The sequence below is a fragment of the Lepidochelys kempii genome, chromosome 7, assembly GCF_965140265.1.
Source record: "Lepidochelys kempii isolate rLepKem1 chromosome 7, rLepKem1.hap2, whole genome shotgun sequence".
NCBI lineage: Eukaryota > Metazoa > Chordata > Testudines > Cheloniidae > Lepidochelys > Lepidochelys kempii.
This window is the reverse complement of record NC_133262.1, coordinates 21,523,027-21,634,252: the sequence shown is the minus strand read 5'-3', so window position 1 is coordinate 21,634,252 and position 111,226 is coordinate 21,523,027. Positions and strand designations below refer to the sequence as shown.

General features: G+C 42.4%; 3 protein-coding genes across 3 annotated transcripts; all 3 read left to right on the top strand.

Annotated features, from left to right (window-relative positions):
* Nucleotides 1-1,875: 1,875 nt before the first annotated feature.
* LOC140915160 (uncharacterized) lies at nt 1,876-92,847 on the top strand. The gene is made up of 31 exons (XM_073354738.1): nt 1,876-1,957; nt 5,914-5,979; nt 6,664-6,764; nt 7,478-7,564; nt 9,801-9,910; nt 10,973-11,095; nt 11,964-12,040; nt 17,259-17,465; nt 18,150-18,311; nt 32,943-33,023; nt 36,038-36,200; nt 38,148-38,222; nt 39,805-39,957; nt 40,678-40,780; nt 47,595-47,700; nt 49,156-49,361; nt 50,137-50,225; nt 52,672-52,746; nt 53,465-53,597; nt 54,505-54,653; nt 57,469-57,637; nt 58,831-58,892; nt 59,618-59,710; nt 60,324-60,384; nt 65,758-65,789; nt 69,405-69,427; nt 73,008-73,082; nt 74,190-74,332; nt 87,161-87,305; nt 89,305-89,451; nt 91,692-92,847. Exons 1-31 carry the CDS (start codon nt 1,941-1,943, stop codon nt 91,879-91,881), a joined length of 3,423 nt encoding a protein of 1,140 aa, XP_073210839.1. The 5' UTR covers nt 1,876-1,940; the 3' UTR covers nt 91,882-92,847.
* Nucleotides 22,053-23,929, top strand: LOC140915244 (uncharacterized). Its single transcript, XM_073354821.1, has 2 exons — nt 22,053-22,740; nt 23,328-23,929. Exons 1-2 carry the CDS (start codon nt 22,158-22,160, stop codon nt 23,846-23,848), a joined length of 1,104 nt encoding a protein of 367 aa, XP_073210922.1. The 5' UTR covers nt 22,053-22,157; the 3' UTR covers nt 23,849-23,929.
* Nucleotides 92,848-109,245: 16,398 nt separating the features above from the next.
* On the top strand, nt 109,246-109,713 carry LOC140915243 (small ribosomal subunit protein uS13). The gene has a single exon (XM_073354820.1). The coding sequence runs from the start codon at nt 109,255-109,257 to the stop codon at nt 109,711-109,713; it is 459 nt and encodes a 152-aa protein (XP_073210921.1). The 5' UTR covers nt 109,246-109,254.
* The last annotated feature ends 1,513 nt before the right edge of the window (nt 109,714-111,226 follow it).

The following is a 111,226-nucleotide window of genomic DNA, read 5'->3' as shown; positions in this document are numbered from 1 at the left end:
CCAGCCCTGAGCCTCTCTAACCCCCCAGCCCCAGACAGAGCCCTCATCCCCCTGCACTCCAATCCTCTGCCCCAGCCCTGAGCCTCTCTAACCCCCCAAACCCTCCAGCCCCAGACAGAGCCCTCATCCCCCTGCACTCCAACCTTCTGCCCCAGCCCTGAGCCTCTCTAACCCCCCAGCCCCAGACAGAGCCCTCATCCCCCTGCACTCCAACCCTCTGCCCCAGCCCTGAGCCTCTCTAACCCCCCAAACCCTCCAGCCCCAGACAGAGCCCTCATCCCCCTGCACTCCAACCTTCTGCCCCAGCCCTGAGCCTCTCTAACCCCCCAAACCCTCCAGCCCCAGACAGAGCCCTCATCCCCCTGCACTCCAACCTTCTGCCCCAGCCCTGAGCCTCTCTAACCCCCCAGCCCCAGACAGAGCCCTCATCCCCCTGCACTCCAACCCTCTGCCCCAGCCCTGAGCCTCTCTAACCCCCCAGCCCCAGACAGAGCCCTCATCCCCCTGCACTCCAACCCTCTGCCCCAGCCCTGAGCCTCTCTAACCCCCCAAACCCTCCAGCCCCAGACAGAGCCCTCATCCCCCTGCACTCCAACCCTCTGCCCCAGCCCTGAGCCTCTCTAACCCCCCAGGCCCCCCAGGCCCAGACAGAGCCCTCATCCCCCTGCACTCCAACCCCTGCCCCAGCCCTGAGCCTCTCTAACCCCCCAAACCCTCCAGCCCCAGACAGAGCCCTCATCCCCCTGCACTCCAATCCTCTGCCCCAGCCCTGAGCCTCTCTAACCCCCCAAACCCTCCAGCCCCAGACAGAGCCCTCATCCCCCTGCACTCCAACCCTCTGCCCCAGCCCTGAGCCTTTCTAACCCCCCAAGCCCCCCAGGCCCAGACAGAGCCCTCATCCCCCTGCACTCCAACCCTCTGCCCCAGCCCTGAGCCTCTCTAACCCCCCAAACCCTCCAGCCCCAGACAGAGCCCTCATCCCCCCTGCACTCCAACCCTCTGCCCGAGCCAAGCCTCTCTAACCCCCCAAACCCTCCAGACAGAGCCTTCATCCCCCTGCACTCCAACCCTCTGCCCAAACTGAGCCCCTCAAGCCCCCCAGCTCGACAGAGCCCTCACCCCTACACCCCTACTCTTGCCCTGAGCCCCTCCCATACCCCCAAACCCTCATCTGCAGCCACACCCCACAGTCCTCACCCTGAACCCCTTCCCTCTGCACCCCTCCCATCCCCAAACTCCCTCCTGGAGCCTGCACCCCAATCCTGTGCCCCAGCCTAGGGCCTGCACCCCAGACCTCCTCCCCCACCCAAACTCCCTCCCAGAGCCTTAGGCAGGTGGGGGGCGGAGTTTGGGCAGGGGCGGGTTCTGGGCACCATCAACATTTCTACAAACCTGCCACCCCTGGGGGGGATCTGTGGTGGAGGGGGTGGGCAAGGTTTGGTGGGATCTGCTGGAGAGGGTGTGGGGAGATTTGGGGGGGGGGATCTGTGCTGGAAGGGAGGGGAGTATCTGCGCTGGTATCTGCTGGGAGAATGGGGAGAAGTTTGTGGGGGATCTGTGCTGGGGAAATGGGGAGGAAGTTTGGGGAATCTGTGGGGGGGATGGGAGGTTTTAGGGGGTCTGTGCTGGTGGGGGAGGTTTGAGGGGATCTGTGCTGAGGGAATGGGGGAGCTTGGGGGATCTGTGCGGGGGGAAGGGAGGTTTGGGGAATCTGTGGGGGGGAGGTTTGGGGGGATCTGTGCTGGGAGAACGGGGGGAAGTTTGGGGGATCTGTGCGGGGGCATGGGAAGTTTGGGCCTGTGCTGGTTGGGGAGGCTTGACCGCTGGTCTGTGGGAGGCAGAGGGATCGTGAGGGTCGCTGGGGAAATTCCCCCCCCCCCATCAGAAGCTTCCCCCCGCCACCACTGTGGGGCGGGGAAGCGCCCAGGGCCGCAGGCCGGATGGGGCTCGTTGCCAGGTAACGCAGCTGCCGCTCCCGGGCCAGGCTGCCGCGGGGAGACCCCGTTCTGGGCAAGGAGGCGGAGGCCAGGGGCGCCGCTCGCACCCTGCTGCAGCCGCGTCCCCGGGCGCGAGGGTCGGGGCGCAACCGCTGGCTCCCTCCAGGAGCAGGCCCAGCCCCCCTCTAATCACCCCCCCGGTTAAATACAGCGCGTCTCCCACCACCTGCCCCGGACCAAAATTAGCGCCCCCCTCCTCCGTAAGAGATCCCCAGCCTCCCACCTGTCTAACCACCTCCGGAGCCTCCCATCTACTCACCCCCATCCCCCTCCCGAGCCTCTTGCCCCTCCGGAGCCTCCCATCTACTCACCCCCCATCCCCCTCCCGAGCCTCTTGCCCCTCCGGAGCCTCCCATCTACTCACCCCCATCCCCCTCCCGAGCCTCTTGCCCCTCCGGAGCCTCCCATCTACTCACCCCCCATCCCCCTCCCGAGCCTCTTGCCCCTCCGGAGCCTCCCATCTACTCACCCCCCATCCCCCTCCCGAGCCTCTTGCCCCTCCGGAGCCTCCCATCTACTCACCCCCATCCCCCTCCCGAGCCTCCCATCTACTCACCCCCCATCCCCCTCCCGAGCCTCTTGCCCCTCCGGAGCCTCCCATCTACTCACCCCCCACCCCCTCCCGAGCCTCTTGCCCCTCCGGAGCCTCCCATCTACTCACCCCCATCCCCCTCCCGAGCCTCTTGCCCCTCCGGAGCCTCCCATCTACTCACCCCCATCCCCCTCCCGAGCCTCCCATCTACTCACCCCCCATCCCCCTCCCGAGCCTCTTGCCCCTCCGGAGCCTCCCATCTACTCACCCCCCATCCCCCTCCCGAGCCTCTTGCCCCTCCGGAGCCTCCCATCTACTCACCCCCATCCCCCTCCCGAGCCTCTTGCCCCTCCGGAGCCTCCCATCTACTCACCCCCATCCCCCTCCCGAGCCTCTTGCCCCTCCGGAGCCTCCCATCTACTCACCCCCATCCCCCTCCCGAGCCTCTTGCCCCTCCGGAGCCTCCCATCTACTCACCCCCCCATTCCCCTCCCGAGCCTCTTGCCCCTCCGGAGCCTCCCATCTACTCACCCCCCATCCCCCTCCCGAGCCTCTTGCCCCTCCGGAGCCTCCCATTTACTCACCCCCCATCCCCCTCCCGAGCCCCTTGCCCCTCCGGAGCCTCCCATCTACTCACCCCCCCATCCCCCTCCCGAGCCTCTTGCCCCTCCGGCCTCCCACCTGCCTACCCTCTTGCCCCTCTGGCCTCCCACCTGCCTACCCCCCATCCCCCTCCGGAGCCTCTGGGCCCTCCGGCCTCCCACCTGCTTACCCCCCATCCTCCTCCGGAGTCTCTTGCCCCTCCGGCCTCCCACCTGCCTACCCCCATCCCCCTCCGGAGCCTCCTGTCCCTCCAGCCTGCCACCTGTCTAGCTCCCTCCCCCATCTCCTCCGGAGCCTCCCATCTACTCACCCCCATCCTCCTTCAGAACCTATTGCCCCTCCAGCCTCCCATCTGCTTACCCCCATCCCTCTCCAGAGCAAGAGCCCCCTGCCCCTCCAGCTGCCCCAGGTATCCTCACTCCCTCCAGAACTAGAACGTCTCTGCCCTTCTAGTTCCAGCATCCTATCTACCTTCCCCCATTCCTTCAGAGCAATAGCCCCCAGCTTCCCTTCTCCCAAAATCTCCTTCCTGCTCCTCCAGTTTCCTGTCCATTTTAGCAGAGTCCCCCAGCAAGGACAACCCTTCCTCCCATCTACCTAATCCCCACTGCCAATTCCAGAGAAAGCACCCCCCCCTTCTTCAAACACATCTCTGTTTCCTTCCCACTTTTCCACTGCCACTTCCAGGCCTCTCATTACAGCCACCATTGCTCGATTATATTTTTATCACTCTTTTAAAGTTTAATTTAATTGATGTTTGATGATCCCCCTCCCAGCTGGAAGGAGAAGGATTATCCAAGTCACTCCTTTATTGCTTAGAGTGGCAGCTTCTTTGCATTCCAGATCCTTGCTGGCCTGGGGAGAAGGAGACTGGAAAATGAAAGTTGGATTGCAAAGTATTTACTATCAGGCTATTCTATTTCCCTGCCCCTCCCCCAATCTTTAGCAGAGTAATAAAATGGTCAAGAGCAGTAAACCCCGGATTTCTCTGTGCCTGAATTTGCCACTGATTGGCTGGGTGACTTTAGGGAAGTCATTTCACCTCTCTGGGGATAATGATACTTTCCTAACTCATAAAAGTGTTGAGATGATTATTTAATGTTTGCACAGCACTCCTAAGATTTCAATGGTGTATAAGTGTTAAGAGCCCTATGTAATTGAAAACAATTGTTTGGTGATAGCCAGAAACTAATCTACATTAGCATTATGTGAGATCCTGTTTAAAGGCTGTTGAGAAATTACAGTAGCTTTTTCCTGGATTTTTCTTTTAAGATGACAAAGAGAACTTAAAAGGAGTGAAAGAATCTTAAACAGGAATGACTAAAGCCTTAGTCCCACTAGCTGATCTTTGCAGAGTGTCCATTCAGGTCCAGAGAGTTCTACCTGGGCAGAGAGGTTGGCCCATGTGGTCAGAGTACAGGATGTGGAGTTGGGGAGAGGAGAATGGTCTGGTTAAGGCACAGGACTCAGGTCAGGGTACCTTATTTTTGTGTTCAGCTCTGGCACAGACTTCTTGTGTACCATTGAGTAAGTCACTTGCAGTCTCACTTTTTAAATAGGCCATTGATTTTGAGTGCCTGGTTTTGCGCCTGATTTTTCAAAGGTGCTGAGCACCTCTAGCTTCCATGTACTTGCTACTGCAACACAAATGATAACATGACTTCTGAAAATTGGACTCAGGTTGAGCACCCAAAACTATTTCATTTGGCAGAAAATCCTGTTTTCTCTATGTACGCTAACATTTTTACTTTTAAATTTCAGATTAACCTTCTGTGGGTTAATGACAGAGAGAAAACTACCAGAAATCAGACAGAAACTTCTCAATGATCTGATTAGTTCCACATTTACTGGCTAACAACTTTCCCAGATGGAACTAGACAAATCAATCAATAGTGCTGTTCATAAAAAGCCTAATGAATATGCTGCAGTGAGTTGCAGGAAAAGGTGAATTTAATGGATAGAATCAACATGCAAATTAAGAACATGGGAACATTTTCCCTGTGTCCTTTTTGGATTGCTATGACTTTACCTTGAATGAGTATGATTTCATAGAATCATAGAATCTCAGGGTTGGAAGGGACCTCAGGAGGTCATCTAGTCCAACCCCCTGCTCAAAGCAGGACCAAGCCCCAATTTTTGCCCCAAATCCCTAAATGGCCCCCTTGAGGATTGAACTCACAACCCTGGGTTTAACAGGCCAATGCTCACACCACTTTTCTGAGATCCGTATAAAACTGCTAACTTTGTGTAACAGTGAGTGAACATACAGTATTTTATCCTGATGATGATGATCTTTTAAAGATAGTATTTAAATACAGTAATCACTTAGATATGCAAACTGGCTGAATCAGTAGCAGCTTAGTTTGTTGTCTTCATGCAACCTCAGTTTGGTTCCTTTTTCTGGCCTTGGATTCTGCAGGAAGCAGTGGTTGAGAGCACTGTAGAAGCTGTTAAACCTCTGAAAGGAAGGAAGCTTATTTCTCTGCAATGACCCTTTTGGCTGCTTAAAAGCAGCTTCAGCTCCTAATGATTTCCATCCAGCCCTCCTGGGTCAGAAGTGTTAGAGGACTGGGGTGATACAATATATGTGGGCTTCTTATGGGAATCATTAGCAATTAATAGAACTGAAAAATTAATGACAAAAACCTAAGGCGAAGAATCCATTCACAGGGGGATTATTTGTCTTTGGAGTTCCTGGAGGGACTTTGGGTGTCGATAAATTGAAATGTATTATTTAAATTACCCATTGTTGTAACCTAATTCTAATTTGTTGTTGTGAAGATTATCTTTTCTAGATGATCTAAATGTATCCGAAGATGACCAGAAATTAAAAGAGACCTTGAAAGTGTACGTATGTATAGAGATGAGGGATGGGCTGGTCCGGTTCCCTGATGAGATATAGGCCCTTTTTAGAGGACTTGAACATCCACTGTCTTCTGGTGGAGCTTTGGGTACTAAATGCTTCTTAAAACGGGGCCTATAATGCTTTACTGGAACCAGAGTGGAGTCTTCAGTCCAACGTTTGGTCTCTCCGCAAGCCTGGAATGCTTCAAAGGCTCCACAGTGCCCTCGGGGCTAAGACAAATGAATTATGAGCTACAAAGTCCAGTCTCATCCTGCTCTGCTTAGTAGGATTGTGGGTTCCAGGATAGGAAGACTAAAGGGAGGGGAAACCAAGGGCTTTTCAGAGCTCTATGTAAGCTCCAGAGAACATCTCCACCCAAAGAGAAATGAGAATGGATATTTGTAGGTATAAGGCCAGAAGGGACCACTGTGGTCCTCTAATGTGACATCCTGCATAATACAGGCCACAGAACTTTCCTAAATTAATTATTATTTGAACTAGAGCATCTTTTAGAAAAACATCCTATCTTGGTTTTAAAATTGTCAGTGATGGAGAGTCTACCACTACCCTTGGTTAAAATGTACTCCATTACTGACTGCCACGTTTTGTTGTCATCTTTTCAAGTACCCTTTGATATCCTGTACAATTCTAAATAGTGAAATAATAGATCATTCTCCCTATTGCAGAATTGCAGGAAAAGAAGTAACTGCAAAGGCCGTTTGCTTTCTTACCTTTGGCCTCTACTTGGTTAAAAGCTTTACCCAGCAACACTTAGATATAATAGGAGGTAAGAGGCAGCAAATTCTAGTCAAATAAAAGGGGACAGAGGAACATTTAAATAAAAAGGAAAACCAAAGTCTGACAATATGATGATGGAAAAATATACTGAAGCATCTGGTGTTGGGGGGGAGTGAGTCAGATGGGAGGGAGAGGTCACAGAAATATGGAAAAGAGAGAATTTTACTCCTGTATTAACAAAGTGTTTTGCCGGTGGCTAGCCATGCAACTCCCTAGCACTTGGCATAACCTCTTGAAAATGGACCTATAGATATAATCAAAGTTTAAATTAAATCTTTATACGGTGCCCGTGCAAGATAGAAACAAGCCACCCACTGGTATCTAGTTTGAGGCCTTGGTTTAATATGTGTCAGTGAGAGCGTTTCTCTGTATAAGCATTATGTATAGTAGTAAAGACAAAAATGTCACATATTCCAAAGACTTTTTTTTGGTTTTGCTTACCTTTAATTGCTGGTTTAAAGTAAATGCCAAGTTCAGTGAAACATTTTAAGGTATCAAACTGAGGTGTATTAGTCCAACAGTTCTGAACATCTTAAAGATAAATTTGCTCTTCTACCTTATCTTAAATGCTTCAGCTGTTCATAAATAATGTTAGGGAAAACTTGTTAGTTCAGTAACACAAAGGTATGTTTTGATCCAACATTCCTAGAACATTTAGCCACAGTCAAGCAGTAAAACTGTCCTCTTCACAATTCTGTTTAGTGACTTACAACAGCAAGACTAGAAGACTGATCCTCGTGGATGGCAAAGGGTTCTTCAGCTTGGATTTACTTGCTTCTAAGACCGTAGGTGAGAGAGATCTTTATCTGTCAGGCTCAAGAGGTCAGTCTGCCTTGAACTCCATAAAAGATTAAAGATGTAGCAAATGTCCAAACTTTGTTTTGTAGTTAGGACATATTTTCCTGGTGTGATCATCTTCCTGTTCCATTCATTTTGATTTACACTCACTTGCCTTCATGAAAAAACCCTTGGGCTGCAGCATACTATTATACATTCATTACCTACAAGCAGCATATATAAGTAGGCATTGGTTACTCTTGGTTTTGTTTGCACATCAGAATAACATAACTGTGATTTTTAAAAACATTTATTGAGGGGATGGGATGGGATCAGGAACTTGGAAATAGAATAACAGAATATTTTACTTATTAAGTTAACAGTTCAGCCCAGGTTGATAGCAAATGCCCTGAAATTGTGATGACTCTTCTTTGAAATGAATTGGGAGATTCAGTTCAGTTTGCAGTGGACAGGTGTCCATCTATCACTAGCTACTTCAGTTGGCATTAATTGGCTCTTTTGACAGTAATTTCAATAGAGGCACCACAAATTGGATGGGCCACAGACACTGAATTCTTCCGTCGTCCGTAGATGTTGTCCCTTTGTTGTTGAGGAGCATTATTGGGGCAGCGTGTAGAAAGCTTCCATTGCTGTGTTGTTCATGTTGCACCTATTTTGTAGAAAGAAGACTTCAGTCTCTAGGTTTTTCTTAATCTATGAGCACTAAAAAAAATTATAATTTAAAACGCTTAATAAAAATGATTTTCAAAATTAATGGCATTAAAATTTCAATATAATTTCCAATGAAAAACAATTTAGTGTCCCTTGCGGTTCTTACAGTTACTCATCCTTTATTATTATTATTATTTTATTATAGTAATAATTCTTAAAATATATTAATATTAATATGACAACATAAACCCGATTATTATAACCCTGAATTTGAAGAGTTTCTTGCCTATTGGGGAAAGTCTACTGCTACTTTATTTATTTATTTATTTATTTTATTTGTATTGCAGTAGTGCCTAGGGGACCCCAGTTAGGATCAGGGTGCTATTTTGCTTGATACTTTACAAACGCAGAGTAATGTACGGTGTCTGCCCCAAACCTAAGTCATGCTTTTCATTTGCTGTTCTCTTTTGAATGTGACTGAAGATCAAGTATGAGCTTCTTTCCTCTCAAGCTATGTCCTCTTTCCCATGGATCCAACAATAAACTGACAGGACAGAATTCTTCTATGTAGTCTACAACTCAGAATTGTAATGTGAATCTTGACTGCATAGTCTTCGTTCATTCAGTGAATGGAACGTTCATTGGTGTTTATGGGAGCTTTGCCAATGTAATTAGTGCAGAATAAGCAATCAAAACTACGGGAACTGCAGCATGGCTCAGAAAGAATTCAAGCCTTCATAAGAATTTGTGTGGCAACAGTGGTTATTAGACTGTCCTGTTACAAGAGATTGTTACTTCAGTGCAAGAACTTTCCACTGGATACCATTTGGGAAAAATAGTCTTATTCAAACCAAAAGATCCATGTTTTTAAATGTCCATGCTAACTGTGCTTGCAAAATGTATATGTTTTTAGAAACACACATTTGCGTGCACAGAAATGGGGATTTTTTGTGCAAAGACTGAAATGCATGAGCAAACTTGTATTTTGCTTGTGTTTTTTCAGTGGTCACCTTTAAACATCCGTAGTTCCAAGTTACCATATAATGGTATCTGCGACACCATAGTTCCAATCAGACAGGGAGACGTTTTTTTGAAAGTGTAGTCCAGTGTCTGAAAAGCAGTAGGAGAAGCCTTGAAAAATACTGATGGAATGTAAATGACTTTTTTTTGCTATATACTTTTTTTCCATTTGTGTTGTGAAAATGCTTCTTTAATCCTTTAGAAACAACACATACCCATAATTCCCCTAATGATCTATTTGCTTAGCCACCAAAAGGCTAACCTGTGGCAATAACTCCTGCCCATATATTTTATTGCACCATGTATTTTCCCATACCAAAAAAAAAAAGACATTTTAAGTAAATTTGCTAAGATAAGTAGGATTATATATATATATATATATATATATATATATATATATATATATATTAAAAATAGTAGGCAATTTTTCACCTGCACCAAAACGTTATACTTTATAAAATATTCTGTGCTGGAAAAAGAACATGACTGATTTATTAGACATTGTTTCAGTTTGTGTTTTGATTTTGTATTTTGGGGGTTTGTTTTGTTTTTCTAGTTAAAAGGGAAATAGATTTTCACAAGTACCAATTCAACACAGTGAGAAGCATCACTTACTGTGAAAAATTCAACGTTTACTTTGTACTGAGAAGAGACTATGCTCTTAAGGTAAAACCACCTACTATCTGCTGTGTTTATTTTTTTCAGCTGTTTTGATTTTGAGTTTATTTGTGAGCTCTGTTGGCAGTTTGAACTAATTGATACATGAAGGAGGAGGTCTCAAAACCCTTATATGGCACTGTAGTATCCAGGATTCAGGTAGGAAGGGGATAGTGCAGAGTAATTACAGACCATTCAGGATATCCTCCTCTGATTGTCCAATAGTCCACCAGAAGTTGCTGCTGGAGTAATACAAAACCATTCTGCGGCCACTTTCTCCATCTCTTGAGCTGTTTATTTCTGTTCTGCAGTACTTGCACCTCTGCCATTTTAAAATCAAGAACCTGTGTTCATGGTGTGAACTCAGTTCATCTGTGCAGCAAAGCTCAACATTGTCACTGTGCCAACAGATTGACCCAGTTGTTTCTCTCATCATAGTTTATTAAACTAGTTCCATTGACGTTTAGTATGACATTACACATTGCAAGAAAACAACAAACTCCTGAAGGAGAAAGAGTGGCTGATTTTTGCATCCATTATTGGCATGGAAAGCAGTACAAGTTCAGTAGAACTACAGTGAGAGAAATATGACTTTTATCACTTTGTGTGATGACTCTATTTAGCTTAATCTATCTAACCTATTTTGGGTATTTTAGGATTCATGTCATCATAGTAGCTGAAAACCAATGGAGGAGATGGAAATACAGCCCAACTTACCCCATAAGTGCCTATCTCCATTAATTGTATGTCTCTGATTGTCTCCATCGCTACAGTAAAGTTTACAAAGAGGAAAAAATTATAATTCCTGCCATTTGTGAATTCACCGTGGGGGATGATGTGCATTTATCTGTTGTTTATAATTTAATTTTAAAAATTCAAATAAATAGTCTGTCAGTGAGGACAAAGTTTCTGAAAAGTTTTGTACCATATATTTTATATATGGTACATATATCCTTGCTCTCAAAGGCCTTAGTCTAGAAAGAGATGACTTCAATGCTTTGCTGGATCAGGGCCTTAATTACCCACAGCCTTTTTGGCATGATTTGTGAACATCACTTTTCTTTTCATCAGGTGTATAATAAGAATTATGAAGAGATCTGCTCAGTAGAAAACATGGAGTCACGTCTGTTAACACGTATGGTATTCAATCCTGTGAGTGATGAACTCATTACAGGAGGAATCAAAGGAGTAAAGGTAAGGGAATACCTCAGATGAGGTTTGAATTTTCTCGTGCAACATTTTGGAAGCACAAGCATGAATTTAATGTAGGGCAAAGGGAGACTGTAGGCCTTGGTGGATTGAGCAGGGGAACTTTCACACTTAATTCACTGGTTTGAGCCCAACATTGGTCAACAGTGACTGAAGGATGTTACCATCTGATGACTGCGTGGTTGTGCCAATTAATTTCCTAGTGGTCAGATATCCAGATCACAAAAACACTATCATAACTTAGTGGCAGTCTCAGCAGAGAGACCAAGGGCTGAATGCACTATGGTAACTAAACCCTTCCCACTCCACTAGAGGTGATTATCTTCCAGGATAGAGATCAGTTAGATCACTGGGGCTGAAACTTGCATTGCCACCACCCTTGTTGTACTTGTTATGTGTATATATAAGTACAGGTCTATAGAATTGTCAATTCAGCACCTTTCACCAATACTCTATTTACTCTGAAAAGAAAATGAGGAGAAAATATTGTAGATTGGCTGGTTTATTTAGTTTCACTAATAGCTGGGTTGGCATGATGAACAAAGAGAACAGTCAATGCAGCGGAGAAGCATTTCTGAGGTGATGAAGTTTCTTAGGTATTATCTCATGTGATCATCACTTCATTTTTTTCTGTCAAAACAAATTAAAAGTTTCATAAGTGTTTTCTCGTTAATGCTGCTCTTACTTTAGGCTTATGTCTTTTGAAGTATCCAGGTCTGTCAGTATGGAAGTAATGGGAGAGCTTAATGGCTTATTGAAAAGGTTTTGATAGTTGACATTCAGATTTCCAGTTCTAGACTCAAGTACCAAATCAAGCTTGCAAAATTATCTTTGTATTCTTTTTTTCTTTTAGTTTTGGAAGTTTAAAGAAACAGAAAATACAGATTACTCTAATGCAGCTCACATGTCCAATTACAAGCTTTTCCCCAGGTAAACGGATTATTTGAGTTTAGAGAGTGAATATATACATGGGTTCTCGCAACAATTTTTTTGGTGGCCTCAGAGTGCAGCCACCAATTCTTGCTGGCTGACACTTTTTCCTAAAATACTTAATTTCCTAAAATAATTAATACTTAATTAACTTTAGGAAAAACAAATAAATATGCACATATACACATCCAAAACATTATAATTAATTTATGTAGGATTTTTTTGTGGGGTTTTTTTTTTTTTTTTGCTGACTCAATAAAAACAATGCTGTGAAAAGTGATATTTGTATGTTTGTTAGTCTCATTTTTCACAGCAGACTTACTAGCTAGCTGGGAGGCTGTGAAAAGTGATAAGTGATATTAACAAACATACCAGATGACAGATTTCAGAGTAGAGCCGTGTTAGTCTGTATTCGCAAAAAGAAAAGGAGTACTTGTGGCACCTTAGAGACTAACCAATTTATTTGAGCATGAGCTTTCGTGAGCTACGATGAAGTGAGCTGTAGCTCACGAAAGCTTATGCTCAAATAAATTGGTTAGTCTCTAAGGTGCCACAAGTCCTCCTTTTCTTTAAACATACAAGAATCACTTTTCACAGCTTCCCAGCTAGCTAGTAAGTCTGCTGTGAAAAGTGACACTTGCATGTTTGTTAATATCACTTTTCTTAGCAAGCCCCAGGACAAACTGCTGTATCTTGTGAAAGCTTTTATAATGTTAATATAACTTATTATGAATTATTGTACATTGTGTATATTCATAGACACATACACTGCATATCTGGAAGTAATAGCTATGTGATTTCTATTCAAAACCATGTGCTAAGTGAGTTTATCATGCACCTTTGAATGCCTCACCTGCACTCTGCCCACTAATCCATCTCCCCTGTATTTATTCCAACATTCTGAAACTCTGAGTAGCTTCAACCAGCAGTCCTTTTTTTTTTTTTCAAATCACCCTTCCAGAAAAATATTTCCCCTTCTCCTCCCAAGTGTGAAATTCCTCTCCCCACCTCTGTGCGCTTCCAAAAATTATACTGGTCTGAGGCTCAGGACAAGTAAATTCTATCCTGGGCCAGTGTCAGCTTTTCTCTCTATATAAACATCTAATATTACAATCCATTTACGTATGGCACTGAGAACTAGAAACAGTAGCTTTATATCTTTGGAAAGTAGATATTCGCAGGTTCTCGATGGGATCAAGGACTAGCTTCTAGTCCCGGAAAACTGAGATCTTGCACTTTCAATTTGTGTAATTTGTAGGTAGAAGAAGGTATTTAGGATGGTTTCATGGCTCTTTCTGAACCCAGTAGACTTGGACTTATAATAAGTAGGGCTCTTGGCTTTACAGCAGTGGTGGACAACCTGCGGCCTGCAGGCCACACGTGGCCCATCAGGGCAAGCCGCTGGCGGGCCACCAGACGGTTTGTTTACATTTGCATGACTGCCCGCAGCTCCTAATGGCCGCAGCCAGGCCCGCGCTGCTTCCCGCAGCTCTCATTGGCCAGGAACAGCAAACCATGGCCAGTGGGAGCTGCAGGCAGCCGTGCAAATGTAAACAAATGGTCTGGCGGCCCATCAGCGGCTTACCCTGACAGGCCGCAGGTTGCCCACCACTGCTTTACACACAGAGTAATACAAAAATAACCCCTGTGACCTTTTTAAAAACTCCAAACATTCCTAACATAGTTTTTATGTAAACTTATTTAGCCTGGGATGGTATACTATAAAAGTTTTATTGGCATTTGTTTGGAATAATCAGATTTGCTTAACCAGTAGTAAATCCATGAGTTAGTTATGTGGCCATGCCAAACAAGTGTCAATAAAACCTTTAAAACACACCATTATATATTCCCAACATAGTGTGTGTGATGATTAGACAATTGTTTGAACACTATAATCAATTGAAACGTGCTCATTACCAGCTTCTAGGAAACCATGCTTTTTAAAAAAATAAAATATATCCAGCAGCTTTCATAAAATGAACTGTGTAGTCTTGTAGTGTGCAAAAAACTTCACAAACCAAATGACTCTATCATTTTATTTAAATGTGTACAGTAGTGTTGCCGTAGTCTTAATCATGTTTTTTTTTTAATATAGTGCAGAATTCCCACACATGAGGCAAATCTGGTGTACAAATATGGCGCTTGATGTCAATATGCAAAGACTTTATTGCTTTTCTAATTGCGATCTCTTCTGCTATGATACCAAAGGGAATCTACTGTTTCAGCTAACCAATGCTCACCAAAGTACCATTCTCTCCTGCGTCTATTCATCATACTCCAATGCTTTGCTTACCTCCTCCAGGGACTCTGAAAGTAAGGTGGCACACAGGAACAAAGCATCTGAGCCTATGATCACACTTCTTTGTTTCTTCTTACTTTACCATATGTTTTTAATGAGACAGCAGTGATAGTAGTTTAAAACAGCAGTAGTGCTTCAGTGTATAAATGACATTCTAATTCTAAACCTAACTACAGCAATTCTTGCTCCCACATTTGAAGGCATGAAGGAAATTTTCTGTAGGCCATACTGGCAGAGAGTCTCGTAGTTATTGCCTCTCTGGAGAACACACGGTCCAGGTCACGTGTTGTGTCACATAATCAATTTCTTGCAATAACAGGTGGGCCTAGAAATTAATGGACCGCAGTCTTTCCTATCATCATCATCTGTGTTTCTCTGAATTTTCATAAATAGAAATGTTATCTGTTAACATTTGAACCCAAACATAAATCTTAACATATAAAGTGTGACTTCTTTATGAATGTAGATCTCCTAGAGCTTTTCAAAAAAGTTCAGCAGATGAATGTCTTATCCATTATTTATTAATATTTAATCTCCCAAAAATATCTTCCCGTTATCCTCCACTGAATCCAGGAATCACTTTCTGGGATAATGGCAAGGTGCTGAGCACATCCTAAAAGATGCAAAATGCCTTCAGCTTCATGGTATGGAAGGACGTGGTCCTTTGAAGGATTGGGCCCTACAGTACGTCCTGTCAACTTAAATTTTGAAGGAGCAATTCCTCCAAGCAGTAGTGTTTTTCATTCATCATCTTACCAACTCTATGTGATATAGTTTTTGATTTGACTATTTTCTATCAGCAATCATTCTTTCTTTTGTAAGAATAAGCAGGCACATTCTGAATGGTAATTGATAATGTTACTTTCCAGACTTTTCCAAATAAAGAAGCATCTGGCCTCCTTTTCAGTACCCTGGCTAAAGCATGAGAAAATGCCCAACCACTCTGTTTTGATTTTCTCATGATAATTATTAGGAAAATCAGGGATGCTCATGATGAAAAGGACTAAAGTCATAAATGTTTTTCAAAAACACAGAAATCATAGTGTTCATGACTCCCATGAATTGACTTCCTTCGTTAACGAAGTGCATTTCTTCACAGTGGAGTATATCATTAGCACTCGGGAGAGAAAATACAGTATTAGATCAAAAGCAAAATTACAGGGTGTTTTTTAGTGTTTGGGGGTGGGTTTTTTTTGAAGAATAATCAGGTTTTTGGTGTCCTCAGTAAAATAACCAGAGACAAAGAAGTGTAGTTTATTTTGGCTTCTTCATAATTTAATTCTCATTTATTTACTGATTGATGGTTATTGTTTTATTTTAACCAGTAAAATCTTGGAATGACCAGGGCAGTTTGTTGCATGTATTTCATGGCCATACCAGGTCTGTCACACACATCCTCCTCCACCCAAACACTTTGTCTTTATTTATCTCTGGATCTTTGGATGGGACAGTGAAACTCTGGTCCCTGGATACAATGCAGCTGTTTTACAGGTACTTTAAAGGCCATACTATTTATGTAAGTTTCACCGCTTACGACTAATGAAATATAATCCAGTTAAAATGCATTTCTAGCATTAGCATTTGTAGCATTTTATGGCATGTTGGATGAATTTCAAAGGAAAAATAAGGAATCTTTAAGGAGTAAGATAAATATCTCTGTAGATTATATGCCTCTAAGAATATTGCCACAGTTTGGCTCTATTTTCCAATTCTTTTGGGGCTGAACCTGTGAGGAGTTGAGGCTACTCAACAACTTGCAGGAGATGATCATCATCTCAGAGCATCAGGGCGCAGATCCTCAAAGGTATGTAAGCAGTTAACTCCAATGGATTTTATTTCAGTGGGAGTTAGGCACCTTAAAAATCTTTGAGGATCTATGCCCAGGTGCTCTGACCATAAGGCAAGAAACCCCGCTAAATAGAAAGGTATGTATCTCCGCTATTCTCAGCTCATTAGATGGTGAAGATCTCTTTAGCACAGCTTCTGTTTAGAACTGTGCAAATAATGGATTTTTCAGTTCACTAGCAATTTGGGTGAAACCCAAATCAAAATGTTTTGTTTAGCTTTCGAGCATTTAATGCCTTTGAATTTTTTAAAATACAATTGATGGAAAATTCAAAACAAAAAGTCATTTGGTGAGTAAAGTTAAACACATGCATAAATATTTGCAGCGCAGGGCCTTATTCATTAAAGGGTCAGTTCACCTTTAATAGTGAGTTCTACTATAATTCCTTGACTATTTATACAAGAGCTACAGTGTGCAAGAAGTGTTTAATTTATAAAGAAAAAATAAGATGTACAGTTCATGAGCTTGTTGTACGGTTATGAATAAATAAATCTTTACCTCTTAAAAAATGCTTAAAGTATGGCATTTCCCAAGGCATAAATAATGTATACAGCTCTGAATCTGCTTTGAGGTATTGGCCCCATACCATATAATTGATTTTTAAGGAGACCTTCACATCAATTACTTGATATTTAAGTGATTCAATAAGATACATAATTTTTACTAACGTCTAAAGGGATATCATGAGATCTAGAAATGAAGGTTGTGTCCCCTTGAGTGTTATAATTTCTAGTAACATTTTTATATAACCTGCAGGAATTAGCTCAGTATTTACTTATCATGTAAGTACATGGTAGTTCCATATCTTTGTGGCATGCAAAACAGATTCACCAAGGTCACTAAAGCAGTCAGTGTTGATTGGAATTGGTTCCAGTTTTTTTCCCTCTGAGTTCCCCAGGGAATTGTCAGAATTTGAGTCTGGTGTGAAGAATTCTTTTTAGCTGAACATGGCCAACATTGAAAAATGTCCCGTGTAGTTTAACTTGGACTCTAATGTAATTGATGTAACTTGCTTCTGACTTACTTTAATTCATAATTTTCTTTGGCTTGTGGGGACTTTATCTTTTGTTTAGTTTATCATTGTTCACTGAAGGAATTGTTTGGATGGGCCTGGCTGAGGATAAATTGCTGTACTGCTCTTCCGCCCGCAATCTTCATGTGTATGACTTGAACTATTTTACCAAATTCTGGACTCGTGTCAGCAGTCAGATTAAGGATCTGTCCCTCTGTGGTGCCAATGGGAAATCCAGCAGGGTGGTAGCTATGGGCTCTGATAACAGGTATGTCTGACTACATGTGCTAATGAAAGTTTGAGGTGGTTTGGATCCGGGTTTTTGGTTGGATTGCACCTCCACTAGTAGTAATAAACTTCAATAGAAAAATGGTAAAGTGTGTGTATTAATAAACACCACATTCAACCATATCAAAGGGTTTTAGCTGCTGCCTGTTTAAAACTGTAAAGTAACAAACTAATCAAATAGAGAAGATATCTGCTTGCTTGACACAATATGGGTTACAAATTTTCACTATTTCTGAGATTTATGTTCTATTAGTCAAAATAAATACCTGTGAAATATTCTTAATGAAAATCACGCACACAGGAAAAAAGTATCAGTGTCTGGTTTTGACCTCCAGATTGTGCAAACTGAGCAGAACAGCGTACCTGCCCGTGTTTATAATGGTCAAATGTTGGCATTACAGTACTGGAAAAAATAGCACCACAACTTTTAACTCCATTGAAGTGTATTAGCTTATGAGAGCTTTTAACTTTGAGTGAGTGGAAAAATCATGGTATTTTTCACTTTAAAATAACAGGGCCCATCCATTTAAAAGGGGATGTTTGCACGGAACATTAAAGTTACTGGGGGACGATGAATTGAAGTGTCATCCCTGTGTCTTGATTAAACAACAACTCTTCATTAACCTTTTCCCTTTACCACTTTCTTCTGTTTTTCTTTCCTAAGTTTACGAATTTTCTCTCTGAATAATGGGACAAAGTTATGTACCGTGCTGCCGCCTCCCTATCCCTCTCCGCTCCAGTCAGTTCTCAGCTTTGCCTATAATCGAACCAGTGGAACAATTTACTTCCTCCTGACTTCTTGGGATATATGGATCTACACAGCGAGGTACTACATCCATTTTACTAAACATTTACTGCTTTCTAGCCTCTTTCATTTCTCACTCTGTTGTATTCGTTTTTTTGTTTGTTTTCTTTTCATTACACTGGATGGGTAGGATGTTTTGGTATTAGGTGAAGACAGTGTATTCTGGAAAATGTTCAAAGTGTTTTACAAATCTTAATATTAATGAATATTGGGTAGGTAGATCAGTATTATTACTGCCCATTTTCCAGATGGCAAAAGTGAGGCCCAAAGAGGCGAAGTGACTAGACTGAGGTCACACAGAAAGTCTGTGGCAGAGCTGCTTATAGAACCCAGATTTCCCAGCTCCCCATCCATTAACCATAAAAATAGCCTTTCTTCATATTTGAAGCACTGTATTTACAACAGCTACTTAATCCTGAGAGTCCCCTGTGAGATAGATAACTAGAAACACCCCCATATAGGGAGATACTGAGGCTACACCTACAGTTGGAGCTGGGGATGAGATTCCCAGCCTGTGTAGACATACTTTCTCTAGCACTGTTCAAGCTAGTGCGCTAAAAATAGCAGTCTAGCTGGGGTAGCACAGGCAGCAGCAAGTGGCGGCATGGGCTATTGTAGCCTGCAGTAGGGCTATTGTAGCCTACTGTAGCCTGCAGTGGGGCATAATTGTCAGTGTTGGGATTGTAATATGGGAGTTCCTGGCTTCAAGTCTTGTCCACACTGCTTCTTCCTCTCTGAGAAAGTTTGCAAGAATTCTCTTTCTTTCTTTCTCCCACAGCCCCATTTCCTTATCAGCAAAACCTGTTTCTGGTGAATTAGTATGAAAGCCTCAACTTCTTTAAATGTGTTGTGATTCCTGTTAGTGTGAACCTCATTTTACAGAGAAATTATTCTGTAAAAGCCACAATTTCACTATAAAGGGGATGTACTGCATTAACCCTGTGTTTCCCTTCCTATCACTGCTTGAAAACCAAGGCATTTATGTGTAATAGACATTTTTCTCCTTTCTAATGATGCCGCTTCCCCTGCCTTGATTATAACTTAGGCTATGACCACATTAGCACTTTTGTCAGCAAACCTTTCGTCGGTCAGGGTGTGAAAAAGCACCCCCTTGACTGACATAAGTTTCACTGACAAAAACTCCAGTGTGGACAGGTCTGTGTCAGTGGGAGACGCTCTCCTGGCGACATAGCTATTGCCGCTTGTTAGGGGTGATTTAATTATGCCAGCAGGAGAGCTCTCTCCCGCCAGCAAAGAACAGCTACATGGGAGACCTTCCAGTGGCGTAGGTGCAGTGATACAGTTGTGCTGCTGTAAGCTTCTTAGTGTAGACATAGCCTTAACTGAAGGCAGGTGAAGCAGAAAAGAAGAAAGATTCAGCTACAGAAAAAGGAGTGGAAAAGTACTTTTTTATTTTAATAGGGCTTTGCTTACCTATTGGAATTGTTTAAACTTAAGGTTTTGCCTACACTGCACTTTCATCTTTAAAACTTTTGTCACTCAGGGCGTAAAAAAACCATCTCCCTGAACAACAAAAATGTTAATGACACAAACCACCGGTGTGGACAGTGCTTTGTCGGCGGGAGCTATGCTCCCGGTGAGAAAGCTACCGTCCCCCGTTGGAGGTGGTTGTACTTTGTCACCAGGAGAGCTCTCTCCCGGTTAAAAAGAGCAGCCACACAGTGCACCTTTCAACTATGCAGCTGGCACAACCATGCTGTTGTAAGGTTTGCAGAGCAGACATAGCCTTAGTGTGGTGCTTAGGAAGCTCATATGATAAATAGGGCTACAGTTTCTGCAGTTGCCACACTGTCCTCCAAGGAATTCCCCCTGCCAAGCAACACCTTACTGTCTGATTGGTTTAGGCAACTGTGAGAGTGCAGTTTTATTACCTTTATTACTTGTATTGCTGTAGTGCCTAGAGGCCCTGATGAGGGCACTGTACAGAGAGAGCTTATAATCAAGGATTGTGTCAAGATGCCATAGGCAAATAAACAGCAAACCAGAGTTGGAGCAGTATGGGGAACAAGGGAACAGAAAAGAGAGGTGCATTTGCATAACCAGCCTGACCAGGTGCAAATACTTGTGTGAGCATTTTAAAATATAGATTATTTCAATTAATGTCTTGCAAAACCTGAAGCTGGCTTGAGGCAAGCTAAAAAATTGGCTTATTTGTTTTTGCCTCCCCATTTATCCCATTCTTATAGCCCTCAAAATTTGGTGTTTTCATTACTTGTGACTGTACTCCATTTTCGTCATTTGAAGGGACAAAATGGGCAGCATTACCAGATAGTCTATGGATTTCAATTAATAAATGTCTTCATACATTTTGTTTCCTATATAATTTTAATTAATAAAGTGATTTTTCAGCTACTTTTCACTTTGTTTCACATTTGGAGCTGACTAAATAGCAGACCATAATAATCTGAGGCCAGGCAAACACTGGAGATAGAGACAGACAAATCCATTATCTACTTTAAATCTCCAGTGAGCAAAACGTGGAAGAGACCACACTTAAGGCAGAAACTGTAGGCCTGACTTCTTATCACAATATAGAATGGAGCTGTTGTTTGTGCTTTCTTTCCCCACCACATTAAGCCCTCACTCCCCTTTCAACTCTGAGGCCTATTGTTGTGAAATCTTAACTCTGGCCAGGAAAGCATTGCTTCCAACAATGTGCTCAGCGAGTTGCAAAATTTCAGTTAAAATATCAGCCAAGTGATTTATAGGTTTATCCGCCCTTAATGCCCAATGATCAGTTTGGATTAATACTTGGGAAATATTTATCCCTGCCAGTTGGGTGAGCTGAACAACTGGCATGCAGGCATTTTGAAGCATACAGGAGACCAGGTTTCTGATTTTGTGATGAAGTGGGGGTTTTAAGGAATGAAACAAATTTGCTGGTCTCAACTGAAAACAAATTTGCTGGTCTCCTACCAGATAATTATAACAGTCTGACATTTCTATTGGGATCTTTGGGCATGAAAGATGCAAAGAGTTTATAAGCTTAAAAATACACAGACATCATTTCATCCACCATCTGAGGTGAAGAGCAGAACCATATAACCACAAAAACAACATTGTGTGGCAATTTAGGTCAGGAAATGAAGAAGGATAATATATTCAGCTGAAACCCTGAAGGGAATTTAGGTCATTAGAACCTTGGCCACAATGTGGGTAGGACACCAAGGTTAACAATCCTATTCTTGAGAACAGTGCAATGTGATCTTTAATAACAGCGAATAGTCAGCACCAAAAGAAGCCTATGATGCTTAGTTTATTGTTGGTATCTTGTAATTACAATGTATATATAGTCTGGAGGTTTTTACCTATAAACATTGGGTGCATTATAAAAGGAGACAAATTAAACTTTAAAAAAAAACAAACAGTGACCAAGATAATTTCCCTGCTAGCCTGAACCAGTTTAAGGAATTCATCACAGTTTTAATTGATGATTGAGGATACCCAGGTAGCTGTCCTAAATACTTGTTAAGTAGGCTGCCCTTGACTAAGCCCTGGTCTACACTAGGACTTTAGGTCGAATTTAGCAGCGTTAAATCGATGTAAACCTGCACCCGTCCACACAATGAAGCCCTTTATTTCGACTTAAAGGGCTCTTAAAATCGATTTCCTTACTCCACCCCTGACAAGTGGATTAGCGCTTAAATCGACTTGCCGGCTCAAATTTGGGGTACTGTGGACACAATTCGATGGTATTGGCCTCCGGGAGCTATCCCAGAGTGCTCCATTATGACCTCTCTGGACAGCACTCTCAACTCAGATGCACTGGCCAGGTAGACAGGAAAAGAACCGCGAACTTTTGAATCTCATTTCCTGTTTGGCCAGCGTGGCAAGCTGCAGGTGACCATGCAGAGCTCATCAGCACAGGTGACCATGATGGAGTCCCAGAATCGCAAAAGAGCTCCAGCATGGACCGAACTGGAGGTACGGGATCTGATCGCTGTTTGGGGAGAGGAATCCGTGCTATCAGAACTCCATTCCAGTTTTCGAAATGCCAAAACCTTTGTGAAAATCTCCAAGGGCATGAAGGACAGAGGCCATAACAGGGACCCGAAGCAGTGCCGCGTGAAACTGAAGGAGCTGAGGCAAGCCTACCAGAAAACCAGAGAGGCGAACAGCCGCTCTGGGTCAGAGCCCCAAACATGCCGCTTCTATGATGAGCTGCATGCCATTTTAGGGGGTTCAGCCACCACTACCCCAGCCGTGTTGTTTGACTCCTTCAATGGAGATGGAGGCAATACGGAAGCAGGTTTTGGGGACGAAGAAGATGACGATGAGGAGGAGGTTGTAGATAGCTCACAGCAAGCAAGCGGAGAAACCGGTTTTCCCGACAGCCAGGAACTGTTTCTCACCCTAGACCTGGAGCCAGTACCCCCCGAACCCACCCAAGGCTGCCTCCTGGACCCAGCAGGCGGAGAAGGGACCTCTGGTGAGTGTACCTTTTAAAATACTATACATGGTTTAAAAGCAAGCATGTGAAAGGATTACTTTGCCCTGGCATTTGCGGTTCTACTAGATGTAGTCCTAAAGCCTTTGCAAAAGGTTTCTGGGGAGGGCAGCCTTATTGCGTCCTTCATGGTAGGACACTTTATCACTCCAGGCCAGTAACACGTACTCAGGAATCATTGTAGAACAAAGCATTGCAGTGTATGTTTGCTGGCATTCAAACAACATCCGTTCTTTATCTCTCTGTGTTATCCTCAGGAGAGTGAGATATAATTCATGGTCACCTGGTTGAAATAGAGTGCTTTTCTTCAGGGGACTTCAGAGGAGCCCATTCCTGCTGGGCTGTTTGCCTGTGGCTAAACAGAAATGTTTCCCGCTGTTAGCCACAGGGAGGGGGGAAGGTTGAGGGGGTAGTCACGCGGTGGGAGGAGGCAAAATGCGACCTTGTAACGAAAGCACATGTGCTATGTATGTAATGTTAACAGCAAGGTTTACCCTGAAACAGTGTAGCCACTGTTTTATAAAATGTGTCTTTTTAAATACCGCTGTCCCTTTTTTTTTCTCCACCAGCTGCATGTGTTTCAATGATCACAGGATCTTCTCCTTCCCAGAGGCTAGTGAATCTTAGAAAGAAAAAAAAACGCACTCGCGATGAAATGTTCTCCGAGCTCATGCTGTCCTCCCACACTGACAGAGCACAGACGAATGCGTGGAGGCAAATAATGTCAGAGTGCAGGAAAGCACAAAATGACCGGGAGGAGAGGTGGCGGGCTGAAGAGAGTACGTGGCGGGCTGAAGACAGGGCTGAAGCTCAAATGTGGCGGCAGCGTGATGAGAGGAGGCAGGATTCAATGCTGAGGCTGCTGCAGGACCAAACCAGTATGCTCCAGTGTATGGTTGAGCTGCAGCAAAGGCAGCTGGAGCACAGACTGCCACTGCAGCCCCTCTGTAACCAACCGCCCTCCTCCCCAAGTTCCATAGCCTCCACACCCAGATGCCCAAGAACGCGGTGGGGGGGCCTCCGGCCAACCAGCCACTCCACCACAGAGGATTGCCCAAAAAAAAGAAGGCTGTCATTCAATAAATTTTAAAGTTGTAAACTTTTAAAGTGCTGTGCTTAAAGTGCTGTGTGGCATTTTCCTTCCCTCCTCCACCACCCCTCCTGGGCTACCTTGGTAGTCATCCCCCTATTTGTGTGATGAATGAATAAAGAATGCATGAATGTGAAGCAACAATGACTTTATTGCCTCTGCAAGCGGTGATTGAAGGGAGGAGGTGCGGGTGGTTAGCTTACAGGGAAGTAGAGTGAACCAAGGGGCGGGGGGTTTCATCAAGGAGAAACAAACAGAACTTTCACACCGTAGCCTGGCCAGTCATGAAACTGGTTTTCAAAGCTTCTCTGATGTGTACCGCGCCCTCCTGTGCTCTTCTAACCGCCCTGGTGTCTGGCTGCGCGTAACCAGCAGCCAGGCGATTTGCCTCAACCTCCCACCCCGCCATAAACGTCTCCCCCTTACTCTCACAGATATTGTGGAGCACACAGCAAGCAGTAATAACAGTGGGAATATTGGTTTCGCTGAGGTCTAAGAGAGTCAGTAAACTGCGCCAGCGCGCCTTTAAACGTCCAAATGCACATTCTACCACCATTCTGCACTTGCTCAGCCTGTAGTTGAACAGCTCCTGACTACTGTCCAGGCTGCCTGCGTACGGCTTCATGAGCCATGGCATTAAGGGGTAGGCTGGGTCCCCAAGGATACATATAGGCATTTCAACATCCCCAACAGTTATTTTCTGGTCTGGGAATAAAGTCCCTTCCTGCAGCTTTTGAAACAGACCAGAGTTCCTGAAGATGCGAGCGTCATGCACCTTTCCCGGCCATCCCACGTTGATGTTGGTGAAACGTCCCTTGTGATCCACCAGAGCTTGCAGCACTATCGAAAAGTACCCCTTGCGGTTTATGTACTCGGCGGCTTGGTGCTCCGGTGCCAAGATAGGGATATGGGTTCCGTCTATAGCCCCACCACAGTTAGGGAATCCCATTGCAGCAAAGCCATCCACTATGACCTGAACATTTCCCAGGGTCACTACCCTTGATATCAGCAGATCTTTGATTGCGTGGGCTACTTGCATCACAGCAGCCCCCACAGTAGATTTGCCCACTCCAAATTGATTCCCAACTGACCGGTAGCTGTCTGGCGTTGCAAGCTTCCACAGGGCTATCGCCACTCACTTCTCAACTGTGAGGGCTGCTCTCATCTTGGTATTCATGCGCCTCAGGGCAGGGGAAAGCAAGTCACAAAGTTCCATGAAAGTGCCCTTACGCATGCGAAAGTTTCGCAGCCACTGGGAATCGTCCCAGACCTGCAACACTATGCGGTCCCACCAGTCTGTGCTTGTTTCCCGAGCCCAGAATCGGCGTTCCACAGCATGAACCTGCCCCATTAGCACCATGATGCATGCATTGGCAGGGCCCATGCTTTCAGAGAAATTTGTGTCCATGTCCTGATCACTCACGTGACCGCGCTGACGTCGCCTCCTCGCCCGGTATCGCTTTGCCAGGTTCTGGTGCTGCATATACTGCTGGATAATGCGTGTGGTGTTTAATGTGCTCCTAATTGCCAAAGTGAGCTGAGCGGCCTCCATGCTTGCCTTGGTATGGCGTCCGCACAGAAAAAAGGCGCGGAACGATTGTCTGCCGTTGCTCTGACAGAGGGAGGGGCGACTGACGACACGGCTTACAGGGTTGGCTTCAGGGAACTAAAATCAACAAAGTGGGTGTCTTTACATCAAGGAGTATTTCAGGCAGGACTTCATGGAGGGTTCCAATAAGAAATGGTGCACCTAAGTTATCGTTCTTATTGGAACAAGGAGGTTAGCCTGGCCTCTGATTGATATATGGCTAGATTTACCTCGCTGCACCTTCTCTGTGAGTGACTGCAGTGTGACCTAGAGGAATGAGTCCCCTAGACAGGGGAGGAGGCAAATGAGTACAAAACAAATCTGGTCTATTTCTTGTTTTGACCCACTCCATCTATCTTTTACATCTTTGGCTGGCAGCAGACGGTGCAGAAGGACTGCATGCCATCCACATCTCATGGCTGCTCGGCAGAAGATGGTACAGTACGACTGCTAGCCATCCTCATCTCTTGCCTACCTGGCATAAGATGGTACAATACGACTACTAGCAATCCTCATCTCTTGCCTGCCTGGCAGAAGATGGTACAGTACGACTGCTAGCAGTCCGTATCGCCTGCCCGCTCACCATAAGACGGTTCAATAGGACTGACTGCAGGACTAAAGAGAATGACCTGGTCAAGTCACTCCAAATTTAGTCCCTGCGCCCATGTCTGCCCAGGCGCTCCCAGCCGACATGGCCAGGAGCACCTCGGACACGACGAGGACGACTACCAATCGTATTGCACCGTCTGCTGCCAGAAGGCAATGGGTTGCTGCTACTGTGCAGCAAAGCCGTACCGTGTCTGCCAGCACCCAGGAGACATAGGGTGATGGTTACCTGAGTGGGCTCCATGCTTGCCGTGGTATGGCGTCTGCACAGGTAACTCAGGAAAAAAGGCGCGGAACGATTGTCTGCCCTTGCTTTCACGGAGGGAGGGAGGGAACGGGGGCCTGACGATATGTACCCAGAACCACCCGCGACAATGTTTTAGCCCCATCAGGCATTGGGATCTCAACCCAGAATTCCAATGGGCAGCGGAGACTGCGGGAACTGTGGGATAGCTACCCACAGTGCAACGCTCCGGAAGTCGACTCCAGCCTCGGTACTGTGGAAGCGCTCCGCCGAGTTAATGCACTTAATGCACTTAGAGCATTTTCTGTGGGGACACACACACTCGAATATATAAAACCGATTTCTAAAAAACCGACTTCTATAAATTCGACCTTATTCCGTAGTGTAGACATACCCTAATACTCAGATGAAAGACAGGCAGCAGGGGTCAAGTAAGAATGACTAGAAAGTGATAAGGCCATGGTGGCTTAATTAATTTTGGCAGAGTATTGTCCCTTTCTCACCTAGAAGTGAGAGTCTAATGTACATACTGGACAGTGGAGTGGAAAGTTAAGGATAAAATGAGGGGAAGAGTAAAAACAGCCATAGGAGGTAAGAAAAGAACAAAACAAGTGCTGATGCATTTGCCTCAAGACCAACGTGCTAGTGTATATCTAAAAGTTGGTAGAACATGGTCCTTATTGTCTCTGATTGTTTTATGCTTGAGACCCTTAGATGAAATGAGAACAAAATATTATGAAAGTGTGATTCTGATCTGGAAAGGGATTTTATAAATAATTGGGTACATGTTTAGTGTCTCTCATGGTATGTCTGTGCTGCAGTCGGAGGTGTGAGTGCAGCACATGTAGACCTACATGAACTAGTTTTCAGGTACCAATAGCAGTGAGGTTATGACAGCATGGACTTCAGTGCTAGCTAGTCGCTCAAGTGATTACCCAGGTATAGCCTGTGACCCAGGGTGCCTGGGCAGCACTCACTAGAAATGCCAAGCTCAGGGCAGTCTGAAAAGGAAGAGCAGATACTCCCCAAGATACTGGTGGGTAACACTGAAGTTAAACCTCCCAATCAGTCACAAACTGCACTTCTGATCCTGGTTATCAAGAAGCAAAAAAAGAAATCACACAGCCCCCTTTATTGCATTCCAGTCTCTGGCTCCCAATCAGCACCTAGTTGAGAAGTTATGTTAAACTCTGCTCACATATACAAAATGTTCTTCTGACCCCAAAGGGTCAGCCACATCACCAGGTCAGTGTAAGTTTGGATCTTACCCATAATACCACGCTGCCAGCCTATCCTTTAGTGTCTAAAACTAAAGGTTTATTATCAAGGAAAAGAAAGAACAAGAAGAGAAATGTTAAATGGTAACACAGTCACATACATACAAAAACTTCAAAGTCCATATATCAGGTTCCTAGCTGTATTGATGATTTACTGGCTTTTAAGTCCCTCTGGAATACATCCACAGCTTGGATGGGTCATTCAGTCCTTTATTCAGAGCTTCAGTTTGTAGCAAAGTTCCTCCAGAGGTAAGAAGCAGGACTGAAGACAAAATGGAGAAGATGCAGCTGCCTTGTATAGTCTTTTGCCATGCGGCCTGTGCTTCCTTTGTTCCCAAAACAAGCTGCTCAGCACATGGCTTGGAAGCCTTTTCTGTCCATGGGCATGTCCCATGCATGCCTTGCTGAGTCTGTATCCTCTGCCTTCTCTCAGTGGGTCAGTTGTATAGCTGATGGTCCCTTTTGGGCCATCAAGCAGGCTAGGCAGAGCTGACACCAAACTGTTTGGGGCGGGGAGGGGGTCACCCAGAACCATGGCACAAGTTTTGTAATACAGACATAGATACATATCTATAACTCAATATACAAATGTGATACAAACACATAAATGAGATTATCATATTTGGCAAACTAACATTTTTACAGATATCTTACATGGCATATCTGGCACAATTCATTGCAATTTTACAATATTAGTATTCATAACCTCAAGTGTCCCCCAGAATTCATACAGCATCACATAGCCTACACAGAAACCCAGGCTGCCATAGCTTCACTGCTATTAGTACCTGAGCTAACTATATTAAAGTTAGCTCAGGTATGCCTAAACATGCTGCAGTCATACACCACGATTGCAGAGTAGATGTGCCCTCGGTGACTCTATTAAATCTGCTTAGTTTCCAAATAGAAAGTTAGGCCTGCAAGCGCGACCTTTGGTCTGAAAGTCTAGCTCAGTTCCTTATGGCTTGTACTCATTGCTGGTAATAAAGATTGTGCAGGTAGAATTTAGCCTTGTACTTGAAACCCAGTTAATAATTCTATTGATGGTTCATGAGATATTATAGAATCCAGCTCATGGCTGTGTTGGCTCTCCACTGCTGATTTGAGTAAAAGGTATTACTCACTTCAGTGACAAAAATAAGGTTTTACGTATGATATGGAATACAAATAAGGAACAGATCTTCTTTCAGAACTGCACTTAAAATGTATAGTACAAACCTCTGCCTTTAAATCATCTGTGTAGCTGAAAGCATTCAAGTACTTTTCTTCTAACTAACAATGGTGGGACAGTGCTCCATGTGGGCAACAGATGAATTAGAGTTGTTCTTCCTCCCTGCATTTCCAGCATTAGTGGGAGAGCTTTTATAATAATCCCTTTGCTGCTCGAGGTTATGAAATCCAGAGCCAATAAAGGAGTCCCATCATAGATTTATGTGAATAAAAGACATGGTAATTTTGGAATTCATAGCACTGTATGTTTGGTAAGAACTGGCACATTATCCTGATTTAATAGATGAGCAGGGATAGAGACACGGACATTAATCATTGTTCCTTCATCACAGGGGTTAATTTGCTTACGCATGAGATTCTAGCACACCTGACCAAACCTGACTTTTCTGCTCCTTTATCTAACTTTGCGATTAGGTGAGTGGGAGATGGCTTGTTGTTTTGCAGCTTTCCCCACAGCTCAGTGACTAGGTGTTGCATACTACTGATGATAGAGATAGAGGGTGTCCTGTTGTGCAATCATCGGTCTCTTTGCATTTCAAAGGCTGAATTTCCATAATATTTAAAACCAAGAAGTACATACACAGAATAGGTGTGATACTTCTGAGCATTGTGATATTTTCCCTTCAGTAGTATTCAGTACAAGATCTTTTTCTTATTTATTGTTTGCATTACAGTAGCAGCTAGAGACCCCAGTGAAGCTTAGCACCCCATTGTGCTAGGTTCTGTACATATGTAGTTTGCCAGTCCATGCCCTGAAGAGTTGACAATTCAAATAGAGAAAACGGACAAAGGATGGGAGCGGGAAAGGAAGTTTAATATTGCCATTTTATAGATTGGGAACTGAGGCACAGAGAAATTAACTTGGCTGAATCACTCAGGAAGGCTTCGGTTTCTAGAATGATTCCAAGAGAATGAAAACTCCTATAGGAGAGTTTGGGTTTTATTTTTGGATCAACAGGATTGCACACAAAACAGTGCAGATCTAGCCTTGCGTCCTGTTACCTAGCAGGTCGATGACTTTGTGCATCAATATTTAATTCGTCTCATTTTTTCTTTTCTGTGCTGGAATGAGTGTTCAAGGCATAGGGTATGGATTCCATGTCGGCCAGGCATGGCAAGAGGGCCCTCACTTCTCTGAGAGTGGAGCTCAGAACAACACATCAGACCAAATAGGGTTTGTAGAGTTTTACCCAACCTTTAGTTTTTTTCTGTGCTTTTTCGTTTACTTCCTTGGTGTGCTGTTTTAAAACTGTGAGAATGCTGTGACCTGCAGCTCTCCTTATTCTGTTCATATGCCCGACACACAAACAGCTCTGCTTAGTCCTCTGTCTGTCCATTTCAGTTGTGACCTGTAGTACTGCCACTCCATTCCTGAACCTATCTTAGGGTGATCAGACAGCAAGTGTGAAAAATCGGGACAGGGGGTGGGGTGTAATAGGAGCCTATATAAGAAAAAGACCCAAAAATCGGGACATCTGGTCACCCTAACCTATCTTGAGTGATTGTGCTGGGAGAAAACATCCACCATAGGCTGAGATCATCAAACTTATTTCTTTTGTGATTTACACCAGGGTTTAACCTGTATCTCCAGAAATGAAAACAGTGCATTAACCCACAGCCTCATCTTACACCTAGTTCTCCTCTGGGTTTAGTCTAAATTTCCTCTGAAATGGCCCTTACAAAATACAATTTAAAATGTCAGGTGTTCTGTGGGGATGGAGAGTTTCATGTTGTTTCTGTCATTTCTCATCTACCAGTAGGCTAGTAGTCATGTTATGAAGCTTTGAAGATGCACAAATGTGAAAAGTGTTTGGGGTGGGAGGAGATGCAGGTTCCCCAAAGCTCTGTAATGGAGAGGTGAGGAACTATGTATTCATGTGTGTTTGTACAGCACCTACCATTAGTGAGGATTCTGATCCTGATTAGGGTATCTGAGCACTACTGTAATGTACATATTAAATACTAGGGCTGTCAAGTGATTAAAATTAATCACGATTAATCGCACTATTAAAAAATAATGGCATACCATTTATTTAAGATTTTTTGGATGTTTTCTACATTTTCAAATATTTTTATTTCAATTACAACACAGAATACAAAGTGCACAGTGCTCACTTTATATTTTTGATTACAAATATTTGCACTGTAAAAAACAAAAGAAATAATATTTTTCAGTTCACCTAATGCAAGTTCTATAACGCAATCTCTTTATCATGAAAGCACAACTTACAAATGTAGAATTACGTACAAAAAAAACCCCTTCATTCAAAAATAAAACAATGTAAAACTTTAGAGCCTATAAGTCCCATCAGTCCTACTTCTTGTTCAGCCAATTGTTCAGGCAAGCAAGTTTGTTTACACTTGCAGAAGATAATGCTGCCTGCTTCTTGTTTGCAATGTCACCTGAAAGTGAGAACAGGCACTTGCATGGCATTGTTGTAGCCGGCATCTCAAGATATTTACATGTCAGATGTGCTAAAGATTCATATGTCCCTGGATGCTTCAGCCACCATTCCAGAGGACATGCATCCATGCTGATGACAGGTTCTGCTTGATAAGAATCCAAAGCAGTGTGGACTGACGCGTGTTCATTTTCATCATCTAAGTCAGATGCCACCAGCAGAAGGCTGATTTTCTTTTTTGGTGGTTTGGGTTCTGAAGTTTCCTCATCAGAGTGTTGCTCTTTTAAGACTTCTGAAAGCAAACTCCACACCTCATTCCTCTCAGATTTTGGAAGGCACTTCAGATTCTTAAGTCTTGAGTCCAGTGCTGTAGCTATCTTTAGAAATTTCACATTGGAACCGTCTTTGCATTTTGTCAAATTTGCAGTGAAAGTGTTCTTAAAATGAACATATGCTGGGTCATCATTCAAGACTGCTATGACATGAAATAAATGGCAGAATGTGGGTAAAACAGAGCAGGAGACATACAATTCTCCCCCAAGGAGTTCAGTCACAAATTTAATTAGCGCATTTTTTTTAATGAGCGTGAGTTAGCTATGATTAATCAACAGCCCTATTAAATACTAATACTCAGAGATTGTTCTGGTGCAGCAATAGCAAAAATTTGCTTCCTGGACTCTGAAAACATCACCTTAATAATCTTTCCATTTGCAGATTACTTGAGAATCCAGGGATGGTTCTGGGATGGCTGACAAACTCAGGTGTAGTGTTTGAAAATATAAAGAGTGATGTATGAGTTAGGTATTCTCATCATCCATGTTGTACTAGCCAAATCACATGATTTCCCAAACCATTAACAGTGATAAATGTTGACAATTGTAGAATACAAACACCACGGAGGAAGAGGAATTATTTAGGGTGACATAAGGGAGGGGTCACTAGGAGTAATAAAAGGAAATTAAAGAGGAGAAACTTCCTTGTAGCAGGACCTTTTAAATTTTGAGATATTTGGGCAGAATACTAGAGAATGTACCACAGGGGTGTAGACAGCTTTTATTACGGGGTGGAGGGGAAAGGGAAGAAGATGTAGCTCCTGTTCCAGACTAAGTGTTTCCTTTATTAATGCAGTCTCTACATTTCTGGGGGGTAAAGCCTCCAATTGTGTACACCCACATATAAGAAACAATCCTGCGTTGACAGGAGGTGCATTAGATTAACTCTAGTACCAGTTGAGGAAAGAATTTAAGATCCCATTTATGCATTGGAGCCACAGTCTCTAACTTCTGTGGACCAGATCCTCAGATCTTCCTCAGTAGAACTGGTGGGAAAATGGGAAGTACCAATTTTTTCATTGAAATGTCAACCTTTGTGGTATTTTCTGACCAGATGTATTACTAACACAAAACTTCCTTTGGCTCCAATGAAAGTTTTACCTCCATACATACTGAGAGAGGATTTCAATATTTATGACTAGGTCTGCTCTGGATCTCAGCCCAACTCAGCACACAAGGCATGTTCAAAGATTTACGGGAAATAAGTACATTACCCTGGTTTTCTCTCACTCTCTCTCTCATCTTCTTTATTGCTTATTTACAATTCCAGAATATTGTGTGTTGTAGTGATCAGGCTTTTCAATCGTTTCATTGGAATAAAGATATGTTACTGCTGCAATTAACTCATAAGTGCGTTCATACTCCAGATGTATTATCCCATTAAAATTTTCACACTGGGGTATTTTTTATTTCAGAACTGATCCTGCATGTAGGGCAGCAGTGTGGACTATTGAAGAAATACACCAGCACTTAAACAGAAAACACCCCTTAGCCTCGTGAGTTTCCTTACTTTGCTGATGGGCTTCTGTTGCTTTAGCAGCAGAAAAGGTTTTTTTCTGATTCATTCTTTATTTTCTGAACTAGTTGTATATTGATGAATTTTTTAAAATGAGGTAGCATCAGTCATTTACAAAGGTAGATAATACATTCTTCCTGCCCCATACAGCATACAGTGGGCTGTAGCCCACAAAAGCTTATGCTCTAATAAATTTGTTATTCTCTAAGGTGCCACAAGTACTCCTGTTCTTTTTGCAGATACAGACTTACACGGCTGCTACTCTGAAACCAGTCAAAATAAAATGACACACAGTTCAGAAGAAAATTAATAAGGTGACAAGAGGTGTTGTCTGGTGGATAAGAACAAGGAAAAAATGGAGTAGTCTGTAAGAAAGTACGAAAACAAGAATGGGAAAAAGAGAGCAGCTGAGGAATAAAGTGAAAAGATTGGGATGAGCATAGGGAGTGGGATGGAGCTAGGGAAAGTGAGAGCAGTAATAAGTGAGGGAGCAAGATGATAAGGTATGGCCAAGGAATTTGAATTTGTAGTGGTAAGAGATGGGAAGTCAGTGGAAGAATTGAGGGAGGACGATGAAGGGGTCACAATGGCAGGAGAGGAAGGTTGGTTTGACAGTGACATTTTGGACAGATTGGAGCCAGTGAGAGACAGTGAAACCCAGAGAAGAAAGTTACAACAGTTAAGGCAGGAAATGATCAGGGCACTGACAAAGGTATTAGCCATGGGTCAGTAAGGAAACTGCACATCTTGGGATTATTAAAGAGGAAGAAGAGACCGAATTTAACTTCAGCTGGCTTTGTTCATGTTAGGAGTTACATTAAAGGTTGCCTTGCATGGGCGTCACCTAAACTAATGGTGGATATGTGCCATTAAGTAGTATTGACTATTATTATTGCTACTTTCTTTTCCTCAGTAAGCACACTGCTACTTTAGTTAGAAATACTCTCAAGAGTCAGGTTGCTAATGCTGAATTTTTAAATCATTATTTTCAAAGGCTTTTTGCAATATGAGATATCCGTTATCACTAGAACTGGTTGAAAAATTTTCAGTGGAACAGTTTTCCATCTGAAAATGGAGTTTTGTTGAAATGGAAACTTTCTGTGGGAATGTTGATTTGTGGCCACATTTTTGATGGAAAAGTGTTAAAATGAATTGTTTTGACTTAACATATTTACCATATTTAAATGAATTGCTTCAAATTTATTATTTTATTTCATTTATATGTATATTTATGTATTTAATAATTGATAATATATATTATATGTAATGTTTAATATTATTTTATAATTTATCAGAATGAAATCTTTCAATGTTTCCAAATACATTTTGGGGGGGAATTTCAACTTTTTATTCCAATTTGGAATGCAAACAAATTTCAAAAGGTTAGAATTTCCCATAGGACAGAAATTCCACTTTCTGACTAGCTTTCATTGTAACACTGAAAGTTATAAAATATAATGTTGTCTGTCTTGAGTACATCCCAAATCTAGAATGATAGTGAATCTAATAAATGGATCAGTGTCGTATCAAGATTTCGGAATGACTTGAGCCAAATGTTCTGTAAATTATTTGTTTGCTGGTACTAGGCAATGGCATTTTATTGTACATTGTACTTTCCCCGTATATCTAGATACAACATCTGACATAAAGCACAAATGAGCCTCTTCAAGTATGGCATCAGTTTAAAAAAACCTGTGATCCCACATTTCAGCTGTTATTGTCTGAATTAGGCACCAGTGATAGAAAGTAAGAGTTTGTACAAGATGTTCACAGGTGGTCAGAGCCACACTAATTGTTTATATTCATCACAGTGTTAGGAATTTTCATTTTTAATAGCCTTCAATTTAGCATCAGATCACACCAACACTAGATTTGTTTTTAACACAGAGACATGTAATCCATGCAATTCAGCAGCAAGCATCTCTTTTCATAATGAAATGTATGTCCAGTATCTATGTGAACTGAGAAGGAAATGGGACTTTGACACAGGCCAATATAAAAGAGTTTGTGTGTTTAGAACTGAAAGTTAACTTAATCATATGGGCTGTAGAATAGGAAAAAATAATGGTACTATTGTCTCACGAGTAATATCCCCCCATGCTGGTGTGTTGGCTGGGTAGAACTTTCATCTCTCCTTCAAAGGATAGAAGAGCATTTCTAAAGAGGATACATACTACTATGATATATGCCACAGAAATAACCTGAAATTGATTACTTTAAATAGAGGGCTTCTGCTTTGTATACATATACTCCTGCAACACTGAACTAAGAGCACCACTGAGCTGTGGAATAGCTAAAATACTTTTTCAGCCTTGCCATAGCTAATATTGCCATATACTGTACCTTCAGCTTAATGCCCACTTAGCAATGTCTGTCTAAGGTGTGGCTGAGTTTAACTACTAGCTAACTTTTACTAAATTGTTTTCCTGTGTTTTAATAATATGCTAATGAAATTTTTTAAAATATGTGAACTTAAAAAATAAAATTAGCCTTTTATAAGATGGCCTGAAATGAATGTAGAAGGGATTGTTAAATTTGGGCTAATTTCTGTCAGCCCACCTCAGAGGGTAATGGATTCTGATTGCAGAGGAGGTTGGTCAGGAGTGAATTAGCAGTTTCTGCAGCAAGTCAAGAGCAAAGGGAATTGAGACTCCTCATACTGAATATTGCCACGAGGTAGCTGACAATGTCCATTGTGGACCTAGGGATGCCAAATGACCTAAAGGGTGCTCCTCCTTGTTACATCATGTATAAACAGCAAATTAGATGCCCAGAATGCAGTAGCTGAGCATGCAGTCTCTAGAGCATGTGTATATGTAAAGATTTCTAAAAATATTGCATGTCTCTATATTTAAAAAAAAAATAGGGTTGGTGTGATCTGCTGCTAAGTTAAATGTCATTAAATAATTCATTAGTTGCCCTCTGATGTGTGGGTCTGACAACCTGCGAACATTTTTTACAAACTCTCTTTGTGCTAATACAATGTTTTCCTAGTTATGTACAGAAGAATGAATATTTTCAACATACTCGAAAGGAGAGTGTAAGAGATCCAGTGAGATGCGAATGTCTCTGCAGCCTGTCCTCCCCAATATGCTACTGGATAGATGAAGGGCTGGTGTATGCAGATACCCAGGAATTTCTGGTTCTTGGTATGCAGGTAAAAAGCACAACAAATATTTCTGATTAATCAGAGATATGCAGATATTAAAATTAACTGACTTGACAATTCTGAAGATACATTGAGGAGTGCACGCTATTCCATCAGGGAGAGGCACTCATTATGTAAAAGCCACTAGGAAACTTTAGAGTTGATGTAAACATTGTGATTAAATTTGAGTGCCTAAAGGGAGGTACCTAAATTTGGGCCAGGTCAGCCCATTGCTTTACATGTGGATTATGGGCTTAATAAACTGACTACTTTGAAAATGTGTATGAAAATACTCTGTTCCGACTGTCCTACACAGAATTTTCCTGTTTCTGTACTTGAGGAATTTGCCTGAAGCTGGATGGCATGTGAAAAAGTGGGTGTGAGTGTATAAATAAGAGATTGTAATAAAGGCCCTCAAGAAACACTATGTCATGCCATCTAAACCCAGAGCAATATGCAAAATAAAAGACCTTGCAATCAGTAGAATCTGCAGGTGATCTGAAAAACAGGTTCTTTGGCATTAAATATTTAAATATGGATTTAGAAGCCTATCATTAGGTACCCAAGTTTGAACATTTGGTCAGTGAGTGCTGAATACACTTCCTACAAACTGATGGTCACCAAGGGCCAGATTTTCAAAAGTATTTAAGCATCTAAAAATGCAGATAGGCACTTAGTAGAGTTTTCAAAACACCTGGGCACCTAACTCCATTGAAATAATGTGTTCAGCTTGTATTCATGGCAACCCCCCAAAGATTAACATTAATAATCTTATATGAAATCTTGTTACTGTCTCCTGGTCATAAGCTGTAAAAAAATCAACTTGATCATAAGGAGGAAAAAAGGCAAAAAGAATGAATTTATAGTAAAATGTCGATGTCATGGGGCTTGTTATTTTTATCGCTGTAGCCTTCATTTTTCAACAAAACTTGTTCTAGCCCATTTAATAAAATATAATTACTAGTTTTAAAACATTTAAAATTACTATCCTTGTTCAACTCCATATTAAGTGTGCAGGCAAAGGCCAATACTGCCTTTTTGTCAGCTTTCAGCCTTGCCAAAGGCAACAGGAGCAGCAGCACTGACTTAAACCAGCTTTATTACTGTTTCTAAGAACTTGTCTACATCAGGAATCTGCTTCAATTCCAGCCACTGATGGCTTGAATTGAGGCAAATCCCCAGTGCAGGCAAAGACTAAAAACCCAGGAAAATTACAGAATCTGTGTGCCCCATGAAATGACTTTGTGACAAACTATTTCTAACTGAGAGTTCCTGTTCTCTTTTAGCCTCCAATGAAGATTTTAACTTGGCAGCTTTCAAGGTTCCCAGTGAATGTGCTTTAATTTTTTAGTATCTCATCCACCTACCTGCATGCATATCTCAAAAGTCAGAGATGCCATTTTTTAAAAAAACAGTTAAAATAATTGAATCAGTATCTCCCTGAGCAGAGGCATTCTTATATACATGAGCAATTTTCTGCATCTTCCTCTAGATCTCTTATCCTATGTAAGGAAAAGGAACCTTGTGAAATGTACTTCCAAAAGTGTGAATTGATTATAAATGGCCTTGTGTTCTTACAACTATTTTAAGCAAGGTGTCCAGTGGAAGGGGAATAGCAGAAATCTCTGCAACTGCTGATGTGTGATGCAATTTAGATTCCGTGGCCTGTTCTTTAGTAATGGAAGATCATTACATGCAGGTGTTACATTACTGATTGACAAGATGTGACTCACTGAAAAGCTGCATTGGTTTTGGTTCTATTGGTTATATTATATTAACAGTCATTAGGAAATGAGCATGTAGAATAAAGTGTTTTCTGTTCACTCTTTTTTCCAGTTGTGTTAGTTTTGCCAACATGGTCTTGGTCTAGTTTTTCAGATTTACATGTGCAATGTGTTTGATAGTATGATCTGTTTTTTTCATCTGTGGGAGTATAATGCAATTCTCTTTGAATAGGATGGGAGAATCCTGTTTCTCCACACATCAATACAAAATCTAGTATATTATGAGATGAAGGCCTATAAAGATCCTGTAAGTGTACTTTGAATTTACAGCCTTTCTTTTATTAAAAGAGTTTCATAACAAAACATACATAGCTGGATAAGGCTAGATATAAAAATAAGAAACTATCTCTTCTCTTGTACTATGGCTGTCCTTAATACCGAATGTACAGACCAATCGGTTGTCTTGCTTCAGAAATGTAACCTACCACACACACAACATTACAGAATAATTCTGGGTATTCTTGCACAAATTCGCCAGATTCTGACTCAGAATATTGGTGTAAATGCAAAGTAGCTCCATTATCCTCAGTGAAGTAAGTGTGCTGAATTTGGTCCACTATTTCCAAAGGCAGAGCAACTTCACTGTCAAATACAAAGGAGTTCAAGAGCTTTTCACAGTCTGGAATCTTCTCAAGGGAGCTACATTACTTACATACACTTCAATATCTCACTCAGAAACTGAGTCATTATTACAAATTGTTGTCGTTTCAGCTAGGATTTCTAGATGCGTCATTGAGTCCTGTACACAAATTCTATACTAATTCTTCCATCTCTCTGTTTTTCCCTTGTCAAGAAGGGTTTAAGCAGATACCCTGTCCCCTGCTGGCATACTTAACTGGTAATTATAGTAGAGTAATGCTGTAGGTGTGTCACCCCCATCTGGCCAACAGTGCTAGCATATGAAATGACAAACCTCATATGAGGCATAGAAGAAAGGTTCCTGGCCTTTGGAACTTATTGTGAAAGCAGATATGTGTTGAGTCTATAGTGGGTAGGAGGAATTAGTGTTTGTAGCCTTTGTAGGAAAAGTGAGTTTTGAGGAGCAATTCGAAAAAAAGAGAGAGAGGCTGGGTCTTTTGCATTAATATAGGAAGAGAATTCCAGGAATAAGGGATTGTGTGGCAGAAATGAAATGAGAGGGAGAAGGATAGAAAGGGAGTAGTGAGGCAGGGTTCATTGGCAGAGCAAAGGGATGAGATTGGAAGTAGTAACAAATGTAAATTAACATTCCTTTACTTTATATGGTAATATGGTCCAGACTGGAGCCCTGCACGGGACTATTTTTTTAATCCTACTCTGGTCCAGCCCCCCTTTCCCACACTCCCACCCTCTCCCACATTGTTTCTTGCATTTTTATCCCTCTCCCACCCACAAAAACCTTAGATCCGCAAATCCCGGAAGAGATACAGATTCCCCCATGCTACTGAAAAAACAAACTGTCAGTTGATATATATAAATGGAATTCAGATATAATTTATACCACTAAAAGAATAAAACAAATCTTGCTTAAACCATGTAAAAAATAATGCCTGTTATAATAGACATCAAATCTCTTTCTATCTCTCGCTTACACGTACGTATTAGAACCTTTATTTTAAAAAAAATTAGTATTTTCCTGCAAATTACCAATCTGTTTCCACCCCCCATCCAATCCCAACAAAGAAAATTTTGCCCGTTCCTGCTATTTTGGCAGCTGGTCCTGTGGGACCCATAGGATCCCAGTCCCACTGCAGGGCTCTGGTCCAGATTTGTGTATTGATTGGTTTATCTATCAAGTATGTGTCTGCCAAAGAATAGCCCCTATTAAAGACCAGCACTCACTGTTTTAGGTAATTGAATTAAAACATGATAGAGATCACCATCAACTGATAAATATGTGCCAGGAGTTGGAATACAAATTGGTGCAGATCTGGAGTTTACCTGCCCTGCAGTTGCTTCACCAGATCAATATCTCGAATGAAACTATGGTTTTCACCAGGATTGTGAGTATCAAGAATAACTGTGGATTATCAGCGGGTATAAATATACAATATATCACTGAGGGGATTGTTGTTATTATTTTATTATTTAACTGCTTACTGCTGGGTTTCTGGCATCTCCTTCAAAGTTTCTGGTACTGGCCACTGTTGATGATAGGCTACTGCGCTAGAGGGACCGTTGCTCTGATCTGGTATAACAAATCCCATGTTCCCTGTTTATTTCTACAAAGTGTGCCTAAGTGCTTTTCAGTTGGGGCTGGGGAGAACCCTGCCCCAGTTAGGGAAGGATCTAAATGTAGATGTGATGTGATCAGTGGGGTTAATGAACAGTAGGAAGTGAAGTAGGGTGAGGAACTGCATATATTACTGTGGTTTTTCAGATTTGGTATGTGCGTGTCTTGATGCTACATTAAAAGATTTCTCTGGTAATAATCACTGTTACGAACAATACTTTGGGGCATCATAGAAGAGGTGAGTCATAAAGAGAGTCTTGAAGGGTGGTATTTTGATAGATCAGAATTGGGAGGGCATTCCATGTATCATGGGTAGCAGTCTTTTTAGGCCTCCAGGGTGGAAGATGGCACAAGAGTGGGCCTGTACCATCTCACTTCCTGGTACAGTATGTGTCTTCTGGAAGAGCTTAAAATAAGTCCATTCGTAAATGACGGCAGGAAACCTGTAAATGCTAACAATTAAAATAATTTTAGATTTTTGGAGTTTCAGAACAGTTCACTGTTCCTTGGCCTGCATTCTGGAGCTGTAAATGTCTTTGATGTTCATATTGAAGGCCCAGTGGAGTTGTTGGAGAAAAATGAGAAAAAACCAGGTAAGGTTCATTAAAAAAACAAAGGAATAATAGTTCTCTGTCATCACAGGTTGGAAGTCGTGGGTGATGGTTTCATTGCTGATGAAAAGATATAAACATCAGATGGTATATGATGGCATTATTCATAATGGGAATTGTACTTTTTCTATTATTAAGTGAATCACTGTAACTGAAGGGTCAAATCCTAAGACACTTGCTCAATTTTTACTCAGTAGTTTTTTGCAGTATTTATTCCTTAATAATATTTTCCTGTTTATTTGGAGTAATTTTCCATTTGACAGAGGGAGTGGAATTAGGATTTTGCTATTCTCGTCTTTCAGAATTTGAGCCAAATTCTGAAGATCGTACTCAGACTTTAATAATCATAATCATACCTAGGTATTAAATAGTGAGGTTAGTGGAAAATCTCCAGAAGCAGAACAAAGAAACCAGGTTTTGTTAGGGGAAACATATAAATGCAAGAGACTCTCAGAGAAAGACATAGGAAGCTTTGGGCAGAAGAGAGGAGCTTGCTTTTGTTGCAGGGGTGTCCCTTTTATTAGGGGAATCAACCAAGGTCAGAGAAAGCTAGCTGACCTAGACAAAGACAGAGGCTCCATGGTTCTGAGGAGAAACCACGAGCTGCAAGAGAAGGATCCTGGACGCCCCAGAGAACCCTGTCCAAGCCCAGAGAACTCTCCAGAGAGGGATGAGGAACCTGAGGTGGGGAAATGCGTATGGTTTTGTTTTATTATTTTGTCGATCTGTTGTGCTAAGTAAGAAGTAATTTTGTTTAGAATTCTGTGCAAAGTCAGTGTGTCTGTTGGCTTCGCTATTAAATTGTAAACCCAGACCACCATGCAATTCTGAGAGGGGATGTGTTTAAGCTATGGAAAGTCTGAGGGGTCGTGTTAGTCCCAGCATCTAGGCAGTTGGACTGTGGGGTCTCAGCTCTCAGGAGGGGTACTAGACAGAGGATCTGCACCCCAAAAGTGTGCCTAGAAACACAGGCAGCTGCCTAGGGTGGCAGATTTCTGGGAAGCTGCCTAGGATGGCAGATTTGTCCCAGCCACCCCTCCATCATGACAGAGGGGTGGCTGGACTCAATTTAAGTGGGGTTATAACCTAGTTTGCCAGGTCACAGTGCCATTCACTCCAATTTGGCTTGGCCATCCCCTTTCATGCTGGAGGGATGGACAAGCCAAATTTGAGTTGTGTTGTGACCCCATATGCCAGGTTGCAATGCCACTCAACTTTGGCCTGGCTGCCCCACCACTACTCATGACTGAGATGGGGCCAGGCCAAATCTGCCTCCCTAGTTTATGAAGAGGGTGTCAGCAAACTGAAGTTTTACCTATGGTAGTAGATTCTCTTGAGCGGCCTCTTCCTAGAAACTTCAGCCAGAGGCAGTGCCTGGACTCTGTTCAGACTCAAGGGCTTAAAGAGGTGGGCTCCAGACACAACAGCCTTGTGACTGTCCAGCCAAAAGGAACTTTACCAGGGCTTTGTGTGTGTAATCAGAAGTTGAACCTTGTGCACTCTGTGGTGTTCGTGCTTCAGGCAGTATCCTTGAACAGTCACTGAAATAAAAACCTCCAATTCACTTTAGCATTTTGGGCCCTTTTAAAGTTGCTTTATACAGCATTTGTAGTGGTGATTTTTTTGTTATTCACAGTAATATTTGAAGATGGCAAAAAATTATCTGATAAGTATGTGAAAGTTTTCCCAATACAGGTTCATCCCAGAAATGTTTATGGGTAGTTATTTTGACATTGATTGAACAGCCTGAGTGATTTATTTGAACCCTACTCTTATTTTTAAAAGTTCAGTCATCCAGGAAGGGAGCAGAAAAAATAACACATGAGATAAGTGACCAGGCACACAGCTTGAATTGCAAATACTCAAAGCAAAAGCCTCCGTAAAGAGTTGTGAGGAGAATCCTGAGGTGGAAATATATTTGCATAAAACATTCATTAGCTAATTTTGAATAACAAATGCTTAGAAATTGAAGTTCATTCATGAATTATTCAAAAGTAGAAAAAAGGTCTTTTGTAATCAAAAAAGATTTTTTTTTGCTACAAATACTTCACCTAGTTTTATTCATGCTCTTGTATCAAAGAGCATATACAAGTTCTACAGAGGGGCAAAGTTTTGCTGAAACCTATGTTGGTCCATGTTTTTGGTTTTGGGGTCATGTTCTATGCTCCCTACTTCTCTGCATAGTACCCATTAGCACTCTTCTCTCTTGTTCATATAACTCATGTGACACAGAATATTTTAAACTATACTACAGTAGGCTGAGTTCTGGATATTGAGCTATGGATAATGATTCCCCAGAAAGACAATCAGGGGCTCAGCTGTGGCATCCTGATCTGGGCCCACCCAAAACAACCAGGTTTGGTTGAGGGGAGTAAGGGTGTGGTTGGCATATACTGGTGCAGACCCCACCACCTCCGCACCTCATTTGCCTGCAGTCACTAACTCACCCTTCCCTACTTGAATTACTCATGATCCTGGCACAGTTAATCTGTGCAGGTGGCTCTGGTAGGGGCATGCAGCCAGCCTGAACAGAGATGCAAAATAACACTGGTGTTCAAGGCAAAAACAAAAAGCTAGAATTTAGCATCCGCAGTCTTATTATGTTGTATAGATAGGGCTCTCCCAAATTTATGGCCATGAAAAATGTGTCACAGACCATGAAAGCTGGTCTTTTGTGTGCTTTTACCCTATACTATACAGATTTCACAGAAGAGACCAGTGTTTCTCAAACCTGGGGTCCTGACCCAAAAGGGAGTTACAGGGCAGTTGCAAGGTTATTTTAGGGGGGTTGTGATATTGCCACCCATACTTCTTGCCCCACCTTCAGAGCTGGGTGGCTGGAGAGCGGCAGCTTTTGGCCAGCTGCCCAGCTTTGAAGGCAGCGCCCTGCAAGCAGCAGCACAGAAGTAAGGGTGGCAATACCAGACCATGGCGTCCTTACTTCTGCGCTGTTGCTGGCAGCTGCCTCTCTCCAGCTGCCCAGCTCTGAAGGCAGCACCACCACCAGTTGCATCGCAGAAGTAAGGGTAGCAGTACCACAACCCCTCCTATAATGACCCTGCAAACCCCACAACTCCTTTTTGGGTCAGGACCCCTACAATTACAATGCTGTGAAATTTCAGATTTAAATAGCTGAAATCATTACATGTATGATTTTAAAAATCCTATGACTGTGAAATTGACCAAAATGGACCGTGAATTTGGTTAGGGCCCTAGACAAAAGTAAAACTCAACCCCACTTCAGCCAACCCGCAGTGTGAAGACCACATGCTTAATTAGCCCATTTAGTATTCTCTGCTACAACTACTGAGATATTTTTCCTTCTCAAAACAACTTGATGCTTAGATCCTGTACCTAGTCCTACACAGCATTGAAATATCGTGTAAAGAACTGGAACTCCATGTCTGAATCCCCTCAGACTTTGGAGAACTTGGCTCCTGATTCAACTTCCCAACTTTGGTCAACCTCTGTAAGATGGATATGAACCCCTTTCAACTTTGGGGAAGTCAGTATTTGATTTTCACAGCTCAGAGCTATCTCTGTTTGTAATATCTTTTGTTTCCGCAAGGGTATTTTGCCACTATTCAATCACTTTCTGGAGTAATGTTTACAACAAAATATCCAAATTGTATGTGATTTAGAAATTTAATGTAGAAAGCAAACTTTTTAGAGCTATTTAGTCTACACAGCAGGCTTAACAGCAAGATCATTACTGAGACATAGACCTAGGGAGTATTGTTTAGTAAAGAAAAGTGAAGTGCTGATGCTTATCTTGTCAAAAGAAAAAAGATGGAAACAGAATAACAACACTGAAACCTTCTTTAAGAAAGATGTAGGTAAGTGGTTCTCAGACCTGCCTCGAGCCCCCACTTCTGTTGTATCCCTACCCGATGAGACAATCTGAAGAACTAGCTTGCTAAGAGATTTTCTTTCAAGTATTAGTTGCTGTGGTAACAGCATGAAGAGAAGATCAAATGGATGCCAAAACCAGACAGGTCTCTATGAGAATTCCTGATATGTAAATGATTGATAGCAACCCTAATCAGAAAGGTTAACAAAACAGATTTTCATTGCAGCTAAGGTAGGGCTTGTCTATACAGCAATTTAGTGAGAGGCAAGCCAGGGTGTAAATCTAACTCTAGCCTGCCAGCACTAAGGCTATGTCCGCGCTACAGAGGTTTGCTGACAAAAGTAATGCCTCTTTAATTAAAGCGCGTTAATTAAATGGCTCTTGCATGTCCACACTATTCTCCTTCTGTCAGCAGAGTGCAGCCAAGCTGGCAGCTCTTATATCGACACAGAGAGCAGTGCACTGTGGGTAGCTATGCCATTGCGCAACTAGCCACAGGGTGTTTTGGGAAAGGTTTGCAATGCCTCATGGGATAGGTACAGCATCACATGATGCGGGTTTCTCATGTTGACCCAGCTACTGCAGTGGTGTAGTGGTACAAAAAAAGTGGATAAACTAACTGTACTAACCTCCATATTCCCCAAATGAGAAGTAGGTAAAATCATTTTATACCAGCATTTATCCCCAACTACACTACTGTGCTTTGATATACTGCTGTTTGAAACAGTATGTAGTAGTAAGGTCCACATGGCCTGTTAGTGTATGGCAGGCAAAAGTGCCATAGATTTACACCCCAGCTTGACATGCACTCTCTGTATAGAGTAGCCCCTAATTTTACCTTCTCCAGGGGACCTGGACCTTGTTTACAATTCTCATGATGTCCTGTGAACTGACAGTCCTGTGGTTTCATCAGAACTGAGCGCATGCACTTTTCATAAAGTAAACATCGATAGCTTAATAAAATAAGTTTCACATTCACATTTATATTGCCTTCTCATCATAAAGGGCTGGGCTGAGCCTAGGGCTCTCTCGAAACGTTGAGTAACATCCACATGATTGGCAAAATGGAGTTTCTTCCGGGTCTAACCTGATTTCTGCACATAAATGGCCTGCTGCCTATGTAAATGCCACTCCCACACACTTTGATTATTAGAAGTCTTCCGTTTTTCTTACTGAATCACATCTGTATTATACATGAGATACAAAGGTACATTTTATCTCATCTGTTTTTTTAATTGGCTCTAAAATTGGTTGACCCTTCCCATGCTGTAGTTGAAATCATGCAAGCAAAAAACGCATTTAAACAGTTTATTGCTTATTAAGGTACTAATAGTTTCCCTCACTGGTTTGTACCAGGATTCTTTTTCTGAGAACTGTGTTCTTTAGTCCTATTCAAAACCATAACATAGACTTTGTAGATGGGTAGGGCCTTTCAGCATTCCACTTACACCTGTGTTGTGGGACCTGTTTAGAATCCTGTTTTCCCCTATCCTGGTACAGCATAGTTATATTTTTAGTGTAGATAAGACTTAACTCTGTCCCTGAACTGAGCCTGGACATCTCCAAGGGCATCATTATATTAACATGTCCAAGGCTTTAGCATGTAACTGCTCCCCTAGACTGACTGTCATTGTGGTATTGGTGGTCCAGTAGTCTGTGGATCTACTGTTGTTATTTATTTATATAACACCAAACAGCATGCTAAATCCTTTGTAGACATATAAGAAGGTAAAGGCCTTGCCTCAAAGAGCTTATCTAAATAAGCAACATAGAAATGAAAGGCCGGGACATGGAAATAGGATATAAGAAAAAGCAATGAGGTTGTATTGTGCACACTGTTGGCCCACCCACACCCATCACATGCCTGGAATCATAATTTTAACAGTGCATTCTGGGAAGGCTGAGTAGCTCTTCCATGCTGTTTCAGCTGCAGGTGCCAGGGGCAAAGGATTGTCTATTTTGAAGGTGTTCTGAATAATACTATGCAAATTGAAGGCTGTGGGAGTAGAGTTGGCAACGGCCTCTGCATGTAATGGGATTAACTCTATTCAGTCTTCTTTCTATATTATTAATTTTATAAATATAATTTAGAGAATTTTATGGTGGTGAAAGGTACCAGATTGACAGCCCTGTAATGACTGTTTTGATGTACTCCTGTAGAAGAAAGTTGGAGTTATGTTAGGAGGATTGACAAACCTGGTTACACTGATGTAATTAAACAGTGCTCTTCACATAGCAGCAATACCGTATTATAACTTGGCTTTAGGTCGACAATTATGCTGCAGCTCTGCTCATGAGTGAGGTCAAAACACAATTTGCCTGCTCATTTTAGGAATCATGAATGATATTCTGGCTCTGTTGAAGTCAATGGGAGTTTTGCCATTGACTTTGATGGGGTCAGGATCTTACTCTATGTGTTAACCATCTGATAGTATGGAGTCAACCATGTTACATCCTTGTTAAAACCTCAATAAAAGTCCGTAATATAGGTGGGCTTAATAGCACAAATTTGCTAACATGGTTCTTGGATTGAGGAAAAAAACTCCATGATCACAATGGTCAGGAAAATTGCTAGAGCTGTACTAACAAAATCCATGTCTAAACAAGGTTGCATCTATCATGGGAATATTGGCAGAACTCTCGACCCAAGGAGCAGGTCTATACAGTGGAAATAACTTTGATTTTAAAAATTGAATTCTATGAATTGAGTTTAGCCTTGTACATTAATGCAATCTTAGCAAATGTTGTGTTTCCCTGTACATTACCAGTGTAGAGAGCATTAACTCCTCATGATGACATGGTTATAAGTGAAATCCAAGACTCCATTGCAAATCTAGGGAAAACTACTTATCCAATGACATGTGGGGTGACCATCAATACAGTCAAGGGAGAGGAATTCAAAGTCAGGTATTCAGAATGTCCAAATTATATTTCTCTGTCTCTAAGGGGAAAATGAAGAACCAGATTTCAGTCATGATTCTGCAAATGATCACAAGGGCCCTGTGGTAGCAGTGGATGCCTGCAAGACCCTCTCTCTCTTTCTAAGCTGTGGGTAGGTGAAGCACTGAACATCGTCTCCTTATTTATACGGTAATCAGATGGGTTTTGTGCAGGATGGAAGCTCAGGTACATCCATATGAAACGTATAAAACCTATCATTTGGCTGATAACATGTTTCATACTCTTACAGCTGGTGCAATAGGTTTTCCACGCAATAAACTCAAGCTTGGTAACATCACTTTGGTATTGGTATCACGGTAAAATTATGCTTTATTAGACCCCTTCCAAGCGAGATGCTGGGAATACTACTTATGGACATAATGGACCAAATTCATCCCCATTTTCAATCTAGCAAATACCTAGGAAATATCAGTGTAAGTAGAACTGCAGGAGGATAGGAACAATGTGGGGGTGAGATTTCAGAGATAATCAAACCAGTCCAGGGAAGCGTCTGAACAACCACATATACATTTCATCGTGGTAGCCATGTTAGTCTGTATCAGCAAAAACAACGAGGAGTACTTGTGGCACCTTAGAGACTAACAAATTTATTTGGCCCACGAAAGCTTATGCCCAGATAAATTTGTTAGTCTCTAAGGTGCCACAAGTACTCCTCATTGTTTTCACATATACATTGTCAATGGAAATTTCATTTGCAAGCTAAGCTATTGTTTAAAGGAAATAAAATATAAAGAAATTGCACCAGTATTGGTGGGTTTCAGTTCAGTTCCTATTGGCCAACATAAAACCTTCCTTCACAATTAGCGATTAATTGGAATCTTTGTTGGCAATTTTAGAAGAGACATCAAAGGCTGACAATGAATGCAGAGACTGAACACTCCTCTTTCTCTTTGAGGCAAATGCTTCAGAATAGGAATGAGGTTTACTAGATGGTGCATAGTTTGAGGAGTTTGCACGGCAGCTGCCTGTGACACAGCAAGTGTATGATTATTCAGATGCCTTCTGTCTTCAGGACATTCAGTCATCTGGAGTACATTTTTCCTTTAAAAAAATCTGTTGGAATTAAACCCATTCTCAGAAATGGAGGAAGGGCTTATTTCCTCATTAATTTATTACATTGTTTTTGACGTTGTAGATGCTATATTAAGTAAACTCTTTCACTGCATGAAAGTCCCTATGATAAAATGCTGCTCCTTCCTGAACTCTGAATGTCTTTGCTTTTGTAGTGTTAATTTGGCTATTATTGGTTAAAGAAATCTACTTGTTTGTGACTGGAATAAAATTACTAGGTAACCCAGATTAATCCCTCTCCTTATGGATTCTCACTGATCCTACAGGGTAAAATTCTTCCCTGGGCAGAAATCCACATGTAACCTTTGCACCACTTATGTCCCGCTTAAACCCTACTTTCATGATTTAGTGGGATTAAGTGGTACATAGAACTCATGTTGGCCCTCTGTACAAGGGAAAATTTCACCCACAGTGAATTACTAAAATCAGCATTAAGACTATTTCACAAGATAATTCTGATTCCTTTATTTTCCAGTGAGGACTACATGGTGAAACTCTGGGATATTCACAAGAATTTGGTGGCCGACATTTTTCTTGATAACACTCTCAGCTCTGCTTGTTTCCTGAATAGTTCTGGAGATATTTTAGTGGCTTTCAGAAATGATCTTTACATCTTGCCTCACAGTAAGGCACTGGGTATCTCAGCGACAGATACAGATGTCTCTGGAATCTCAGCAACAGGTATGACATCAGACAGTCTTACGTGGATACATTTACTCTCTTGTTAGGAATCAGATTTTTTTAACCATTTGTTATGATTTTCAGTGTCTGTACAATATATTGCACCATATTAGCTGTGAACAGTGCTTTAACAAAAGGGATAGTCATGAATTGATGGTAATTTGGGTCACAGTTAGATTTAAGTCTAACTTTGGTCACTTTACTGGGTGTTGCTTTCCTACATGAGCCCTTATTTCACAGTGACATAGTATCTGCAAGTCAGAGTTGAGTGCCTGACTTCTTTTAAAAAGAAAATTATAAAGAGCTTATTCTTCTAAAAGTCAAGCAATCTTGGGTCATTTAGACCCAAATTTGACTTTTGTAAAAAAAAAATAGTTTTACAAATCTTAATGTTATTTGAAATGTTTTCATGATTTTTTTGCACATTTAAAAGAAAACACTTTTTTTTTCACTTTAAACTTTTTCCTACAACATTTGTTGTCCAAATATAACAGCATTGTTCTAGTTGTGCATAGGATCCAGAAATGAATCCAGAAACAATTCAGTCTATGTTTACTATTTGAACTGAATGAACTCAAAGGATGAGTGAATGCAAAACACAGCTAGCATCAATTGTAAAAAGTACATCAAATTTGTAATTTTTTTCATTTTTAAGTAATCTAAGTGTAGTAACACAGATAAGGATATTATATATATAACTTTTTGGCTTGGCAATGGCCCTTTTAAATATATTTATACAAATACCACTCTTGTGATATTTTGATATCTTCACCAGAGTCCTTCATTTATGAAAACCAAGCTTTAAATTACCAAAAGGAAGGAAAAACGGATGTCTCCAAAGTCACTGACATGGACTCTTATCTGGTATGTTCTAGTTGCTTGAACCCATACTGCTATCAAATATACAAGGGAAAACAATTCTGAATGAGCCATAGCACTCATAGACACAACATAAACCAGCTCCACTGAAGAACGTCTGATACTAGCAGCTATGTCTGCTACCATGTGCTAGATACAGTGAAGAACAATAATTCCTGCCCCAGTTCCAGGATTAAGGCAGCTTCTTCTCTGACCTTCTGTAGTAGGAAGTGGTGGTGGAAAAAATATTATGTAAAACCCAGAGCTGGGATATGTATTTCCTAATAAGAAAACCTGTTCAGTTAGCAGATTTATTGTCTCAGTTTATTTCACTAATAAGCATTACCTCTAAAAGTAGAAATGGTTGCATACTCCAGAAAAGTGAACTATTCCTATTACATGGGACAGAAAATGTGCTAGACTGGGTGAATGAGTTAGCACTTGACTGTGATCTCTCTCCATTTGTTGGAGTTTGTATTTCTGAACATAACTCCCTGTATATATACCAGATTTATTATAATTCACTAACATGTTCAACTACCCACATTTATAACTATTTGTACTTTCAGCTAACCTGAAAGTACTCCAAACTGACATGTTCTCTACCTATTAAATATAGAATACAAAATTTCAATATTAAATGAAATTTTTGCCAACATTTTTCAATTTTTCAAGTTCCACCGCTATGGAATTGATTTTTTTAAAAATTCAATTATGAAATGTTTATCATTTTTTCACTGAAGTTTGGAATTTTAAGGAAAAACAAAAGTGAAATGTTCATGAAAACTTTTGGGGAAAAAAGTGTTTTGGTTTTTTGACCAGCTCTAATACAGATTTATATACTTATCACTTATTCTTTATTTATCTGCTAAGATTTTATTCTGAAAACTGTGGAGGAAAATTCTTATAGGTACGTTTTCACAGCACTGTATACTGGTGACTAGGACCTTACACATTGTAAATTTAAAAACACCCATCCAAAAAAACATTCTGGATCATAGTGGTATGGAAGATAAAATAGCCACATTTCCTACAATTTAACAATTGAGCAAGTATTGAGTTTTTCCTCTACATTCTTAGTTAATATGTCATAATGGTGGCTCTTCCTAATACAAATGATATAGAGTACTCCTGGGGGAGTACTCATGCACCAAAAAATTAAAAATTCTGCACATAATATTTTCAAATTCTTCATATTTTATTTATCAAAATAACACAATATAATCACACCAGTTTCAATTTTTTTGGTCATTTATTTCAAAATATCTGTCAGCAAGTATGTCTGTAACAATACAGACAACAAAAAAGATTCAGGAATTATTATTTTTTTTGACAAATAGATTTCTTACTAGGCATATTAATACAGAACTCTGAGTAATAATTCATTTAAACTACAATACAGGACCATGTTTCCCGCACCCCTCAGAAGCACAGCAAAGGCTTGGGGTAGTCGGGGTAACAGAGGAGCTAAGGGAGAGGGAAGTAAATTGCTGGGAAGGAGCCTGGGTGTGAACTTGGAGGGTTGTTGGATATGGGTGGGAAAAGTATGGAACAGGTTTTTGTGGGGGAGTGTGGAGGGATTATTAGGGAACTTCCCCCATGCAGACCCTTGCTGACCCCTAGACTCCCCCAGTCAGTCAGGCACATTTGTCCCTGTCCCCATGTGACCCTGCATCCCCTTCCCCTGTCCCCATGTGTGTCTGTGCCCCACGCACCACACACTGTCCTTATGTAGCTCTGCACCCCCGCCCCAACCCCATCTGGCCCTGAATCTCCCTCCCCCTTGTGGCCCTGTGCCTCCACTCCCATTCAGCCTCTGCCCCAGTCTGTCCTCCCCCACTAGCCCTTATGAACCCCTTTCTGATGCCCCCCCAGTACCCCACACTGTCTGGCTCCCCATAGCCCCTGTCTCCTGACAAGGTCCACTGCGAAGAAGGCAGCTCTTTCTCTTCCCTCCCTGGTGGGGAGCTGCTGCTGTTCTTGTGCCACAGTGCCCTCTGGTGGGAAAATGGTGGAACTACATCAGTATTTTGGCAGAAGCTTTTTTCTGTGCAAAAAAAAAAAAGTGGTGCTCATTAATTATGCACGTGTGCAGTAGCTCAGAATTCTCTCAGGAGTTATAGAGACACTTTCCAGCACTTTCCTGAGAGCATTTAGGTCTATGCACCACTTGAGCTTTGGGTTAAACCTATGAGTGGCATATAAGTCTTGTGCCAATAGGGGGGATGAATTTCACCCACTGAGAATAAATGCTTCTTCCAATGAGACTTTGCATCTATGGACCATATACAGTGTTTTTATGTGACATAGCTGATGACTTGATGACTAGAAACCCATGCATATGAGTGGCACCAAAAAGAATGCCTCACCAAGCTGTGTGTATGTGTGTAAGGGAAACATTTTCCTCACAGGTTTATGATTATTGAGCGTCAACTTTTTCCCATTTCTCTAGGTGCCTTACATGGGATTTAATTTCACCAGTGACTTCACAACAGAATTGCTGGTTTCACCAATGGGCGGAGAAAAGGTTAGACTTAGTTGAATACTTAAGTTTCTTTGAAATCTGAAAATGGTGTTGGAAGTAAAGACGTGTTGAGACATTTTGATCCCTTTAGGAAATGTAAGTATCTCTAAGGGCTTGTACACAGTACCACTTATGTCGGTATAACTTATGTCGTTCAGGGGTGTGAATAAGCCATCTCTACAAGCGAGGTAAGTTACACCAACCTAAGTGCCAGTGTGGACAGTGCTATGTCTCCCACCAACATAGCTACTGGTTCTTGTGGAGGTGGTTTTATTATGCCGATGGGAGAGCTCTCTCCTGTTAGCATAGAGCAGGGGTTCTCAAACTGAGGGTTGGGACTCCTCAGGGGGTCGCGAGGTTATTATATGGTGGGTCACAAGCTGTCAGCCTCCACCCCAAGCCCCGCCTTGCCTCCAGCATTTATAATAGTGTTACATATATTAAAAATACAGACCATTATTATACAGAGCATCTACATCAGATGTGCTACAGCAGTGCCACTGTAGTGCTTCTAGTGTACACTAGCCCTAAAAACAGAGCATCTGTCAAAAGGGACACAATCAACCTAGGTAGGACCCAAAATATAAAGGAGGGTGTTCTACTGAGTTGGTTGGGAAATTCATTAATGCAATGTGAACCTGCAAGTATTGTGTTAATTTAACATTTTATTACCTGTACATTACCTGTTGCTATATGTGTATACTCCTCTGTCATCCACCAGCTGTCCTGGAAGTTGCCACTGGCCCCTTCCCGGATTTATTGTTCTCCCAGTATCTCAGCGACTTCATTGAAGGTATTTGACTTCCTGTTTCAACCTGGACCTCTCAGCATAGATGAGCAAGAGAAGGCAGAACGTAAGGGATTCTTTCTACAATTCTACCTTCTTTTACTTCTGTTTATTCAAGAACTAAAGTAAATCTGGTAGCGTCCTAAACCTTGAACCAGATCCTCGGCTGGTGTAAATTGACGTAGCTCTGTCGACTTCAGTGGAGCTAAACTGATTTATACCAGCTGAAGGTCTGGCCCTATAGGCCAGATTTTCACAGTACCCTGCACACCAGGTGTCTGCTGTACACCCAAAACTCCAGTTGAAGTCAATGGGAGCTGCAGATGCTCATTACCTCTGCAAATGGTCCGGGGGGAAGTAAAACCGCACTATCTTTACCTCCTGAACATCTGCCTGTTGTTAGATCCACGGTACATTTTTTAAAAGCACATAAGTGCCTTAGTTCCTAAGTCCCATTTTCAACCGTGATTTAGGCACTTAAGAGCCCAAGTCCCATTGACTTTCACATACCCACAAATGGTAGTTCATGGACGAGTGGGCTTTCTGGTTGCCCTCTCCTCCTGTAAAAACACCAGAATGGAGGGGAGTGGGGAGCAAGTCATCCCTTAAATAGGAATGTAGATGTTTGGAGAAGGTTAGCTGGCTCAGAGCCTCCTCTCTCCTTCCAGCGCCCCCCCTCCCCCTTCCCAAATAGCTGCCACTGAGCTGGGTGTGGAGCGTTAAGCCCATTAAGAGGAGGAAGTTTGTGTGTGGACCAGGGAGGGAATGTGTGGGAGCATCAGAGGCTCTCAGGTGCATTTATTAAGCATCCTGTCTTTTGAAATATTGATTCACAAACATCCTGAGATCCCTTCTTACTCTAATAAGGACTGTTTTCCAGCCTGTCATAAAGCTTCCCTATAACATTCTCTTAAGGTGTATAGGGTGTAGTAGCAAATGGTATAACTAAAGCAGTCATTTCTCTTTTCTCCCAGTCTCTGAAAGAATGATCCTGACTGATTATATGAAATACTTGCCTGGCCCCAGACCTGCAGAGGCTGTGGATTTGGAAATACCTGAGTTTGGAATCTCCCCATGTTCTTCTCCACTCAGTGTATGTTCAGAGGCCCAGCCTGAGGAAGAGGTTTGTATGAAACCATTTCACACTTCTGTACAGAGTCCAGCAGTGTGTCGTGTCTGACTTCCTTCAACACAACACCGCCTTTATTAAGGTGACAGATTTCAGAGTAGCAGCCATGTTAGTCTGTATCCACAAAAAGAAAAGGAGGACTTGTGGCACCTTAGAGACTAACAAATTTATTTGAGCATAAGTGAGCTGTAGCTCACGAAAGCTTATGCTCAAATAAATTTGTTAGTCTCTAAGGTGCCACAAGTCCTCCTTTTCTTTTATCAAGGTGGAAAGCAGAAATGCTGATGACTCAATTGTATATTGGCAAGTCATTTTGAGGTCCCTTCTCAAGTGCATTGATTAAACTCGGGCCTTCTAACACACAGCTAGTGTACTTAGAGTTCACAATAATTCATCATAATTCTGTTTTGTTATGGGGACACCTGCTGGAAGAACTCTGAGCACAAGTAAATTCTGTGCCTGAGAATTTAGCCTGACATGCATCTCATCAAGAATGCCTATTACTGCCTTGTACATTTACCATCTCAGAAAGTAATTTGGGAATGTTTCTATTTTAATCCCTGGGATTACATCTCAAATACAGGGTAGAGTTTAATAATATAAATGTTTTTTAGGGTTTTTTTTTCTTCACAGCACTGGAATGAAACCACAAATACTAGCCCTTTCACCAAATAAAAGTCAGTGCAATTGATACTGTTCAAATTTGAACAAAAATTAGAACACATTTTGAAAGAGAAAGTAGTTAAGGACATAGAGGTGAATGGTAATTGGTATAAAATACAACATGGTTTTACAAAAGGCAGATCATGCCAGACAAACCTGATCTCCTTCTTTGAGAAGATAAATAAATTTTTAGACAAAGGAAATGCAGTAGATAGATCTAATGTACCTGGATTTCAGTAAGGCATTTGATACAGTTCCACATGGGAAATTATTCGTTAAATTGGAGAAGATGGGGATTAATATGAGAATTGAATGGTGGATAAGAAACTGGTTAAAGGGGAGACTACAATGGGCCATACTGAAAGGTGAACTGTCAGGCTAGAGGGAGGTTATGAATGTAATTCCTCAGGGATTGGTCTTGGGACCAATTTTATTGTATTTCTGACCGTGGCACAAAAAGTAGAAGTGTGCTAATAAAATTTACAGATGACAGAAAGTCGGGAGGGATTGCCAATACGGAGGAGGACTGGAATATCACATAAGAAGATCTGGATGATCTTGTAAACTGGAGTAATAGAAATGGGATGAAATTTAATAGTGCAAAGTACAAGGTCATGCATTTAGGGACTAACAACAAGAATTTTTGCTATAAACTGCGGATTTACCAGTTGGAAGTGACAGAGGAGGAGAAAGACCTAGGTGTATTGGTTGATCGCAGGATGACTATGAGCTGTCAATGTGATGCGGCCATGAAAAAGGCTAATGTAGAGCTAGGATGCATTAGGTGAGGTATTTCCAGCAGAGACAGGGAAGTGTTTGTACCATTATAGAAGGCACTGGTGAGATCTCATCCGGAATACTGTGTGCAGTTTAGGTCTCCCATGTTTAAGAAAGTTTAATTCATTCTGCAACAGGTGCAGAAAAGGGCTATTAGGATGATCGAGGAATGGAAAACCTATCTTTTGAGAGGAGATTCAGAGAGCTTGGTTTGTTTAGCCTAAACAAAGGAAGGCCATGGGGAGATCTGATTGCTCTTTATAAATACATCAGAGGCATAAACACCAGGGAGGGAGGGGAGTTACTTAAGTTAAGCACCAATGTGGACACAAGAACAAATGGCTGTAAAGTGGCTATCAACAAGTTTAGGCTCAAACTTAGGCAAAGGTTTCTAACCATCAGAGGAGTGAAGTTCTGGAACAGCCTTCCAAGGGGAGCAGTAGGGGCAAAAAACCTAACCGGCCTTAAGACTGATCTTGATAAGTTTATGGAGGGGATTGTATGATGGGACTGCCTATGTTGGCATGTGGCCCATTGGTGACTGCCAGTAGCAAAAATCCCCAATGGCTGGAGACAGGACGCTATATGGGGAGGGCTCTGAGTTACTCCAGAGAATTCTTTCCCAGATGTCTGGTTGGTAGTTCTTGCTCATATGCTCAGGGTCTAACTGATTGCCATATTTGGGGTCAAGAAGGAATTTTCCCCCGGATCAGACTGGCAGGGACCCTGGGGGCGCGGGTTGGTTGCCTTCCTCTTCAGCATGGGGCATGGGTCACTGGCAGGTTTAAACTAATGTAAATGATGAATAATCTGTAACTAGTAGTATTTAAACCATGATTTGAGGATGTCAGTAACTCAGCCAGAGGTTCGGGGTCTATTACAGGAGTGGGTGGGTGAGGTTCTGTGGCCTGCAATGTGCAGGAGGTCAGACTAGATCATCACAATGGTCCCTTCTGACCTTAAAGGGCATGAGTCTGTGATACAGCTGTGGGTTTTACAAGCAGCATTGTAGAGAGTTATGGAAAGGCAGCCAAAGACTTTTTTAATGGAATATTGTTCTAATTGCCTGGATTTAGGGCAAATATTTTTATTTCATCTCCATATAACAGATCTCAGTTTGCTTATTGGGCTTTCCTTATGCATAGGAACTCCTGACAGTGTGATCCACAGTGGTAGAGACCACAGAATACTGAAGGCAAGATCCACAATGTGGTTCTGAAAGGAGGATTTTGCCCTTAATCAGTACTGACTGGATTTGCCATGTTGCAAGCTGATAGTTTCAAAAATAAGGGATAAGAGAGGGATTTTTTTTAACTGGGCATTTTCCTCCCCATAACAACCAACACCTGCCTGCTTTATTTTTGTTCAGGTTGCTGAAGCTGAGAGTGAATCCACTGATACAGAATTGCTACAGCAAATCCCAAGCACTGAACAGCAGCAAGTCAGTGAGGAAACAGACAAGGAGAGAAAAAATCTTCTAACAGAGGGAGATTTCTGTTTGGACAAAACTCAGACTTTACAGATGAAGAGAAAAACAGGTATTAAAAGTCTTCTTTTATTGTTGGCTTTTATTGTATATCATAGTTCTACAGATATTCTCCCCAGGCATGAGCCTACTCTTATCAGAGGCAAAACTTACATTGACTTTCATAGTGCAGGACCAGGGTCTTGAGCTCTATTCTTGGGTCTGCCACTGACTTCCTGATAGCCATGGCCAAGTCATTTAAACTGTCTGTGCCTCAACTTTTCTGTCTGTAAAATGGATACATAATGCTTATATGAAGTGTTATGAGGATTAATTCATTCATGTTGGTAGTGTTTTGAGATCTGATGGAAGATGCTACAAAAGGGAATATTATTATTATACTAATATGTAAGTACTTGATTAGAGATGGAGCATGAGCATTGTTCAAATTCTCCTTGCTTTACTCATGCAAGACCTGACTTCAGTGGGAGTACATATATGAGTAAGGAGCAGGATTTGCCCCATATTCGAAAAATGCCTTCTGGATCTGTTATTCACTCAGCAGTGTTGTTGAAGCGTTGTTGGTGCCAGGATATGAGAGAGATAGGTGGGTGACGTAATATCTTTTTTACTAGACCAACTTCTGTTGGTTCGAGCTTACATAGAGCGCTTCTTCAACACTCAGTGCATAAGTTTCAGAGTAACAGCCATGTTAGTCTGTATTCGCAAAAAGAAAAGGAGTACTTGTGGCACCTTAGAGACTAACCAATTTATTTGAGCATGAGCTTTCGTGAGCTACAGCTCACTTCATCGGATGCATACCGTGGAAACTGCAGAAGACATTATATACACACAGAGACCATGAAACAATACCTCCTCCCACCCCACTGTCCTGCTGGTAATAGCTTATCTAAAGTGATCATCAAGTTGGGCCATTTCCAGCACAAATCCAGGAAATGGCCCAACTTGATGATCACTTTAGATAAGCTATTACCAGCAGGACAGTGGGGTGGAAGGAGGTATTGTTTCATGGTCTCTGTGTGTATATAATGTCTTCTGCAGTTTCCACGGTATGCATCCGATGAAGTGAGCTGTAGCTCACGAAAGCTCATGCTCAAATACATTGGTTAGTCTCTAAGGTGCCACAAGTACTCAGTGCACAGTTCAGCTCTGCTTTCTCTTTCCTGATCCACGCACTCATGCCCACACAGACAATCCTCACAGAAACAAGTCACATTACAGGTTCTTGTTGTCCCTGTTCTGAAGGTTCTGAAAAAAGGAAGAAAAAATCTTCAAAGAGCGACAGATTTCCATCCGGCAAAGAAAAGGTATTCTCCATCACCATAAATGCTACAGTTGGTATTAGTGGGGCATTCACAATGACGCATGTCATAAACAGTGATTACTATTTCTGAAGGGTTTTTATTAAGTTCTTACAACAATCCTAAAATTGGTAGCTAAGATACATTAATGATAAGTGCCATAGAAAAGTCCAGGAGGAATAGGATGTGAACAGTGTGCAGTAAATAAGTCCTAGTGCCACACTTTAAGCAGTAAGGACTCAGAGAACATAAAATATTAAATAATTGCTCATCTTCATGAGCACCATGAATTCTGTGCACTGAATGAGGCAGGGGCCTTGTGGAAAAAAATGGCATAGTATGTGATCATGCAATTAAAGACTGTATTATAATGCAAATGTACAAGGAAGCCAGATTGGGTCACACAGACAACCTTAATTTTGGTATATTCTAACTTTGAGTGCTTGCCTTTGCAACCTTAATGATCTTTTAACATAGTTGGTTGTGAGTAATAGCCTACAGATGGGCTCAACTCACAAAATTCCAAATTCAGATTTGGATTTTGAGCATCCCCAAAACTGAGGGGTTCAGATCTCAGGTTCTGATTGGGCCCATCTCTAATAAAAACCCATAGCAATTTAATATGATTTTAAAAATATATTCCTTGCTACTAAACAGGGTGTTTCCCTACTTGTGGAGTTTGCTCTTATATAATATGTTCTTAAACTTGCCTTATTTTAATTATGATTTAGAAGCTTGTGCCCAGGAAATTATCCAGTTCAGAAGGTGCTGGTCTGAGAAAGACACGTACTCCAAAACATAAAAGATTTTCCTCAGAGATGCAGGTACCTGTTGTTGCAAACATAGGTGCTCTCCCAAAAATGTTACCAGTTTACCTCAACTGCTGTTGGATGGCAGGATGGCAGAGCTCGGTGATCAATTTAGATTCCAGTTTCACAGTGGAAGTTTTTTATTCATTCAGAAAACTCATGAATATTAATAATACACAGAAGCCTCCTTTAAATTGGTGATTCTATAAGATGATAACTCAGAAGAGAATCAAGTTTTGCTAAATACAAATCTTAAGTCAGATTTATTAAACAAATGATTAATGTTTTCATGTGAATCAGGCTATCTCGCAGATTTTTCCAGAATTGCCCATGCCAATAAAATTGGGGGAAGAGAGAGAAATTCTGTAGCTAATATTAACAAACTTGGCAGATTAACAGTGCAAGGTCCCAGTATTCAAGTGGAGTATTACATGCTTGAACCTGTAGTCTCCACAGACCTCTGTACTAATTGTCAGACAGCTACAATCTGCCCCATTTAATACACATAGGTTACTGTGCTGAGGCTCTTGTGGTCTGTGCTGGGTAAAGTTTGGCCAACCTACTGTAGTGTATCTCCCCGCTTGTTTATTAAAAAAAGAAAAATGTTGATTTATTTTTTTTAAATCAGAACGCCATGATGGCTAGAGACCCCAAGACTGTCTCCCGGGCCCTTTCAGCTGTTCCTATAGGTGAGGTCAGATATTCCAACTCTATTATAAGTTTGCACTTGAAATGGTAGACATTAACATTCTCTTTTTCACAATGTGATCCCAATAAACATTTTGCAGTAATGAATCAAATAGCTCATGATAAACCTTATAGGAACTAAAATTCTTTTATAATTAAATAAACAGTATAAATTGTTGAATATCATCATACCTGATAAGACTGCAGGCCCAGAAATCTGGAGCCTTATACATCATACAGTGATGTAATTTGGATGTTTGAACATACAGTGACTTATTTGCACACTTTCTCTTTTGCCCCCCTACCAAGTATCTACCCTGCCCCTGCTTTTCTTTGGCTCCCCAGGGTTTCCTCACTAACCTTTCCCCCTCCTTGATTTTCCTCATCTCCCCCACAGTGTACTGCCTGACAATAGCAGACATTCCTAAAGCATGGTCCTCAACTGCCCACAGTCATAGAAATATGGCTAGAGTGAATGCCTACTTAGCTCCACTCTATATATCATATTGCCTAGCCACATATCTATAGTTTTGGATGAGCTGGAAAATATGCTGTAGGCAGGATCTCTATAGTTAGACTCTTAGGAGGACTCCTTGGAGTGTCCCTGATTAAGTGTTTATCTACACATGAAAATTAATCTGGAATAAAATAGGGTGTGGATTAACTATTCTTGATTTACTACATGTGTGGATGCTCTTATTGCAGAATAAGAGTGCCTTATTCTGAACTGGTTTAATCCATTTATGAATAAGGAACTCTTAATCCATTTTGGAATCTAATCTCATTCAGAATAAAACACTCTTATTCCAGAATAAGAGTGTCCGCACAGGGAGTTAACCTGGAATTCTTATTACAGAATAACTCCCCATATAGACAAGACTTTCAAGTCCTAGGGCAATCCTTCAAGAACTCTAACCAGAGTGATGCAGCCAGAGCACCTTCTCCACATAGCTCCCCTGCTCTCCCAGTGACAGCAAGAGATAGGAGCAGGTGCCAATATCAGCAGTTTACTGACAAATCTAGATGATTTTAACAGCTCTCTATCCCAAGTCATTGCCACAATGGAAGCAGGACTGTTCAGTGTTACAGTCAGACCCTATAGTGCTAACAGCTAAAGAAGGGTCTCTATGAGTTCAGGCGGTAGGGGCCTGTGCTTTTGGAGCAGGAAAATCTGTATTCTGTTATCTCCACTGTTGCTGGGATGTTCTGAATGACCACAGTGGAGTCTAGTGACAGCCATGAAGTGGACATGTGGCAACTGTGAAATTCTAAAGGGCCTCAGATTTGTTGAAATATGATGTATTCTTTCTAAATTTCTCTTGGTTTACAACCTGTTGTCTCCAATGTGATTGTCAGGTGCATAAATGGGGCCGAATTTAACGACCAGTGTTTAGTAAATTTGTCACTCTGTTTTTGAACCAGGAATGGTCTGTTTCATTGACTAAGAATATTAGTGTTTTAGAAGTTTCCAACAAATGCCTTTGCCCTCCCAAGAGCTGTATTAATTCTTCAGCCAAATATTTGTCGAAACATTGTTGCCATGCAATGTCCTTCACTGACCTGAAGGTGGAGCAAAGGCCCTGCTTGTTTTTAAACTTTGTTCTAAAGCCAAATCTTTCTATATTACTGGTTTCAGAGTAACAGCCGTGTTAGTCTGTATTCGCAAAAAGAAAAGGAGTACTTGTGGCACCTTAGAGACTAACCAATTTATTTGAGCATAAGCTTTCGTGAGCTACAGCTCACTTATGCTCAAATAAATTGGTTAGTCTCTAAGGTGCCACAAGTACTCCTTTTCTTTCTATATTACTGATCTTGAACGCTGACCATGAGGCCCATTAGAGTCAGTGGGGATAAAGCGGGGGCAGACTGGAGATTACATTTACAAATATTTATATTACAGAAAAATTCAGTTATTTGGCAACAGCCTATTGCACATTCAGAAATGAAGCTTGGAGCAGGGGATCCTTCACTCTTTGTGCTCTTGTGAGCACCCCTATTGGCTAATGCCCATGAATGAATTGATTGTACCTTCTTTTTCAAAGAACTAGGTCATTGTATTCCACAAGGGTTTGAATTAGAGGAGAAATAAAAGGTTAAAGGGGAATATAATTGAACAAAGGCAAAGCATCCCATTCAGCTCTGTTTGCCTTTATTACTGAAATTGGGGTGGGGGAAAGTAGTCAGGTCATGAAATTCAAACCTCGTGGCTGAAAAGGCCCCATCATAAAATACTTATTTTTCTATGTTACCAGTAAGCGCCTGGCAGCAGCAAACGAGAGAACTGGGTTTGATGTGGGGCAAAATTCAGAGCTTATTAACAGTGTAAATTCAGAGTAACTCCATGTATTTGAGCTTAATAGAGTTACTCTGGCTTTACTCAGCTATTCCTGAGATCAGAGTCTGGCCAGAGTCTGCAGGATGTGCTGCAAAAGTAGCAGACTAATCTTCCAGAGCGGATGCAGAAAGCATGATGGTGCTCAGCAACTGCTGGTCCAGCTGGAGTGAGCTTAATGGAGCTGCAATGAAAGCTCTGATTCTGCTAGGCTTATATACTGAGAGTTATGATATTCTAGAAAAAATAAGATATTTATGAGGGGGACTTGTGTCTCTATGTCCCCAATGGATTTGGTGCTTCCTAAAGTTAGTTTTCTGGCTTCAAAGTAGATGGTATACATTTCTATTGATCTGTTATCTAGAAGTATGGGATAACGGTGGCATTCAGATTTTCAGAAAGTTCCATGACAGCATAGAAATTTCTTTTCATAGAATCACAGGACTGGAAGGGATCTCGAGAGGTCATCTAGTCCAGTCCCCTGCACTCATGGCAGGACTAAGTATTATCTAGACCATCCCTGACAGGTTTTTGTCTAACCTGCTCTTAAAAATCTCCAATGATGGAGATTCCACAACCTCTCCAGGCAGTTTATTCCAGTGCTTAACCACAATGACAGTTAGGAAGTTTTTCCTAATGTCCAACCTAAACTGCCCTTGCTGCAATTTAAGCCCATTGCTTCTTGTCCTGTCCTTAGAGGTTAAGAAGAACAATTTTTCTCCCTCCTCCTTGTAACAACCTTTTATGTACTTGAAAACTGTTATCATGTCCCTTCTCAGTCTTCTCTTTTCCAGACTAAACAAATCCAATTTTTTCAATCTTCCTTCATAGGTCATGTTTTCTAGACCTTTAATCATTTTTGTTGCTTTTCTCTGGACTTTCTCCAATTTGTCCACATCTTTCCTGAAATGTGGCACCCAGAACTCGACACAATACTTCAGTTGAGGACTAATCAGCGTGGGGTAGAGCTGAAGAATTACTTCTCGTATTTTGCTTACAACACTCCTGCTAATACATCCCAGAAGAATGTTCCCTTTTTTTTTTTTTTTTTTTTGCATTAATGGTATCACTGTCAAAATTCAGCGCAAATGCTATTGGAACTAACATCCTTTATCCACCCTAAATAACTAATTATTATTTTACAGTTTATAAAATGCACCTCTTGGTGTGTGCACAAAAGTATCAAATCACATACATCAGGATCTAAAATGACATAAGGAAGCAAGTCTTAGTCCAACTCAGGCTCTGTCAGGCCAATGAGGAAAACAAACTCCAGAGTCAAAAGCCTGTTACTGAGAACCCCATTGCACCAGCTCCCAGACCTTTTATCTAGGATTTGCTAGCTGATGCACCCCTGCTGATCTTAACCATTGGGATAAAACATGATGAGAAAGACAGTGGCTAAGGTGACAGTGGCTAAGGTAGCCAGGATCCAAATTGCATAGTGCTTTGTAGATCGGAGATATTGTGCAAAGGCATTTCCTTTTGTATTTTAAAACATGGGATGTGAAATACTTAGTCTTATTCTGACAGGTTTCAGAGTAACAGCCGTGTTAGTCTGTATTCGCAAAAAGGAGTACTTTTTTGTGGCACCTTAGAGACTAACCAATTTATTTGAGCATAAGCTTTCGTGAGCTACAGCTCACTTCATCGGATGCCGATGAAGTGAGCTGTAGCTCACGAAAGCTTATGCTCAAATAAATTGGTTAGTCTCTAAGGTGCCACAAGTACTCCTTTAGTCTTATTCTGATAATTTACACCTCCATGTAAGCTCTGACATATGTCATGGACTGTCTACTTCTCAGAGTTAGGCACTACTCCGTTCCTTTGTATTGCTGACATTCTAGAAAGCAGCACAAACATCTCACCAAAATTAGCACTTTGAGAAGAGAAATAACATCTTGGCATCAGTCACTGATAATATGATGCCAATTCTGACATTTCTGCCAACGATGTAAAAGCAGGTTAGTTCCCCCATGTTTGACAGCCTAGCCTTTAGGTACAGTAAGTAAAGTACACATCAGGTAAGGTCCTTCATTCTCCAGCCTACTTTTAATTATAATTGCTGTCATCCTCATTTCTTTTGTGAAAGCTGCAAATCCACTTGGGGTTCTGGCAAGCTGATCTCTGACAATATCAAATGTTCTAAGAACTCTTAATCGAAGGCAGCTCATGAAAGCACTCCAGGGAACACTTTATTCTCTGTGTTTAAAAGGACATGAAAGTACAATAGCTCTCTTTATACTGGTATAAAAGCAGCCGATTGAACTTGTCAGTTTAATAAATAATACAGTTGCTTCCATCAGACACTGTTAATAGACTCCTGCCTGGACTAATGTTGTATTGAGTTGTTCAAGTGCTTACATGTTGTCTACCTGTGTCTTCCCTGGGTTAATCCCCTTTTATCTCCTGAAGGTAGAGCTTTCAGTAATAGCCTCCGAAGGGCATGAGGTCCACCACTCTTCATCTCCCACCCCATTTTTGTGTGTAGTGTTGCAGCAGCAAACTACTTATTTTCCTGGATAGGCCAGTTGGCTGGCTCGCATCTCATGTTTGGAGAGATTCAAATGCACTTGTACATGTAGAATCACTGACATTTTGTATTAGAGGGGGTCAGAGTAGAGGTGGTCGCAAGATGAAAAATTTGGATCAGGATTTTCAAGCACCCCAAACTTCACGGGTGTTTCATTCCAGATGTTTATTTCAGTCCATTATAAAAATATGGACCAGCTGCAAAATTCATCTCTATGTTTGGATTTCAATCCTAAATTCAGGTTTTTTTGGGCCCATCCCTATTTTTGTGTTAACATGAGCAAAAATGCCATTTGTTTTATATGGAGAGTAACACACTCAGTGCTTTATGTTTCTAAAAGGTCAGGCCAGTGTCTGCACTATTGTGAGTGATATGCTGGGGAACATGAGACAGGGCACAAATGCAAAGGCAGAAGAAACGTACAAGTAACATTAATAGCTAGAGATTATAAAATCTTTTGTCGTGTTGGCTCTTGCTTATTTTTCTATTTTTTTTCCCTCTCTGTGCCAGCAGAAAAAATGATTCCTACTCCTCCACCTGAGGTATGTGATAAACAAGGGGGGGAAAGACGCATTTATCATTGGGAATATGTTCCAAAGACTTTCATGACCAGAATTTCTGCTTTGAAAATATGGCTCGTGGTATTGATGTTACGCATGTTCAGATTTTTTAAGAACCCCAGAGTGCTTCCTGTCTGACTCCCTGAAGATTGTGTTTCTCCAATTTAAAACCCATTTCCCTTAGACAATGATCCATGCAATGCCACCCTTGTCCCTGCTGACACAGATTGGACAAATTCCCTTTGGGGTCCAGCAGAGCTCCAGCTTCACTGGTTACAGGGATTGCTGTTGAGGTGGTATGAATTGGCTTGGCACCTATTTGCAGGATCATTCTGATTGTAGTGGATGTTTACTGGTCCTGGAGTCAGTAATTCATTTGATTCATAGCACTCTTGCTGTTTATCTGTAATAATCTATCTGGGCATGTTTACTGGAAACATGCAAGAACAGGGGAGCCAATATCAATCAAAACGAAATGACTCAACCTCAACATTAGCTGTTAAAAATAACAAATGTACTTATGTGGGAGTGATGGAACAGTGGGTAGGGTTCTAACCTACCACTGAAGGGAACAGGGTTCAGTTATCTGCCGTGCTATAAACTACCTGTGTAATCCTCAGCAAGTTACTTAGTATGTCTGTGCTTCAGTTCCCCACCTATAAAATGGGGATAATATAGGCCTGCCCTACCTCACAGGGTTGTTGTGAGAAGAAATACATTAAAGCAATGAGGTGTTTAGATACTGCAGTAATGGGTACCATGTAACTAACATAGAGAGTCTGCTCAAATAAAGGGGATTTACATTGTGTGGAGAGGATCAACAGATTTGGGTTCTTTCAGACCAAAAGGGGAAAGAGTTCCAAACTAAAGCTCTTTTCCCCAGACTCCTATGTGTTCAAATCCAGCAGCTATAACCTGTTAGCAAGAGGACTTCTTCTGGTTTCAACTGTTGCAGCAATGCTTGCAAAGAGGCTTTTCTGCAGCCCTTCCACATTGTAATTGAAAGTTGAACTGAAATGCTTTTCATTTTAAATATCAAAATGATTTGAAATCCAAAATCCTGGGCTGGAGGCATGTATGGGCTTCAAAATGATAAATACATGCATTTAAAAAACAAAATGCTCTTGTTGAAAACTGCCAGCTCTGAGTTCGGGATTCTGCATGTGCGCAGCTAGAACTGATAACGTTACCAAAACCTAAATGAGTATCAGAAAGGCAGCTTGTTGCTCTGCATTGAGTGCTATTGATCCCTTCATGATTCCTGTGTGAAAGACACAGAACTCTGATCTCAGGGCTAGTTAAGTCATTCAGTTCATTTTCAGAACCATGCTGCTGTGAAGCTTTGCTTTTTTTTTTTTTTTTTTAAATGTTCATAAAGGTAGGGATTATTTCTGTTCTCTGCAGCCTGTGAGTAATTGCTGCTTCTGTCAGTAAATGGACTGGTTTCTTCCTGTGCCCAATATGTGCAAAGACTGTTAACGATATCTGCAATAAACACCTGAGTACTAGGCATACTCTGCACGTTTTGCATCTGGATGACGTGTCAGGGAACTAAGCCCTCCTTGATATTCTGTTGCCTTTAAACACCATCTAAGCACTGAATGTAGGAGCTTGGGAATGAGATACAGAGCCTTTCCCTTTTAGATCACCAGATTACTGATTGAGGCACATTAGCAAGGGGTATTGTATGGGAAGTTTGTCCTGCTGCTTCTTATGTTGTACTTACTCTTTGCAGAGATGATAAGGTTTCCAGTGTTGTCAAACTGGCATCTTTCATGAGCTCATGCTCATGTGGATATTCCCGACTGGATTTAAAGAAGTGATTATTTCTTTTCATTAGCAATTGAGGTCATTTGGTTAAAATGGCTGCCAAAACATAATGGCATAGAGCAGAAGAATTAGGAAGCTGGGATTTGCAGCCATGTGTTCCAGTTGCTAGTTCCCCATTCATGCAATAACACAGCACTATAAACATGAATGTGTCATGTGTGCTAAAGAGCATGTTGCCACAGAGACCAGGAAGCTCAATGTTCTTAGCAACAATGCGGTTAAAGGATACAGCAAACTTTTTCTCTTGGGCCTTTTTCTCTTGGGTCCTGGTTGCATCTCAGCTGTGCTCTACCACTAAGGCTAGCAAGGGAAAGGATCTGGCATTGCAGATGGGAGCATACCAGGTATTCCAAGCAGGAAAAATTGTAGCTCCGTGTGTTAACCGCAGCTGATGAAGTGCCTGCGGTTAATCAAAGCACCGTGTTGTGCGTTGTCACTGACTAGCAGCCTGTGCGTAGAGAAAGGGGAGTTATTCTTTAATTTATTTATGATTTGTATAGTGCAAACAGTGCACTCGCTGCTTTACAAAAGGGTTTGAAGACCAGGTCCCTTCCCTGAAGATATCATAATCTAGGTGGGCACTATACAGACAAATAACAGGGGGATGGGCTGCAGCCAAGGCAAAATGAGTGAACAGTGACTTGTTAGCACCAAAGAGAAAAGGAGTACTTGTGGCACCTTAGAGACTAACACATTTATTTGAGCATAAGCTTTCGTGAGCTATAGCTCACTTCATCGGATGCATTCAGTGGAAAATACAGTGGGGAAATTTATATACCTAGAGAACATGAAACAATGGGTGTTACCATACACACTGTAAGGAGAGTGATCACTTAAGATGAGCTATTACCAGCAGGAGAGCGGGGGTGGGGGCGGGGGGAGAGAAAACCTTTTGTAGTGATAATTAAGGTGGACCATTTCCAGCAGTTGACAAGAACGGCTGAGGAACAGCGGAGGGGAGGAGGGGGATAAACATGGGAAAATAGTTTTACTTTGTGTAATGACCCATCCACTCCCAGTCTCTATTCAAGCCTAAGTTAATTGTATCCAGTTTGCAAATTAATTCCAATTCAGCAGTCTCTCCTTGGAGTCTGTTTTTGAAGTTTTTTTGTTGAAAAATTGCCACTTTTAGGTCCCCACTGTTCCTCAGAGGTTCTTGTCAACTGCTGGAACTGGCCCACCTTGATTATCACTACAAAAGGTTTCCCCCTTCCACCCCGCCCCGCTCCGCTCTCCTGCTGGTAATAGCTCATCTTAAGTGATCACTCTTCTTACAGTGTGTATGGTAACATCCATTGTTTCATGTTCTCTATGTATATAAATCTCCCCACTGTATTTTCCACTGAATGCATCCGATGAAATGAGCTGTAGCTCATGAAAGCTTATGCCCAAATAAATTGGTTAGTCTCTAAGGTGCCACAAGTACTCCTTTTCTTTTTGCGAATACAGACTAACACAGCTGCTACTCTGAAACTTGTTAGCACCAGTCATTTTGCCCATGGGTCTTTTTGCATGTTGTGGATCTTTGTTTGAGGGAGGGAAGTTACTTAAGAAGATAAAGATTTTTAGTTATCTAGCTTGGTATCAGTTCAGGGGAGAGGGCTCCCTTTAGGCCCAATCTTGCTAAGTACTAAGCACCCACACCTCCCAGAGAAGTCAATGGGCATTGAGGATGCTCAGCCCTATGCAGGGTTGGACCCTTTGACTCCAATCTCTTTAGCTAGAAATCATGTTGTTTTATCTAATGCTTGTCTCTGTCTTTTTCAGGCTCTGGCACCAGCTGAGAAAAGGTATGCATAATGGGATGATTAAGTCATGTGTTTCCAAATAATCAAAGGCACGCTGTTTCTGCTAGGCAAGAATGTGGTTTCTTTTATAAGACATCTAGCCAGATTCAGGATTTCTTTGGGATTTTTAATTTCTTCGAAGGATACTGAAGGAAAACTGAATCTGGTTAAGGCTGGTTCTGCTCTCTTATATACCCAGGGCCAGATGTAATCTCATTCATATTCTTTTCATGTTTCAGCAGACAGAAAATAACTTTGCAGTCTGATTTCATTCCCTAGAGAAAATTGTTCCTATTGTGACAGTGTTTCAAAGCATTTCACACTGACATCGTATTCTGTGTATGTTTCTGGCAATGACTGCAGCTCAGGAAAGACACTTCAGTGAAACAGGTGGGGAGGAGGACAGATTATTCATTGTTACTATTTAGTATTTGTATTATCATAGTGCCCAAGAGGCTCAGTCATGGACCAGGGCCCCAGTGCACTAGGCACTTTACAAACACAGAACAAAAAGACAGTCTTGCCCCAAAGAGCATATTCTTTTTTTTTTTTTTCCAAAACCATTCTCTTCCCTCGTCACCATGTAATGAATTCCTAACTCAGTAAGTGCCTCCAGCTTGGGGTGTCTCCCCTTCACTTCACTGTACTCTTACAAACATTGAAGCCAATTGGACTACTCATATGCTTAAAGTTAGGCCAGTGCTTTAATACCTTGCTGAATTAGGGCCAAATTGTGCCATTTAGGGACTGGCCCATGTTTGGATCCAGCAGAGCTACAGCATCTGGGGGAAACTCCAGGACATCACATGCTTCCAATATTTGCGCTCCCAGTAATGCAGGAAACAGTGCATGCCCGTCCCCAAACAGAAGGGCTGTGATGGAGCCTGGCTCTTACACTGCCCTGTTGGGCTAGACACAGCCTGGTCCTTATGGGGCATGTTCTCCCCTCTTCCTGTGAACATACTAGTTTTGTCTTGGTTCATGAGCACCCATGTGCTGGTTGCGATCCCTGCTTTTCGGCTTCGTTCTTATGAGCCAGCATTGTATTGAAATGCACAGGAATCTATTCTTGAGGATGTCTACTTTTCCTCGTCGGGTCATTTAAATGACACAGAGATAGTGAGTTAATTGAGGCTAGTGTGCTCCTTGTGACAAAAAGGATGTGTTTGTAGAGAGGGGAAGGAATAGCAAATTTGGGCAGCAGCATCACAGCATGGTCTTCTAGACATCATTTTGCAGCTCCAAGATACAGCCTCAGGGGAAAGAATGACGAAGAACACCAGGCTTCCCTTAGAGCATCCTGCTTATAAAACTGGGGAACAATGTTGCCCTTAGTAGCCAACCTCAGGGAGCAGAGAATTTCTTGTGGATATTGAAAGGTCAAATACTGTCTTTCAAACAGAGGGATTGTACTTTTAACCATAGCATGGTGTTTAACTTTGGTCAAAGGCATCATAGGGGCACACCTGATTTGCTGTAAAGGAACCAGTCACAACGAGCCTCATTTTTCATATGGAGGAGTAGCTCAGAGACTGCCATGGTCATAGGCCAGAGAATGAAATTGACTCTCTGGCCTGGTGGCTAGGGAACTCACTTAGGAAGTAGGAGACCCAAGTTTGAAACCCTGTGCCACAGGTGCCGACTTCTAGTTTTCCCTGGGGTGCTCTGCCCCGAGGCCCCACCCCCACTCCGCCCCTTCTTCCGAGGCCCCGCCCCTCCCCCCGCCGCCCCTCTCTGCCCTCCCCCAAGCACCTCCCTGAGCTTTTTGGTGGCGCAGCCACTAGTATTTTCCAGAGTCAGCTTCTATGCCCTGTGCCAATGACAAATCATGTATGTGCAGTGGAACAGCTTCAGCAGAAGAGCTTGGGAGTGCTCCACCCCTGAATACCTCATAACCCAGTGGCTAGGGTATTGTCCTGCAGAATTTTCAGTCTTACTGTAATTCTCTTTTTCGATATTGAATGTGGCCATAAAGAATTGGATGAAATAATGAGAAAACCCTACTAAACAAAACATCTAGGGGGCCATTCTGCACCTGAAGACCCATGACTTTCAGTGTAAGATTTATGCTACTGTCCTTTTCATCCCCTCACGTACAAGAGAGCCAGCATCATGTGGGAGTCACCCTCCCAGCCAGAACCCAGCAACTGATCTTTTATGTTTGAAGGGCACCATTTCCCAGGTTGGAATTTATCCTTGTGGAGCCATATAATCTCACTTTGGATTGTATGGCCCATATTTAAACACAGCGTTTTTTATCAGTAGCCAAAGGAGGAAGAAAAACAGTGTATGGATTAAAGTTAAGCGTGCTCTATTTGAGAAATGTTTCTGTTAGAAGCTGTAAAGCTTTTAGCAATAAAGACTAGAATGACTTTGTGTAAATAAATTTTATGCTGTTCTGTATTGATTCTCTCTCTCAGTGACTCCTGGATCAAATGTGTTCCTTTTGCAATTCAAATGGTGATTTTTTCTAACAGCCATTACTCCAAACCCTGAGGATCTGAAAACCAAGCTTTTATCTGCCTCTTATATCATCTCTTGGTATAAAAATCTTGCCATCAACATATAGCTGATCATTTAGCAGATAATCTGTAAAGCACGGTAAAAACTAGCTTCCCTAGCTCCATTGGCTCTGCACCATAAAAGGAGCACTCATGTTTTAAAGAACCAGTTCTGTTTAGTGCCAGTTATTCTGTTCCCTTCGGTTCCAAAATGCTTTTACTGAGCATGCTTATCTCCTTACAAACCTGAACAGTTTCCTGAGAAACAAGGTCTTCACACCACATTCCCTCTGCTTGAATCAAATGGTAACAGTGGTGACTATGTGTATACAAAGTTGACAAATAGTACAGGGCAGCTCTGCCCTGCCTTTGAGTGCGGGGGAGCTGGAGATGAAAACGGCTTTTGTTGAACCTGTGTAAAGGTTTGATCTGCCAGCTCTGCCATTGAATCGCTGCTTGCACAAGCCACTGTGCCACCTTTAAACAAGACCTTGTTAGATGATCAGATTTTATTTTAATCACTCGAACACCCAGTTTTCATTCTTAAAACCTGTCAGGCGCACACGGTCTCTGCTGAGCTATTAATGGTTTGAGAGCCCCTGATAAGGTAAAACATTAATGATGGTTCAGGTCAGATTGGGGGATCGGGGTTGTAAAGAGAACTAGAATGGCCTCCATGTCATGAGCTTATAGCAGTACTGCCTCAAGTGACATTGCGCAACCAGGAAAAAGAAGCAACTTTGGAAATTAACAAAGTAAAAAGGTGAGTGAGTGGCTACGGGATTTTTATAAAACATCCTATGCTGTCTTTTTCACTAACTTAATAAGGCTGCCATTCCAAAATGAACATAGATAAAGAGAGAGGGTTCCTTATGAGAGAGAGAAAATTAGGTTTGTTTTATTTGAGAGGTAAAAAATAAAAACTTTAAAAAGAACATTTCTCTTAGTGCATCCTGATTCTGTCAATTTCTTAAACAAACAAAACGACTCAAAAATACAATCTCTAAGTTTCTATATTAAAAATAATTGTCAGTTTCTTGATTATAACTCTCAGTTGAGTCATGCTGAATTTTTCTCCCTAGGACCTTTCTGAGGAAGAAAATTTATCAACAGAAAGATGGTAGCAATGTGAGCTGGAGTGATAAAGCCCTAGTGAGGTGCAGTATTTTGAACCTTAAGCCATGTTACAGTATCTATTGCTGCTTCTGTTTATGTTGTAATACCCAGAATGTGCTAGGTGCTGTACAAACACAGAACAAAACATGTAGTCCCAACCTCAAAGAGCTTCTGCCTAAAGGTAATGCTAAGAGGAACAGGTTTTTGCTGAATACTGCAGAGCTCTGAGGCCAGTAGAGATGTTTAATAAAATAATTTGTCCCTTTGTGACCCAATTTCTTTTCATAGCTACCAAAGTTCATCCTTTTCAGGATACTGGGCCAGTCACTAAACAGAATCCTCCAGGGTGGAAATACCTTGTTTTACTCTAGCATCTGAAAAGGAGCACTTGTGGCACCTTAGAGACTAACAAATTTATTTGAGCATAATAAGCTTATGCTCAAATAAATTTGTTAGTCTCTAAGGTGCCATAAGTACTCCTTTTCTTTTTGACAATATAAACTAACACAGCTGCTACTCTGAAATCTAGCATCTGAGGATCTCAAACCATGCCATTGACATTGCAGCACCCCGTGAGATAGGCTAGCATTGTTTTAGCTGTTTGGGACCTGAGGTAGTACGGATGAGTTAGGTCTCAAATTTAAAAAAGTGTCCTTTAATTTTGGGTGCCCAACTTTAGCCATCTGGGGCCAGACTTACAGAGATACTGAGCACCCACAACTTCAGCTGAAGTCAGTGAGGGCTGCAGTTGTCTTGTTTGGAACAAATTACACCCTGCTTTTGAAAAATGCGCCCTATGTGATTTGCCCAAGATCACATAAAGTGGCAGAGACGGAAACAGACCCCAGCTCTTCTAACTTCTAGTCCTGTACTCGAACAACAAGACCCATCCTTGCTGACGATAGCCTGTAGACAGAGGAACATACCGATTCTAACACCTCGTTTTTGTGATGTAGGTGTGGCAGAAGCAGAAAGGGCAATGGCTCTCTCAGGGCATGGTCCTGTCATAGTGTTTGTAAGGAGACTGAAATTCACTAGTCTAATCCTAGCCCCTTGTTATTATGAACAAACTGGGAGAATGGAGAAGATAAGATCAGGTGTACAAGCATCCTAGCTGAAAACACCATGTGTCTCTGTCTCATCTCCAGATTGGAGACCTGGAGAAGAAAAGAAAATGAAAGGACTGAGCATGCAAAGAAGAAGCGAGCAATACTGGAGCTCCAGAAATTGCAGCACCTCCACTTTCCAACAAGCCACTGGTTCTGTACTCAACCAGCCACTTCCCAGCAATGTAAGGCTCTTTATTCCCAATAACATGTAATATTTACACATGGGACAAGCGTAGGTAGGGAAAGGACTTGTGAATAAGGAGAAATCAGCACCCAAAATAAGTCTATTTTCATAGGTATGTCTCTAATTGAAACAGATATCATATGCATCATATTTACGGCTTGATGCAAATGATGGGTGACATTTTTTCAAGCCTGCACTAACTTTTTGAAAATCTTCATTTCAAGTGTGGAGCAAAGCAAACCACATTAATTTGTAAAATGACTGCCTGGAACTAACACCAAGTTCTCCATAAGGCTGAAGTCCCCAGAGTTACTGTACACAGCCAGCCCTAACATTCACTTTTATGACAGTCATTTGGATGAGTGGGAAGGTTTGAAATGTAGAAGGGGAGTCCGTTCTGGGTCAGTTGTTGCTAGGGAGCATATAAAGGGGGGTTGATGGAGTGCTTTATTGTGGTGGTAGATACTCACCTGTAACCTCCCACTATGCTTCTCCAGATCTCATTTTTTTCTAGTCTACCAGCTTTTCCCCTTCTCCACCATTGACCTTCATAGATATTTAGGTCAGAAGGGACCATTATGATCGTCTAGTCTGACCTGCACAACGCAGGCCACAGAATTTCACCCACCACTCCTGCAAAAAACCTCACAACTATATCTGTGGTACTGAAGTCCTCAAATCGTAGTTTAAAGACTCCAAGGAGCAGAGAATCCTCCAGCAAGTGACCCGTGCCCCATGCTACAGAGGAAGGTGAAAAACCTCCAGGGCCTCTTCCAATCTGCCCTGGAGGAAAATTCCTTCCCAACCCCAAATATGGCTATCAGCAAAACCCTGAGCATATGGGCAAGATTCATCAGCCAGATACTACAGAAAATTCTTTCCTGGGTAACTCGGATCCCACCCCATCTAATATCCCATCACAAGCCATTGGGCCTATTTACCATGAATATTTAATTACCAAACCATGTTATCCCATCATACCATCTCCTCCATAAACTTATCGAGTTTAATCTTAAAGCCAGATAGATTTTTTGCCCCCACTGCTTCCCTTGGAAGGCTATTCCAAAACCTCACTCCTCTGATGGTTAGAAACCTTCGTCTAAGTTCTAGTCTAAATTTCCTGGTGGCCAGTTTATATCCATTTGTTCTTGTGTCCACATTGGTACTGAGCTTAAATAATTCCTCTCCCTCTCCGGTATTTATCCCTCTGATATATTTATAGAGAGCAATCATATCTCCCCTCAACCTTCTTTTAGTTAGGCTAAACAAGCCAAGCTCCTTGAGTCTCCTTTCCTAAGACAAGTTTTCCATTCCTCGGATCATCCTAGTAGCCCTTCTCTGTACCTGTTCCAGTTTGAATTCATCCTTCTTAAACATGGGAGACCAGAACTGCACACAGTATTCCAGGTGAGGTCTCACCAGTGCCTTGTATAACAGTACTAAAACCTCCTTATCCCTACTGAAAATACCTCTCCTGATGCATCCCAAGACCGCATTAGCTTTTTTCACGGCCATATCACAGTGGCAGCTCATAGTCATCCTATGATCAACCAATACTCCAAGGTCTTTTTCCTCCTCCGTTACTTCTAATTGATGCGTCCCTAGCTTATAACTAAAATTCTTGTTATTAATCCCTAAATGCATGACCTTACACTTCTCACTATTAAATTTCATCCTATTACTATTACTCCAGTTTACAAGGTCATCCAGATCCTCCTGTAGGATATCCCTGTCCTTCTCTAAATTGGCAATACCTCCCAGCTTTGTATCATCCGCATACTTTATTAGCACACTCCCACTTTTTGTGCCAAGGTCAGTAATAAAAATATTAAATAAGATTGGTCCCAAAACCGATCCTTGAGGAACTCCACTGGTAACCTCCCTCCAGCCGGACAGTTCACCTTTCAGTAGGACCCGTTGTAGTCTCCCCTTTAACCAATTCCTTATCCACCTTTCAATTTTCCTATTGATCCCCCTCTTATCCAATTTAACTAATAATTCCCCATGTGGCACGGTATCAAATGCCTTACTAAAATCTAGGTAAATTAGATCCACTGCATTTCCTTTGTCTAAAAAATCTGTTACTTTCTCAAAGAAGGAGATCAGGTTGGTTTGGCACGATCTACCTTTTGTAAAACCATGTTGTATTTTGTCCCATTTACCATTGACTTCAATGTCCTTAACTACCTTCTCCTTCAAAATTTTTTCCAAGACCTTACATACTACAGATGTCAAACTAACCGGCCTATAATTACCCAGATCACTTTTTTTCCCTTTCTTAAAAATAGGAACTATGTTAGCAATTCTCCAATCATACGGTACAACCCCTGAGTTTACAGATTCATTAAAAATTCTTGCTAATGGGCTTGCAATTTCATGTGCCAATTCCTTTAATATTCTTGGATGAAGCTTATCTGGGCCCCCTGATTTAGTCCCATTAAGCTGTTTGAGTTTCGCTTCTACCTCAAATATGGTAATGTCTACCTCCATATCCTCATTCCCATTTGTCATGCTACCATTATCCCTAAGATCCTCTTTAGCCTTATTAAAGACTGAGGCAAAGTATTTGTTTAGATATTGGGCCATGCCTAGATTATCCTTGACCTCCACTCCATCCTCAGTGTTTAGCGGTCCCACTTCTTCTTTCTTTGTTTTCTTCTTATTTATATGACTATAGAACCTTTTACTATTGGTTTTAATTCCCTTTGCAAGGTCCAACTCTACTTGACTTTTAGCCTGTCTCACTTTATCCCTACATGTTCGGACCTCAATAAGGTAGCTTTCTTTGCTGATCCCTCCCTTCTTCCACTCCCTGTATGCTTTCTGCTTTTTCTTAATCACCTCTCTGAGATGCTTGCTCATCCAGCTTGGTCTACAACTCCTGCCAATGAATTTTTTCCCCTTTCTTGGGATGCAGGCTTCCGATAGCTTCTGCAGCTTTGATTTAAAATAATCCCAGGCCTCCTCTACCTTTAGATCTATAAATTCTTCAGTCCAATCCACTTCCCTAACTAATTTCCTTAATTTTTGAAAGTCAGCCCTTTTGAAATCAAAAACCCTAGCTGCAGATTTATTTTTGTTAATCCTTCCGTTCAGTTTGAACTGAATTAGCTCATGATCACTTGAGCCAAGACTATCCCCTACAGCCATTTCTTCTATGAGGTCCTCACTACTCACCAAAACCAAATCTAAAATGGAATCCCCTCTAGTCGGTTTAGCAACTACTTGCTGAAGGAATCCATCAGCTATCGCATCTAGGAAGATCTGAGCCCTATTATTATTACTAGCACTCGTCCTCCAGTCTATATCTGGGAAGTTAAAGTCTCCCATGATCACGCAGTTTCCGTTAGTATTTACTTTATTAAAAACATTAAAAAGGGCTCTATCCATATCCAAATTAGATCCCGGCGGTCTATAGCACACCCCAAGCACTATCCCAGGGGAGGCTCTAATAGTTTTCTTCCCCAATGTCATTTTTGCCCAGACAGACTCTGTCTTATCCATTCCATCGCTTCTTACTTCTTTACATTCTACCTCATCCTTGATATACAGTGCTACTCCACCACCTTTGCCTTTATTTCTGTCTTTCCTAAACAGCACAGACCCCTCAATCCCTGTAGCCCAGTCATGACGACTATTCCACCCTGTTTCTGTTCCCCCTAGAGTATCTGGTTTCACTTCCTGCACCAGTAGCTCTAGTTCCTCCATTTTGTTACCCAGGCTCCTCGCATCGGTGAACAAACATCTTCATTTTTGCTGTTTGGCCTCGCTCACATTCTGTACCCTATGAGGCACAGTCATTCTACAGCCAGTATCACCTATTAGACTGGTATCTGCACTGCCCTTCCTCTTATCCACGGCTGTATCCTTTCTTACTTCGTTTTCTTTCCTCTCAATGCTAAAATCCGGCGTGGAGATTACCTGGACATCTCCCAGCCATCTCCCCCAAATTCCTAGTTTAAAGCTCTCGTAATCAGCTGTGCCAGCCTCCATCCTAGAAGTCTATTTCCTTCCCTACTCAGATGAAGTCCATCCTGAGAGAACTGTCCTCTGTCCATGAATGCCTCCCAGTGGCCATACATCCCAAAGCCCTCCTTCTAGCACCACTGCCTAAGCCATCTGTTGATAGTTATAATCTTGTCACACCTTTGTTGCCCTTCTCTAGGAACAGGCAGAATCCCACTAAAGATCACCTGAGCCTCGATTTCCTTTAAGCATCTTCCCCAGCCTAGTATAGTCTCCCTTAATACTTTCCAGCGAGAATCTAGCCGTATCATTTGTTCCCACATGAAGGATAATTAGGGGATTCTTTCCTGCTCCCTTTAGAATCCTTTTCAACCTCAGGTCTACATCCCGTATCTTAGCACCTGGAAGACAGCACACCCTCCTATTCTCTGGATCAGCTCTGGTTACAGGCCTATCTGTTCTTCTCAGTAAAGAGTCCCCAATCACATAGACCTGCCTTTTCCTAGTGACGGTGCTATTCTCCAGTCTATCCCCTGTTCCCTCTGGTGCAAGTTCTTTCCATTCCTATTTTCCGTTGTAATCCTCTTTAACCCATCCTGTATCCTCCTGGGGCTCATATTTGGTGTAATCTCCATTAACTCTTCCCCTTTTCCTATAGGACTAGCCGCTCTTCTCTTCTTCCTTGCCCTTCCACCTTCAGTGACTACCTGCTGAGCCCCTTCTTCATTTTCCAACTCTGCAAACCTATTCTTGAGCTCTATTTCTCCTTCACTAACCCATCTTTTCCTCTGCCTGGTTCTTTTAGTCACATGCTTCCACTGACCACTTTCCTCACCCAGTCTCCCCTCAGAATTCCCCAGCCCTGATTCCACCTGCAAGTCTGAGCTTTTCCCTTCAGATACCTCATGTCTTTGCTCCGTAATCTGCTCAAACCCCTTCCTAAACTCTACTAGACTTTCCACCTGCATCTCCAAACCTCGGATCTTTTCCTCCATCAGCTCTATCAGACAGCATTTCATACAGACAAAACTCTTACCAGGTGCCCCCTCCAGGATCATGTACATTCCTTCTCCCTTCCACTCTGAAAATTCTCAGAATCCACTTCCTACTTTAAAGAAGAACTTGAAATCCAACAGCCTCTGTGCGAGGCCCGAGCACAGCTCTTCTCTAGTGTACAGCCCATGCACTGGTATGCAGTGGAGTCTGGGAACCGTATATTTGATTCTCGGGTGATTTGAAGCAACCCAACAATCTCCACTGAACATCTAAGAATGCAGATTTTAACAGGGAAAGATATCATGTAGGCCACATACAGAGGCAAGAGGGCCCTGAGTTCCATTTTTATGGAAGGACAACAGTGCAAGAGAAGGGGGTTGCTTTGGAGACTTGGGTAGCAGACAGGCTGCATTATGAATTCGAATGAAACAATGGTTTCAATAGGCCAGGACATCAGGACGCCCCTGTAAAAGTGGGATGTTCATTCCCCATATTATTAGAGATGGAGCAGAGTCATCTGATCCAAATCCAAACTTCCCCACAATTCAGAGAAAAGCCCAAGTTGCAACATTCATCTCTGATTCCCCACCTTCCCCAGAGTTTGGATGGTGCCTTAGATCAGAAGTTCCTGTCTGTACCCATCTCTGCTATTTACACTGTGCCCTTCCAGTTCAGAAATCATGCTGAAACTTTCCAGAAAGACATGAAGATAAATTCCTTATATAAAACATGTTTCTATTTTTTTCTGTGTGCATTGTCTCGCCTTACTTCGTTCAAGCGGTAGCTGGTTCTCCCTCCCTTCTTATGATCACCTATAAAAAATATGTATATCTCCAGGCACAGAAATAAAGCTGTAGTCATTCTGAGTTGCTACTGGAATGTAGGTCTACCCAGTTAATTTCTTTCCCATTGTACTGGGTGGGGCAGTGATACAGTTACACTTAGACACACACCCTTCCCTTTTTTGTAGTATTTTAGTTATTTTTACTTCTGTCAAGGCTGACAACACAGCTTATTAGTAAGGAAAATAAGTAGTTTCTCTCCTTTTGTGGTGAACAGTAAGTTCTAAAATAATTTTTTGGAGCTTCTGATTCAGACATTCTGTGCAGCAACTCCTGCCTTGTCTAGCTGATTTATTGTCTATACTGCTTTAAAACATGCCATTTAAACCAGCACTGTAGTAGTGAATGATTGGGACAAACTTCCCTACCATAAAGATACCTTAAAAATAAAAATATACACTTCTGAGTCTGTCAGTTATTTCAGTTGTCCTGAAACAAAGACAACAATGTACAATTGCCAGCCCAGAGTACTGGATTCCTTATCCCAGGCATTTTGCATTTGCTGGGTACCTTGTCACAGGCACATAGCATTATCCTTCCACTCTGCTTTGTTGTTAGGCTCAATCAGTGTATTGAAACATACAAAAGAATTCTGCTCTGTCAAGTGCTCCAAGGACAGAACTGTTGAGTACTGTGTTTTAATAATCTACCTATTCATACGAAGACATCCAGCAGCAGGCAGGCAGAGAGCAATGTGTTGGCCAACCAAAACACAACTTGTGTATCTCATTTGAAGCCTACCAGCCTTTGTGCTGCTACTTTAAAGGGTTAATCTTCTGTATGCGAGGCTCATGTCACCTTGTTTCAGAACAGTTTCACTAATTCTCTCCCTTCTCTTCATCCCATGTGGTTTTGGCATGGAAATAGTACTAGTAGAAACATAATAAATCTTCCCAAATGACATGCAAAACCGCATTAAACTTGCCTGGTTCTGTTGCCTGCTCAAAATTCAGACCAGCATCATGTGCCAAAAAAAAAAAAAGGTTAATTTAGAATTCACAAACCTTGTGAACAAACCTGGGTTGATTTATGGTTTGACATCAAAACTAGGTGAAATTTGCAACTTTGCCTGGTTTCAGTATGGGAATAGGTGAAACTGAGCTTTCCTGTAAGCTTTTGGCTTTCTTTGAACCCCAAACTCAGCTCTAAATCTGGGGACAGGGAGCAATTGTTAACCCACATGGATTAAAACCCAACAAAATGTTGAGTGAGTTTTTGCAGAATGAAACAGCCGAGTTTTACTTGCTCTACTCTTTGTGCTCCAGAGTCAGAAATAAATATCCACTACTGCCCAAAAACTCATTGCCTTGGTTTATTTGGTAAGGGTGTCTCTTCCAAGGGTAGCCGTAAGTATATGGGTTATGCATAAGTTCTGCTTTTAGAATGGAGCAAATCCTGGCAGAGCTGAGGGTCTGTCTCTAGTTCTGTAATTACTGTACAAAGCAAAAGTTTGGATCTTTTGTTGCTTGCGTGTCACAGCACTTTTCAAGTTACCACTGGTGGATGAATCAGTAGAATAAATTTCCTAGATTAACTGCTGGGGGATGGGAAAAACCTTGGTTAATGATCTGTTATTTCTACAGTATTGTTTTTATAGTTATGTTTTAGTTCTGCCATAGCTGTGCATGGTGCTTTACAGTTAAATGAAGCAGCTCCCTGCTCCAACTAGTTTACAATCTAAGGGCCACATCCTGCAAACCCTTTCTTATTTGAGTAGTTTCATTGGAGTTCATAGGGCTATTAGCATAGGCCCATATATTTAAAGACATGTAGGCATTGCTGTGCTCATTTTCAAAAGAGATTTAGACACTTGGGAGCCATTCAATGGGATTTAGGCTTTGAAGTGCCTAAAATCCCTTTTGAAAATAAGATTTAGGCTCCTAAATCAGTTATGCATTGCAACACTGAGTGCAGCAATGCCTGAATACCTTTGAAAAATCTGGGTCAGAAGGACTACTAACCTGAGTGAGGCTTTTGTAGGATCAAAGACTGTAAGTTATGGGTTTTAAAAATCAAGAAAACATTGTCTGACTCACCCTTAATAACTTAATTATCTGTCTGATGCATGTCCAAAAATAATCCAAATAAGATTAAAGAACAATAAAAAGTTTTTATTCCCAAAGGGAAAGAACAGTCAGACTTTCAACACCACAGATGTTTTGGCCTGCAGTTACCCTTTGTGCTGTGTCAGAATGTAATAATTAAAGGGACATGGTCAACCAAAAACTCACTTCTTTGAATTCCTTACCTGTGTTAAATAGCAACATCTTAGATTGTTAAAATGGAAGGAATTTTAAAAATCAATTTTGCTTTGCACCATTTATGCTATGAACTGAATGCAAAGAAGTAAAGTTTGAAGTGTAAAACTAGGTTGGTCTGTTTCATTCTCATTTCTAATCAGTCTCATTTTCTGGTTCTCAAGCAATAGCACAGTGCTTTTGTTTTCTGTGCATAGGCTCAGACTTTAAAAAAAATCACTTCACCTTTGCTTTCACCTCTGCCCTTTTGTCTTTGCTTTCCATTAACGCTGTATTAACAGGGGTGTCATATGTAAGACACAGGAGGTAATTGTCCCACTCTATTCAGGAGTACTCAGATGGGGTACTGTGCTCAGTTCTGGGCATCACATTTCAGCAAAGATGTGGACAGACTGGATAGAGTCCAGAGGAAAGCAACAAAAATGATAAAAGGTTTAGAAAACCTGACCTATTAGGAAAGGTTAAAATAACTGGGCATGCTTCGTCTTGAGAAAAGAAGACTGAAGGGGGGACCTGATAAGTATTCAAATATTTTAAGGTCTGTTATAAAGGGTGGTAATCAATTGTTCTTCATGTCCAGTGAAGGTAGGACAAAAAGCAATGGGCTTAATCTAAGGCAAAGGAGATAAAGGTTAGATATTAGGAAACACTTTTTAACTATAAGGGTAGTTAGGATCTGGAATAGACTTCCAAAGGAGGTTGTGGAATTGCCGTCATTGAAGGTTTTTAAAAACAGATTGGACCAACACCTGTCAGGGATGGTCTAGATTTACTTGGTCCTGCCACAGTTCAAGCAGCTGGACTTGATGACTTCTCAAGATCCCTCCAGCCCTACATTAATACAATTCTGTGATTCTATGAGCACACACACGATAGAGTATTATTTGCGTGAATACTCAAAGTGAATTTGAATTTTGCACACTAAAATAATTGCCGATTGTTTTAAACTGACAAAACCCTTCATGAGAGCCCTGATGCAGAGACAATTAAAAGATCTGACTTCACCCTTTGCAAGTAGTACAGTGCAAGCATCTGCAGTTAGTCTGGGTAAACAACTAACAATTTTCAACTGTGGTGAAAATTACAAATCAATAAATGCAAAATGCCTAGTATATTTTATTGTGGATGTCTCACTGTTTGACACAACAGTTAGTGTTCCCTAAACTCATGGCCAGATTCCTGGCACATGAGCCGTACTGTCAGCTCACTGCCTCCTTCACAGCTAGAAACAGACTCACTTACTTTGTGTGTATGTGATAAGAAAAAAAATTATGTAACCTCAGAACCCCTCCACTAAATTTTACAGTAGACTGTTTTTTCTAGGAACGATGCCTTTGGCAAGGTCTGGCTGATCCGGAAGGGAAAACGTTTAATGTTTCAAAAATTTCCCTGATCCTGTTTATCTACTCCAAAGCCCAAATGGCTTCCTCGCTCTTTCTTTTGCATATAGGAGTTATAACCAAGGAACAGAAACAAAGCAATGGGACTTTTGTGACTATGGGACTTTTGTAACCAATCACAAAAGTGGAATATTGAGTAGCCAATACTTGCAGCAAACTGTTTGTGATCAATCCACAGAGAAAAAAACAAACAAATGTTGTGGGGTAAATTTAAGTTAAAAACAAATGTGAGGGAATCATGATCTGCTTGTAAATTGTCCTCAAGCAGAAAAAGAAGTTACATGTATCAAGGAAATTACTCCCAAGGAAGCATTCACTCATCTCTAGCTACAGCACCACAAGGGATATAATTAATCAGAAAAATTAAGAGTAATTTACTGAGATTTTACAGGTTTCAGAGTAACAGCCGTGTTAGTCTGTATTCGCAAAAAGAAAAGGAGGACTTGTGGCACCTTAGAGACTAACCAATTTATTTGAGCATGAGCTTTCGTGAGCTACAGCTCACTTCATCGGATGCATGCCGTGGAAACTGTAGCAGACTTTATATATACACAGAGAATATGAAAAAATACCTCCTCCCACCCCACTGTCCAGCTGGTAATAGCTTATCTAAAGTGATCATCAGGTTGGGCCATTTCCAGCACAAATCCAGGTTTTCTCACCCTCCACCCCCCCACACACAGATTCACTCTCCTGCTGGTGATAGCCCATCCAAAGTGACAACTCTTTACACAATGTGCATGATAATAAAGTTGGGCCATTTCCTGCACAAATCCAGGTTCTCTCACCCCCTCACCCCTTGGTTTTACCAGCAGGAGAGTGAGTTTGTGTGTGTATGGGGGTGGGGGGGATGTGAGAAAACCTGGATTTGTGCTGGAAATGGCCCACCTTAATTATGCACATTGTAGGGAGAATGGTCACTTTGGATGAGCTATTACCAGCAGGATAGTGAGTTTGTGTGTGTGGTTTTTGGGAGGGGGGTGAGAGGGTGAGAGAACCTGGATTTGTGCAGGAAATGGCCCAACTTTATTATCATGCACACTGTGTAAAGAGTTGTCACTTTGGATGGGCTATCACCAGCAGGAGAGTGAATCTGTGTGGGGGGGTGGAGGGTGAGAAAACCTGGATTTGTGCTGGAGATGGCCCACCTGGTGATCACTTTAGATAAGCTATTACCAGCTGGACAGTGGGGTGGGAGGAGGTATTTTTTCATATTCTCTGTGTATATATAAAGTCTGCTACAGTTTCCACGGCATGCATCCGATGAAGTGAGCTGTAGCTCACGAAAGCTCATGCTCAAATAAATTGGTTAGTCTCTAAGGTGCCACAAGTACTCCTTTTCTTTTTGAGATTTTACAAAAATCCATCTTTAAATACATACCACTAATATTAGATTCTATAAATCCCTTCTTCGGTCTAAAGCCAGCTGAGAGTAATCCTTAATAACCAATCCGAACAGTCCTATATCGAAAGTCTGTTGAAAGCAGGCCAACCAATCAGCAGCCTAATGACATCAAGAGAAAAAATATACCCTGCACTGAAGATTTAGTCCTGATTGTGACGCCAAAGGTATATCTTCTGATGTCATTTCTCAGGCTCTTTACTGATTGGCTGCCATGTATTGAATAGGCCCTTTAGATGGATTAGCTGTAACCATTACTTTGGCCCATCAGTGTGGGAAGGCCCTTTGGCCAAACCATCAGTGCTGTGGGGATGGCAGCTCTTTCTCGTGGGTAAATAAAAGCTTGGCTGAAGCAGTATAGGTTTGTTTGGATTTTTGGGCACATTTTAGACTTGGTTTGTAGCTCTTTAGGGTGATTATTTTGCTGGTTTTACCTCTCACACTCAGTGACTATTAGCAAAGAGAAAAGCACATTCTTTCAGTGCAAAATAATATTTTCCTTAATCTAAACTAATGTAAAGTCTCCATGGCAGCATCTACTAGAAATGTCCTTACTGACTATTCCCAAGGGGCAGTGCTCTAGGCAGGGTTACAGGACACTGTGATAAAAACACCTGAGTCAGCCTGCACTAGCTCTTGTCCATTTGTGCAAGCACCCGTGGGGAAGTGCTACCTTTTGGGAATAATGGGTACATAGATGCTGGAACTATGGGTGCTGGGGGGGCTGCCGCACTCCCTGGCTTGAAGTGGTTTCCATGTATATCCATTACAATCCCCCACTATAAAAATTGTTCCAGCAGCCCTGAACGGGTAACAGCATTTCTACTGCAGGCAAGACCTGTGTGAGAGAGAACTCAATGTGTCTTTCACTGTAAGATCCTCCATTTTAAATTCTCTCTTAGCCCTAACAGGCAGGTAAGTGGACTTCTTTCATAGAAGACAGAATACCACTGTCCTACAATTTCCTTTAGCTCAGTCTATTGCTGTTTGCAATTTTAAAGGAAATAGTTTCGATCTGTTTCAGTCTCAGTCGATTTCAATCTCCAAATATTCAGTTTATAAATGCCAGATAGAGAAGATTTATCAAACAAATCTCACACTCTTCCTTAATTAAGATAGTATTAAAGCATAGAGAACGGAGCTGTCGAGGCAGGTGTTTAGGTTAGGGATGTGTGTTTGAATAAAAGAATACACTGCCAAAATCATGTAATCCATACTCCCATAGATTCTGTGTTGCTGCAGTGATTCCCCCAAAAGACTAGGCCAAATTCAGAGGTGCTGTGTAAGATTTACCCTTTACTCTGGAAGGGAGCTCAGATACCTGGTGATGTGCTTTGCCTAAGACTCTGTATGGAACAGACTAGAGAGAGACTAGAATAGGTAGTTTAGGTTACATATCAGGAAGTGAGTCCAAAGGAGTCTAAGTTGGCTTAACATAAATAGCAAGGAGCCAGAAGAAGCTGTAAGTTAAAATACACGGTAGTTATTTTAATTCCCACCTTTATTACACTCTTTGGAAGATGCTTTTCCTATTACACTCCTCTCTTCTGGCCCCTTGGAATGTGACACCAACCTGGGCTCCCTTAAATCCAATTACTCCTTTTTCCTGACATGTAAGGTATGCTCCTTTATGCATCACCTCGGAATCTGGCCCTCTATGTAGAACCCTGCATGTAAGCAGTATTTTTTAATCAATGCAATGAGCCTTTCAATACATAAGGATATAGAGTGCTAGAGAGGGGCTTAATAAACAAAGTAAAAGAAATGTGTTAAGGGAAAAGAATGCAATAAAATGCTGAGTGATTTAAAGTTTCCCCAAATGCTTGGAGTTTAGTGTCTCTCTCACTCCCAGGCATAGAGACCCATGCAGGTGAGATGTGGTAGTTTAGATATATGTCTGAGTTCATTTCTGTATATAAAAATACATTACGAGCCTTCTAGCTTTCTCTTTCCATTCCCTAGATCAGAATTTGCAGATTTCTGAAAACCTCTTTGAAACGGAGTTTGCTGCTTGGATGCAGCCTCACAAGAAGTCCCATGTCCTTTCCCATCCGTGCGCTGTGATGCAGGAGGCCCCCATCAACTTTTCCAGGGAATTTCCTTACAGGTAAACAAAACATTCAGTAAGCCCAGAGAAATCCAGGTTCTGAGCCAGCTCACTCTTCCTTTGCAAGTGAATTACTCAGCGGGAAACATTAATGCTTCACAGGCTGAATGTAAAAAATAAAGGCCTTTTCTGAGTTGCATTAGCTTTGTAATAGATTGATTTGAACATGTGGGGAGCAGCAGCACCATCCTCGCAGCATTCAGTCATTTTTTGTTTTTTGGAAGACCAATGAGATGAGTTCTGGGTGCAAGCCAAGGGTTTGAATGGGACAGTGCAAGCACTGGAGAACTGTTTTCCCCCCCTCTGCATTTCCCTCTTTCAGTGATTCCTTTAAACCCTCTCCTCACACTCAAGCCTCCAACAGGCAGCCTCCCAGCTGAGGGGAACTGGGCAGGAATCCTTTTAGAACTCAGCAACGCTGCACTTTGGTCAAGAAAGGAGAATACACGGTGCTTCATGAAAAAAAAAGGAGTACTTGTGGCACCTTAGAGACTAACAAATTTATTTGAGCATAAGCTTTCGTGAGCTACACCCTAGTGAGGTGCAGTATTTTGAACCTTAAGCCATGTTACAGTATCTATTGCTGCTTCTGTTTATGTTGTAATACCCAGAATGTGCTAGGTGCTGTACAAACACAGAACAAAACATGTAGTCCCAACCTCAAAGAGCTTCTGCCTAAAGGTAATGCTAAGAGGAACAGGTTTTTGCTGAATACTGCAGAGCTCTGAGGCCAGTAGAGATGTTTAATAAAATAATTTATCCCTTTGTGACCTAATTTCTTTTCATAGCTACCAAAGTTCATCCTTTTCAGGATACTGGGCCAGTCACTAAACAGAATCCTCCAGGGTGGAAATACCTTGTTTTACTCTAGCATCTGAAAAGGAGCACTTGTGGCACCTTAGAGACTAACAAATTTATTTGAGCATAAGCTTCATGAAACACTCTCTCCCAACACTGTGCAGGCACTGAGCTTGCTGCCTCTGCAGCACTTTTCACCTTTTGCTGGTTGTAGGATTTCCTAGTTTGACAAGTGATCCAAGAGTTCTTGCAGAGCACTCCCTTTTATGGCAAAAGTTTCACTTGGAGTCTTTTTTCTATAGGAAGGGGAAGGAACATGGGCTAGCTGCTAAAGAGGGGACTGGGAATCAGGACGCATGGGTTCTGTTCCTTGGTCTACCAGCGACTCACCATGTGGTCATGGGCAACTCACTTCACCTCTGCGCATCAGCTGCTCCTTGTGCAAATTAGGGACAATGTTTATATTCCTCTCTGCCAGAGAAGAAAGATGCCCATTCATTGCCATTTGTCTTCCTCTCCTGCCTCCCCTTGCACTCCCTGAGATCAAGAACATTCCAATGCACAGAGGGTTATGCCAATGGAGAAGGGGATTCCAGAATCCTGAACTCAAGTGTATATCCGGGTTGAGGATTAAAATCCAGTCCTCCTGTAACATGAGACTGTGAGGACTGTTTCATATTGCAGTTGCTTACCTGTGTCTGATGCCTCACTTGTTTAAATCAAATGATCATGTTTTTCACCCTTGCAGACAGAAGCACTGAACAATAAGTGTAGCCCTATAACCAAAAGAGGTTCTGTTCCAGGAAACTCATGGAAACTACAAGGAATTTTCAGTTTGGGGCAGGAGGGAGCTACCCGATCTCACTCAAATATTTGCGTTGATTCCGAACATTGCGTTCCAGCCCTGGGCTGGAAGCAGAGGCTGCCTCTTCCAATGCCACTTCTAGGGCAGAGCAGTATCACTGCACAGTATCAAGCAGCCACTGAATCTGATTTTGGGAGAAGTTTAAATCCTTAGGCAATAGTTTTCCGTTAGAGATCAGTTTCTTAGGGGAGCAATGGTCTCCCCTGAACTGAGATTTCCAGCTGGACCCTATATTTTTTGATTCTTAAGTATGCCTTAATAACTCATGTTTTCATCTTGTTTTTTTAATCTTCTTTTACCCCCATTATTTGAAAGTAATCTAATGTGATATTATAGACTAGCCTGGGGACCTGTGACCACACATGACCTGGAGGCAAAACTGCGTTACCCAAGGACGATGCAGGGCTTGTTTAAAGATGGCAAAGCAAGCAGCCTCCTTGTAGAGAGAAATCTGCAGCCAACAAAATCAATCCCTAGCAAAGGGTAAGTAGAGAAGCCCTCTGTGTCTGCCAACCCATGATGAATAATCACTCTGTTCCCCCAGGCTTTTCCTATTCCCATCATGCTTCACTCACTGGCTACAGTCTGATCCCATCATTCCCTCCGTAAAGATGCGTATAGCGGTCTCACTGCTGGCAAAAATCCAGGAAAGGAAAAAATTGCATTTCATAAATGTGTAAAATAGTAAAACGGTTCTCATGTTCACCCTGAATTTTATTTTATTTTATTTCAAAAGTAAGAGTCAGATTTCTCAGCAAAAAACGGAATTTCTGTTTGGGGCAAATTCACAATTTTATCTAAGGTGTAATAACAGCAGCACAGAAAGCTGCACTTCTTAGCAGAAATGACAGGTGTTTACAAAGCAATCCAGGAAATTATCTGCCAAATTACCAGGTGTCATGAAGTGAGAATAGGTCATTTCAGCCAGCACTATGCATATGCAGCAGAGACATGCAGAGCCCAAGTCTGAAAATCCCACCCCTTTGAACACTACTCTGAGAGCAGAGAACAGGCCTTTAGGGTAAGTAGACAGCAGCCTAGACAGTTGGACATGCAGGTGGTGGCTGCCTGCACCTATGAATGATTCAATGGGCACAGAACAAAGGTGGCTGAGAAGTACCCAACAAAGAAAACTCTGATCAAGATATTTTCAGAATGTGTGTGTTATATAGACACCAGGTTGGTGTCTCCTTCTGCCCAACACTTTGTTGTGGCTGTTTGTAAAGCAGTGATGCAGAAGGTTGCCTAAAAGAGAGAGTCTGCTTTGTGGCTTGATCCTCCAGAGATATTTGAGCTCACTCTGGTGTAGTAAAGGGAGCTGTTGTTTGATAACCATGTCAAGCTATTAGTATAATTCTGATACGACTGCCTGGCTTATTCAAGAGCTCTTGAAGAGCATGCATAATGTCATGGTTACAGGGCTAGCTGCATCACTCTGAATGCACCTCCACAAGTGATGAGCCTCAAGCTGTCACCTTTTGTGGGGTGAAACCCCGTGATTCTCCCTTTCTTACACCAGGACCTCAGTTGCAGACCTCTGTGTGCTAACCACAGGCCAGAGTTTCAGTATCTGCAGTTCTACTTCTCAGGAGCTGTGAACAGTGGTATCCTGTGACCAATCAGCCTCTTCAAAATAAAGTATCATTTATTCTTAACAGTAGGAACACCACATAGCATAGGAAGAAAAGGAGGATTTGTGGCACCTTAGAGACTAACCAATTTATTTGAGCATAAGCTTTAGTGAGCTACAGCTCACTTCATCGGATGCAACTTATGCTCAAATAAATTGGTTAGTCTCTAAGGTGCCACAAGTACTCCTTTTCTTTTTGTGAATACAGACTAACACGGCTGTTACTCTGAAACATAGCATAGGAGAACAGTAAAAAGAAAAGGAGTACTTGTGGCACCTTAGAGACTAACCAATTTATTTGAGCATAAGCTTTCGTGAGCTACAGCTCACTTCATCCAATGCATCTAAGGTGCCACAAGTACTCCTTTTCTTTTTGCGAATACAGACTAACACGGCTGTTACTCTGAAACCTGTCATTGGAGAACAGTGTGGCTTATGTACCTAATGCTTACTTTCCCCCCTGATGTGAGTCAGGTAGGCCTACCTTCTTCAGACTTCCTCCACAGAGCCTCTCTTTGTGTCAGGCTCTTTCTCTGACAACTGGTCCCCATTTCTCTTCAAAGAGGGACTTTTTAACTGTTTTGTCTCCTTCTGACCTTAGTCTGCCAGCCCTGGGAGGCGGGCCCTTCCTAATTAGCAGCCCAGCCATTGTTTTCCTAATGGTCCTTGTGGCATTTTCCCCAGAGGTATCTTACCTCTAGTCATTATCTCATTTCCTGCTTGCTTTTCCTAACAGCCCCTTTTGACTTAGCTCCATATAGTTGACAACAACTGCCCTTTCTGCTACTGGATGATCATAGAGCATGGAGCACAGAGCATTGCATCCGATGAAGTGAGCTGTAGCTCACGAAAGCTCATGCTCAAAAAAATTGCTTAGTCTCTAAGGTGCCACAAGTCCTCCTTTTCTTTTTGCGAATACAGACTAACACGGCTGTTACTCTGAAACCTGTCATAGAGCATGGATAAATGAATACAGAGTGCCCACCTCCTCCAAGCATAGTACCTACAGTATTAGCATTCGGAAAGATTGACATGTATCTTTACCTTAATATCAATCACTTGGAGATGACTCTGTCTCTGTTTTTCTTTTCAGGAGGTACATCTTGGTGAATGCTGAGACTCCTTCAATATCCTCTACCCCGCCTGTAAGCAGCCCACTGGAAGAGAGGTTACTGAGTGTCCGATTCCCCAAACAAAAAAAAAGGGTGCTTCAAACTCTGCCCCACAATGTGCACAAGCATTCTCAGCCTCCTGCAGCAATGCAACACCTTCTCGCTTTATGAAGGCATTTCCAGGGGTGGCTAACACCATAACAAGACCACTTTTCTAGTCCTGCAGATTGCATTTTGTAATGTGATCTTTTTTCCCAAGCTATATTGTTACCTGTTTTCTCTCTTTAATCTTGTGTTAATACTCCATGGTTGATACTCGTTAGCACCAAAGTGAATATTCAGTGAGCAATAATAGCCAAAGGGGGGTCGCATTTTCTAGCTGTTAATTACCAGATAGGCTGAGAACTAGGGAGTAGGGTCGTGGAAAACTTTTATGCCAAAATCCAGCTTTTCTGGTTTCATTACCAGAGCAGAGCTCTCAAGGGTGTGCACTGACCTCTAGACCATTTCATGTGAACCTGGGACTGGGCTGGGCCTCCCAACAAACAGCATACGGTCTCCCTTAACCTGTAGCCATTTTTATGCGAGAGGGGACCTTTACTCCCCTAACAAAAGTCTTTGAGGAGGAGCTAGATGGTCCTCTCTTCCCACCAGACATTATCTGAGGAGCCGGCAAGCAGGCTTGCTGTGCTTCCCAATAACAGAAAGGTTTCTGAAGGATGCCTGGTAGCTCTACGCTACCCACCATCTGAGATCTGAGGTGATTCAGTCAGCCCAGAACTACTTGACAGGGCTTGCCTCCATCTAAAGATCTTGAGAGGGGGAGAGTGGCCCAGAACCCACTATGTGAAGACTCCAGAAGGCTGGTAAAGTCCACTAGCTCTTGCCCCCTCCTTGAAGATATCTGAAGTAAAATTTCAGTGTGGAGAGCCGGGGTGAACCCAACACTGAGGGCTGCAAAACAGATGAACTGAAATTCTCCCCCAACCCCAAATTGTTTTTTGTTCACTGAAGCCAACAGCTTTTATGTAGTCCTGCCTGAAAACTCAAGCCCTCAATCCAACCACCCATTCATTAATTGCCAGAAACTACCCAAGTCAGAGGTCAAATCACTCCAGTAAACTGTAAAAGTAATAAATGAATGGAATAGAAAATATCAAAGGTTTCACTCTCTGGTTTTGTCTTTCATTTGCACACCCAGCTTTTATTTCTTTGCAATATCAGCCTTTTCATACCAGCGAATTATGCTACAGTAGTGAACAGACAATGATTCTCATCATTAGGCTAAGCTAACAATGTTATGTCTGTTACTGTCCAAGAGTCCTGCTAAATCAAAAAGAAAAGGAGTACTTGTGGCATCTTAGAGACTAACAAATTTATCTGAGAATAAGCTTTCGTGAGACCTGGTCTACCCTACAAATTTACATCGGTGTAACTGCATTGCTCAGGGGTGTGAAAAATCCACACCTCTGAGCAATGCAGTCATACCGACCTAACCCCCAGAGCAGGTCGACAAGAGGGCTTTTTCCTTCGACACAGCTACCGCTGCTCATGGAGGTGGATTAACTAGGCATGGTAGCACCTTGACTGAAGGGCTGCAGAGGCACAGTTGCACCAGTGATGCTGCAGCGCTGTAAGTGTAGCCACGCCCTCAGCCTGCCCTGAGACCAACCTTAGTCCTTTCCCCTCTCCCCCAACTAGGTAACTGTGCAAAGTATAAGGGAAACTGAGGCACACATAGGCTTCAGAAGAAACCTTACCAAAAATGCTCACTTTATCACATTAGGTAACGTAGACTGTGATTTTTCCAATATGGTTATAAGATGCTTCTCAGAAGAAAATCTACCTAGAACCTAGCTATATTTACATACAGTTGTTTCTACAACAGCTTCAGCAGTGGTGTGGACAGGGCCTCGGTGTTTGAATGAGGGTGATCAGAATGTGGTTTAATGAGGCTATGAGCCAAGGTTACGGTAACTAGCCGTATGAGAGAAGGTTTTTGAAAAAGAGACTTATTCTAAGCAAGGAAGTATAGTGAAAATTAATCCATTGCTACCAGCAGGGCATTGACTGACAGGTTCTCAAGATTCACTCTATACTTGGCTGCACCTGTCTTGCCATAACAAACCATAAACTTCCATAAACTGTTGCCTGGCAACAGTGCCTCTTCTCTGAATCCAGTCTTCTTAAACCCGGTCATTAAAACCCTTTTGGTTTTTAGCTACGCAGCCTCAAGTATTCCCTTTACTAAGCATAAATGACAATCGCCACTGCAGGCTCTTTTCTCTGTTTGGATTGCCTCATCTCTCTGCTAATGCCCGGAGTTGGCTGCAGGAAGTTCTGCTGCATGTGTGATCAGAGCTCCAATTTCATGTCTGGTTTTCTTTTGCTTTCACTGATGATGCACAGAATGTGAAACCGGGACCCTGAGCCTGCTAAAGGCATGTGGATTTCTGAATCATCATTGCTTTGGTAAAGCACTTCTTCCTTTGGAGCAGTTGGTTTGCGTGTGGGAGGTGCTTGGCTAGCAGTTCAAGACCATGACCCCTCAGGTCAGCAGAACCATTTAACCCAGAGAGCAGTCAGAAATTCTCACTGCTTAATTTATTTTAGATTTTAGATTGAGAGTCTATTTAATGCTCATAAAACTGAAGGCCCAAGACCTATGGCGGAAGCCAGCTGCAATGTGGGCAGGGTGTGTACCCCTATGCAGCTATTGTGATGCACCCCCTGCTTTTCCAATTGCAAGCTGCTGCACAGCTCTGTCAATGCACTGGAGACTGCAGCATGCTTTCATATTCATTTTTGGGCACCACCACCTCTGCTGCATTTCCCAATCCCTATCTGTGCATTACCTTCGATTCCAGCCCCGGACCCTAAACAGCTCTACCAATCCACATCCGTGTCCTCTACTACTCCGTTCCTGTGTCCTCTGCCTCCACACACAGCTCTGCCAAAGCACCTCTCTTCTGACCTATGAGCCCCCTGCTATTCCAGTCCCGCTCTCTTTGCCCAGACTGAGTATCAGAATACCATTCATTTAACCTTTATTATGCATTATGAAATGCTTTAAAATGATATTCTCTCTATCTGAGGGAAGGTTGCAGAATGCATATGTATAGCTAAAGATCACAGATTAAAAGCTATCAGAAGGGTTAAAACTTCAATTCAGAGATCTGTGTTTATGCAAGAGAGGATGAGATCACTAACATCTAAATCCTTGTGCGGCGATGCATTTCCTGAGTTTCATACACTGCTTTATATGTTAGTAAAGCGTCTGGCTGGCTGCCTTTCTAACGTGCCCGCCAGAGTGCCTCGGCATCATGTTTATTATAGGTGGCGCATGTAGCTCTATCTATAGGTGAAGTTTTCCAACACTTCCCATTATAAGAATCCATCTTCAGTTGCTTATAACTCTGCCAAACTTTAACCATTTGGGCTGAAATTTTCCATGCTGAGTGTCTACCTCAGGCTGATTTTTTTGTGGAAAATTTCAGCAAAAACGGTTTAGCCATTTCTGAGAACAAGATTGGGGGAAATACATTTTTTTGGCCCGTGTTAATTAATTGGTTGTAAGACTTTTTTTAGAAGCTCTCATGCCTCTATGCTTTGGATCAGGGACTCGAAATGTGGCAGGGGTGGGGGTCTTTCTGGTGTTAGGGTTGTGCCTTTTGCTGTTCCCAGGAAAAAGTGCCCAAATTTGGCCTCTGAAAAATCACCGTTTGCACATGCTCAGTAGAGACTTATTAGAGTCTGGCAGCCAAATTCACTTAAGGTTCCATCTTCTGTCCGGGTCCTGCAAAGGCTGGGCAGGACTTTTCCTGCAGTTGCTGCTGTCAGCTGCTGTGATGCTGGGCAACAGAACTGAGAGTAGGGAGACGCTGTCTCCTGGGCTGTCAATGATCTCCCTGTTACAAGCTCTACCACCGCTCCACCTATAATTAAGAATATCACTGTAGCATCTCTCTCTATCCAGGGTATTTCTATGGCACCAATCACCAGAGCATCCGAATGACATCTTTTGTGCCTGGAGAAGGTCCAAACTCTCTCTGCTCCTTTGCTTGAAGCTGATTTTCAGGGGATGGTCACTCTGGGTGGTTTTCTTCCGGCAAAAAGTTGTGGAGCCACTTTGCAGCCAGCGTTCTTGTGAGCAGGTCTGTGCAAGAGCTTCACCAGTTGAGGGGGAACCCAAAACTCTGGTGGGTAAGTAAAGGAGGACATTTTTTTTTTCAAATATTTTGTTTAATGTAATTTAATATCATCAATGTGAGGCCTAATCCTGAGGAACTTGGGAATTCAAACCTGTTATGGGAGCCAATGGGAGCTTTTCCTGCCTGCAGTCTGCAAGTTTAGCTGCATTTTTCTTTTATTGATGTGGGATCTCCAACAGGTGTGTTTTTGTTAAAGCATTTCAGGTCTCCAGCAGGATTCCCCTATCTATCTGGTTTCTACCGTACTAACTGTCTCTGGAACTGGAGTAGACAGAAAGCTTTTCTAGCTAGGCCTGAGTGCAGCCAGGCCCGCTTAACTCTGCAGTAAAACTAAAACATTTTTCAAAGTGCCATGCTTCTTTTGCAGCCTGATTTGTACCCAAATATTACTGATTTTCCTATTAGTGTCATTTGGTGACCCCTTGTTCTTGTGTTATGAGAAGGAAACACTTCCTTATTTACTTTCGCCACACCAGTCATGATTTTATAGACCTCATATCATATCATATCATACCTCTTAGTTGTCTCTTTTCCAAGCTGAAAAGTCCCAGTCTTATTAATCTCTCCTCATCTGGCAACCATTCCATACCCTTAATCATTTTTGTTGCCCTTCTCTGTACTTTTCCCCCAATGTATCTTTTTTGAGATCGGGTGACCAGAACTTCACGCAGTATTCCAGGTGTGGGCGTACCATGGATTTAAATAGTGGCATTAAGATATTTTCTGTCTTATTTTCTATCCCTTTCCTAATGCTTCCTTACTTTCTGTTCACTCTTTTGACTGCCATTGCTTGCTGATCAGATGTTTTCAGAGAACTATCCATGATGACTCCAAGATTTTTCTCCTGAGTGGTAACAGCTAATTTAAACCTCATCATTTTGTATGCGTAGCAGGAATTATGTTTTCCAATGCGCATTACTTTGCATTTATCAGCACTGAATTTCATCTGTCATTTTGTCATCCAGTTTTGTGAGATCCCGTTGTAACTCTTTGCAGTCTGCTTTGAATTTACCTAACTTGAGTAATTTTGTATCAGCTGCAGCCTTTGCCACCTCACTGTTTACCCCCTTTTCCAGATCCTATTAATATGTTGAACAGCACTAGCCCCAGTACAGATCCTTGAAGGACCCCGCTATTTACCTCTCTTCACTTTTATTCCTACCCTTTGTTTCCTATCTTTTAACCAGTTACTGATCCATGAGGGGACCGTCCCTTTTATCCCAAGACTGCTTAGTTTGCGTAAGAGTGTTAGATGAGGGAACTTGTCAAAGGCTTTCTGAAAGTCTAAGTACACTATATCCACTGGATCACCCTTGTTCACATGCTTATTGAAACCCTCAAAGAATTCTAGTTGATTGTTGAGGCATGATTTCTCTTCACAGAAGCCATGTTGACTCTTCCCCCAACATATCATGTTCATCTAGGTGGCTGATAATCCTGTTCCTTGCTATAGTTTCAATCAATTTGCGGTGTACTGTAGTTAGGCTTATCATCCTGTACCCAGGATTGCCTCTGCGGCCTTAATCTAAACCAGCGGTTCTCAAACTTCACTGCACCACAACCCCCTTCTGGCAACAAAAATTACTACACGACCCCAGGAGGGGGGACTGAAGCCTGAGCTTGCCAGCCGCTCTGAGTTGGGGGGCCCAAAACCCAAGCCACACCACCCCAGAGGGGAGGCCAAAGCCAAAGGTCTTCAGCCCCTGGCAGGGGCATGTAACCTGAGCCCTGCTATCCAGGGCTGAAACCCCTGGGCTTCGACTTCAGCCCCAGGTGGTGGGACACGGGCTTCGGCCCCGGGTCCCAGCAAATATAATGCCAGCCCTGGTGACCCTATTAAAATGGGGTCACAACCCACAGTTTGAGAACCCCTGATCTAAGCAATAGGTTACATACCACAGTTAGTAGTTCTGCGATTTCAGTTGTGAGTTCCTCCAGAACTCTTGAGCAAATACCATCTGGTCCTGGTGACTTATTACTGTTAAATTTATCAATTTGTTCCAAAACCTCCTCTACTGACACCTCAGTCTGGGCCAGTTTGCCAGATGTGTCACCAAAAAGAATGGCTCAGTTGTGGGAATCTCCCTCACATCCTCTGCAGTGAAAACAGATGCAAAGAATCCACTTAGCTTCTCTGCAATGGCTTTATCTTCTGTGAGTGCTCCTTTAGCACCTGAGTCATTCAGTGGCTTCCTCTTGAATGTACCATTGCAATCTCCATTTTTAAAGGACGGGTTTATTACACTGCCAGCGGCTTGGCGTGCTAAGGAGACATGGTGGCTCACAGGCACTGAAAAGAGATGGGGCAGCACCTTGAATTGTTCTGTAGTTGACCCACGGGCAAGGGAGATATGGTGTGGAAGATGGATCAGCCTGCTGGTAGCTTTTAGGAGTAGAATATGGGGCAATGGGGGAGGATTCACCCTCTCCCACAAAAGCACTAGGTAGGTTCTATAAATTTGTTTTCCATCCCCATGAAGAGCCGAACCAAAGTCTCTATGGCTGGGGGTCAGTGGCCATGACAGTGGAGCAAAGATCATTCTGGATCTTTCCCCTGATTAAGAGAGGGCTCTGGAATTACAGACTTACCCCTGTCTCTCTCTGCACTCATACTATGGTCAGTGGGATTTCCACAGCACTCCTCTACTCATCCACTTAATGTTGAGGGGCAGGTGCTTGACTTGAGCGGCCATTCTCCAGGTCAGACGGTTTGGATGTGGCTTTCATCTGTTAAATCGGTTGTGTCAGTCTCTCCCTTTTGTATCCAGAACCACTGCAGATGGACACACAAGTGACAGCGAAGAGAGCTGCAGAGAATGGAGCAGTTTGGAAAACACAATATACTGGTAGACTTAGTCATGATCAACCTGATCAGTTACTATCTCTTTACACCTATTTTACATATCAAACCCCCCCTCCTCCACACAGACATGTATACATCCCATCAAGGGGTAATTTTTCCTTGCTCAGGGCTAGAATGCTGTGGGATTAAATCCCTGACAGGACCTGAGATCCAGAACTTCATACCTATTCCCAGCACTGCAGTTCTAAACAGCTGAATCATGAGACGCGACGTCCTCTGGCTGAGCTGTTTCAATTCTGCGTCTCTGGGGGAAGTTTAAAGATCACAATGACAATTTTTGTTAAGAGCTGGGGACAGCCTGGGTGTTCTGGCCAGCATGCCTTCTCTAGATAAAATGCTTTCTAATGTCCCAAGCTGTATAGGAGCTAGAGCTGATGGAGTCTATCCAGTCATGCTCCCTGAAGCCAGCACATAACTTCATGCTATTACCAGGCTATTCTAGTTGGTGATGAGCAGTCAGTGTCAGTCCTCCATTTGTGCCTGGCCACTGGGGGCCTTGAGATCAGTGTGTAATCTCCCAGAATAGCCACTGAGATACCGTCTCCTGGGGTGCAGAAAAGGACTTTGTAGTTAACTCCTTCCCCTGACCCACATTCCAGCGAGACAAATACCTGAGGTGCAAGTTAACTCCCTCTTAGCAGTCTCAAAAGCCTTGTAGACACAATCTCCAGGTAGTGACACAAACCAGCAATGCATCAGAGACATTCAAAGTTGTCTGAATGTCTTTCTTAGTTCTTTATATTGGTGTGTGTGTGTGAGAGAGAGAGAGAGAGAGAAAGAGAGTAAGTGGTAAATTGTATACAAAATCTACATTAAAAGTTTGCAAAGTCAAACACTCAGAAGTTAGGGAATGCCAGAATTAAGGTTGCTTGAGCAAGCTTACTTCATCCCCTTTGTGCATATGTATTAGAAGTCTTTAATTACATGATTGCATGCTTTTTAAAAAAAACATTTGGATGGTTTCTCATGGATACAGCAAAAGGTGAATCCCTAACACACAGCCTACGCCCCTGCCCATTTTCAAGACCTTGCTCCAAAGCACGGAGACACCAGAGCGTCTCATTGAAATTGTTGTAAAAACTTTTTAATATGGGCAAAACAACTTCCTCCCTCCCACCGCCCGCTTTTGTTTTCAGAAACAGACGTGCCGTTTTAGCTGAAACTTTTCAGGGGGAAAAAAAAAAAAGCCTGAGGCAAACACCTGGCTTGGAAAATTTCAGCCTAGATGATTACGGTTTGGCAAAGTTATAAACAACTGAAAACAGGGTTGGAAAGGTTTGGTCAACCTTAACTATATGCGGTTCTACCAACTCCTCCTAAGAGATACTAGGCTCTTCTCTATTGCACTGTAAATGTACAAAGAAATAAAATACAGCTTAGGATAATCAGCAGCCTGGTTTCTGTGAGGAGAACTCCCTTCAAATGTGTTATTAACAGATTTCCTTTTCAGCAAATGTGTGTGTGTGTATGTGTATATATAGATAGAGTTCCCAGGCCAGACTCTCAGCTGTGTAAATGGGCGTAGTCATGCAGCTATTTACACCAGCGAGTATCTGGCTCTTAAATTGTATGTTCTAAACTAACAAGCCTGAGCTTGCGCATGAATGAATGAAGGAGCCCTGCTTTTGGGGGCAAACACTTTCTCCCTTTTAGTCATATCCAGCTATAGCCAAATCATTTCAAAGCACTGTGCTTAGGTCATGCATCATTTAGACAAAGCTTACGGTTTCACCTCAGAGGCCTCTCTCCCTTTTATGGAATCCTTTAACTCAAACCACTGGTCTGGGCTTGAAAGAGAGAATTCCCTTGGCCTAGCATGCTGGAATCCTGTTAGCTGTGTCAGCACTGGCAAAGCAGCTGTCCAGATGTTACCTGCTAGCATTGGGCAGGACCAAAATGTTTCAACTCCCTTTTTGTGCTGTCCCTATAGTCTGATCCTGCAAGATGCCAACTGCTTTCCGATTCTGGCTGCCATATGAATACAAAACTCGAGTGATTAGAGCTCAAGAAAGGAACTTGACTGAAAGCCTTGGAGGTTTAAATGTATCCGTATAATTTCTGCAGAAGAGGCAGCAGATGTGCAGGCTTCCCCCACACCAGCGTGCTTCGGTTGTGGTCTCCTCAGAGCTGTAGTTGTCGCCCCCTAGGGGGTTGCTGGAGTGCCGTGACACACCAGCCATTGTTCTGGCAAAGTGCAGTAGATCACTTGTTTGCTCCGCAGGACCTGGCTTTGCACCGCATAATCCATATTTCTACACTGTCCTGCGACCCCCCACAGAATGACTGGTCGAAGGAAAAGAGGCAAGTAGCTGTCACATCAGATGATCACTGATTAAGGTGACCTCAGACCGTGTTTAGTGATAGCAAAATGTTCCCAAGGTGCTGGGAATCTGTGTGTGGACCTAACTGCCACTCTAGCACTTTCATGATTAGGATCTGCAGAGGAAGTCCCAGTAATTCCCACAGAGGGGTCCCAGCAAAGAGGCATTAATTCACAAAATGTGTTACTATTAATGATACTGTCCAGGATCTGGTCACTGCCCATCAGGTAGGTGATGAAAGTTTGTTGTCAGTGACTCTGAATTCAGATGCAATCATACCTTTATGCTATTTGCTACAATAGCATTCCACTCCCCATGGTAATGAGTGGCACCGTGGACTTGCTTATTAAGTGTCATTCCTGGTTGATGGGTGTGAAAGGAGGAAGGATGCTCTTGTCTTTAATGTACTGATGTGGTTGCAGGAAATCTGTGTTCAAGTAATATGCTCTGCCACAGATTTCCTGTGTAATCTTGGGCAAGGCATGTAATCTCTTTGTGGCTAAGTTCCCCATCTGTAAAATGGGGTATAACATGTCTGTACATTCATTGTTTGTGAAGCGCTCTGATAGGAGATAAAAGGTTAAATGGCCATAGGTCACAGTGACTGTTTCTAAAATAATTATGGTCTGAACCCTGAAAACCTTCATCAGACAAAACTGTTGAAAGGTTAAGGAGAGCAAGGACAGAATATAAATGGAGCAAAGACTTCAGGATCTGGACCTAAGAAAGATTACCAAGGGAAGACTCCTGCTGCCAGCAGAGAGTAAGGTGAGGAGGTGGTGGATCCTTCCTTGTATAGACTCCTGCTGATGAAAAGAGGGTGCTAGGCTAGGGAGGAATTCTCCAGAGCAAAGGTAGGGAGGCAGGTAGCGAGATTCAACTGGTTGGGCCTCGGCCCCTCACAAAGAGTGCCTAAGCTTCGGATAGGCACCCAAACCAGCTCAAACCTCTGACCCTGTTTGGGTTTGCTCACTGTTCCTTAGCAATTTCCGTCTTTCAGGAGCTTTCTCAGGGACTGTGAGGGAATGAATTCCTCCAAGAACTAGGGACCATGACAAACCTCACCACCTTCCTCTCTGTGTGCAAGATGTGTTTTGTTGACATGGACCTCAAATGAGACACTTTACTATCCACATTTCTCCCCCTGGGGAGAGGTTGAGAGAACAAACACGTCACAGATTTAGTCACGTTACTTAATGCATCACTGGAAGGGGTTGAGTAACTATGGTGCTAAGTGCAGACTAAAACCGAAACAGAATAGAATAGAACCCCTTTACTGGGGTTCTTGAGGATATATGTCAAGATGACACATGTTGGCTGCTTCTGTCCTGCCTGTGCTGTGGCTTTCGTACCTGGGGACATCTTCTTGTCTGTTCTGCTATTTTGCACAAAACAAAGCTCTATCTGTACATGTGCTGATTTCCTAGACACAAACAGTGTATCCCAGAGGCAGGCTGGCTTTTGTTTACACTACCGCTATCCAACACTAGCGTCACTAGAATACCCCATACTAAAGCACACATGGCATCTCTGCTTCCTGAGCCAGCTGGATTCTGTTGGGGAGAAATTGCTTTGACAGTGTAACTTATTAAATCACACACTTACAGTTAAAGATGTCTCTGCTGTCGTGTTGCCAGTAGAGAGGCTTATTCAAAAGCAATTTGAGACAAGATCTTTATGAGGGGCGGGGAGCTGTGATCTGGAATGTAATACAGGAACATGAGGAACTGGGTATTCCACTGAAAATGGAAGCATAGGGGGGCCACTGTCAGGGATGGACACTGTCTGAGAAGCTAGATGGAATAGAATCGGAATGGCATTTTAACACAGTTCTAGTGTCAAACCCATCCTGATCTGAGTAAGCATGTGGAGGAGGGTGTTTTGTGTCTCATAGGACACACGTGCATGTTCCTGGCTGTGCGTGTGTCATGTGCTTTCTTTCCTCTTCTGTTTTGACAAATGCTTGCCCGCACATTGTGTTTTGTCTGTTTGTGCATTTCTCGATATAATGTGTTTCTCAGTTTGCAACAAAACAAAGTTTAGCTTCCAAGCTGTTATGGACATACGTATGTGCCCAGCGGAACATCCACTGGAATGGCTCTCTGGAACATGCTGGCTTCCACGTGGTCAGAGACAACAGTGGAACCCTGCTCCAGCAGTTAAGGGAGCATGTGTAGGGTGGAGCTCCAGACCCCTCCTTCTTGGTGATAGATAAGCATGGTCAGTTCATTCACCAATATCCATGTGTGTCCTTATGGATGCAGACTGTGGTATCTGGATAGGGCTCACCACTTCCTGCTTCCCACTCCACCAAAGCAACTAAATACAAGTACACTATTTGCATTACAAAAAGAACAGCTGGTCTGATACATGGAGGGTTGGCCTCACGCTACATGTGCTGTGGCCCAGTTGGATCGTGATGGGCACAGTGTAAGAACCTAGATAGTCTGGAGCTGGCAGGCACGGAGGATGACAGGCCTGCTGTGGCCAAGTGGGTACCATGGTGCTGGATGTGCTATCGCTTGTGTGGTTGTCATGGTGACATGCATTCTGGTCCTGGTGTGTGTCACAGTGATGAGTGTACTGGGGCCCTGGGTGTCGAGATGGGGAGATGGCTGTTTTTCTTTGGAAAATGGAGACAATTATTTTAACCCTTTATCCATGCTGATGGGCTCCCCAATGGAGGGTAGCGATATCCTTCTCTTCTGGGGATCGGAATGTGTCACTGAGGATCAGGAGCATCAAGGGGAGAAGGGCAATCTCCCACGGGTTCTACAAAGACAAGAAGGACCCTCCCCTCCCTCTTCCAGGGCTGCCAAAACTTTTAAAATTTGCCCTATGTCCTGAATTATCACATTGTGACTCTACCTTTGCAATGCTGCATCAGTGTGTGGTAATGGAGTTGGCTCTGCGTTGCTTTGTGAGATGATGTTGCTCTGAATAAATTCAGGTCATTTTATCTGTCCTACAATTTACAAATCTGCCCCTTTAATATTCCTCCTGCCATGAAGTATAGAGCTATGTGGATTGGAGTGTATGCATATAGATGTACCAACTCCCACTCATCCCCCACCCACCCATGTAGGAACTCTGTGTTAGTCATTGGAATTTGCACTGCAAGACAGGAAGAATTGGAAAGGGACAGGATGGGTAAGATTCGTTTTTACTAAAAACAACTAGTATTCATATTCCAGCAACAGCCAGCCATGGTGCCGCTGCAACAGGGTGAAAGTACCAGTCAGACACTTGCTACAGATGTGAGGTGTTTCACTTGCTCTGAGTGAGTTTTCGTGACATAGTGGTAAAAGCTCCTGAGCCCTGTCTCACAAGGGCTTACCTCATTGCTACTCCCAGGGGAGCTGCAGTGGTGCCTGAATCTGGGGACTGCCTTTCCTAGTGTAGACAAGACCATAGGGGGATAAAAGAATAACTGGGAAAATTAGACCAGTAATTCCCACCACCAGAGAGATTTTTTTTTAAAAGATGGGGGCTGTTTTTCTCCCAAGCCTTGTTTGTGTGTGGGGAACACTCAGACCTGTAATTCACCATTGGGGCAGCCAACCATGGTAGCAGCCGTGGAAAGTGTAGTGGAAACGGAAGCTTGGGCACATTGGCCATTGAGTCATCTAGCTCACCTCAGTGCAGGCCTATGTGACACAGAAGCAACAACCCCTGAACTTTTCCCTCTACCAGAGTTCCCACTGCTGGAACTGCGCAACCGTACGTCCCAGTTTTGCCAGTGTGCTCTGAGAGTCAGGGCAATTAGTTTTCCGTTATGCATCTGTCATGTCCTTCTGTACATGAATCTGTAAATCAGATGTCCGCAGTGAATTAGCTCCTTCCCTATGTTACCGTGGAACCCTATACAAATATAAATCCCCACTACAAAAAGCAAACACAATCCCCAATTGCCATCAGCTGAACAAAATGGTTTAGCTGTTGTTTTCAACATAGCCGCGGTATTTCCAGCAGACTGAGCACTGCAGGCAGCAAGAGGTTCCCAGAGCCTGCCATTTGGATTGGTTCCCCCACTGCCCCAGCTGCTGCGTTTTATTTTTACAGTGTTTTTAAATTGGTTCAGTAAAGAAGTTCAGAGGCAGACATGACTGAAGGAATGAATTCCTGAAATCTAGTTTTGAAAAGTCCAGCATGTCCCTGATGGGAAGAATGAGCCCAAACTTTCAGTCTTCTTCTGACAAACTGTCTCCACAGGTATTTTCCAAGAGCCAATTGTAAAGGGATCTCTGGGAGCCCTCCTTAGTGCTATAGGTTTAGGATTTTGTATTTCTAAACTGAAATGGCAGCAAGACTTGAAAATGACAAGGGTGCAACCTCTGGTCACTGAAGCACCAGACTCTCTTAGCCCTACCAAGCGTTACTACCTTAGGCCTCAAACCTGCAAAGATGTATGCACTTGCTTAACCTTATGCATTGTGTGTCACCCCACAATCAAAGCTAACAGGACTACACACACTATGTAAGGATAAGCACATTTGTTGGTCTTCGCCGGACTGGCATCTTACTTCATAAATTGTCTGACTGAGGTCAATGGGATTACTCAATGAGTAAGGAGCTACTCAGTGTGAGTAAAGGTTGCAGAATGTGATCCTAGATTTAGAAGACACACATGCAGCCTCCCATTGCTTTGTTTATGTTATAACTATTGGGTTATCTTTCCAGAGGAAAGCTGGGCCTTGGTAACCTTAACTCTTGATCCTTCCTATTGTTCCTATAGGGCCCAATCCTGTAACACTTACCACTGCTTATTGGGCTTGATTTCTCCATTGCCCTGAACCTTGTGAAGTCATTTACATCAGTGCCAAGTAGGTTTTAAAATGCTATCATAGCAGAGTGGTCATGTTTATACCCACTCTGCACCGATGAAAGTGATTATAGCAGGTGCTAGAAAATGGAGAATCAGGCCCATTGATTTCAGTGGAACTACTTCAGACACTGAGTACTACATCTGCTAGTGATTGCACTACACCTGATAGAGTTTGCAGGATAAGGCCCACTCTTGTTAATTTGTAAATGTGGCAGAATTGGGCCCTTCTTTCATAGGACATACACTGTGTATTTTTTTTTGTAATCGTATGTAGGGTGTAGGTAACGGCTTCTGATTGCCTTTAGTTATGGGAATGTGCACAAAGTGAAGTTGGGGAGGAAAGTAATTCATTGCTGAAGTCAAATTCGGGTGTGTGCATTCATTTATTCACAGATAGAGGATGCTAGTTAACTAAACTTTGCAGAAAAAACATATTTCAATTCTTCCCTCAAACCCCCACATTTATGCCATTTAAACTTACATTCCACATGATTCCCCATTGCCAGTAGAAGTCCTCCCTTCTTGGTAATTACATTCTGCCTTATTAAATCCTTCAAGCACTTTGATTTGGATATGACTCTACTTCCTTCACTTCCCACCCTACGCTGTTGCGCCACCCTGCAGTTCGCTGTGAGATGGCTGCCACATCCCACCCCAGAAGTGGCAGAATTTTAGAAGTGGATGAAGTGGTTCCTGCAGTTGTCATTAGCTGAAGCACTTCTGGATGAAAATCTCTAGGTAAATGCAATGTATTAAGAAACAAGCAGATGATGCCCAAGCTCTTAGTCATGTGACTCATTCAAGTCAATAGGAAAAATAAGTCTAAAATCCAAAGCAAGTGCTCTTAATTCAGAGATGTACAGACACACGTTGAGTAGTTCCCTAGGTACTAGGCTGAGCTACCCAGTGGGTATCACATCAAGCCATTTAACGTCTGTTTATAAGACTCCCTCATCTTGACAGGCACATTGTGAACTGATGCTTGGACTTCAGCAGGTGGCGCTGTTGCCAATGCCAAGTGAAAGCCGTTTACATTGGCCTAATCGAGCAGGAATCAAGCAAGTTGGGGTGAAATGAAAACACGGTCCTGAAAGGTTGCTTTCCAGGACAGCCGGGGAACGGGGCCCTGGGAGACATTGTGGATGTATCATTGCAGATTCCTAACCAATTTCAAATTAAACGAATGATTATTTAATCTGCAGTCAGCTCATCCTTGTACCCAGTGTTTAGGCTTCATTTCACTCTGTGATAAGGGACTCGAGGAGCAACTAGCCTTTTCAAAGGAGCACGCAGAGGGAGGGTTAGTGATGAGCTTCTATAATTCAGATGAAGCATCTCCTACAGGCAATGGACTGCAGGCACTGCATTTTTGGCAGACACAAGGACCTGCTTGCTCAGCCATAGAACAGACCCAACCCAGGCAAGTAGCAGCGCAAGCTTCCTTCTGCACTGCCTGGCTACTGGGCCTCCTCCCTGAACTAGAGTGATCACCTCTAATCTCCAGGCACCTCTAATTCAGTGTTCGGTGCTTCTGATGAGGCTGGCAACAATGAATTAGTGCCTAATGCAGTGGTGGGTTTTGTGGTGCAGACATACATCAATTAAGAGCTGGGCTGAGACCAGTAAACTCATTTCACATAGGCCACTGAACAGCCATCAGATAGATTTTGTTTTAATATGTAATATATGTGTATAGATCATAGGTCAGTAATTCCCTGTCCTTTCCATACAGCGGCCAATCTAGCTGGGACCTGCAACCCCGTTTGGAAAAGGAGGGATGGCTCAGTGGTTATGGTGGTAGCTTAGGGCTTGAAAAACCTAGGTTCAGTTTCTCGTTCTGCCACAGACTTGCTGTGTGACCTTGGGCAAGTCACTTAGCCTCTCTGTGCATCAGTTCCCCATTGGTACAATGGGGATAATAGCAACTCCCTCCATCACAGGAGGATAAAGATTGTGAGGTGCTCAGATATTGTGGCAATGGGAGCTGTAGATAGAAGATTGATAGAAACATGGAGATGGCAAGCTACTGACACCTGTGTGAGAGCCCATGTTATACATTTATTATCCTTCCTTGGAGCACACTTGCCCTTTCAAGGGGTTCTGAGCACGCACAATTCCCTTGGATCTGTGGGGGACTGAGCATTTTTCAGGATCAAGGCACTCAGAAAGTGGCAAACATGCTCTAAGGGCAGATGGACCAAATGACTTTACAGTGGGTGCAGAGTTCGTTTACAATGGAATGTAAATACCTAGCATATCACAACTTAACAGCGTTCTTACCCTTAGCTCATCTAACCCTTGGGCTCTTAACAGCATATTGACCTCAAGACATGTAAAGTGCAATCCAGCATACACTGATATGACCACAAATATTCCAGTGCCCAACCCTTTTGGCATGAAATATAAACAAGGGACAGCATGAGCCAACAGATCCTTGCCTGGTTTTTAGCTTTGCAACTTTTAAAAAAATCTAGTAAATGCTAAGGATTTGATTATTTCATCAACTCCTATACGAGTTTGATTGTTTCATTAACTCCTGTGGGCTTTGGGCCAGATTTTCAAAGGTATTTAGGCACTGGAAGATTCCCAATGTGCAAATAATTGATTTTTCCAGTACACTGGCCGAACCAAAACATCAAAAATAAAACAAAAATTCATTTCAGGTCACCCCAATATAATATTTTATTTTATTTTTATTTTTTGAAACCTGAATTTTTTCTTAAAAAAGTTGTGGGTTGAGCAAAACATTTTGTTTAATTATTGAGGGTTTTTTAACCTTCTTAAAATCGAAATAAAATCTGAAAAGAAAAATAATTTTGACTGAAAATGAAAACATTTTCTTTCAAAAATGTCTAAACCAAAACATTTTTGGGTATGTGGTTTTGGTGGGTTGGTTTTTGTTTTTTGTTTTGGGGAGGCTAGGACGGGATTACCAAAGCAACACAGCAAATTAGACACGAATTCACAACATGTTTCAGTTAACCAGCATTTTTCACCGAAAAAAAAGTTGAGGCCAAAACACTTTGCTTACCACTACTCACGGTGCAAGTGGGCGCCTCATGGCATTTTCAAAAGTCTGAGGCGCCTCTGAAAATTCCGTGAGACAGCCTAAACACCTGTCAAAAGCTGGTCCTTTTCTACTTAAAACTCGGGCTCAGGCTAAAAATGTTGGATATGGATTCAATTTTCAAACCCCACCTCTTTTCCCTTGCGAAGTTGAAGGATCTTGAGGAGTTTGGTTTGGTTGCTTCAGATATTCATTGTTCTGTAACTTTATACTGAGTGAGTGACTAAGTAACTGCCTTTTAATGCGGAGTAGCCGCCATGTCTCTTGTGATCCCTGAGAAATTCCAGCGTATCTTGCGAGTGCTCAACACCAACATAGATGGGCGATGGAAAATCGCCTTCGCCATCACCACCATCAAGGGTGTGGGTCGACGCTACGCTCATGTGGTGCTGAGGAAAGCGGACATTGGCCTGACCAAGAGGGCTGGGGAACTGACAGATGATGAGGTGGAGAGTGTCATCACTATCATGCAGAACCCCCATCAGTACAAGATCCCCGACTGGTTCCTCAACAGGCAGAAGGACGTCAAAGACAGCAAATACAGCCAGGTTCTGGCCAACGGGCTGGACAGCAAACTGCGTGAGGACCTGGAGTGGCTAAAGAAAATCAAGGTGCATCGGGGCCTACGCCACTTCTGGGGGCTGCGCGTGTGGGGCCAGCACACCAAGATGACCAGGCGCCGGGCCAGAACCGTCAGTGTCTCCAAGAAGAAGTAGTGTCTGCCCTGTGTCTGCAATAAAGTGCTGTTCTCAAAATAAATAAATAAATAAATAAAATAAATAAATAACAAGTGTCCCTACCCTCTCCCCCACCTATGGAACCTTAAGATGGTGAAAAGACTCTGCAGAAACAAAAACAGTGCAGTAAGCCAGGGGTTTTCCTAAAGGGGGAATGTTTATAAACAGAAATCAGACCACATTAACATAAGCCCACAAACCTTTCCCCAACTAATTCCTATTGGCCTGGGATCATGCCTCTAACTTTTCCTCAGCCACTCTCCCCCATTAGCTGGCTTATAGTTCTTCCCCGGAGCTCCTGTACAAGGAGAGTTGATCCTTGAGCCCCTCCTAGAGCTGATGATTATTATTTGTATTGTTGTAATGCCCAGTCATGGACCAAGACCCCATTGTGCTAGGCACTGTACAAACAACGAATAAAGAGATGGTCCCTGCCCCAATCTCTTTGCAATCTAAGTTGCAATCTAAGTATAAGATAAGACAAAAAATGGATATAGACTGGTGGGGCAATCCAAGGAAACAGTGAGACAATATTGGTAGGCATTGATCTCAGGACACCAGAAGCCTAACCTATTAGGTTAGCTGTTAAGATTAGCTGAGGTTAATGTGTTGTTCACTGGGGACAAGACAGTGCCACTGAACGCAGTGAAAGCACATCAGGGTCACAATCATCGTATTATTTGTATGGTGCCTCTTGAGCCTGCCTGACACTAGCATGGAAAAGTCCTAGCAAAAGTCAGCATGCAACTAGTTCAGCGCTGGAGCCAGATTCTGCTCTGCTTTACCCCAGTTTTGTGCCAATGTAAACCCACTTACTTAGTGATGTTACTCCTGATTTATGGTGGTATAAGCGAAGCAGAATCAGACCCACTGTGTACACACGTCAATTTACAATCCAGCGTTAGTTTGACAGACGTTATAGGTGGCTCGCTTTTACACCTTGAGCTGTACCTGGTTTTTAATAGTAAGTATTTAATAACCAGAGACACATGAAAGGATTTGTATTCTTGCAGGGGAGCAGGAAAATAATCTTAAGAAAAAATGTGTGTTTAACACTGACTTTCAATCATTCATATTGCAATGACCAAAATAAACTAGCTGAGTTTAGAAAGAAACCACACATGGCATTTTATTGATGATGGTGTTGAAGCTTTGAACACTGATGATCGACCACATCCTGCTCTGCTTACTCACATGAGTAATCCCACTGATCCCAGTGAGTGCAGTCACATGAAAAGAGTGAACAAGATTTGGCTCACTGAGTCCATGGTGTATAATGGGGCTCTTCAATTAGAATCTAGAATTTCAGTCTTTCATAGGGAAGTGTTCTTCAGGTAATAAATCATCATCAGCTGTTTAGTAATTTTCTCTCTTGCCCTGAGCCCGCAGACTCTGCATCTGCCTTCAGCCCAAGTCTCCCATTCAGAGCTGGTCAGTACCTCTCTTTAATTAAATGGAGAGGTTGCTGTTTGGTTGCTTTAAAGAATGCTCA

Excerpts from the sequence above, each read along its gene's own strand:
- LOC140915243 (XM_073354820.1), top strand. The coding sequence starts at position 109,255 with ATGTCTCTTGTGATCCCTGAGAAATTCCAGCGTATCTTGCGAGTGCTC.
- LOC140915160 (XM_073354738.1), top strand. Across the intron at positions 12,041-17,258 it reads AATTACAAGCTTTTCCCCAG|TTTATCATTGTTCACTGAAG; the intron begins GTAAACGGATTA and ends TCTTTTGTTTAG. Across the intron at positions 53,598-54,504 it reads TGAGCAAGAGAAGGCAGAAC|TCTCTGAAAGAATGATCCTG; the intron begins GTAAGGGATTCT and ends CTTTTCTCCCAG.
- LOC140915244 (XM_073354821.1), top strand. The coding sequence starts at position 22,158 with ATGCAGAGCTCATCAGCACAGGTGACCATGATGGAGTCCCAGAATCGC. Across the intron at positions 22,741-23,327 it reads AGGCGGAGAAGGGACCTCTG|CTGCATGTGTTTCAATGATC; the intron begins GTGAGTGTACCT and ends TTTCTCCACCAG.